This window comes from Psittacula echo, assembly GCF_963264785.1.
Source record: "Psittacula echo genome assembly, chromosome: 5".
NCBI lineage: Eukaryota > Metazoa > Chordata > Aves > Psittaciformes > Psittacidae > Psittacula > Psittacula echo.
In genome coordinates this window covers 60,416,534-60,531,085 of record NC_137739.1, presented here as the reverse complement: position 1 = coordinate 60,531,085, position 114,552 = coordinate 60,416,534, and the positions used below count along the sequence as shown (strand labels likewise).

The 114,552-nt window shown below is 40.9% G+C and overlaps 1 protein-coding gene across 1 annotated transcript; it reads left to right on the top strand.

Moving 5' to 3' along the window:
* The first annotated feature begins 5,974 nt into the window (after positions 1-5,974).
* On the top strand, positions 5,975-104,595 carry CCDC88C (coiled-coil domain containing 88C). The gene is made up of 31 exons (XM_080620188.1): positions 5,975-6,071; positions 6,157-6,257; positions 15,832-15,940; positions 46,389-46,458; positions 58,122-58,180; positions 59,864-59,947; positions 60,639-60,779; positions 61,422-61,606; positions 62,170-62,251; positions 62,693-62,851; positions 68,839-68,985; positions 70,382-70,526; positions 73,229-73,410; positions 76,827-76,964; positions 78,322-79,392; positions 81,763-81,890; positions 82,776-82,917; positions 83,524-83,712; positions 84,079-84,240; positions 85,345-85,622; positions 90,297-90,440; positions 91,030-91,216; positions 91,442-91,587; positions 93,229-93,318; positions 94,124-94,365; positions 98,107-98,289; positions 98,687-98,755; positions 99,407-99,475; positions 100,260-100,561; positions 101,557-101,772; positions 102,984-104,595. Exons 1-31 carry the CDS (start codon positions 6,012-6,014, stop codon positions 103,992-103,994), a joined length of 6,291 nt encoding a protein of 2,096 aa, XP_080476314.1. The 5' UTR covers positions 5,975-6,011; the 3' UTR covers positions 103,995-104,595.
* Positions 104,596-114,552: the final 9,957 nt, after the last annotated feature.

The window sequence follows — 114,552 nt, the reverse complement described above, 5'->3', positions numbered from 1 at the left end:
TCTCACAGCCCTCGCAGGTGAGATGTCATGTTCTCGTGGAATTGTCAGGTAGACCCAATCCTTTAACATACCAAGGATGAACCTGTTCAGATGGGTTTTGACTGTGTTTTAACATCTCTGCAAATTTCAGAAACAGGTAAGAATCTGTTCTCATATTGCTACTGTGGCTCCATGAAGGAACTAGCTACCTTTCAACCCAGCACAAGTTACTCTGGTTGCCTTGCTCAGTTATGTTTTCTGGCACCTGTAGAGTTGCTACAGAAGGTTAGCATTACCTTTACTGGCCGTTCTACAGCTGCAGAGATGTCCTGGAGCAGTGCTGTCTGTGCTGGAGCAAGTAGTAGTGCAGTTGCCCTGCATTGAGGAGATCAAGACCCATTCCAGATAAGCTGTGGAAGTAGAATACCTGATGAGTTACTGCATGTGCTCACCCAATTCACCTCTACAGTGACTTTACAGTCATGACATCTATGAAACACCGGTGTTATAATGCAAATAACAATTCTTTCCAGCATCTGTAATTGAAAAATAATCTCACTTCAAAAAGAGTGATCCAAGCCAATGTGACTGAAAGTTTCTGTTCACATCAACTGTCTCTAATCTTAAACTTCGACATAATTCAACTAGAATCAAAGCCACCTACCGTGTTTCAGCATGTTAAGTCAGTGCACACAATACATAAACCACTGATGACCAATTTTTACCATATTCTTGTAAAACAGCTATCTAACCCCTTTGGGGCTACCACTGGACAACCTTACCTTTGTGCCTTCTGTCACAACCCCTCAAAACTGGAGTCTTTCATTTCATTAGTTCCTCAAATTCTTAAAGTTCTTCCCACATCTGTCTTGATTGTCACACAAGAGTGAATTTGGGGTGCTGTTTGAGCAGGTAGAACAGACACAAGTTTCCCCATTCCCCACGTTGTTCACTGTTCCAAGAAATGGCAACCCTCTTGGTGTAAGTGATGGTCCCTGCCCTGCTGTCATCTCCCTTCCTGCTGAGGCTCTGTTAACTTCTCCTCCTTGTAATGTTTTCCTTGCATGTGAATTGACACCTCAGCTTTAGCCAGACTAAGTACTTTGACAAGTTGCTTGTAAAATTTTCGGTTGTGGTTGCGTAATTTATACCAAGTCCCAATGTCATCAGTATAGATACTCATACACTCCTGTACAACTAAAATGCCAAAACAGCAATCTGAAGAATGAACATGCCCTAAAGCACTGGATCACATTCTGTTGTTATTAGGACATTTGCCAGTGATTATTGATAGGGATTGACACTGATGATTTGAAAATATTTTCAAATCATCAATACTAAATCTTTAACATAATCAAAACATGTTCCGTTTGATACATTTTGGTTCTTCCTATGCTTTCCTTTTTATCTTTAGAGTAGCCAGTAGCCATCCCTAGTGTGGTCCTATTGATGCTTCAGTTCACCTCATGAATCTCAATTAATGCTGATGGTGTAGTTCTCCTGCCAAAGAGAAACTGAGGAATGTGCATGGCAATGGTCTGTGCCTTGGTGAGAAACCAAGCTTTTGGATAACATCCCCAAACCTTTACACAATTACTGTGGTCCTTCAGTAACCATCTTCTCAACAGACCAGGCCCTATCATGCATTTGAAACCTACAGGACACCTTCCCCTCTCTGCTGCTGCTTCAGATGACATCTTTCACGATTTGCTGGACATGTAGTTCCCACACTCCTGCACCTAAGCTCACTGCTTTAGATTACCACAACCACCCTTTGTTTCTAGCACCTCTTTAGCTTATGAGTTTAATTTAAATGGATTTGTTCTCTTTCAGGCCTATGAGGATTCTTCTGCTGCTATAGCACTCATTGCTTTTCCAAAGCTTTAAGTCAAGGAGGTTATGCCATCGGTGCTGTGTTTGCCTGGGATGCGAGTACTCCTCTCTTGCTTTCAAGTTCATGCAAAGAGCCATAAACCACTGCTGCCCCTTCATGTTCTCTCCTTATCTTTTGCACAGTATTAGTTTATTGTTTGCCACATGTATTTGACTCTGTATTTATTTTCTGTAGATTCAGATGTTTATGAAACATTCTGCCTAAACTCCTTCCTTCTGTTTTAGATTCTGTATTATGTTAATCTTGTCAGGAGCCTACACAGCTGGCTTAAATTTCAGTGAACATTCTGCCCTCCCTCACAGGTTAATGCTAGGTTTTGTGAGAGTTTCTCTCAACATTTTCTTTCAGATGCCAGCCACAGAGACTCTCTAAATCACCAGCATCCCTGCCCACATTCAGATTGATCTAAGGCATGTAAGCAAATACTTCTGGGTTTTTCTTTGTGTTTTGGTTGCACATATAGTTCTGTTTCTTTTTTATTTTCATTCAAATTTATTGAACACAGTTTCTTTACCACCTTTGTCACAAACAAAATGAACAATATTGAAAACAGCATTTCAGAATCGGATATTGCAAGGAGCAAAGTGATCTTCTTGCCACCTTTTTTTTTCCTGGCACCCATTGTTTACAGCTCCAGAGTCTATTTAAAGTAAACTTGCTTCATAGATGAGAAGTTGATCTATGAACATTAGGGTCATATTTACAAGAAAGCTGCCTCAGGACAGTCCCAAGCAAAGGAGGAGGAAAAGGCCTTTCCTGATTACCATGAGTTTAAACTCCTGTATTGTAACCTTGAGAATTCTGTTATTCCCATCCCTCAGCAACTTACACTTCAGACAGCAGATGAATGGTGGAGCTTTGTTGATGGTTGTAATCGTTGCTAGGGGACAGTCTGAGGGAGGTGAATCATGCCATTTACAGTCAGCCTAAAGGGACATTTGGAAATGCTTGAGCTTAGAAATTTCCTTCTGTGGTCTGTGTTGCTGAGAGTCGAGTGCTTCATGGCTGTGAAGAGTGCTTTACAAATACACACGATGATAATGGAGGCATGAAACATCCTCATGTCTTTAGATGCTTATACCTTTGTATGTGTTTCAAATGGGTGTTCTGGTGCTTCTTCTTTAAGAACTGTGCTTTTAGTTAAAAGCTGACTGCAAATGGTATGGAAAGAAAGTTGTGGATCACATTAAAATTAAATACTACAATTGCATGCACATATTTGGATCTGAACTTCCTTGAACTATAGAATGGTTTGGGTTGGTAAGGACCTTAAGATCGTCTAGTTCTAACCCCCGCCATGAACAGAGAAACCTCCCTTGCTCAAGGCCCTATCCAGCCTGGCCTTTATTCACAAGCATTCATTTTGTTTTGTCTGTTGTGGGAAGGTGGGAGCTTCAGGTACCACCAGAAATGAGACCTTGACCTGTGGTGGTTTCACAAGCTATGTCCTTGGTGAAACACAAGTAAGTAAAAGTGCCCATCTGGAGAGAACAGCGAGGTGTCAGTGCACCTGGGGCTGACAGATACAGCATGGAATTGCCAAGGAAGGAAAACCCAGCCTAGGCAGTTTGGGCTTTAAGAGCCAGGGCATATGTTAGGCTCGGGCGGGCAGTCCGGCTTCCGCTAGCCATCACTGTGTACCCGAGACCGAAATCGGCAAGGGTCCGGGGCAAGCCTGGCTTGTGCCTCTGCAGATCAGTGGGGTTTTACCGACCCGCAGCGCTCTTGCTTGGCCAGCTTGAAGCGTGCAGCTCTGAACCGCCGTGAGACTTAAGCAACTCGCTCACTGCTCAGCATTTCTCAGTGTGTCTGTCTCCCACAGCCCTTCAGCCCTTCACTCTTCACCGGCTGGCTGCAGACAACCCCCCTCCCCCAGCGCTTCGATTCCCCCTTGTCAATACAACCCGAAGGAGTTTATCAGTATTTTACACACTGCGCCAGCGGTGGGGCTTTTCAAGACAAGACAAAATACTCTTTCCCTCTGTTGTTTTGCTTTCCGCACCAGAGCCGAGAGGGCACCCGAGTAACCCCACCTCCTCTCAATGCCGGCATCACCGGCTGCGGCCGCCAGAGGGCGCCGGGGACCCGCGCGCCGAGGCCAGACCCCATCCCAAGTCCGTTCCCAGCCCCGTCCCCATCCCGGACCCCGCTCCTGCGGCTGCATCTCCAGCTCCCGCTATGCTGCTGCTACAGAGACTAAATGTTTTCTGTAGCGCAGGCAGTTACGTTGTCAGAACTCCATAGCATCCCCAGGAGCATTTCCTGGATAAGAAGTTTGGGCTTTACCATTGTGCTCAATGATGTGCCCCCTTTGCCCCTTTCAATTACCTCACTACCGACAACTGTTGCTTCACTTCAGGGGTCTGCAGAGGCGTGCTGCTACAAAGGACTCTCATCTAGGTTGTGAAAGAGGGGAAAGCATTCTTGCATTTGTAATCTGTCCTCTCTGAAGGGCACTATTTTTCAAAAATTCTTTCTTTTGGCTGTACTTCCACTAGACCAGGTTGCTCAAAGCCCTGTACAGCCTAGCCTTGAACACTTCCAGGGATGGGATATCCATAACTTCTCTAGGCAACTTGTGCCAGTGTCTCGCAGGGAGGAATTTCTTCCTAATGTCTAATCTAAATCTACCCTCTGCCATCTTAAAACCATTCCCCCTTCTCCTATCACTACAAGCCCTTGTAAAAAGTCCCTTTTCAGCTGTCTTGTAGGCCCCCTTTAGACACTAGTAGGCTGCTCTAAGGTCTCTCCAGAGTTTTCTCCAGGCTGAATAAGCCCAACTCTCCCAGCCTGTCTTCATAGCAGAAGTGCTCCTGCCTTCTTCACGTCCCCTCCTCTGGACTCCAACAGGTCCATGTCCTTCTTATGTCAGAGGCCCCAGAGCTGAACTCAGCACTGCAGGGGGGGATGTGTCTCACAAGCATGGAGTAGAGAAGTAGAGTGGAGACTACATCCATGAAAACCAGCAAACTATCGAATGAGAACCATAGCAAAACCCAACCTCACTATGTAGCACCAGGCACGGAACAGTTCAGCTTTATGACTTAAAGGTATTTCCTCAAAATCTGATTCTGGGATGGAGCACTCATCATTTGTACCTCCTGAAAGTTATTTTTTTTCCCTTACTAAAACCAGGACGAGTCCTGTTCCCCTGCAGCAGGTTGTGCCTCCCGCTCTTCCCGGCGCTCTGCGGTTCGAGTTGTTGTGGTGATGTGAGGGGCTGATTCTACCGCTTCGAGACACACCTCCAACAGCCGCCGCAGCACTTCGCCCGTACTTTCGTGCTTTTTAACGCACAAACTTGCACACCGCGCGTAGCGCTCTGCGCTTGCGTCGTTTCCCGGCAGCGGAACGGGTAGGGGGAGCGCAGGTGTAACCGGCCGGGCCGCGGGGCAATGAGGCATAGCCGCGGGGAAGCGGAACCAGTCCCACCCCCCGCCGGGCCCTGCTGCAGACGGGAGAAGGCGCCGCCGTCCCCCCTGTCCCTTCCCCCCAGGCTATGCGACGGGCGGGTGCAGCAAGCACAGGCAGTTCGCCCCAGCTTCGCACCGCGTTCTGCCCGCGCTAGCCCCCTCCCTCCCTCCCTCACCCGCGGCCGCCCAGGGGCGCCGTCCATTGGCCAGCACCGACCCTCTCCGAGCCTCTCATTCGCGGCGGGCCGTGCCCGTCACGGCGCTGCCGGGGCCCGGGTCTAATTGCCGGGTCAGGGCGCGCCTCGCCACAGGTACCGTCGGGGCCGCCGGAGTGGAGTTTCGGCTGCACCGTCTCTGGGAGCTGCCCAGAGCAGCCTCGTGGAAGCTTTGCGCTTCCACTTCTGGCCGTGGACGGCTGTTGCCCTTCGCCTCACTCTCTCGGCGCTGCTCGCTCCTGTCCGGGCCGCCCCTCCTGCAGCTGCGGGGCGAGCTCGGCGGGAGAAGAGCAGCCTGTTGCTGCTGGGAGGAGGGACCGGAGCGGCGGCGGGCGGTCCTGAGTCTCCCCCCTGCGCGGGGCGGGGGAGCGATGAGCCGCGCATTGTTTCCCCTGTAGGCAGCGCCCGGCGGGCAGCGGGGCGGCGGGCCATGGGCTCAGCGCTTTTGTCTCCTGAGTGAGCTGGACGCGCTCCCCCAGCCTCCCGCCGCTGCCAGCCGGACTCGGCGACATGGACGTGACCGTTTCCGAGCTCCTGGAGCTCTTCCTGCAGAGCCCCTTGGTGACCTGGGTGAGCTGAGCGGGGAGTGGGGGGCAGCCGGTGAGCGGCCGGGTTCTTCCGCCATCCCCCAATCCTACCGTCCTTCTTCCGGCAGGTGAAAACCTTCGGCGCCTTGGAGAGCGGGGACGAAGACAATCTCGGCACCTACATGGACCTGGTCGATGGCGTCGTCCTGAACAAGATTATGCTACAGATGTGAGTGGGCTCCGGAGGGAGGGACCGTGCCGGGGGGCAGCAGCGCCGAGCACGCCTCGGCCCTCACCCGCGGGGGGCGCTGGGGCTGTCGGGGGAGAGGTCGCCCCTTCAAATGGCGGTGTCCGGCTGTAGGCGGCGGCGTCTTTATCCTTCGCTGGGGAAGCGAACAGGCTGGAAGGACCGGGTGCAGGGCGAAAGCACCACGTTTGCATTTTTCCTTTTGGTTTTCTTTGAAATTAACAAAAAAAGAGAGAAAACCACCCCAAACTAACTCGGTTCTCTAAAACATGCTTTAATGTTTTTCTCTTTTGGTAGTGTTTTCCCCTTTTGGGGGTGTTTTCCCCTTCTTTACTCCTCTTCCCCTCAGCCCCAACAGTTACTTTTCCTTAGTTGTTCATATATGCTGTAGGGGAAGGTATATTGCAGTACTACAAATAAGGAAATGAAAGTGCTTTATCATATGGAGCTTTACTGGAGGGATCTCATCTGAAGTGTGTCTGCTCTTGTGTAAGCTTCAATATTAAATACATAATTTAGAAAGAAAAAGCCCAGCTTCACTGGTATCTCTTTATGGCACCACTGTAAGGATGTGTCTTCAGGAAGCTTACTTATAAATAGGTTATAAGAGCAAACACTGAAATACGGTAACATTGAAATGAATGGTTGGTAGAAGTTGACTGTTTCTTTTAACCACATCCTTTCCTGTTGATGGTCTGCAACATGCAGATCCTGACTGTTTTCTGTCATCTTTTAAGTATTCTAAAACGTGTCTAACAGTGTGTGTAGGGAGAAATATTTGACTTTCTAGAGAGGAGCCTTTGGAAATACCTCAAATTTGGCACTGCATTCTTTCAAGTGAATAAAATCAATGAAGCTCCACCAGTGATTTGCAGTGTTAGGCCGAGTCCCAGTGCTTAAATGAAGAATTTGTATCGGAATCTTTAAGTGAAATTACTGAAAAGTAACTTACAACCCCTGCTCCATCCACTGAAGTTGGCAAGTTTTGTTATCTTTTGGTATCTGGCTGCTTCATCTGACAGGTGATCACATTTTCTTCTGGTTTGAGGTAACTAACAATGGAGATTGTGAACTGGAGCTTAGTGTAGCTGCTGAAGGTTCATGGTTTGGGACAGAATCCAGATCAATCAGCCCACTTGGCGATGACAGGCTAGTGGTGTAAAGTGTTAGCTGTGATGGAAACCTGATACAAAAAGAGGGCATAAATTTGAGCATTTTTCAAGGAATAATTACGCTTTTAAAAGGTAACTTTCTGCAAATTAGTATGAGAGCTTGGATACAGACTTGAAGTTTTCCAGGATATGGGAAATTGGATTTAGATTTATGACCATTGTGCATTGGCATGGAGATGACCAACCAAACTATCAAGGAACAGCAGCAGTTGAGTCTGCTGCATGTTTACTTAACTATCACTGTTAAATAACATGTGAAAAAATCTTACCATTTCAAAACAAGAAAAATTCATTTAATAGTCAATTGCTCTTGAATTTTGTTAAATAGGCTGAAGTTATGTGGCTTTTGAATGACTGTGGCATTCTTACGAGTGATGTGGTTTAGAAGTGATTTATCCAGTGGTGTGTGCAAACAAATATTTGTAGTTGGCTGTTGAAACATGTCTAAGGAGATATAAAAATGTTAAAGTCTATGGAGCAACTGAACAATGCTTTGGGGACAAAGAGTGAAGGATAAAATCTCCTGGAAGTAATGAAGATAAGCATATAGGCTGACAGAGTGCATTGACACTAGTTGACATTTTTGTTAGGTACCATGTGTTTGTGAGAAATGCCCTGGCAGGTTTACTTGCCCTGGGCAGTCAGGTAAATAAGTTTGTTTTTTCCCAAAAAACATGTCTTCCAGCAGCATTGCCAAGTCTTAAGTGGGGGACGCACAAGCAGTATGGAGGAGGAGACTGGGACATTACCCTCCCTTTTTAGGCAGTTTTGGCAGTGCTTCAAATGGTGCCTGGGTGTTTGAAACTAAGAGCTTTCTACCGAGAGCCCAGGACTGTTTAACTTAGGAAGGGTTGTGGTTGTATTTGTGTATCCCAACCCAGCAAGGCACTCGGGAGGAGTGCTGCGACCTTCACTTTTTCTTTACTTAACCTTTAGAAATAGCAATGTAATTACTGCTTGCCTGTAAATCAGGAAAGCCTTTGAAGGCGTGTTTCTGCCCCACAAAGCTTTCAGAATAATGAAATAAGCATGTATTTTAAATGCTTGCTCATCAGCTTTTCAGGTCCTGGTCCCTGAAGATGAGTTCCAGTGTTTGGCTTGAGACTTCTTGTTGAAATTGTATTAATGAGGGCCTTTGACAAATGGGCTAGAATCTGACATACCATGTCGTGACAGTGGTGATTGCCTGAAAGCACAGATGTGTGCGTGTGCACACACATGCAGAGAACCGGGGGTAGCAGAGTGGAAGAGCTGGGCTCATGGTGTCATAGCTGTCTCCTTGCATGTGTGTTACTTAACTTTTATGTTTTTAGCTTAAATAAGCTGCTTACCTGCTTACTGGAACACAAGTAACATGGGTACATGAGCTTGCATCTAAACACCAAGTGTGATCACAGAATCACAGAATATTAGGAACTGGAAGGGACCTCAAAAGATCACCTAGTCTAATCCCCCTGCCGGAGCAGGAACACCTAGATGAGGTTACACAGGAAGGCGTCCAGGCGAGTTTTGAATGTCTCCAGAGAAGGAGACTCCACAACCCCCCTGGGCAGCCTGTTCCAGTGTTCCGTCACCCTCACTGAAAAGAAGTTTCTTCTCAGATTTAAGTGGAACCTCTTGTGTTCCAGTTTGAGCCCATTACCCCTTGTCTTACCATTGGTTGTCACCGAGAAGAGCCTGGCTCCATCCTCGTGACACTCACCTTTATATATTTATAAACGTTAATGAGGTCACCCCTCAGTCTCCTCTTTTCCAAACTATAGAGACCCAGCTCCCTCAGCCTTTCCTCATAAGGGAGATGCTCCACTCCCTTAATCATCTTTGTCGCCCTACGTTGGACTCTCTCCAGCAGGTCCCTGTCCTTCTTGAACTGAGGGGCCCAGAACTGGACACAATATTCCAGATGCGGTCTCACCAGGGCACAGTAGAGAGGAAGGAGGACCTCTCTCGACCTACTGACCACCCCCCTTCTAATACACCTCAGGATGCCATTGGCCTTCCTGGCCACAAGGGCACAGTGCTGGCTCATGGTCATCCTGCTGTCGACCAGGAGCCCCAGGTCCCTTTCCCCTACACTGCTCTCTAATAGGTTATTCCCCAACCTGTACTGGAACCTGAGGTTGTTCCTACCCAGATGTTAACACTCTACACTTCCACTTGTTATATTTCATCACATTTTTCACAGCCCAACTCTCCAGCCAGTCCAGGTCTCTCTGGATGGCAGCACAGCCTTCTGGCATGTCAACCACTCCTCCCAGCTTAGTGTCATCAGCAAACTTGTTGATAGTACACTCAATTCCCTCATCCAGGTCATTGATGAAGATATTGAATAATACTGGCCCCAGCACTGACCCTTGAGGCACTCCACTTGATACCGGCCTCCAACTAGACTCCACCCCATAGACCACAACTCTCTGGCCTCTGTCCTTCAGCCCGTTCACAGTCCACCTCACTACCTGATCATCCAGACCACACTTCCTCAGTTTAGCTATGAGGATGCTGTGGGAGACTGTGTCAAACGCTTTACTGAAGTCAAGGTAGACCACATCCACTGCTCTGCCACTTTGCTGCAGATCAGCAGATTTCTTTCAGTGAAGATTTTGAAAGCCAAATTCTTGGGAATATAATTCTTAAAAGAAAACATCTTTGTCCTGCAGCAAAGCAGATTTTGAAGTTTAATCCATGGCCAAAGAGACAGGTGCATCTGTGAAGAAATCCAGATATACCTTTTGAGTGGAGGTTGCTGAATGAAAGTAAGAGTTTAGCTGTTTGAGGCTAGTGGGCTGTACAGTTCAGTCACCCTCTGGTTTCTGTTGTAATAGGTTGGATTTTGCTCAAATGCTCTCTGGCAACTTAAAGTGGGTAGAGAAGATCCCAGCTGCTTGAAATTACAGAGTCAATGTTTTTTAGGCAGTGGGTTCATATCATCAAGGCAGCTATGTCACTGGAGAGATATGTAATGTCTACCGCTCTTCCTGTCCACAGGTCCCTGCTGGCTGTGTGACAGGAGGTGAAAACAAGGCTGTGTCTTCACTCTGTCTTTTCAGGAAACAATCTGCCCCCAGGAATGCTAGGCCTGAATAAAATGTAGTTTGCTCAGGCTCACCAAATGTAGCCATGGCATAAGGGCAAAAGAAGTGAACCCAGCCTGGGCTTATGTAGATTCTGACTACAATGTGATCAGTGGGTAACCATCTGTTGGGCTTTGCTGGTGATTCCTTAGCTTGCTGGTGATTCCTTAGCTTGCTGGTGATTCCTTAGCTTGCTGGTGATTCCTGACAAAACAAGACCCTTTCTAAAAAACTGAGGATTGCTTAGTTCTCAATAGTGGTGCCTAGATGCTTAATGAGTTAAACCTAATAAGAAGAGACAGACAGCAGTGTTTGGTTTCCCCACTTATATTTTAAAACAAGACAAATGGTTTTTTCAAGTCATTTTGCTCTAAATGACTGGTTTCTTTTTCCTGTGTGCTGTCCAAGTGTATACCTCAATCTGATAATGCACAAAGGACATGTTGATTTTTGCAGACTTGCAGTACTGGCTGAATACTCTGCATACAAAAATGTGTGTTAATCTTCAAAGTGGAACTGCCATATTGTGAGTTTCTGTGTTTCTGGTGCATTTATGTGTATCAGGTTAATGAGGTTCTCTGTGGACGAAATTTAAAGAACTTTTTTTCGGATGCTTGTGTGTCACTTCTGGTATGAAACTAGCATGTGGCCATACTGCTTAGACTGCGTTCAGTGTTACAGTTGCAGCTGTGGCATAACACCTAAAAACATAAGCAAATATTTGTCCTGTTTAACTTATTGTAGAAAGCTTTTTATTTGGGAAATAGCATGGGGGTTTACACATGCAGGCACAAAAGTGTGTTCATATTGACTTGTTCTAATTCTTCTAATTGATGGTAGACTGCTGTTAAAGTGTTTAGCATATAGGAATATGTCTTAGGAATGCAGCTGATAAAACTACTTGCGTTGAAACCACGTAATAAAAATGCACAATAATAGGTCTTTCAATCTCAGTCGCAGCTGTCATGATCTGTGGTACTGTCAATCTGTTGTCTTTAATTTGGACCGTGTGACAGGAGCAGCCATGTTGTGAGCGCACGCTTCTTATGATTTGCAGCAAATGGCATGAATGCTGGAAGGTTGGAGATATGCATCTGTTTAATTAAAAATCTCATTTGGAGGTGCATTTTTCTACCATGTTCTAGGCTATTTGGAAACCCTGCCAGCCTTATTGGCATCATCCCACTTGATGATAGAGGAAGAAGTTGGATGATGGGAGAGTTAGACTGGTCCAAGAATGGTGTATTTTCAGTTGGCAAGTTACCTGCAGAGTGAAGTGCCATGGGATGCTGGGTACAGCTAGTTTCTTCTAATGTCTCATAACCATTGGGCCTGGTTTGTGGGCTTCCCCCTTAATCATGAAGAATACATGTCAGAAATTGCTCAAATGAGAATTATCATTTGCATTTTTTAAAATGATTTTTTGTTACTTCTATTTTATTAATTGGTTAAGAGGTTGTGTCTTCCAGCACTTATGCTGCTGGCCCCATGCCTGCTGAACTCATCACTTGGCCTCTGCCTCCTGGCCCTTCCTTTTCTCTGTGCTCCTGTAAAAGTCATGAAGGTGTAAAACCAGAGGACTTCTTTAAAATGTTTGGCTATGTAGTAAGGTTTGAGACTTTCCTTCTGTTTATGCAGCTTGGGTGTTTACTTGTTTGTGAAGTACCTCTCTCAGTCATGCCACCCTAGTCTTATTCGAGTAACTTTTTTGATCTTTACAAGTAGGTGATTTTTAAAAAGGGAGCTGTAGTTTTCATTACATGTGTGTGTAAGGGAAAGACCAAACATCAAGGGACTGAAAAAGCATCTCATTGAAGTCCTGCGCAGGTATTTTTCAAATACATTCAGGAATTTGTTTGGGTTCCCTGGCTGGTGTTGTAAAAATATCTTTAGTTTTCAGTGTGATCCTTGAAAAGAGATTATTTCTGTAAAGTTCTTAATAAACAGGTTTCACCAACCAAACAGGTGTTAGAATGTGTGAAGTTTGGTATCAACAGCTCTGTTTTCTTTATGGTAGAAAAGTCTTTAAACACAGAACTTGCCCCTTACAATGTAAGGTTTACTTAGGTGCTTTTTTTTTCCTTGAGGACTCTGCTTCCCCTTTCTGCTTTTCCTTTGCTGTAGGTCAGGCTGATGGGTTGTAGTGCTTCAAGTACCTCAATCTTTCCAGGTTTTTAGCCGCCTTCTTTCACTTCTGTTGAGATCAGCAAGTGCTATGTGGCTGTGGATGTTTTGGCAGCTTGCTCCTTTCCCGAGAGTGCAAGTAGCCTCAGTCCTCTGGGCTGCTTCTCCCAGCTCCTCTGCTTCAACCATTCCATGTCCCCTGAGATGTCTCAGAGACAGGTGAGTGACATGGAGAAGGCAGCGGCAGGAGGGATCCAGCTGACCTGGCATAATGTGACATGGTTAATCTAGGCAGGAGGAGTGATGCAGAAAATGTTTGAAAAATGCAATAAATATATTCTTTCTGAATAAACGCATGCCTTGAACCCTTGATTGTTGTAAGTAGTCTTCATCTCCATGCTTATGTCAAAAGATGTTTTGCCGGTTCAGATGGATAAAACTGAGCTTACCTGGTAAATGGCAAAGAATAAATCTTTTTTTTTGGAAATGTCCCACTGCCTCCAAGAGTAACTTTCTGCAGGTCCTCCAACTTCTTGGCTGTGGAGCTAAAACAGCTGTAGTCAGTATGAGCTTATCTGACCCAGGATTAAGAAAAAAATGTGGCAGCAAATGAAGAAGAAATGGGATATTGCTTATTGAGAAGGGATTGTTTAGTTTTCCACATGGAGACAATAAGCCCTGTGGTAGTTTGAAGTGTGGGTTGTGCTGGCCTTCCACTTTCACTGCAAAGAGTCTTCTCTGAAGTGAGCTGAGGGGCTGCATAAAGTTAGTTACACAACATATACAGAAATCCATACTGTCATTTTTTTGGGGCTTTGTTCTCTTTTCAGAAAAGCTTTTAACTTCATTGGTTGTGGGGAGGAGGAGGCAGGACTGCCAGAGTGACACTGTATGCTGCCGCTGGCTCCAGGTTAAGAGGACCCTGAGGGCAGTGGCATTGAGGGCACTTGAGGCAACCAATTAATGAAGGTGATAGGATAAAAGCCCCAGAATTTCTGAGGGACTGGTTCTGCCAATGCTTATGTTCTTGTAATAGATGACTAACCCCACTGTGCCAAAAGACGAGCAGGTCTTGTCTTAGAAGGAGGAGTTGTTCTGGTTCTTACTTGCTTTGGAGTACCTCACCCAAGTCCTGCAGTTACACTGCCTACAGCTGTTGAATAAATCTGCTCTCCTTTGCTGTGGCTGGTGGGTGTGTTTTGTGGAATTTTGCCCCATTTCATGCAGTTTTGAGATGGGTTGTGAAGTGTTGCTCTGCTGTACAGTCAAAGCTTTTTCTTCCTGGCTGTAGATGTTGATCAGTACCAGATAGTGGCATAGCAGTGAGCTGCTTACATGAGCTTTCACATGGAAACAAGAACTGTAGGCTGACCCTTCTGTTTGGCCTGCTTCTCTTTTACTGTGCATTTCCTCCCTTTAGGCTTCCTGGTTTGTTGTCATGACCTCACCAAAAAGGCTAACCATCCAGCTTGCTTCAGGGTTCAGCTCGAACAGTACTGAAGCTTGGTACTCTTCAAGTTCAAGCCCAGGTGCCATTTATGCTTCTCCAACTTGTTGTGCTGCAAAAGACCCATAGTGTCAGTTGGTGTGTGGGTGTGACTTCTGTATCTGAGCATCAGTAAAATAGAATACTTACTACAGATTTTGCTTTAAAACCTTCTAACAGTCAGCTTTGTTCTCTTTTTTTTGTAATTGATTACAGTGCCAATCAGTATACAAAATCCTTTGCTACTGTAAAGGCTCTGTAGGGTCTTGCTACCAGTGACTAGTTTACACAGTGGTCATCTGTACTTCAGTTTGCTTGAACTCTGGTACATAAATACTGTGTCTGATGTTATCTGCTGCCATGGCGGTTTTCTCTCATCTCTGGAATATCAATGTATTCTGTCGTATTTATGCACATAGCACAGCTTTTACTAAAGAGGTGCTTTGGGATGGTTGTGCATACAAAGAGAAATAGAAAGAAAAAGCTCTCTCAGGTACTTACGTAAACTTTGGCAGATACACTGTAAGAATAAATATTGGATCAGTTCTTCTCTTATGTTCTTGTCATTGCTGGAGTTCACTGTTTGGCCCTGGAAGGGCTGTGAATGGCTTAATTAACAGCCACAGAGCAGAGCTCTGAGAGGCAGGTGTTTGGATTATGTGGGAGTTTGCTGATAAGAGTATTTATTAGAGGGGAAACGCAAGACTTTGATCTAAGGTGTTGGCAGATAAAGGTTTTCAGATTCCTTTTGTTTGCAGCATGTTAGGGTGTACACAGACTGTCTGAAGGTGTACATTCATATTAAATTATTTTCAGCTTTTTTCCTATGTTTTCTCTTTTATTTTAGAAATCTTTAAAAAAAAAATTGGGTAAAATTTTGATTTGCTTTCTTTAAAATCAAACAAACTTTAGGCTTCTTTCCCTAAAATCTTTACACCAACTTTTTCTTGTCTTGCTTATATCTCTACCTGTGTTTATGTTTTATTCATATCTTGAAGCCCAGTAGAGTGTCTATGAGGCACAGCGGATATATGAGTATTGCTCTGCTACATAAAGGTTTCTCTTTCTGGCTGTAGACTTTGGTCACTGTCAGATAGTAGCATAGTAGCTTGCTGCTTACATGAGTTTTCACATGGAAACAAGAACTGTAGGGTTACATCTAGTAACATCTAGTTAGATGATATGGTATAAAAAGTGCAATGTTTCTTTTTCCCTTCACTTCAGTGTATAATAGATACAGGCTCTGCATTGATCAAGTGTTAACACCCTTCTCTTGTCAAAAATCTTCCAAAGCCAAGGAATGCATGGTAGTCTTTCCTAGGCTTCCCTTTATTTGAATAAGATAAACCCCTTATTAGCAGAGACTGCTTTGATCTGATGTGTACAAGCTAAATATTTTTCTTTGGGGAATTACAAACAGGAAGGAAATACAAATAGGAAGGGAAGCTGCCCTGAACTGCTGTGTGGGTTAACTATCAAGTATGATACTTTGTGGTCTTCATGGAAATTTCCAAGTTATACATATGGGCAAAGGTAATGAGCTTTCTTCATTGCAAATTAATGTATATGCATCCTATATAATTATGCCAGCATGTTTAATGGGTAAATTTTTAAGGTTTTTCCTAGTGGTGTATTACTGAGATACTAAGTCTTAGTACTGAGTAAAATAGTAATATTTTGTTTTCTTTTTCTTCTTTTAATAGAGATCCTCGACCAACCAACCAGCGTGTCAACAAGCATGTAAATAATGACACCTATCTTCGGGTTCAAAACCTGACCATCTTAGTCAGAAACATTAAGACTTACTACCAGGTGAGATTTGGGCTCTCTGCTCATTGATCTGTGACAATTGCTATAATGTTTCAGCTGGTGCAGGGGCTAGTGGCTCAAAAAAATTTGCTGCAAGAAATAAAAAGGAAACTGTGTTTATGTAAAAGTACTTTCATCCATGCTTTCCTTATGAAGTGACAATACAGCTGCCTTATCTGCCCCTCATGGCCAGAGGCTGGTTCCCTGCACCCCTCTTCTTTCAAACAGGAAATGTGCTCAAAGTCTATGATAGTGCTTGGATAGTACATGTAGTAAAAAGGCTCCTTTGTGGTGAGGTTGCGGGCTGTGTGTGTGAAGGGATTTGCTGACATTGGAGTAATGGTTTTGGATATAAAATTTAAAACAAGTGACTTTCTCTTAAATGGGCTGCCAGCAAGCAAATGGTTATGAAGAATTGTACTTAATGCTGGAATATAAATGTCAAATTGCTATAGTGGTAATTAGGAAAAATAAATCTGTGCTTATCTTGAAGGTAGACATTGTATGCTAGGTACCTGTTCTTGGGTGTTAAAGCAGTTGTTTGTTCTGAACTCCTCCTTTAAGAGACTTAAGTGAAGGAATGACTACAAATCCTTACAGATAGTGCGCTTCTTAGGCATTGTCCTTGAACTCACTCTCAGTGTTCCTCTGCTGTAATAGCGCTCCTCTAAAATGAGGGTGGTTACAGCCGAGCACCTTTGCAGACTTAGATACATATTTGATGCTGCTGGAAAGCCACAGAAGTGAATTCAGTTACTCTAAATAGAATTCCTGTATACACACTGTAGGGTATATTTAGACTCCTTAATGAGAGGAGTAAATGTTCTACTATTTTCTTCTACACATCTTTTGCCAGATTTGAATGCTGTGCATTATAAACCAGACTGAAACCAATGAGGGCTGTTAAAATGCTCCTCTGTGTATGTGTCTTGAGTTTATAATGGACAAAGCAGCTGATCTGTAGGAGTTGATGTCAGTGTGCTCATCTTGGACACTTCATGTTTTCTGTGCATGCAGAAGAGATGAAATGCTTAACTATTGTAGTCCTTTTTGATGCTGTTTTCTTACATGTTATTGCCTACTTCTATTCCATATTATTGCCACTACTATGCTTCTGGCCTTGTTCAAGGAAGCCTAAAAGAGGGAGGGACTTGTGAAAAAGTTGTATGGGGTAGATGACTCATCTGTGCAGGTTCCAGCAGCTTGCTAGTAAAATGAAGTGTGTAACTCTGTTTTCAGATTATGTAGAAGGGTATTATGTATTTCTGAAGACAACTGACTTGTGTCCTGATTGTTGAAAACTAGAGATGCTGATACAATGTGGTGTCATCCCTGACACTTGTGATTTTCAAGGGGGAAATTCCATTTGGTCATAACTGGAGGCTGAATGTGGGTATTTTATTTCTGTTACTCACTGAACAGTGTAACTATGTATGGAATCTACAAGGAAAAAGGACTGTTTAAGGACAGGGACAGGATTAGTTTGTCTTCCTCTCTCACCCTGACAAGATTTACAGTCTAAGGGTCTGGTCCATCAGATGTTGGAACTCAAGCATTTTATTCATGTGACTACTTTGTCTTGGAGCTGATAATATGACTTCTTTGAAGAGTACCTGAGCAGAGCTCAGGTTCATGAAAAGAGAAAAATTATTCATAATTATATGATATGTTGCTTAGTGTCTTGTTGACCTAGCTGTTGTCTAACCATAATTCAGTAAAGCTAGCAATGACTAAAATAGGTTAAGACAGAGTTTTCAATGAGAAACAGTAGTTGAAGCTTGCTGTAGCAAGCATAACAGTGAGGTTCCTTTTGTAGTCAGGAAATTAAGTACCATGCATCTTGCTGCCTGAGGTCTACATATACTTCATGTGAAAAAAGCTGAGTCTCGTGAGAACTGATCATTCTTTGCATTTGATCCTGTAAATGTGTAATTAGAGCAAAGCTTAAAATAAAATACGTTTTTTGTGATGATGACATTATATAATATATGTACTTGTCAGAATCACATTTTCAGGGCAAATCCAAGGTCTTGATGGTAACCTGAAAATCCCTTTCATGTGGTGGTGTGCAGCCTTCAACTCTCCATAGTCTGGGTGGATTTAAGGCCATCTATGCTGTAGCTCTGGATGATTCAGAGTATAATGTTGCATCTGTACTAATGTCTGTTAGATGTTTGGAACATTTCTTTGTATTTTAGGATCTTGTAGAATATACTTACATATTTTTCTAACATGCAACTAAGTGGATGCTTTGGGATGTATTAAGTATTGTTAGGCCTCTCTTTAGTGTTTAGAGATATTAAGTAGGTTGAAGTTGTGGGAGTTGTTTGAAGTAGTATTAATATACTAGCTTAAGTTAAAATGAGTATAGTGTCTTACTGACTGAAAACATAGTCAAATTTGATTGCAGACTGGAAGTGGGAGGGAAAAAAATTCCTGACAAACAATAGGAACATGAATTTGCTGCTTCCTCAAGAGAAACAAAAGCTCTAAAAATACAGTGTTGGCCTTGACATTTTACATTCCCTTTCACTTAATGGACCAAAGTAAAGTTTACAGCTTCATAAATTCTAGGTCTCCTAGAATGAGGAAAATGACACCTCATGCTTCATTGAAGGAGATTGGAAGGTATGAAACAATACTTGCCCTTCTCTGCACTGGCAGGAGTGATCAAGAATATGACATAAATTCATGGTACTGTAAACTATATCTGAGGAAGGTGACCTAACTGGCTACTAAAATTAGAAGGTAGTTGACATTTCAGATCACATAGTTGTCTAGTTTATCTGTATCTAATATCAGATTTCTCATGTATCTGTAGATAATCTTTGTTAAAGCAAAATTCTCAGTAATACAGATAATATTAATTATTATCTGAAATTAATATTATCTTCAGAAAACAAGGTTAGGTCTAATCCAGAAGCATGAATCCAGGCATTCTTCACAGTGTTGTGGCTATTCTGATGTCTCGGGCTGAGGGTTTGTGCTGGGAATGACAAAGAACAAGCCAGGTTATTAGTCGAATTTGATTCTGATTTTAGCCATAGAGTTCGGTTCTTATGTGTGCTTCAGCAGACATAACTTAGGAGAGGTAAATGCAATGAAGAAGCATTTTTAGGTTCAAATAAGCTCTAATTTTTAGAAGTTTGCTAACTGAATTTGTTCATTAAAAACTTTTTGAAGAGTTGTATTCTCACAACTTTCAGCTGCATGAAACTGGATTGTTGGTGGCTACTAGGAAAAATGTAGTGTCAAGAATCTTAAAATATTGGGTTGCTGAGGGACAATATTGGTTGCTGAGGCTTTGGTGGTGTTTTTTTCATACAGTATGTAATATTTTTTACTAGTGGTAGTAGTCAACATATCTGTGTTTCCTGCTCTCTCAGCAGTTGCAGCTTTGCATGTCTCTGATTGGCAAGAGGTCCCTCTTTTGAAACCAGGACCAGGCAAATGACTCATTTTGCTGTGGGATTTCATGAGCATTCAAGAGAATCTGTCATTAATTGCATTTAATAACTGTTACAGCACTGGTTCACTGGAGAAACGGCTGGTCATAAAACTTCTGCAACTGGTGCTGTATCTTGGAAAAGGGCTGAGCATGGCAGAATGTGTTCATTGCTCATGGTGTGAGTTTTGTGTCTTTTCTTTCTCTGACTGAATTCAGACACTTGGCTGTCTTTAAACTAGAATTCAAAATGCTTTTGTAAGAAATGGTTTAGCTCAGAGGATTACAGGTTACGATCTGTGACTGCAGTGATTATATTGATTGAAGGAGTCAATAGAGAACTGAGTGTATTAGAGAAGAGGTGCTGATCCATTTCTCATTGGTGCAGGTGTTGTGCATCCTAGTCAAAGGGTGAAGTCTACATACTACAGCTGACTGGTGTATGTGGTAAAGATTGACCTCCAGCTGTCATCTGCTGCCTTGTGTTGATAACATAGTTGGGAATGTTGATCCTTAAACCAACACTAGCTAGTTCAGTCCAACACAGATGAAATGATCTTGCTATTCCTGAGCTCAGCCTTCACTTTGAAATGCTTCTGTTGGGAGTTCCACTAAGGCTTATCTACTGGTCCAATTAAATTGGTTTGAAAATAGTTCAGGAGTGAGTACTGTAAGACTGAACAATGCTTGGCTTCACTGAAATGAGGGTTCTTGACCCTTGTTGATAGTGAGCTGTTATGGCCTTAATTCCCTGGGGCCTTGTGCTTCTTTTCCAAATGGTGATTCATCACAGCTGTGGCAACTATCTTCATAGTGGTGTGGCACTATCCCTGCTTTTGGCAGAGTTAGTACTAACCTTGTTAGTACTACAGTTCGTTGGTAATGTTAAAAAAAAGCAACAAAAAAACCACACACACAAAAAAGCCCTTAAGCTGCAACAGCGTGTGCAAGAGCTATTATTGTTGCTGGTTCTGTCACTTCTTGTGATGGAACAAGAAAGCCGGAAAATCTGAAGGGTGTTAGCCTGTGCCTTCACTGTGCTGCAGACAATATTTAAATCCTGTAGTCTCCATGTAAGAGCAGCTGCCCTGATGTCTGCAACACTTGGAGAACGTACTCACACCTACAGAATTTTGAAAGAGGCTGCAGGCAGGCAGGGGAAGCTTGAAGTGGCTCTGCTATGCTTCCTCTGCTCATGTGTCAATCCTTGGGTTTAGTGGCTTTTTCTGAGGAACTAAAAATCACTTTGATAGCAATCTATAAAAAAAAAAGAAAATTTCTGACAGCATCTGTTTTGATGTCAGCTGGTTTGCTAACCCTCGAAAATGCCAGTAGTCACTTCTACAGTATATATTGCAGTTCCAAGCAAAAAAATCCTACCACTTACATGAAAAACTTGAGGCAGAAAGTGAAAAAGAAGTGGCAGTTGTGGCCACTAAAGACCTAGCAGATTGCTTCATGTTTTTAAATAGGTTGGAAATATATCTTAATTAAAAAAAAAATTAAATAGAAGTGTACCAAGACAGTTCTGAAATCAGTTATGACTGTGTGGCTTGTGCAGCTTCAAGAAGAAACTTGTAATGCTTAGCATTTCCATTAAAGTGAGGGTGTGGGGAGGGAAAGTGAAACCATTCACTGAATTTTTAGAAACTTAACACCACAAATCCTACCCTTCCCACCTAAACTCACTTAGCTGGGGTCAGAGATAATGGTGAACAAGGATGCCTTACTTTAAGGCATGTTTCTACAGATGTGTGTCCTTTTACTTGGCTGCTCCATATTTGTGTAAAACAAGTAGAAGCTGCAGGGTTTTTATTAGGCATGTTACAAGGTATTAGGTGGCTGTGAGTATGGCTGTTGCTGTGAGCTGCTGTTGTGTTGCTGTGGCCGTGTGAGACTGTTCTGTCTTCAGACTGGGGCGAAGGCTGGTTCTCCTGGTGGGTCAGCAAAGGTCTTGTGATACCAGTAGCTTTCAGATCAGTAGACAGCTCCTGCTTCTGTATTTGAAGTGTTGAGTCAGGCTTAGAGCTCTTGACTGGACTAGTAAGAGGAATTCAAACTTGGAGCTCCAGATTTGGGCACAAGTTATGGACTGACAGTTGTACTCCAGCTGTAAATAAAGTCGTGGAAGTAGCAGTGTCCTCTTTTGTGAATTGAAATCTTTCCCCATTAGGCAGGCTAGTTCTGATGGACTGGTAATCCAGTCCTTAGCAAAATAAACACCAAGGGGCTAGAAATGTACATAAATGCACACACCCTTAAAGTCAAAAAGCACTCTTCTGTTCGGGGGGAGGGGGGGAGGATTTTGTACCCACAGTGGCCTACTGAATTAGAAAAGTCTTTCCTTTGCTAGCCTTGTTTATTTGGTGTGTTAAACTCCAATATGCCTGAGTGACCAAATATGCTTTCTTTTGATTCCTGTTCCCTAGAGATCTTAGTTTAGCAACTCCTCATCCTCAGCTATAAATTCCAAGACTATTAACTGAGAATGTCAGCGTTCTCAAGAGCAAGATATAAGAAGATTCAACAGATAAGCTCTTTTAATTCAAGTACTTTGGTGATGTCATGCATTTTTAAGTGTCTGTTCACTCCCTTTTCTGTACAGTTGAGTGGGTTTATATGCACACTAGCTCCTGAATTGTTTCTGCATTGGCAATTGTATTGTTGCACCTACCGAAGGTAGCATGCGTGTTCTAGTGGCCTTAAGTTACAGCTGCACAAAGAAATGGTGGTGAGCAGCCATTAAGCCTCTCTGTGTCTTTTGTGCCTATTTTTTTTTTTTTCCAGAAGTCTACAATAAATAAGTTACTATGATAAATAAGTTAGTACTAAGGTACCATTGTAGAGATGCTGTGTGTTTCAGTAAGGCAGTGGGCTAAGACTCAGGAAATACTGGCACAATGTGGTATAAGACCTTATCTGCTCTATATTTGTTTCCACTCCTATTCTTCATTTGACTCTTAGTTTAAACTTGCTACAGGCACAGACTGTCTATATGTATTTATCTAGTACTTCAGAACCAAGAAGGCCTCATTAAGCACATGACAAAAATGTTTTTAATTACACTTTCTGTTCTGCAGTATCATGCTCATGAGACATGAGGGTTGCATGTAAGACTGGTATTGTAAAGACATTCAGGTATTCTGGTGGTGGCTGCAGGGCAAGAGTATGATTGATCTTGGCACATGCATTCTGGGAAATGCTAAACTAATGTTACTAGTCTTTGCTTTAGTCCTTCAGCTGAAAATAGTGGTACCACTCTGCAAGTGGAATAAACATAAGAACATGAGAAAGATCATGCTTATTTTGTATAGGTCCTGTTATCAAGTTATTTCAGTGAGAAAGAGACTGAGACAGGTGGCTCATCAGGACCAGCCAGACTGATGCTTTTTCTTTGGGTGAAAATTATCTTGCTCATTTCCAGCAGAACTAGACAAACATTACTGCTCCAGAGCTGAAGTAAGCTTCTGCAGAGATCAGTTTTAAAAGTGTTTCCAGGTTGGTGAGAGCTACTATCAGATGGCTAGTAGCATGCTGTTGGGCACCTGACTGAGGTTATTATTAGCTGTGATTCTAGGATGCATTTCAGCCAATATACTGACTTATGTCTGAAGGTTTAATGGAGAACTGAGCTTAAAGAGACATATTTATTCCCCTGAGGCTCCACATGCATTTTAATACAGAATGAAATGATGACCTCAAACAGATGGAAGAGAATAGGTTGGCTTTTAAACTACTTTATTGCCTGTAATTTCCTGGAGCTAGAATATGGGAAAGGGCAGAATAGGCTGGCATGTGTCTGTGTAGTCTTGTCTTTGTTTTGCTTAATAAGCTAAAGGGGTGTGAATTCATTGTGCAGACAAACGAAGAAACTGAGCCAAGAAAAGAGGAGCAGTGTCCTAAAATACAGAGGCAAACGGAGGTGGCCTGTAAAATTTTTACAGTATGGAATAGCTGTTTGGTTCCCACACAGCAGTATTTAGTTAACCTCTGACATGTTAATTGAAAACAATTCTTGGGATGTCAAATTGCGAAGTACATCCACTGTGGCCTTTATATGGCTTAAAAAAGGGTAATGCGAGAGTGTATGAGGCTTTTCTTAATGGAAGCCAAGGCCTAATGTTAATCTCCTAGGCTATAGCTGTGATATCAGTGCTAAAGCTGCAGGGTATTTCAGTCCTATACTACATATATATTTTTGGGTATTACATTTAGGATATAATTTGCTGTTCAGTCTCGCCAGACAGCTGCGTTCAATGCTGCTGCCTACATTTCAGGCAAATGTCCCATTCTTGTCAGCTGAAATTTTGCCAAGGAGGAAGCTAAGTTTAGTGGAGCCTACCAGTTTTGGGTAAGTTAGAAAACAGCCTGCATGCCACTTGTAGCTGAAAACAGCTTTGAGATTTAATTTTGCTAGAAGATGATAATAAATTAAAGTTACAGATTGCTTTATTGCTTGTGTTTCTGCAATGAATTCCATGTTATTTAGTCCTTTTCATTAAAAAGTTTTTAAAGACAAGAAGATGAATTCCACAAATTTATAGAATTGCAAAACAAAACCCTGAATTGCATTCCAATTCCCACAGAACTTTTTCACTTTTTCACTCCATCAGGGTTGCTGTTAGCTTTTGTTACAAAGGTCTGTAACAAGCTCTCACTTTCTTGGGCACTGCTTTCTACTTTTTAATGGCAAGTAGCAAATGAAGGTGATATATGTTCTTAACTTGTTTGCATGTTGTGGATGTGAAAGTGTTGCTCAGTCCAGTGTGGCGCTTTTAACAGTGGGGTTATTGTCACATGTTATATTGTGGCACACTGGATTCGGTCCATGGTCTTGCTGTTACCCAACTGTTGACTCTGGATTAAGGTTTGGTGTCAAGGCTCGTTCCCATCAGTTACAGTAACATCTATGACCCTACGGTGTGGCGTGAGCAAAGGTCTCTCTGTGCTTATCACTCAGCTTGCATAGGCTTTTCACTCCATCAGGGTTGCTGTTAGCTTTTGTTACAAAGGTCTGTAACAAGCTCTCACTTTCTTGGGCACTGCTTTTTTCTTAAGGACTTGCAAGACCAGTAAGCAATTCTTCCCCAGAGTGTTTTCATCTGAGGCTGATACTTGAGATGTCTTTTAGAGCAGTGCTTATCTGTTGCTTTGAAGGACTGATTATCACTTTCAGAAATGTGTGGGAGATCTTGGGTAGAGCATCATCTCCAAATACACAGTTGTATTCTGAGAACAAATGTGGTTTGCATGGTAAAGGTCTGCTCAAGCTTGTGATGACATCTTGTAATTCTGGCAAATGTGAATGTTCTTAAACCAAGAAAGAGGCATGGAGGTTGTGGAATCACCTACCCTTATTAAGAATGATGGGATTTAGCTTTTGGAGCAGGCCTCTGGACATGAGGAAGCAATAGACATGAGGACAGGAGGACGTTTCAGTGTACTGCTTTCTTTGCTGAAGACAAACCACAAGGAAGGGTGTATTCCCTGCTTTACATAGTGCATGGACTTTACACCAGCACAAATTAGGGAAGGCACCTGATCATGAATGCACAGAAATTGAACTGCTGACTTGCTGATTTGTGCATATGTCTCACATTTTGCAAATATATTGGTTTTTTTAAAGGAAGGATTTTTTTTTAAAAAAGCAAACCCTAAAGAGCAAATAAAGCAGCAAATTAATGTGTGTACACTGTACTTTAAGCAGAATAACTTCTTATTTTTTATAGCTGTTTAGGTGAACTGTTTGAATATAAGCTGTGTGAGAGCTGGTGCCTCTCCTGTTTCCCATTATGATTAAGAGATGGAGCTGAAGGGACTTAAGTGTTTAAATTCTGTTGGGTCCTCATATGGCCAGTAAAAGTGCCTAAATAAAACTCTGCTCAGCAGGCTGAAATGGCCCCTGTGGAGTTGTCACTGTCTGTTCTCTTTCATAATTAGCATTATTAAGAGTCTCTAGATGTTTGTTTTTGGTTTTTTTTAGACTTATAGAATGACATTGTTAGTGCATGTTAGATGAACAAGATAAGTGATACATCTGCTCTTCTGGGGGTGATAGGAGAGACTTGTGGTCTTTGCACAAAGGAAAAATGTATGAATTCCTTTTGAATATCATCTTGTCCTGTGAAAATTATTACTTAGTGTGTTATTAATATTTTTAAACTACATTAGGTGTTCTAGAAAAAGTCAGCTTTATTCACCTGATATTAAAGAATGGATTCAGAAAACATTAAGTTGTTTGCTATAAGGCTGAGAACAAAAGAATGAAGATAAATTCCCTGTGGCACTTTAAAGAGTTGTTTTCTTTGTAAATGGTGATCCCATCTGTAATACATCCAGAAAGGTATTTGTAAGGGAGTGCAGCATCAAATTTGTCTTGCAGAAAGACCTGTTTGGCACACAGTGTGTGTTAGAAGAAAAGGGGAGGGTAGTACTGAGGTTAATGCATGGTTTATTTTGGAGCAGCTGTTTTGCTGTAAAGCTGAGTGGCTGGAGTCTCATGGGAGGCATAATGATTTACCACTAGAAACTGGACAGAGGTAAATTTCTTCTTAAGGTTTGATACTAAATGCAGAATTACTATGTATGATAAAAGGCTCAGTTGTCAGGATACACTCCAAAGAAACAGAATCGGTCCTGAGAAGTAGTTACCTTAAAAATAAAACATGCTTGACTGTTCTCTAAAAACAAACAAAAAGCCCCAGCATTCTATTTGAGTGGTTACTGTTTGAGTTACTAGGAGTCTCTGAAAACTGTGTAGTTACTTCAAAGCAGAGCTACAATTTAACTACAGTGAGTTGCCTTTTAATGTAATAAATGTCTAAAGGTCACTTCAATTTCAGTCTTTCAAATAGTGGGGGGAAAAAACCCACCAACCAACCTACAAAACCAAACCACCCTGTGTGTTCTGTATCTTCCTGAATATGAGAGGGCTGCGTGTCAGTATTGAAGGCTTTGTCTTTACTTTCAGTGTTTGCAGCAAATGCTTATCCAAACAACACGTGGGTGTATCTTTACAGTTTTACGTGCAGAAGGAATGAGTCTGTAGTAAAGGACCACAAAAGCTGCGATTATTAGAAGCTTTGCTTACATTCCAGTGTTCTTTTCCAGTCATGCAGAAGAAACTAAACCAGAGTGCTCTGCTGTAATTCTCAAACTTGGTTGAGCTGTCTCACATTTCTTCCAGTATACATTTCCTTCATAGCCAGAGCCAAGATCTTGATTGGAAAGATGATTTTTGATCTCCCTTTTTCACTTAGCTGTTCCTCTTTATAAATTCTGTGCCATTGAGGGGTTCAATTTTCAAATAATTTGTTATTGCTTGAAGACTTATCTCTGTAAGATGTAGCTGTAGTTTGGCCTTTTGCTTCTTAAAGCATCTTAGTTAACTTGCAATTGCATTTTCTTTGCATGTCATAGGACCTGATCTTAAGTGACACTGACTTAATATAATCTGACATGCCAGCCATCTTCCATGGTGGGATCTTTAAGGAGTTTTGCTTTGATACCCTTGGCTATTGTGAAACTGGAGCTGTCTGCCAGATCATGGTTTGTTTTGGCTCTTCTCCTTGACAGCATATTGCAGCCTTTACCAGTGTCAAGGTATTTATCACACTTCATCAGTACTACTTAGAGATTTTGCAGTGTTTATGGCAACTGTTTGAATATCTGCAGAAGGACCCAACCTGGCTCGCTTTTTCAGTCTTGAGCTTAGCAGTGCACCTAGTTTTGGAGGTTTAGTTTTGCAGGCTTTGAGCATCATGCCAAACCTGGTGGTAAGAGAGATGCATTCAGATGAGAGCTGATTTAGTGTGACAGAGTAAAAAGCAGGTGTGTTTATAACAATCTGAACTGCTGTGCTCCTCCAGCATGCAGAATTTGCAGGCAGGCCTGTACTCTGACACCCATTTATAAAGGATAGATCATTTGAAGTTTCTTTTCATTTTTTTTGCAAACAAATAGAAATACACTTACAACAAATGACAACCTCTTGAGACACTTAAGGGATAATCTGAAGTATCACATATATTAAACCCACCCTTCTTATAAACAAACAAACAAAAAAAGCCAACACCTTGATCTTACTGATACTCAAGCAAGTCCCTCCCATCATGTTGCATTGCACTTAGTTCCTCAAAGTCTTTTGTAAGTCAAGAAAATTAATAGTGAAGGGTAGTTTATTTTTTATTTGGATAAATGCTGCAAAATGGTGCTTCAAGCACAAACAAATTTCTGGTATGTTGTTCTTTCTGTAATAGGTAGAATACAATTTCCTAACTGAAAACTTCAGAGTACACTGGAGTCTTGGCTGCATCCACCAACCATATTTAATATGCAAAGGAGGTGACAAGCAAATATGTTCAACACATTTGTTTTAAATAAGCTTTTTTAATACCAGTTTTTAATGTACCCCTGCAGCACCACAAAAACAGAGGCTATAGCTTACTGGTTGTGAGAGTGATACTGTTGCACAGGTGAATCGGAGATTCTAAAGATGCTGTCTGAGCACTGTGTTAAAAGTTATCATACAGTTGTTGATGACACTAAGCTGGGAGGAGTGGTTGACATGCCAGAAGGCTGTGCTGCCATCCAGTGAGACCTGGACTGGCTGGAGAGTTGGGCTGTGAAAAATGTGATGAAATATAACAAGGGAAAGTGTAGAGTGTTACATCTGGGTAGGAACAATCTCAGGTTGTCGGAGGGCGACAAAGATGATGAAGGGAGTGGAGCATCTCCCTTATGAGGAAAGGCTGAGGGAGCTGGGTCTCTATAGTTTGGAGAAGAGGAGACTGCGGGGTGACCTCATTAACGTTTATAAATATAGAAAGGGTGAGTGTCATGAGGATGGAGCCAGGCTCTTCTCAGTGGCAAACAATGATAGGACAAGGGGTAATGGGTACAAACTGGAACACAAGAGGTTCCACTTAAATCTGAGAAGAAACTTCTTCTCAGTGAGGGTGATGGAACACTGGAACAGGCTGCCCAGGGGGGTTATGGAGTCTCCTTCTCTGGAGACATTCAAAACTCGCCTGGACACATTCCTGTGTGACCTCATCTAGGTGTTCCTGCTCCGGCAGGGGGATTGGACTAGATGATCTTTTGAGGTCCCTTCCAATTCCTAATATTCTGTGATTCTGTGGTACAGTTATTATAGTAGAGGGGTTTTTTTAAGTATATAGTATTGCACTTCTCTGTTTGATTATGTTTGTGTAACTGGTGGTGAAGTGCTGCCAGAAGAAAAATCTGCATAAGGAGAGAAAAGGCTGAGAAATTGAAGTGTAGATTGGATATAAGGAAGAAATTCTTTCCTGTGAGGGTGGTGAGGCACTGGAATGGGTTGCCCAGGGAAGTTGTGAATGCTCCATATCTGGCGGTGTTCAAGGCCTGGTTGGACAGAGCGTTGGGTGGCATGGTTTAGTGTGAGGTGTCCCTGCCCATGGCAGGGGGGTTGGAACTAGATGATCTTAAGGCCCTTTCCAACCCTAATGATTCTGTGGTAATACTTAGTACTTACATCTTTCATCCCCAAACAAGGTTGTATTAAAAAAACCCCGAAACTAAAACATCCTCCCCGAAAGCCCAAACAAACAAAACTCCCAACAACAAAACAAACAAAAAACAAACCAGAAAGCCCAACCCCCATGTATCAAAAATTTGCATCAAAGGCTATTTTTTGAACTGTAGGTTTCATTGTGTGTGTTTGGAGGGGTGGAGAGGGTGGTGTGGTGGGTGTTTGGGGTTTTTTGCGAAGTACCAGTAAAGGCCTCTGGTGTTATATGCTGTGACCATGCAGTTGCTTCCCTGTGTCTTCTCTGTCTGCTTGTGCTAATGATAGGGAGTGGCTGACTATCACAGTACTCTTCTGCCGGGATATGTACACTGTTTCTTCGCTGGGATGAAAATGGTTGCTGCCTAATAAGGTACCAACAAATGGTGAAAAGCGCAAGTATACAAGTCTGGAGATACTTGAAACTCCTTTCTTACCGTGGTGATTTGTTGTATTGTCAAGTTAGTCTGAGAGTTACAATGAAATGCACTTGTGTATAAAGGAGGAAAGCTGAGACTGAAAAACATCCCTTCCCCCCCCCAAAAAAAAAAAAAAAAAGGGGGTAAAAACCCAAAAAGCAAACAAAAAAAACAACAACAACAACAACAAAAAAAAAACCAACCCTCCAAAAAAAAGCAAACCCTGCTAAATATTCCATACTGGTCAGTTCTGATTTAAGATGTTTCCAAGGTGTTTAATGCAACACTTTTAATATTTCAACCATCATTTTGTTTCTACAGTATCGAAAATCCAGATAGAAATAAATAGCATGGGATTTTAAACTTTTTCATGCACTGTGATAGTTTTAACTGCTGTCTTATTCCATGTTCAACTAGAAATTATTTCATTTTTTTAAATCCTCCTTCCCCCTTCCTACCTCCCTGGCCACCAGGTGAAATGTTTAACTTGGCACTTGTCAGAAAAGCAGAAGAGCTAGTTTTACACAATCAGAAAAAGTTATGTCAAAGCATATCTGTGTGCCTTTTTGAAATAGGTTAGGAATGTGAAATAAATTAAATGGAACAGCTGTCAGAGAAAAAGGTGGAATTCCTTGACTCCAGGATACCTGCACTCTAGATGTTGATAGATTTACTTGGGAGAAGAGTAAGATCTGAGATAGGATCTTGTTTGCTGGGTTCATGGCAGTTATTGCACCAACAGCTTTGACAGTTGTTGGGCAGTACTTGGGATTCCCTAAAGCCCGAATCCTTATGAACTGAAATGTACAGCTTCCCAAATTTCCAAAACTTTCAGTGCAAGCCTTCTATCAGGTTGGTGCCGGGTTCTAAGAACTGATTCTTTCCATTTGATGGATATGTTGTGACTGGTGAGAATAGTCAGTAGGGAATGTGACATAAGGCAATAGAGAATCCACCTTCAGGAGTGGTGATCCCTTCATCAGGTTAGGTAAACTCTGAAGGCATTCCCTTGTGAATGCTCGCACTCATACCGCCTCAAGAGACCAGAGCTTGGAGGGGTGTTTGCTGTCTGTTCTTGTGTCTTGCTGATTTGCAATGCAAAAGATGCTCCCATTGAATAGACTTTCCTCGTGCACTTAATGGCTTGAATTTCTACAGTTAATAAGGCCGTCCACAGTGACAGAAGCTGGGTTTTTTCAACAAGGCAGCTCCTCCCCACATAAACTCTAAAGCTTATTATGTTAGTGTACCTTAATATGTACCATCGGTATGTAGCTAGCTAGCATAAGACATGTCATTTAGTTACTCTGTATATGCAAAGAAGTGTTCAAATGACACACTGGAATTCCAGTGCAGTAGTTTTTGCTGGTTGCTCTGAAAAATCTACTAGAAGGGTATTCTCAGCTCCTTCTGCTAGTCTTAAATTAAGAAAGGATCTGAAAAGTTTTTGTATTTTTAGGTAAATCTCAAGGCTTCAGAGAGGTGATCATGAAAAAGCAGGATTTGGCTGTTAACATCAACTGAGGTCTGCTCACTGCACTTACTATTGTGAGAATGGGGAGAGAGAGTTTTGCGTCAGTTTAAGCACTCCCAGTTCATTTAATCATCACCTACCTGCTCCGTGTGCTACAGACCCTTTTGAGTTGCATGTCTTTGGCACACACTGCTGCTGTATCAAAAAGAAATTATGAATGGAGTGAATGGATTTCCTGGCACTTGGGAAGCCATTGAAGTTTGTGCTTAACAGAGTAACCAGGCTGACTAATGTAATGCAATATTAAACACACAGCAGCCTCAAATAATTTCTGTTTACAGGGGCAAACCTTCTTCTGTTTATTTTATTTTATTTTTTTTTTTTAGCATATCATCTAAGCAATGATTAACAGAGGAAAAATAACATTTTTGAAGATTACTGTCCTTCGAAGGAACCAACTAGGAGAGGGTAGAGCTTAATAACTACCTCTCACCTTTTTTTAATGACAAGTCATTAATTTTCCTTTGATATTGAGAGCAAGTCTGTTCCAGTTCCCAAGACATAATGCTGTATGCCCTTGAGGGAAAAAGTGGTTAAGAATTACAAGGAGTATTATGCTTCATAGACATAAGCAACCTGCTGAAGTAATAACCTGCTATGTGCCTCTGAGTATCTCTGTATGAATCAGGGCTTTAAAGTGGTGATTGATGTATGAGGAATATGTCATCTTTGAGACTAATGAGGCAGCTGCACTTGAGAGAGGAGGAATACATTTATTTTCATTCTTTGTAGCACTGACCATCATGCAGGAAGATTCAGACTTGAGTAACCACTTACACTGTTGCTACAATACTTGAGATAATATGGCTTCTCTGCTGAGACAGAGCAGAGCACAGATTTAGCTGAGCATACTTTATTATGCTGTAGCTGTAACAGCTTAGTCTCATTTCCTGACTGTGTTAAGTATCTGAGATTTCTTTTTCTGAGACTTCTTCTATTGCAGAAACAGTCCATTTAAAACAGTCTTGCTTTCTAAATATCTTAACTTTTCTCTATAGTTTCTGTAGCTTCTGGTTAGATAAGAAACCTGGTGAATTGGTGTTTTAATACCTTGTGGTGTAACCTCCTGTAGTGGAGTAGTGTCTCATTCTTGGCCACTGGATTTTATGCAGACTGGTTTGGGAAGAGCTTGGGAACACAGTAATTCACTTTGAAGAACTGCTGTGATCTGTTTCGTACTTGTCTGAACCCAGTAATTCAAACACTGTCTTCTGCATTAACCACTGGACTGCCAGTTAATGGTATACATGAGAAGAACAGCACATTTGATGAAGCAAATGCATTGAAAATACACATCAAAGTGTATGTTCTAACATTTAATTACCAATTTACCTAGTGAAAATGTTAGTGTTAATTAAAGAATCTGTGAGTATTAAGAGTTCAGAATTTAAAGTTCATGTTTGGCTTCTAAATCTTAAAAATCCATAAGATGTCCAAAGGAAAATAGCTTACATGTCTAACCCATAATGAGTTGTGTTGTTACAAAGCAGTGGAAACCACTTTGCATGTTGTGCATTCATAAAGAGGTGCTCATTAAAAATGTGGGGTTTTTTTGTCACCACCTGTTATTTGTTTAATATGATGGGTGCTTTACTGCAGTGTTGTATTATTTTTGTCATCTTTCTTTTCTAAAGTGCATTATTCATCACTTTGAACCATATGGGCAGAAATACATTCTGAACATCTGATTTCTGTACTGGCCAGTCCCTGAGGAAAGACTCTAAAGTCCATGTTTATGACAAAGTGAAGCCTTTCATGTCATCTTTCCATGAACATTTCTTACCTTCTGTGTACCAATTAGGAGATTCACAGCTGTGATGCTACAACAAGGGGGCTGCACTTGTTTAGGCAGCAAAGGCCTCTTTGCTCAAATTCATAAATAAAGCCAACTGTTCTGGGAATAGGGAGAGCTTCCTGCACATCCTCCACAAACCCTGGGTTTTTTTTTTTTTCCCCTATGGCTTGCACCTGGCAGTAGGCATGAGCTGAGGTGCGTTTGTGGAGTGAGATGTATGGTGACCTGGCTGCTGCCTGGTATGGCAGCCCTTGCTGGGGGATGTACCCAAGGGCGTCCCCTGCCAGAATTCTACAGAAACTTTTAGAAGTTTGATTCCTCTGGCACCCTTTCATAAAAATCGGGATGGAATCCTTGTGATGAGTTACTTTCATTCCCTTTCCTTGACTGCTCCAAATCCAATGTACGAGTGTAATTAGGAATAAAGAGCCCGATTAAAATGTGCCACAGCGTTGCACTTCAGCACTCTTGCTGTGTATCTCATCTTGCTGTGTATGTGATACACTTTTTGGCTGTGTATCTCATCTGCTTTGGAGATATGATGTTTGCCTTGTGTTGTCTCCCATTTCTCTTCCATGATTGTAGCATGTCCAGTAACAGTTGCATGAGTTGTACACAATGAGTGAAGTATGTGTATAGTGTACTACAATTTTTTTTTTTTTCCTCCTTATTGAGGGAGAAGGGAATGAATAGATGGCAAAGTGTCCTTTTCTTTCATTGTGGAGTGAAATCTTTTATTTAACATGTTCAATGGGCAGGTTTCATTCTCATTTTTCTGCCCTATGTATGTATCAAAAACCTGCCATACATCCTGGTGTAATCAGCAGTCTGCTCACAGGAGGCCCTGCGTTTGAAACAGCAGGAGTTTTTGCAGCTTGGAGCTGAGTGGTGTTGGCAGAGTTGTTTGAAGAAGTTTGCTTAGTTCTGCCCGCATTGTGCTGAGTCGATTTCAAAGGGGCTGTTGCTTCTACTTCGTGAGAATAACTTTCAGTCAAAATTCACAGGGAATCATGTATCTACTAATCTGAAACACAGCAAAAGTTTTTATTTTCAGTTTTGGTTGTGCCTGTTACTCTATTGCTGCTTAGAAAGTGACCTCAGTGATTGCAGATTAGCTCAGGGGAAATTCTGGTTTTTACTACTGTGCATTAATGTTCAGTAGTAAATTTTGGAGACCTAGCACATCTGCATATTTATCAATAAAAATTGCTTAGTTTGGAGATTCAAACTTAAATGACCTATATTTACTGTATGTCTTAATGTTGTGGACATACAAACATTGGCTCATGCTGAGGTTTAGAGGAATGGTGAATTTGGGTAGTGCTACTGAGGTGCCAGAGCATCTGGGCTTGCATTAAGGTACTGCATTATAAATGCTGGATTTTCTCTGGTCGTTTCCTCCAAATAGTAAGCATCTTTTTCTCCCTCTAAAATTAGTGGGAGCTGCATGTTTTCAGAGCACTGAGAAGTAAGACTGTTCATTCAGATGCCCAGCTACAAAATGCAAACTATTACCATAGGTTTGAAGAGCACAAATTTTTTTATTGCACTGTTTCTTTGGTGAGTGACTATGCTAATTCCCACAGAGCTCTAGTTTCTGATCAGCCATTCATCATTCAACCAATTCATGATGCTTTTTGCAGAAAACAGGTTTGGCGAAGAAACTCAATGCCTCCGTCAGAGTATGTTTAAACAGTGATGCAGAACCATTTTAATAAGTTGTGTGAAATGCTGCAGGTGAACCAAACAAGAGTCCTTTTTGGACTTTTTTGGAGTTTGCAGTGGACTAGCATTGCTCCTTTCTCTGTTCTGCAGCTGCACCTCCTTGCCAAGGTTTTGTGCTTCCTTCAGGTGAAGGGTGTAAATGCTTTCCCTTCTGATAAATTGTTGCTTATACTACGTTTCTCTGACCATAGTGCCCCTTAAAATTTTATCTGAGGCTGCTTTTAGGAGTCAGGCTTCTTCCGGACCACCAAGGAGGCTCGGCATACTTTGAAGGCTGCTAGGCTTAGATCTGCTGCTGAGTAGTTGCAACAACAGCATAAACTTTTGTGTAGCCTGTATCTTTAAAAATTCTAGTAACTTTCAATTCTACAGAGTAACACAGCCCAAATGTGCTGGACTGGAGAAGGTGTTTCTGCTCTCTGCAGCCTGAAGCTTGAATTGCTCTTGCCTGGAGTAATATTCCTGGGCATTTACTTTCCCCTCCTCTGCTTTCAGCTAGCTGAAAGGCCAGGCTCGCAGAGTTGCACTGCTGTTGTTTTGTGATCTGGTTGATAGGGAGCACAAGTCACTGGATATGTCATATTAAGTTTCTCTCGATTATGTTCCTTAAATGGTAAACCTGAGCTCTGCTGATGTAGGTAAGGGGTAGGATCTACATGTGAGGCAGCTTGGAAATTGCCTAGCAACATACATGCCTGCCACCTTCATGAGCCATTAAAGGACACTGAAGATGAGGAAGTATAATTGAAAAATGACAGTAGTATGAAAGGGTTTGGTAGTGTGCATAGTTCTGCTTTTTCTGTCTGTAGCTGGAGCAGCTCCCTGTGTCTGGGGGCTTTTGCTGGTTTTGAAACTTTTATGATCACTTTTAAGGTTTTATTCAGTAAATAAAAGGTCTTGAAAGTTGCTTTCTCTTTCTGTTTTAGGTGAAGCTTTTGTATGAACACATGACTGATGAGATTTGCTTTCAGGAAAACATTAAACATCACAGCTTAAATGGAAATTGTGTTTTGTTGAGATGGAAGATCCAGCAGTCAGAAGCCTTAAAACTGGGATGGGAGGAGTATTTAGAAGTTAATCTTTCCTGAATGCTAATAATAACATAGTGACACAGTTTCCTCTGTTTCTGTCACAGATGGCATAAAGAAAGCATCTTTTAGGATGTAACTACACCCTTCACATTTTTTCATATATCATGGGTATTCCCAGGGTGTTGTAGGCATGAAGTGTGCTGCAACTACTGGCAACGACTGATGAAGAAAAATACAAAATGGGGAGAGGAAGTCCTCTTTAAAAATGCCCATCAATTATTTAACTAGGTTTTCTACATCAGAAGCTCGCCTCTGCTGCTTAACTCTGCCTAAGCCGTTTGCTAGGGCTGTTGTGAAAGAGAACTTAAAATGAGGTCTGTGGTATGAGGCTGGTGGGGGAGCAAGAAAAGTAAAGCTCTGCCTTGTTAATTAATGTTAAGTTATGAGTTACTGCAAGATTCACAGTAGATTACACAGATTGTATAAAGCAGGGTTAATCAGTCCTTTCAGATACTTAAGGGAGCACTGTTAAGAACTGGCAAGATTGAAAAGTCATCTTGAGAGAGTGTTTGCATGTGCAAGTATGCATATGTTTGTGAATGCATAGGCTGGATTACCACTGATAAGTAAATTTTGCCTAGCAGCTACCACATAGGGACATTGGCTATTTCCTGTTCTGTGTTTAGGTGAAACTGTGGCAGCTGTTGGAAGTGACTTTATATATTTTTCTGAGGGCATAACTCTTTCTTCTTGAATGCAACAATAAGATGTTTGTTATTCTGTGATATTAGGGAAGTGGTGGATTTCCCAATGCTGAACACTTAAGATTTGGCTGAACAGGGTCCTGGACCATCTAATCTTGGTCATGCTCTGCCTAGGAAGGTTGGATCAAGATGGGCCTTGAGGTCTCTTACAACCTGATATTCTATGAAGTGAACTTGGCTGATATGGGAATGGCACAGGATGGGACCCAGCTCCTGGGGCTGAGCATGTACTGGGACTGCCCCAGGTACTCTCTTGGACCCACTTGCCTTGGGTGGCTGCTGAGAATGAAGCACCATCCCTTTGTAAAGGTAGCTCTGGGCTGTCAGTTTACAAAGGGGTCTGGTCCTTTGCTAAAGTGGTCTTTTGACGGGACTGAAGTGAAGGCTCTTCTGTCACCTTCTTGGTGAAAACAAGTTGGGAAAACCAGGGAGGCTGTTCCTGGCAGCCTGACCTGGTAATTGCCTGTGGCTTGTGCATGGCTCAGCTCTGCCGAGGTGCAAATTACTGCAAGTAGACTCTGTGAATAGCCAAGAGTCAAATGACTCTGTTCTCCCCGTAGGTAATTATTCCATCTTCCAAGGGGGGCACAGTAACTGCAGATAGAAAGGTTGCTTGCTATTGAAAACAAATGAGCATAGAAAATCCAGGGAGTGATGGGAGGCCCAGAGGCTATTTTGAGGGCATGGCCCCCATTTCCCCTTCCTGCCCTCTCCCATTTTATTCACTATTAGTTTTTACCGGGGCTAGTTTCTGTGGCACAGTGCTAACAGTGATTGACACAGTAAATGCTGGGAGTGTTTTCTTTCACAAGGGTGCTCAGGTTACTTTGGGAAAGTAACAAGAAATTTACTGCAGCATCTCCACCTGTACAGTGCAAGAAGCACTGACAGCCTTCAAAATTCCTTGCATATTACCTGCCTGGGGCAACCTGCTGACTGTAAAGAGAAACAGCACTGTACATTTGTGTGTGGAAGAACCATCTGGTCTGACTTGAAGCTTCTCCCTTAACCCACCTTAAGAAAAAATTTGCAGATTGTTGCTATAGGCTAGGGACTGTGTCTGGGTGTTTGCTGAACTTGCTAATACTGGGTGAATTGGATGATAATGCAGTGATATTTTGAGGTAGTAATGTTGGATATAAATTCTACAATGATGTCTCATAAAGCTTTCTAGGGGTATTTGGCAGGGGTGTGCCTGAACTGCAAGAATGTTGCAGGTATTTGAGTTTTTAGTGCCCTGGTAACTGGTTGGTAGCGTAAGTTTGCCTGCAAGAGAGCTCTCAGTGATGAGAAAGCCAGGTTGTTGCAGCTAATTTAATCAGATTAATAGCATGTATGAGGTGCTTTAGGTTTGTTTTAACCTACAGACATATATCAACAAAACCTTTTCTTCCCTGTACTTCTCCAACCACCTCCTTTGTCCCATAGCATCTTACTGTCTGGCCGGGCATCCTTGCAATGTGGGATAACTTGTCACGCTCTGACTTCCCTTCATACCAGCTGAAAGCTTCCCTTTTCTGTAAATCCGACATAGATTTTTGCATGGCTTTCTGCAAATGCCTCAAGGACCACCACTGCCCATGCTGCTGTCCTCTGTTGGAATTAAATAATAAACCAGTGGCATAGTGACTGCATGTTTCCTGAAACATTAATTTGTTGTTCAATGCTAGGTTGCCCAGAAGCTGCCCAAGCACAAGAAGGTTCGAGCTTGTTGGAAACTCATTAAATAAGCTTTTTGGAAGTTAATCAGTTTAATTTAATTTAAACTTTATTTCCCCCCTTCACAGGGAGTAGGATGAACGCTAACAGACTAGTTGCTCAATTCTCTCTCTGGTATTCCTTATGCACTGTCACAACCCTTTTCTTCACTGAGGGGAAAAAAAAATTGCTTTGGGATTACAGTTTTTCCCAAGTTACAGACCCAAAGTTTTTCATGTGTTTTAAAGCAAGGAGTGTTAACCAATAACCTGTGTGTCCTATCCCATAAAATCCCCTTTGTTCATCACTGCCTGAATGATGTCTATGTATTCACTGTTCCTTGGTTTCTAAGTGTCATTTTCTGTATTTCTCCAGTACCATCCATTCAAGTTTCTCAAAATGATTTACCAATGTAATGTGAATTAAATCTTATTTATTTGGGGGAGTATTGTCCTGGAAAGACCAAGCGTATTTGTGCTTGTTTCTAAGCACTTATCTGTGTTATATTTCAACAGCTCCAAGGATGTTTGGATGTATTGAAGACAAGGCATGGCACCTTTTCGAGGCAAAGATACTTCTCCCTGTTAGCTGGCTCCATGGAGTCAAGAGGTCTACTGAGACAGTAGATAAAAACCATATATTATACATAGTCCTTCTACAAATGCTTTAGCTTGGTTGGTGGTGGTTTCTTGATGGCAAGCTGTATTTAATATTGTACTTTCTTTTTATTCCTGTGAACAAGGGCAGTGGAGCAGAGTTTGGACCTTGGAGCTCTGCATGGCTAATGTATTTTTGGAAACTGTCTTCCTTTTAAAACAAGTGAGTGTGCTTGGTGCTGAGTTTCAGAGAATTCAGAAGTGGTTCAAGTCTGTTCTGATGGCTTCTGCTGTTTCTTTTTAATGTGTGTTAGGCTAAATTATTACAGTCCTTAGAGACTATCATAAATTAGCTTAAAGCGTGTTCAACAGACAGATTGTATTTTAGCTGGCTGTTTTTGTAATGTCAAGTGGCAGGTCTTTAACACAACACATTTCATACTCCTTGTTACTGCATAAACCACCTCAGAACAAATCTAAAGTGAAGTAAAACAGAAGTTGAGAGTAATTTGTCTGGGTACTGTTATAAACATGTGAAGTCGTTTGGACATCATTTGAAGAGAGGAGTTGAGGATAAATCAATAGGCTTTTTTATTTTCAGCAAAGAGGGTAAATTAGTCAAAGGTGCTGCTGGCAATAAAAGCAGTGCTCCACAGTTGTATTTTCTCGTCTCTAGGTCAAATTGATATTGCCACTAGGCACAACCGTAGAGCTGTATTTGTATTAACATAAGTGATTCATCCTGGAGTCAGTAAAACTAGGGTAGGAAATCTGCTGCTACATAACCATTGAATATTTCATTTCGGATTTTAGAAATAAATGTACGGTTTTGTCTTTAGTTTGATTTTAAACATATTTGCTCTGCAGCTGATGTATCTGGGGGTGGCAGCTTCTCCATTATTTATTCCACTGTGTTAGAAGTAAAACCAATTGCCCAAAAATGCTTTTTGCATATATAAAAAATAACTTCATTGAAATATATATAGAATTTTTGTTACATAATGTAGATAATGTGCACTGTAAACAGTTTGATTTGATGTTAAAGCAGATCTGTTAATCAGGGCTTGCCTTGGTCACCTTGCCCTCTGATGTCCGGAGTGCTTTAGTTCTGTGCAGCCTGGAGCAGTTGATTTAACCAGTTAATAAAGCAGCAACAGTGCGCACAATGGATCCCATTATAACCACAGAATCTTCCTTTCATTTCCTTCCTCCGTTGCTTGTTACTACATTTTCGTCAACCTACGTATATGCCTTGCATATATATGACAAGCTCTTTGTTCCAGAGATGTCTCACTATGCCTTTGTACAGCTCCAGTGGATGAGGTTTTGCTTCTGGCTGGGACCTCTGTACTGCTCTAATACAAATAGAAAAACCTGAGCCATAACAATGAATTGGGTGGATGATTGTTCCTGGGTCCTTTCTAGTTTGGTTCGCTAGTTTTTTGGGGTTTTTTGAGGGGGGAGAGGATTATACATATATATATTTACACACACACATATATTTACATGCATATATATATATATATGATATATGCCATCCAAATTGCATGTGTGATTATTATATTTTTTTATATAATTAAATCCTGATCTTGTATGGTATAAATCTACATTGAGTGTACTTCTGTCATTTGGTCAGTTGTCTGCACCCTGTACAGACTGAGCATGGCTAAGGTTAGGTATGATTCCTTCACATCCTTCCCACTGTGATTCCAGTCTATGATTGTCAGAACTGATTATTTTCAGCAGATGAGGCAGCAGTTATTTTAGTGGCTTTTGGGTTTCCACTTGAAGGGACTTTAGGAGCATGCTTTGTAACTTGCTGGTTTTCAGGGAAAAAAATTCATTTCAAGACAGCTAATCCTCTAGCCTGTCACGTAAATGCAATTGTGCAGAGATGAGCAAAGTTCTTAACCAAATTTTGTCATGTATATAATGTGTTGGCAGAGAAAGTGAGTACTGAGTCACACACAGTGTCATCAGGCATGCTTGCGTGGTAAGATGTACATGGAAAACATCTCCATAAAAGATCTGTTTCTTTCACTTCCTTGTCATTCCCCTGCAACAACTTGTTTCATCTTGCCTAATCTTTTGTGGGACCCTATCATACAGTTTACAGAACCTTGCTAGAAATTATTTCTGTGACACAATAACTCCAGGCAATTATAGCTGATATATATAACTTCAAAAAAAAAAAAGTAAATAGGAAGACAAATATTTTTTTCTTGCTTTAAAACTCAACCTCCTTGTTTTAGGCTGCAGAATAACTTGGTTTCATTATTATATTAAAACTTGAAACTTTGAAGAAACATATTTAAAAAACATCCCTTGTGTCTCAATTTACTGTTTAAAAATATGTTTTAATGTTAACTTGTTCATTAGCCTGAGTGTTTACTCTTCTTTAGAGTTCTGATTCCAGAATGGAATTGGAGTACATCTTGCCTGGGAAATGTAGTTCCCAACCTGTCTTTGTGGTGGCATTCAAAGGGACCTTAAGATGTGTAGGGGCAAAGCTGCCACCCCATCCTCCTTCTAGGAGGGTGTGAGCTGATACGGATGGCCACTGACTCCTGCTGAGACTTTACCTAAGCATGTAGTAGCTCCTTCACCAAATGTTTCCCAGGATGTTTATGAGATCAGATCCATGCTGAGCTTTATCAGAGGAAAATGTTGGCTGTGCTGCACAGATAGGACTCTGCTGAACTTTCCTGCTTCGTTGGCCTGAGTTGCAGCTGAAATTTAAGCCAGATTCCGTAAGTAGGTAGTGTTTGCTTTTGCTGATATAAATAAAGCTGGTGATGGTTTTTCCTTATGAGCATTTTAAGTAGGAAAGCACCATTTGGCTTCCAGTCAGCTGGACAATTAGCATTTTATAGCCAAGCAATATACTTAAGTGGAATCGCTTGACTTGAGCATTGAATTACAATGGCTGGTAGACTGCTGCTCTTCTTACATAATTTATTTAGTAATTTCTTGCTTAGGATTCAGGCAGAGGTTAATTTTATTCTGCATGAGAAGCAAGTAGTTACCCTGCGTTAATGCTGTGCTGTTCTGCAGCGCAGGGGAAAGTTTTTGTGTAGAGCTTGTATTTGCCTGGTCTCTCAGCAATGGAAAGGACAATTTTACCTACTCCTTTTCTGGCAGTGCATTCTTTGCAAGAAACATTTGCATGCTCAAACTGGCATTTAAAAGTGCAGCCAAGAAAATACCCTAAGACCATTTTATTCCATGCTGTTGCATGTGTTTTTTTAAGAATCAAGTGTGTACTGAGGTGTAGTATGGAACAAGGAGACTTTGCTCTACGAAATTACAGGGGGGCCACTTACCCTGTTACAGGTAAACAAAATGTTAATATGTGACCATGGTGACTTGAGTCTGAGAGCTGCTGCTGCATCTCTTCTGCTTATCTGAGGCAGAGAGCAAACATCCGGTGTGTGATCTTGGAAGGATAAAGTAGGTAAAATGTGCCTCAGCACTCCAGAAACTAATTAGAAACTTTTAGAGCAAATGAATATGTTTGTTTAGGCTCTTAATAAGCTACGTGCTTAACTAGGTGCTTAGAATTTTTTCTGCATCTCGTATGTGTCTTGATTTTCTCCTAAAGTCCTTGACTGCTAGAATCAATGTGGAGGAATTTTCTTCTTTTTTTTTAAGCTCCTTTTTTAGCAAAGTGATTGCAGAGAGCTTGCAAATGTGAAGCAAGTGTGCCACGAGGGCTTAGATGCCAGAAGGCTGCTAATGAGAATATAGCATTTACTTACGTTTAACCTCAGGATTTCTACGTAACTTAATAATGTGTTTGAATCCTTGTGTACCAATCCTGGAGTGCCTCTCCAGGAGGAAAATAAAACATGCCTCTAGCTTAAGCAGTATCCTGGTTTCTCAGATCTGCCAGTTGTCTTGGCCTGCTTCATGCTGTGCATCTGTGGGCCAGCACAGCAGAGAGGGAGTGATCCAGGACTGAGCACCCAGTTTGACCTTCCCTTCGAAAGCCCTCCCTATTCGCATAGGTTCATGTAGCTCTGCATTTAAACCTTTGTGGGGTTTATCTACCGAGTCTGGGAGTCTGGCTCAAGTAGCACATGACTTGGCTGCTGATCTTTATGTTTTGCGATAGTGGTGTTGACCTAACTAGAAGCATCCATTCTTGCAACCATCACTACTGTCAAAAGTGCAGAGATTTTGGACAGATCCTTTCAAGCTTAAGATTGCCTGATCTTCAGCAGAGGAGCATTTCAGGCACCTACAGGCACTGCACTGAGGCCAAGATGGGGATTTGTTTTCAATTAGATTCCTTAAATAACACTTCTGCTACCAACTTTTTTTTTTTTTTTTTTTTTTGTGGAAATCTCATTAGCAACAATTAAAAAAACCAATTTGCTCTGAGGGAGTGATTGCTGACTTGCAGTATTCTGAGTTGGTTAGTGGTCTAGGTGTAAAGCTGGCAGCTCAGACCCTAATTGTTCCAATAACCAAGGAAATTGTTACCATATGTTATTGCTGTAACCTTTACTGTTTTTACCAAGCTTTAGTTGTGCTGTAAAAGCGGTTAAAAGGTTTCTCACAAGAGGAATTAGTTTTTTTGGTTTGTTTTTTTTTTTCTATAATCCAGAGAGCAATGATACTCTGGAGTTTTTGTGGGCTATTTAAAGTGTTTGAAAACCCTGCTTTGCTCTCCAGTAGTTCATGCCTGAGTGTTCTGCCCTGAACCATGCCAGTCACCTGGGGCAAGATAACACACATGTGCCATATCTGCCTCTGCTGCAGTTTCTCACAGTTATGTTTGATTTCAAGTAAAATGGCATCCTTTTGTATAATACAATAACATGCTGTCCTTATGGGGAAACGATGTGTTTATCTTCCATTTATTTTGCTGGCTGGCCCCATATCCAGCTTAATCCCATGTCCAGTGTAGCACAGCTCCCTGCCTGAAGCCCAAATCTGACTCTGTGGGGTCTTCAGGGTGGGATGGTAAGATGTGAGGGGAGCAGAGAGGCCAGACTGAGGCACTGCATTTTACTTCTCAACCTGTGTTGTTGCTGCTTCAGGTAAGGAAGGCAAGAAAATATTGGTAAGTGATAGAAGTTGAATTCATGATTTGCTGTTGATGGGACCAACTTTGGTTGTATTTCCAGATGTGGGAAAACAATAGACCTGAGACATGGTCACTTTATCCTAGTTACTAAGTCAGCTGAGCCTTACTAACTTTCTGTGGTTTTTGCCCAGACAAAATCTGAGCTAAACTCATCAGTGTAAGCAGCTTTTAGTTTTTTTAGTTATTTCTCACACTCATGAGTGGGTAGTTCATTTACATTCTGTTAACAGAGGATAGTTTATTAAACTGAACTAACTGTTTCTTTGACTCCCTTTCCTTATCTTGAAAAAGGAAAGCAATGACATTGACCTTCCTTTACAAAGTGTTGAGATCTACTGGTGAGCTGCAGTGTGTAACAGTACTGCCATCACAAACACTAATCTAAAGGTGAAGGCTTTAGAACAATAAAGATAGTTATCTATTTAAGTAACTTACTTTAAAAATAAACAGGTATTTTACAGAAGGAGCTCGTGGGAATGTTACCAGCATAAAAGTTAGCTGTAATGCCTTTTGTGACTGCCAGTTAAATAGCTAGTGATCTGATGATTTACACAAAGACAACGCAAATTCCTTATGCATTCCTGCCTCAGTGCCGCTCCACACGCTGGGTGACAAGAAGCACAATTCTTTCTCTTTTTTGCCATGGAAATTGCTGGTTAAAGCTCAGTACTTCAGTATATGCAAATTCTGATTTACTGTTCAAAGCCTCAGTGCCATGCTGTATTGTCATAACAGATACTGCAGTCCAACCATGGGCTGTTAAATTCAATGGGGTTTGCACCTGTTTTGGTAACAGATGCAAACAACTTTGTTTGACACGTCTCAAATGCACAAACTATAAAATGCTTTTGGCTAATTACTCCGTGAATGTTTGGTCTGCATTAGCCAAACTTCACATTGCATAAAGGTCTGTAGAGTCTTTTTTTCTTAGTGTCAAAAACCACTGTCATCTATAACACTGAGATATTTCTGCTTTCTTCAGAAGAGAAATTGTTGAGTATGTTTTGGGTATGGATCAGAGAGAGGGGGGAAAAAAAAAGTGAAGTGCATGTCTAAAACTTTTTTTTCTTTTTGAATATCCATTCTGATTACTTATCAAATGCTGCAGGCTCACGGAAATATTTCCTCTTTCAATCAGGCTTAATTTTCCTCCTATAGTAACTGTGAAAAGCAGAGGAATAACAATGGGGTAACTTGGAGGGGAAGTGGTTGGGTGAATGAGTGATTGTTTTGGGAAATGTGTGACTGTGCTCAGCTGCAGTACTTTTCCCCTGGCTCTGAATGCTTTGCAAGTATCCGTGCATGTGCCCTCCCAGTGGCCTAGAGGTGGGCTGGGAGATGGAGACAAGTAGAGAAAAGGCACATGCCAAACATTTGGTAGAGCTCTGTGTGTGAATGTTTTGTTTCCTGAATCCCAGCACAGTGTTTTAATCACACACCGTTTTCCTCCCAGGCTTTTTATGTGAAATAAATACTTGCCTGCAAAATGTTTTATTCATATCATCGCAAGAGAGTGCTGGTAACTGTAGTTTGAAGGTAACAACTGTAGTCTTGTGCTCTGTATGTTACTGTGGTTCATGGCTGATCAAATTGTTATGCAGAGTCCCCTCTGCAATGTATTTATTTGTCTGTGTTTAAGCATTTTGCCCATCCCGGGACTTGTAGCCTTTCCTATCCCTTAAGCCTGTTCTGTCACTTCAGAGTAGCTTCAGGCAGCTGGCATGTGAAGGTTGAACCTGACTAAGCAGTGCACCTTCCTTTCAAACAAATTTTCACGATAAAGAATTGTCGTAGTTTAAGCCCAGCTGATAACTCAGAACCACGCAGCCACTCGCTCACTCCCCCACCCCCTTCCTCCCCCTACTCCCAGAGGGATGGGGATGAGAGTCGAAAGAATGTAACTCCCACAGGTTGAGATAAGTAAGATACCACTAACTAAGGTTAACGCAAATCACTACTGCTACCACCAGTAATAATAATGATAAAGGAAATACTTTAAAAGTATCTGCTACCACCAATAATAATAATGATAAAGGAAATAACAAGGGAAAAGAATACAATCTCTCACCACCTGCCAACGGATATCCAGCCCAACCTAAGCGGTGATCTAGCCCTTCGGCGTAACTGCCCCCAGTTTTTATACTGGGCATGACGTGCTGTGGTATGTGGTATCTCCCCCAAAATATAATGACCTTTGAACAAGGTTCATGACATATTTAGATCTGGTTTAGTCCCCATTTAAAAACAATGGGAACTTAGAACTAAACTGGAACTTTAAATCCAGTTTCTCTGAGCAGTGCCAGATGCCTGTTCAATAGCTTTCCCCTACACCCACTTCCCTAGCCCATCATTCAGATCTCAGACACATGAAATAATTTGACCGATTACTTGAGTTACTCAAACTTCACAGAATGGCTTAGGTACCTTTGAACCACCTGCATTTATACACCCTGAAACATGACAGCAGCTGTATGTTGAACATCAATTGAATACAGGTCATGCGTGGGGTAAAGGCATGACTGATTGGTGTGCCTGGCATGGCCATGCATTAGTTCTGATTAGTGCCATGGGGCCCTTTAAGTACTATATTAGCCATTGTTAAAAGAGGTGATTAGTGTATGTTAGCTGTGCAACCTGAAGTGATCTTCAAATAGTGATTTCTCTCTCAAGTGGGGCTTCCTCTTGTGACCTCTGATCTGCCAGTATGTTAAAAGCTTTGTAAGTGATGGAGCTCTTTATTCCTTGTGGTGTGATTGATTGGGATTCCTTCACACTGAACTTTGCCTGTTGTTCTCTTTTGTTTAGGAGGTCCTCCAGCAGCTGATTGTAATGAATTTACCAAATGTTTTAATGATTGGCAAAGATCCTCTTTCTGGTGAGTAGTTTGTTGGGTTCTTAACCCTCTGCTCCTGAAATGCTGAATAAAATTTCTATTTGTTTTGTTACCTTAAATTAGAATAGAATCATATTATTGTTTAGATTGGAAAAGACCTTTAAAATCATCAAGTCCAACCATTAACCTAGCACTGCCAAGTCCACCTCTAAACCATGTCCCTGAGCACCACATCTACACATCTTTTAAATACCTTTAGGAGTGGTGACTCCACCACTTCCCTGGGCAGCCTGTTCCAATGCCTGACTACCCTTTTGGTGAAGAAATTTTTCCCAATATCCAATCTAAATCTCCCCTGGTGCTACTTGAGGCCGTTTCCTCTTGTCCTGTCACTTGTTACTTAGGATTACAGACCCACACCTTGTTACGACCTCCTTTCAGGTAGTTGTAGAGAGTGATAAGGTCTCCCCTGAGCCTCCTTTACTCCAGATTAAACAACCTCAGTTTCCTCAGCCATTCCTCATAAGACTTGTGCTCCAGACCCTTCACCAGCTTCGTTGACCTTTTCTGGACCTGTTCCAGCACCTTAATGTCCCTCTTGCAGTGAGGGGCCCAGAACCAAGCACAGTATTCATGGTGCAGCCTCACTAGTGCTGAGTACAGGGCGACAATCACTTCCCTGGCCCTGCTGACCACACTTTCTGATACAGGCCAGGATGCCGTTGGCCTTCTTGGCTGCCTGGGCACACTCTGGTTCATGTTCAGCGGGCATCAGTCAGCATCCCTAGATCCTTTTCCGCCAGGCAGCTTTCCAGCCACTCTTCCCCAAGCCTGTAGCATTGCATGGAGTTGTTGTGATCCAAGTGCAGAACCTGGCACATTGCCTTGTTGAATCTCATGCAATTTGCCTCAGCCCATTGATCCAGCCTGTCCTGATCCCTCTGTAAAGCCTTCCTGTTCTCAGGCAGATCAGCACTCCCACCAACTTGGTGTTGTCTGCAAACTGACTAAGGGCACGCTCGATCCTCTTGTGCAGATTGTTAATAAAGATATTAAACAGAACTGGCCCCAATACTGAGCACAGGGGAACAACACTTGTGACCAGCCACCAACTGGATGTATCTCCATTCACCACCACTCCTTGGGCCTGGCCATCCAGCCAGTTGTTTACCCAGTGAATGATACACCAGTCCAAGCCATGAGCAGCCAGTTTCTTCAGGAGAATGCTCATGACATCGTTGTAGAGTCCTCTGGAGTTACTTGCCCCTTCTTCCAAAGGTGATAAATTCTCCCTTTTTTTACCTTTGATTTCCAGCCAAAGTCCTCTGTTCAGCCAGGCCAGTGGGCTTCCCTGCTGGCTTGTCTTCCTGCACATGGGGATGGCCTGATACTGCACATTTAAGATTTCCTTCTTGAAGAATGTCTAGCCTTCCTTGACTCCTTCAGAGCTGCCACCCAAGGGACTCTGTCAACCAGTCTCCTAAACAGGCCAAATTGCAAACATGCTTTTAAACAAACTGTACATATTTGCAGCCAAACTACAAATATTTGAATACTTCTGAGTCTCAGTTTGATAGATACACTTAATAGATAGATAGATACACTTAATAGATAGATAGATACACTTAATAGATAGATAGATACACTTAATAGATAGATAGATACACTTAATAGATAGATACACCACTTACATTTACATACCTGTACATAGAAATGTAATATCTGATATATGTGTGTTTGCATGTCAAACACATATTAGTGAATTGGTTCTTGACTTTCAAGCAGTTGCTGCTCTAACTGCAGCATGTCTCTTCGCTTATTGCTGCAAGTGACCAAGGATACAGTCTGGAGAATTGTTTGTCCTCCCAGTTTTCTGCCCTGTGTGCCTGTATAATTTGATTGGATATAAGGAAGAAATTCTTTACTGTTAGAGTGGTGAGGCACTGGAATGGGTTGCCCAGGGAAGTTGTGAATGCTTCATCCCTGGCAGTGTTCAAGGCCAGGTTGGACAGAGCCCTGGGTGGCATGGTTTAGTGTGAGGTGTCCCTGGCCATGGCAGAGTGGTTGAAACTAGATGATCTTAAGGTCATTTCCAACCCTAACTATTCTGTGATTTTATGATTCTATAGCCAGTTCAGTTGCAGCAATATGTACACATCAGAATAGTCTTGCAGAATTGCCCTAAAGTGTGAAGGAACTGTTGCAAATGAAGTGTGGGAAGTGAAATATATGTGGTGGGGAGAAAAACATCTATCTGGCCGTGTTGTTTAGGCAAAGACATCTGCCACTTGAGGTGACACATCAAAAGTGGCCTGGAAACCAATGAGCTCCTGTCCAGAGTCCAGTGGTTTTGGTGAGGTAAAATGAAACCTGTGAAGTCTGAAAATAAAGGAGACTTCTCTGTAGAATCACATTTCTGAAATGAAAGGTTTTATTGCTGTGGCTTTTTTTCTTTTAATTATTTTTTAATGCCCATTCTGTCTCTGCCTTAGCCTCATGCTGGTATCAAGGACACTATATTTGTTTTTACCAAACAAGGAAAAGTGGATGAACCTTGTCAGCAGTGATGGGGAATGGCGCAGTAATCAGCATCTCTAGAGCAAACAAATGGCAGAAACCTTGACAAGAGATTTTTATCTTGCTGCTTTTAGCAGCAGTAGTATTAACTTGGAGATGTTGGATCACTGAAACTCAGAGTTTTGGCACTTTTGCAATAAAATCAAGCTGTGAGTAAGGCACCCACATGTTCAGCAAGCAGATTAATGTCTGCAATGCTGGTCTCGATTCTCCTGTACAGGCTACTGTTATGGGTAAAGAAGGAAATAGAAATGCAAGGGCTGTTGCTTTTCACAGTTGTACAGGCACTGGACAGAGCCTGGGCTGCTAGCATCAAGAATGCTATTCAATAGAGATGTTTGGGCCAACAAGGCAGTATCTCTGCTGGCTAAGTATCAATGGAAAATCCTGGCTGGTTTCTTGTCATGGCTATTTCTGAGCGACATTTGGCAGGAGACTCATAATGGAGTAACCACAGTGTTGGTTCCTGGGGAAGCTGCACACTTGAAAGCTGTCCTGTATTTAACTATAATTTCCCATCATTGGCTTGCTGGTTTTTGTCAGCACCATAGATCTTTATTTCTTTGAAGATGTGTCTTGTAGGAAGGATGTTGGTCATCCGTGTGTTCCCGTCTTCCAGCTCCTTTAATCACAACCAGAAAATTTTGCACAACCAGTCCCAGCTTAGAGACTACAGAGGAGAGTGGTGAACAAAGAAAGACTCGATGTACTTGCTCCGAAGAATGTATTCAAGGAGTAAAATGTCTGAGGGATAGAATTTCAAAAGAAGTTCATCTTAATCTTAGCTTTAAGCAGATGATCACTGGTAAGATGTGCTGAAAAATGGTTAGAGAAGTGGAGAACTAGAACTTCTTTCAGGAAGAGGAACCTGGCTGAGGAAGCTTGGAAAGGGACCAGGGAGGAGAAAGCTGAGAAGTTAGTGAAACCAGTATAAAAAGCTGAATGAAATAGGCTGTGATGAGCCATGTGGGTGAGCAATGACTGGGTGACTGTCAGGTTGATGTCCTTGTTACTGAATGTGTCAGAGAGGAGTGAGAGGAAGGGAAAAACAAGTGAAACAGATCTCCCTAGTCAGTGAGAGACCTAAAGGAGGGCTGCAGATTGAATAGAGAGATGTGAGGACAAAGCAGTCATCAGCATGGAAAGTGGTGCTTCTGGCATGAATACAGAGACTCCCCAAGGAAAGGTGATGGGGAAGGGAGGAGGCAGGGGATGACAGCAGTGAGGTGAGAAGAGATGATGGAGACAGTTATCTGAGGGAAGTGTTTAAAAGCAGCAGGAATGGTAGAGGAGAAACCACTTTCTCTGCATCAGTGATCCAGTCCAGAGACAGTGATCCAAACAGACTGAGAGGGAAAGAAGAGTCCTGAAGGGGGCATCTGCGAAAGCAGTGCTGGGCAATGTGGGGAGCACTAGGAGCTGGAGACCAAGGCACAGGTGGTCTGTGGGGCTGGGGTGGGTGAGAGGCAATAGTAAAATTTCAGTTTTGCCTTCCCTGTCCTGTGAGTTGTCCTTTTTGAGCAAAGGAAGAAAAATTGATCCCGCAATCATATTCCTGAAACAAATACAGTGTTGCTCTGTACTGTTTGAGCTGGGAAGGCTCCTAATGACTGTATTGACTCCATAGGTCCAAGAGCAGAGAGCTGTTAGAAAATTCGATATGATTCACGGTGTAACAACTTCAGTGACTTAATCCTTTTAACAAGCCCGCGTGATGTGTTGCCATGCATGTTTTTCAGCTGTGTTCACCAGTGCTGTCTGCAAATTTTACTTTTATCCTTCTAAAACACAGCCAAAAGTGGTGTTAGGTGTATTAAATTATAACCAGAACAGCTCTGAAGCTGAGAATGCTGTTCTTGCTATTTAGGTCTCATTTGGCGTTCAACAGTTGGGACTATTGAGGGCTTCTGCATTTCTGCTTTGTTTGTGAGACTATTGGCAAAACGGAGTGGCCATCATAGAATCATAGAATAGTTAGGGTTGGAAAGGACCTTAAGATCATCTAGTTCCAACCCTCCTGCCATGGGCAGGGACACCTCACACTAAACCGTGCCACCCAAGGCTCTGTCCAACCTGGCCTTGAACACCGCCAAGGATGGAGCATTCACAACTTCCCTGGGCAACCCATTCCAGTGCCCCACCACCCTTACAGTAAAGAACTTCTTCCTTATATCCAATCTAAACTTCCCCTGTTTAAGTTTGAACCCATTACCCCTGTCCTGTCACTACAGTTACTGATGAAGAGTCCCTCCCCAGCATCCTTGTAGGCCCCCTTCAGATACTGGAAGGCTGCTATGAGGTCTCCAGGCAGCCTTCTCTTCTCCAGGCTGAACAGCCCCAACTTTCTCAGCCTCTCTTCATATGGGAGGTGCTTCAGTCCCCTGATCATCCTCGTGGCCCTCCTGTGGACTTGTTCCAACAGTTCCATGTCCTTTGTGTGTTGAGGACACCAGAACTGCACACAATACTCCAAGTGAGGTCTCACGAGAGCAGAGTAGAGGGACAGGATCACCTCCTTTGACCTGCTGGTCACGCTCCTTTTGATGCAGCCAGGATACGGTTGGCTTTCTGGGCTGCAAGCGCACACTGAAGCTGGCTCATGTTCATTTTCTCATCGACCAACACCCCCAAGTCCTTCTCTGCAGAGCTGTTCTGAATCTCTTCTCTGCGCAACCTGTAGCTGTGCCTGGGATTGCTCCGACCCAGCTGTAGGACCTTGCACTTGGCATGGTTAAACTTCATAAGGCTGGCATCAGCCCACCTCACAAGCGTGTCGAGGTCCCTATGGATGGCATTCCTTCCCTCTGGCCTATCAACTGAACCACACAGCTTGGTGTCATCGGCAAACTTGCTGAGGGCGCACTCAATCCCACTGTTCATGTCACCGACAAAGATGTTGAACAAGACCGGTCCCAACACCGATCCCTGAGGGACACCACTCGTTACCGGTTTCCAGCCGGACATCGAGCCATTGACCACAACTCTTTGCATGTGGCCATCCAGCCAGTTCTTTATCCACGAGGCAGTCCATCCATCAAATTTATGTCACTCCGATTTAGAGACAAGGCTGTCATGTGGGACAGTGTCAAACGCTTTGCACAAGTCCAGGTAGATGGCATCAACTGCTCTGCCCCTGTCCATCAGTTCCATAGCCCCATCATAGAAGGCCACCAAATTGGTCAGGCAGGATTTCCCCTTAGTGAAGCCATGCTGGCTGTCACCAACCACCTCCTTGTTTTTCATGTGCCTTAGCATGCCTTCCAGGAGAATCTGCTCCAAGATTTTGCCAGGCACAGAGGTGAGACTGACTGGTCTGTAATTCCCTGGGTCATCCATTTTCCCCTTCTTGAAAATGGGGGTTATATTTCCCTTTTTCCAGTTGTCGGGAACTTCACCTGACTGCCATGAGTTTTCAAATATGATGGCCAGTGGCTTAGCAACTTCATTCGCCAGCTCCTTCAGGACCCGCGGATGGATTTTGTCAGGTCCCATGGACTTGTGTACGTTTAGGTTTTTAAGATGGTCTCGAACTATCACTAAATCACTAAAAATGCAGTAGCATTTTGGCTTTTCCATAGGAGAAGGAACATGTCTGCTGGGTTTAGGAGCTTTACCTGCTTTCACGTTCAATAAATCATTTTGTTCCAGGTCGTGGCAATTTTGCCTACTTTAGTTCTGTGGCCATGAGCATAAGAGTTGCAAAAATATTTGTAAGAAGATGAAGGCTTTGACTGGTTTCTATAATATAGGGAGCTGAAAAGGAACTTGAAAGTTTAATTACAAGATTTAGAAAGTTTTCCCAGGAATCTGACTTGCAGAAAGGTGCAGTTGATGTTACAGGATTTACTCCCTTCTCTGTATGGTAGAGAGCTACTACCATTAAATTTCCTCTGCTTCTGTGTTCCTCTGTGTTTTTTCTTGCTGAACAGCTTTTTCACTTAATTCCTGCACCACAAATTCCCCAGTGATCAATATGGGAATCATCAGTTTATCATCTGTATACATCACTGTGATCAGTTTCTATAATTATCTCTAGGTTTTCCATGCCTTATGCAAAAAGAATATCAGCATAGAGTACTAGTCCTGAGCCTCTATTTAAAGGCATTGACTAATTTCTTAGTTTCTAGACATGCTTAGCTTAACACAGCTAGTGAGTGTACTTGGAAAGTGATGGCAATTAATCCTTTGAAACAGTCATAATTAATGAGGCTGTGGGTGTGATTTTAAATTTTTTTCAGACCAAGAATGGAAATGAGGTTTTATTTGCCTGAAGTAGGCTCATTTCTGTCTTTTCAGAAAATGTTGCTATTTAGATCTTCTTTTCAAATTGCACATTAAGTTTGTGAATGGGAGAGCCCAAAGTCCCTGCTAAAAAGTGTCTATAGAAACTGTCTTCATTAAAATCATAAAAGATGTCTACTGTCACTGGGGTATTTTTTCATGTCTGGTTTCCTTCCTCATTTTGTTTCACGATTCTCCAGAGGCAGAAAGGTTCATAAAAGATGAAGTTAATAACAAAACACTGTCTCAATAGTGTAAATCTAGCAATAAAGCTTCTCTCACTCAGCATGCTGCTATGGTTGGGAAAAATGGCACTTGTGTGTTTTACTACTTAACGCCTTCTCTGCACATCCACCACCACTGCACTGCACATGCACTGGTACTCCCTCTCCTCCACTGCTCCGCTCTCCTCCACTGCAGACACGTCGAAGTTGAAATGTGCAGAAAGAAGTGGCACAAGCTCAAGATTTCGAATGCTTGGGCGCTCTCATTCCTGTTTTCTCTGACATCTTTCCTAGCACACTCTCCTTTTTTTTTTTTTTTTTTTTGCTTTTGATTTACATTGGTCCTCCTTGTTTTGTTGCTGTGTCTGTTAATCCCAATGCCTGCCTTCTCCCTGGGTCCTGCCATCTGTTTCCCACCCTCTGTATTCTGTGAGAGCAGAGTAGTCTCCTGGCTTTGGTACAGGGAGGCTCCCAGGATGCACAAGTGGTGCTTGGGCTTTCCCTTCTTTGTTTTCCAGAAAAACCACTGGCTTCTTCTCACGGCTGGGAGCAGATGATCTTTCTGGAAATCCCCCAGGTTGACAGCTCCCTTGCAGGCAGAAATAGGTGTAAAAGAAAAGAGGTTTGGGGATGTTCTTGGTGTTTTGGGGTTTTGGTGGTGGTTTTGGGTATGGTGTTTTTTGTTTGGGTTTTTTGTTTGTTTGTTTGTTTTGGGGGGTAGTTTTTGTTGGTTTGGGTTTTTTTATTTGTGGGGGTTTTTTTTATTTTATTTTTTTATTGGCACCTGTCTGTTTACATGCTAGTTTGAATCCTGTCCATTCATTTCAGCTTGTAGGTACCTGTCTGCCAGGCACTGCCTCAGACCTATGCATTTGCATTCTAGGTTGTAGGAGGACACTGTCTTGGTAAGGTCAGCTAATAAGCCTGGATAGACCCAACAAACTTTCTTCCCAGCTGTCTAGGAAGAGCTTGTGTCATCCCAATGAGCCAGCACAGGGAAGCCTGCGCATTCCTGCTTATGTGGTTGCGCAACAAGCTATACCAACTTGTTGCGTTTTAGCACAAATCAAGCCTTCTGAAAAACATTGCAGGATCATTCACTGTTCAGGAGGCGTGACTAAATTAGCAATAAAGATCACTTCTTTTTCCTCAACATGATTTACAGGATAAATATACTGTCCTGAGTGTGGAACCTAGCTGCTGTGCCATGTGATAATCCTAGATGTGCTTCTGATACACTTAGTAATCTTCGGCACTCCACTCTCAGCTCTCTTGTATCTGAGATGAAAGGGGAAGAGGGGTAATTAATCCCTTCTTGGCTCATTCTGAGGTTTAATTGAAAACTTGCTTCAAAGCACTTCAGTTTGATAGAGAGATTTTTTTCACACATGCCCTATTTCTTCTAAATATCTCTTGTAAATAATGTCATCCTACATGACTTTAAAATGTTACTCAAACCTGAGTATGAGTTATCTTGGGGTGCCTTAACGCCAACAAGCTGTCTCCACCCCATGGGAAACAACTTCTGAATGAAAGCCCAAGGAATTTGTCTCTTTAAAACAACCACACATGATCTTGTCAAACATTTGTGTGGCTGGCAGAGTAGATATGCTAGGTAGACCTTATAACCTTAAAAGCTTTTCTAGTGAGCAATACAATCTCGCTTTCATTACATGTCCATAGCATGTCAGCAAGCAGAAAATAACTTTTTAAAAAAGAAATCTTGGAAAACTCCTGATAGCTAAATTTTCTGTGAAAGCTGCTAGTGAGGAGAGCAGACTGCCAAATGCTGTTTAAAACAGTAGCAAATGCTCATGGTTACCTTGAGTCTTTTAATTTCTCAGTTTTTTCTATAAACTCTGGCTTGGCCTTCCCTGCCAAAGGGGCTTGCCATGTCTGTCTTGACTTCTCTTCTTGATGGGAAGGCCCAAGTGGGGACAGGGTTTCACAGTGGTGTTTCCAGGTAAGGTCAGGCCCTGAGTTGACCAACCCAGACCAGGGCTGACCTTGCTAAGTTAGTCTGCAGTAATAGCTGAACGTGTTTTAACTCACAGGGTCATGAGCATCACTGATGCCATCTGTTATCTCATGGAGAGAATAGCACCTTTGGTGCAGAGAGGTAAAGTGTAGTTTCAATGGCTTAAATAGCTTGCATGTCTTTCAGATGGTATAGATGTTCTCGGTGTTGGAAAGTAGCTCTGATGTTTTCTCAAATGAGTGATTCTAAGCCACTAGGCTCACCCTGAGGACAGCTGTGATGCCATGGTGCCTGGGTTGGAATTTATGGTCAATAATGAGGTACCATTGGAGCATGCAGGGGTCAGAGCAGTTGTCTGATGTGATCCAGAGCAAGCAACCTGGTGGCTACTCCTTCAGTCTCTCATGGAGATGTTCTGCCCCACCTATGTTTGGGAGAATGAGAGACACGCTTTGTAAGTCCAGTTATGGACTTGCCCTCCATAATTTAGCAACTTGCTTTCATGTCATGCTCTGCATTTAATGCCTGGTCTATATCTTCTCTGAAGCTGATGCAGAGTGAAACTGATGCCGAAACTCTGAATACTTGTTTTCATGAAAAATGTCTTCTGATCAAACCTGAATCTTTGGGTTAGTAGTGCCCTCAAATGAACTGTTTATGAAGTAATAGATTTGTTTTCTTGTTGCTGAGGGCTTTTTTTTGTGACACTACCTAATTTAATGTTGTGCTGTTCAGAATTGCACAGAACTATCGGACTTACAGACTGAAATGTTATGTATATGTTAAATAATAGTTTTCAGAGAAGAGCAAGCCATATGTGTTGCTAGATAAAGGGAAAAGAGTAAGAATGATTGTTAAAAATATTCTGCAAGGAAGTTAACAATATTGTACTTACAGGCTGAAGCGTGAACTAGCATGTTTTAAATATGTCTGTCTCTGCAGAAGAGAAGTATTTCTGCTTGCAAATGTTAATGATTAAAAATGTGGAACTTCAATGTTGAGAATTCTGGTGTGGATTTGTACATATACCGGTAGCTTTTGTAGGGCGGTCATGAAACATTTCAAATATCAACATTCCAAAATGTCACTGAAAAATTATTCAACAAGTAAGGTACATTTAAAGGCTGGTTTAGGGCAATTGTGTGCCTTAAAATCAGGAAATAGGAAAACATGTTATTTCCAAAGCTGCCTGCACATGGCTGTGCTGGCTTGCAAGTTTCAGAGGATGTAAGTAACCCTTGTGGTAGTTTAGGTCAGTGTGCCTTTGTGCACTGGGGGGGCTGCAGCAGCTTAACTCATGAGTCAGTTTAGCTCCAGTTCCCCAGCCTTGGGTCCTGTACATGCCTCTAACCTTCTGCCAGTATAGTGTTACAAGGGCATGGGGTTAGTGGAGGAACACAGTTGCACTCAGAGAAATTAGTATCTGTCTGTTTAGTGATAGGAGCAATTGAACATGCAAGTAAAGCAGGGTATAAAATGAAAGCATTTATCCCACAGTTACGCATCCTGTATCAGGAAGCCTGCAGATGTATAGGAATGAGAGAAAACTGCATGGCCTGTTCCTCGCTCCATCTTCTCTCCTAGTGTGGATGAGGACAGGCTTTTCCTGGACCTAACTCCATAATGATTTTTTATATCCTCATTGAAGCTCTTTGCCTTATATCTTCCTTTATCTGACTTTGATATACATAAGTTTCTTTACCACCCCACAATCCCCACATTAATTTTATTGAAACAAATTGGCTTAAAGCTGCACCAGTTACCCTTGCGCAGCTTTTTCTCCCCTAACCTTTGGAGGCAACTGGCAGGGCTGTTGGTCGCAGCAGGGTTCCCTGCAGTAACAACCTGTGTGTGTGTCCTCCTCACCCGGCTCCCAGAGCATATGGTTAGCTGCATATTCTGTCTTCTACATCACTCATTTTTTTGATCCCTTTTAGCACGTAGGGTTTCTGCTTCAAAGTGTGAACAGGTTTTGATGCAGAACAGAGGCAGAATTTATTTGCTGAAGCATCTCTCAAAGAGAATTTATGTGCACAGAATGGCATTCAGCTTTTGGAAGTCTGAGTGGCAATTATTTTACGGACAGAGAATTTAGGACAAGTCCTTTCCTTGAAAGTAACCCTCCTTTGCTTCTGCCCAGGCTGGTTTGGTTTTGTTTTAGCATGGGATTTTTTTTGGAGTAGGGGGAAGTTGTGATGGTTTGGTGAGCTTTTTTGCACCCTTATTAATCACAAAACAAAGGACAAGCACTGGCGTATGTGTTGAACCATGTAAAAGTTGTTTTGTTGAGGGTTGGGGGTTTTTTTAGTGTTTTTTTTTTTTTTTTTTCTGGTTGTGGATTTTTTTTTTTTTTGTTCGTTCCCCCCTGCCGCCCACATTTTGATCAGAAAAGCCGCAGAAAATGTAGGTAAGGATACTTAACAGAGGGGAAAAAAAGCCCTGCTGGATCTGGGATTTTAAACTAATTCATAATAATTGTATTGTTATATGGAAATCATGGTAATGTTGTAATTAGCACATACTTATTTTATTGCCCAGGCACTTGTTCAGAGGTCTTATTTCTCTTTTCAGGCAGATATTTTGGAGTATTTTGCAAGTACTGAGCTTGTTGTACATACATGCTGATTCCCTTTTTTCCTTTCTAGGTAAAAGCATGGATGAAATTAAGAAGCTGCTGTTGTTGGTTCTGGGATGTGCTGTGCAGGTGAACATTCATTAAAGGCTTGAAAAATCAGATTTTTTTTTTTTTATTTTTTTTTTTTTTTTTTTTTGAACCTGTTATTTTTTTCTGGAGTGAGAAAATCTAGCCAAAAATCAGTGCTGCATGAACAAATCTCCAGCTCAAGACAGCCTGTGAGCTGAAATTGTGAGAAGACACAATAGGTGAATGAAAGAAATGCAAGAAAAGGAAGCACGCTTTGTGATAGCAGTAGCCTCAATTTGTTGCCAGTGCTTTATCAGCCACAGGATATGTACTCTTGCGACTTAAGTAGTCCACTTTGATAACAAAGTGGGAAGAGATAAGCTCTGAACAGTGGTCTTGATATCAAGATAATCATTGGTTTATTTTCTTACTGTTTTAAAATACGGATTGGACAGTACATATTAGTGCCAAATAAACAGATGAGCTAACAGTCTAAACATTTGTTTAATGAATGCTGGCTTTATTTGCATAATCTTTTCATAGAATATTATGTGTAGAAAATCTGAAATGAATAGATACTTTGTATATTCATGTGGGGATTTTTATGTGGCATTTGTTAAAATAAAGAGACAGGCAATGTATATGGGAAACTCCACAGAAATGCATGACAGTTATCAGATAAAGAAGTCAGTGTTCTGCCCACCAGACCTCTGTGGTGGTAAACAATAGATGATTGCGGGCTCGCCTTTGCTTATAACTGTCCATGTTTGTAGGTTCGTCTGGTGTTTTTTGTCATGCCTTAGGACACTTATCCTGCTGAGCTATGTCAAGTCAATTATGTCAGAGTAAAGCTGTCGAAATATGACTGCTGAACTATCTCCCTGTTGCATTGCAGCACAAAGAATAAAGGTCTGATTTAGCAAGCTGCTGTTTATCCTCAGTCCCTGTTTATGAGAATGAGTTCTTCCCAATGGAAGGAATGGTTGAGACTCAGAACCAGGCCTCAAAAGGGCACTTTAAATGAGTTTAAAAAAGAACTTTAAACAATGCTTAAGTTCTCCACAATGCACAGTTGTTACTAGAAGGGAATAATGTTGTTAGTGTACAATCACAGGTGTACAGATAGCAGATGTCTGCCATAAGTAAAAGATTTACTAAAATCTGTTAATCTGAAATGTCAGTCATTTTTATCCAGAATGTTTCTCAGTCCCATTTCTTATCTAAAGCACATGTTGATTTGGTCCAACAAGCAATGTTATGCATTGATTAGAATAGTATCTGAAGTGATGCATTTCTTTTCATTGCCAAAACCAGGCAAAATGAAAACAGCAAAGCAGACAGTTTAAATGATGCAATGTAAGTGTAGGTTTATGTTTGTGGAGCTCCATTAATGAAGCTGTGATGATTTCTTCCCACAGTTGCCCCACCTCTTGAGCTCACTGCATGTTAAGCTTGTTTTTAAAGAGCAAACCCAGCCATTTAACTTAGCCTTAATTGTACTGACAGTAGAAAGTTTAAAAAATTTAATGCAAAATAAATTTGGTTCATGCTCCATATGGAGCAATGAAGTGTTATTATACCTTCTGGTGTGACAAAGTGTAGATCTTAAAAATTTTGTCATTAGCAATGTAGGGAGGTTTTGAATTTTTTTTTTTTTTTTTTTTTCTTAATTGAATAAGAAAAGGTGCAGTAAGTTTTAGGATATGTAGCACTGTTTCAGGGTGTGTTGTTTTCTTTCAACAGTGTGAAAGAAAAGAAGAGTTTATTGAAAGAATAAAACAACTGGATATTGAAACCCAAGCTGCCATTGTGTCACATATTCAGGAGGTGGGACTCTCAGTGTTGTCTGTTCTGACTTTTTATCTCTCCCTTCCTTGATGTAACTTTTTTTTTTTTTTTTTGTTATGAAATATTAATGCTTGGAATTTCACAATGGATTCATGAACTTCATGAAAACAAGGTTGAATGTGTTACTGCAGTCAGATTGTAAAATGAAAATTAAAGGCATTGGGAACATTACTTGGCTCAGCGGTCTTTTTGAGAGATGCAGTGGTAAATGCCTTGCTTGCCGCTTATAGGATACGTAATTGTTTTAAGGATACATATGTAATATTTCCAAAAAACTGAGTCACCAGCCCAACTGTACACTGGGGGATCAGTCCTTTCAAATCCCTGTGGTGACCACCTCAGTGCTTGCAGCAAGACATTTGCATACTTGTAATGTGCAAGTACACATGCTGTTGATCATAATGTGTATCTGATCACTTTTAAAAATCAGCCTTAATTATTAAAAAAATCTAAATACCAGAAATGGGTGGGTAGTGTTACAATTAACTTTTGTTATTTGCAAATAGATTTTGTTATTTGCAACAAATAAGTTTTGTTATTTGCAATCTGATTTTGGTGAAACACGATATTTATATTTTTGATAGATCAGTAGAAGAACCTGGGGGATGCAGCATATACAGCAAACAGATTTACAAATCAGCCAGTACAAAGACTTTGTTTCTGTTCCCAGGTGACTCACAACCAGGAGAATGTCTTTGACTTGCAGTGGCTGGAGCTCCCAGATATGGCCCCAGAAGAACTAGAGTCTCTCTCCAGGAATATGGTTTTCCACCTTAAGAGGCTCATTGATGAGAGAGATGAATGCACAGAAGTATGATGGCTTCTTTCCCATATCAGACTCATGTGAAGCAGCAGATGCAGGCTCCATTCCTTCTCTTGTCTTGTTTGTGCATTGGATTTCTGTTTCTTCTGCACCTTTCTACTACAATTCTGAAAATCTGTAAAGATTTTTGACTGTTTCATTGATCAGTCATTCATTTTTGAGTGACTACTTACCTGTCTCTCCATTGGTATCTACTACAATCATGGGTTCCAATGTCTTCTCTAGTTTTTTTTTCCATGTGAAGATCTCCCTATCTGTTGCTGACTCATCAGTTCCTTTTGCTTCAGATCTCTGGAGGAAGCTTCTTGCCTTCTTTAACCTGTTAATTTTCTCTCATGTTTTTGACTGTGATTGTGTTGGTTAAAACTCTTAAGTCGCCATTGATTTTTATGAATTCTCAAAGCAGCCACTTATTTTGAGCACTGGAAGGAGAAACTTTTTTTAAGTGGTCTGAACATAGTGGAGATCCTTTCTTCCTCTTTGTAACCTTCAGTCCTGGCTATCACTTGAATGCTGTATACTGCCAGGCTAATAATTTTCTACATTTATAAATAATTTTTAGATACTTTAAAAACTATTTATTATTATAGTATTTCTCTCTTGACACTGCATGCTTCTCTGTATGTCTAGATCATTGTAGATCTCACTCAAGAGAGAGATTATCTGCAGTCTCAGCAGCCACCAAGTCCATTGAAAGTACCGAGTCCAGATTCTTCACCAAACCTAGCCAACCCTCTTTCTAATGAAGACAAGCAGCACCTTGCAGTTGAGCTGGCAGACACGAAGGCTAAACTGAGAAGAATCCGGCAGGAGCTGTGAGTCACAAGTGATTTGTGCTTCTAGAGAGACTTATATGTTAAGTCTTGAGCATCATAAAAATGCAGGTGCCTGCTGGCTTCGGTGTACTGGCCTTCATGGGAGCTGTCAGAATCACAACTTTCAAATTTTTATTCATAGCAGTAGGAAGCTAGTATGTGTGTTCCATCTTTCTTCTTTCTTAATTGTTCTTTAAACACAGAGTGATGGCTACTTTGATTTCTCTTTTTGTGTCTCATCTCTCTCTTCCCCTCTTCAAAATGCCAATGACTGGCTGCACTTTTTAATTATCAGTGGGAAGTCCAGAAGCCAATGAAGCTGGTTATGGCAGCAGTAGCACCAATGAGATTTAAACAGAGGTACTCACTAGAAAAATAATTGTAAACTCAGATCTATAACATGAGAAAAAGCCCTTGCTTTTATGAAGTTGTCATGACAAAGAGACTCTATGTTCAGAATATAGAAGATTTCTGTCTTCTGTTCCAGATTCCCAGGAGTGTCCATATAGTTAATATTTTGGATGGGGGAAATTCTCACTTAAGATTTTTCTAATCATTTTCAGAGAAGAGAAGTCTGAGCAGCTTGTAGATTCGAAACACGAAGTTGAGCAGCTCACACTAGAGCTGCAAAAAATAAAACAGGAGGTAAGATGGGCTCATTTTACTGTGACAGTCTTCCCTATTTAAAAAAAGTCTTTTCCTGTGTGAGGCTAAAAATATTACTACGCCTGTTTTTAATGAAGTTACTCCAGCAAGCCGTTTGATGATTATGGCTATGGCGTAGCAATGCTATACTTTCAACTTACCAGTTGAGAGCAGTCTCTTTTGTTAAGCTTGCAAATAGCCTAGTATTGCCTGAAGCTTATGCAGCATTAGGTATTAGAAATGTCAGTGTCCCAACAGCCTGAAGAACCTCTGTGTCTTGTAGAGAATTTTTACTAGCTAGTACAATTCTCTTACTCCTGAACCAGGGGAATGCTGTTTGCCTACGCTTAAAATACTAAATAAATAGAAATAAACTTTAAAGAACATGCATTGAAGTATTAACCAAGATTTTTCTCTCTACTTACTCCTCACTCCTCACAGAATATCCACCTGGCCTCAGATGCTCGCTCTGCCCGAGCATACAGAGATGAGCTTGACTCTCTGAGAGAAAGGGCAAACCGTGTGGAGAGACTTGAGATGGAACTTGTTCGGTGCAAAGAGAAACTTCATGATGTGGATTTTTACAAAGCTCGCATGGAGGCAAGTGAAAATGGGGGGAAATATTTGCTGAGTAATCCTTAGTGTTTGGATTTTGTTGTGTTACCAGTCCATGTGTCATTTGTCATTGAGCTGACTGTAGCAGAACATCAGAGCAAGTAGAAATTTCCTAACATACACCATAGTTATTGACTTAGCAACATTGCAGCTTCTTTCAGTGGCAAGGAAGATTTGATGCACTGAGAAAATAAATACCCTTTAATTTTAATAAATACTGTGTTTCAGCATTATGTGGCTAAACAAGACAGACCTTTCTGGGTGCTGCTTCTAGAGAATCCAGACCTTTAGTTTAGCCTTGAAAATTTGCTCTTAGGTAAAATCCCTGTCTTCCAGAGTTGTTCCTTTGACCAGCATTTTAAATTTAATATATAAACCAGCTAAATGAATGTGTCGGTATTTTTTCTTTAGGGATTCGTAGCAGATGCAACTGTTGTTAAAATGTCTGGGTGTTTTTAAGCATGACCTAGGTGACAAATTCTTGACACCCCTTTCTTGCAACTGTTGCTTGTAGTATAAAGGAGAGAAAATCTGGATCTTCCCTCGTGCCCTGAGTAGGGTATATCAATGAGCAAGGTATAGTTTTTATCCAGCAGTAGTGCCAGTTACTCAGCTTAGTCACCTGCAGCTATGCCCATCCTGGAATTAATTAATTAACTTAGATTGGAAAGGACCTTGCAGACCATCTACACCAGGTCATTGATCACAGTATGGCTGACCTTAAAATTAGGCCAGATTGCTGTTATTTTTCCATCCTTTGGGTTCTTTGAGCCATCCTCACCTAAATTCTCAATAATTCACGTACACTTCAGCCAAGTCAAATAAATACCCAGACTTGGTGAACACATGGAGGTTCAGTAATTGGCAGTCTCACTATAACTAAATAAAATCCCAGGTCTGTGGTACAAGAATGATGATGTAACTCTCATTTGCCAGGCCTCTGGCCCAAAACGCAAACCTTATTTCTGCTCTATAAACTTTTTGTAAACAATTTCCCCCACCCCTAAGCTAACGGGCCAGCTAGCTGCTGCTGCTTCTGAATAGGTTCACTAAAATGCATAGTTATTAAATGTATGGATAGACTACAAAAGCTTGTCTTCCCTCTCAGTAATTCCTGGTTTACATTAGGAAATATGAAGCTCTGTTTTTCTCCCTCAAGCTGACAAATCAGTCGTGCGTTAACCTGGCACACCAGCTATCACTGTGGCATCCTGGCATTTACCTTTTTATTGTGCACTGGAGTCAGTTAGCATCTACCTCTGCTCAGATAATTTAGCCAGAGCTAGAAGAAGAGTTCTTTAGTCTTGTCTCCATCTGAGATCAAGGGAGTAGCTATTTCTTCTGGTTTTGAGTTCTTGGCCTCCTTGCTTGTCCTAAAGCCAGCAGTTTCCTGCTGTGCTATCTGCATGCTTATCTTGCTTAGCATACCGCTCAGTAAAGAGACCTACACTTCAGTTTCAAATTTTTCCAATTTTCCTCACTCCCTCTTCGACCCTGTCAGTTTTTGGTGAAAGTATTGAGCGTCAGAGGTAAGTGCTGGCTCTCCAAGGATACCTGCCTGAAATACAGTAGTGGGACAAAGAATATTTCCCTTCGATATGGCACTACTCCAGTTGTGGGCCAGCATGTGGCCTGTAGCAAACATAATTGGTGCTGCAAGGGGCTGAGCTCTTCTAATATGCAGCAGGGTTGCACAGCCAGAGAGTTTCACATTCTCACCACTCCCTCTTCCATCATTGATCGAGTCTTGGCACAGCCATGGGCCGCCAGTGTTGTAGTGGTAACATCAGGCCAACTCGACCGGTCTCATGCTGATACACCCAGAGGATTCAACATGGTGCTATTCTGTGGTTTTTATGGTCTTGGAGTAGCACAAAGGCTGTGCACGGTGGCCAGTACCCAACTTTCTGTGGTCCCTCAGTTTCTGTCTTATCTGTCTCAAGTCCCCCACCCATCCAGAAGAAGGCTTAATGACTGGAATCAGTTCCATGTCTGCTCAGATTCCTCCCATTGTTTGGCTTACAATTCCAAGTTGTAAGATTTGTGCAGCAATGTAACATGGTAGAAATTTTTACTACTCGATGGTACAGTGCCAGTTCATCTCATGGCGTTTGCTGGTTGCAGCTGGCTTCCTATGCTCCAAGACTTAAAACCTGAACAAGTCATATAGAGACGCAGCAATGAAAATGTAGGTACATAAAGTATACCGTAAGCTACTTTTCTTTGGTAACATGATGCCTTAGGGCTCATAGTGTCTTGACAGGATTGTTAATAAGTGGTGCCAAATCAGTAAGTGAGAAGAAAAAAGCGGGTTTACCTGCATGCATCAATGCAGAAATCTATTAAATGGGCACTTAAAAATCTTTTTCCTCTTGTAGTTCATATACACATTGGGTAGTCTGAGCAAAAAATAAGGAATGTGCTCCATGTGCGATACTGTGACAAGCTTTAGGAATTGTGAGCAAGCTTACAAGTAGTTTCTGAAAGCACATGGTACAAATCAGCAGTGGTGGTGGTAAGAGGTTTGAAGAGCCACTGCAGAAGGAGTGCGGAAAGAACAGTTCTCTACGTGAACATAACACATTTAGGTGTGTGTATTGTTTCCTTTTCGGTGTGTGTATTGTTTCCTTTTCTGTATGTCTTGACAAAGTTGTTATGAAATGACATTTTAGTTTGACCATCGTTCAAGGAACCTGAAGATGAATGTACTCTGGAGTCCTTCCTGCTGAGGTAGCTTAATGAGGTCGTAAGTGTGAATGTGGAGGAGCAAGCGTAATGCAGAGCTTCCTCCAAGGAGATGCTTCTCTCCAATAGGAAGCTTCCCTTCAGCATTCCTGACCATTGAATGTTGTGCTGCTTCAGGAGATCAGGTTATTTTCTGAGGCCAGGGAGTCTGCCTTGCCCATTCTTTCTCCTTCTCACTGCAATCACATTTCCATGTGGGGTGACGGGAGGTATTTATGTGAATGTTAAATCAAAAGCAGCTCTTGTATGTTTTCATATAGCTGTCCAAGGCAATGTTTGATTGTCACAAGATGTTAACTGTGTTAACAGTTAACAGCAGCTCAGCAGGGACAGCTTCTGAGCTGCCAAAAGGGAGAGGTTTGAACTCTGTTTAAAAACTAGGTTTGAATGTGTGTGCAAATTCTCTAGTTTCTGATTTAAACAATCTGATTACTACTTTAGGTTTCTTAAAATGTTTTCCAGTAGCAACACACCCTGATTGCGCAACCACTGAGACCCAGAGTTAATTGTAACCATATGAGTACACAGTGCATATTCTTAAAGCTATTTCAAGGCACAGTGATACAGGATCAAACCACAATTTGTAATTTATTTTAGAAATCACAAAAGCAGAACTATATTTGTTGGATATTAAACCATCACCATTTAAGTGATATAAAGCAAAAGGGTTTTTTTTTTAGTCCCTTGCCTAGTAAATTTCAGCGTATTTAAAAAAAAAAAAAAACAAACCAAAAAAAACCCCAAAGCCAACTAAATTGCTGTCAGTTTAAAAATAAACTCATAGTTAGAAAATAATGTTGGTGTGTTTGTTAATTAAAGAAAAAAATCAATCTTTGTTTCAATGGAAGCACCACCACCCCATGGCCACCACCTGCTGATAGTCTAACAAGTGGGATTTGTAGCCAGATGCATTTTTAGGTCAATTATGTTGTTCCAGTGACTTCTGGGAGATGTTAGTGCTGACATGTTTAGTTAGGATAGCTTTACCTTCCAGTCCTTGAGAAGTAACTCTACAAAGCTCCCATGGAGTAATTATTTAAATTATATGAACTTTTCTATATTAAGATGACCTCAAACCATGGGCACACCAGTGAGCAATGTTGACCTTGCCATAGCAGGCATTTCCACCAGGTTATTAATTTAAGATTTCATCAGAACTGCTTTGAACTGACTTGTCCACTTCTCCTGCGTGCTCAATGGAAAGTGCTTCAGTCTTCCACATATTGCAGCTCCCAGTGACGTGTGGTTTGTACCAGAGCCTGGATATGTGTATTTACTTGGCACATGGCTTGACTCTTCATGAGACGCTAAAATAACAAGTTCCTGCTTGGTAGGCAGTTTTGGGGATAGTTCTGAGGTCATGTTTTTGAGGTCAGACACCACCTTACTTCTTAGGGCTGTGGTCCAGATTAAGTGTGATGATCTAGCAAAATAATCTCTTGTCATGTCACTGTTCCATTACAGGTATTCTGGCACTTTGTATGACACCCAGCGTATTTTTGTCGTGCAGTTCCTCTGGTCTGTCATAAGTTTAGCGTCAGCCTTTTTAGTTTGCCTGCTCTCAAGTTACCCTGTTAGACCAGACTTGGTCAAAAATGCTCGTTCTGTAAAATTAGCTTTTCAGTATTATAATTGTTTTAGTTACTTACATACTCAGACATTTTAATTGTGGTAAACCACTTTACAAACACTAACATGCAGTTGTCCTTTTAATGGCAATGTAGTAGGCAAATATTTTTCTCATATTTTGCAAGCTGGTAGCTGGCCCACTGAGAAATCAAGGGCAGTATGGTACTGAGTAAGATAGACTTTCCATATTCTACCATCTACAGTCAAGATGCAACAAGGAACTAAGGTTACTGGCTATATAAGACTACTAAATCATGTTCCACTGTAGTATCTAAAGGCAAGGGGAGTGGCTGTCATCAGACACTCTTTAACTTGTGCTTTACAGCTATCTTTTTTTCTTTTTTTTTTTTTTTTTCTTTTTAATAACTGAGCCACATGAGGCATCTTAAGGCTGATCCTACTCCGAAAAATGAGAAGGCAGTAGCTGCTTTAGCAGTGAAAGGGATTTGCTCACGCCTGGTAATGTTTCAGGAATCTATTTGGTTTGGATATTTGTGGTCTGAGAGAGCAGACATGAACACTGATGTCAGCAGAGACTTTGCGTTTTGAAGACAGTTATCTAGGAACAACTTGTCAAGCCATAATCATTTCATCTTGCTTGTGTGCATAATTCTATTTTTGCATATTTTATTGGAGCAGGGGAAAGGATGGAGAGAAGAGAGAGTAAAGCAAGGAAAGACAAAAGGAGATTTCTTCAGAGGATCAAATAAGCTGCTTCTTGCCCCATTATAACTCTTCTGGGCAAAAATCCTTCCTGTGTCCATTTAATTTTTTTAAATGCTGCTATGTTCCAGCCATAGAAAATTCTGTCTCTGACTCAAGACTTATCTGAGGAGTAAAAGCTAGCAGTGAGGTATTGTAACTTGAAATAGACATCATTTAATAAATGCATTTAAAACATGACCAAGAGTACATTGCCAGATTTTATGCTTTGGACATTTCTTGTTTCTGGAGATAAGATTCTTGAATGCATGGAGCTTCATTTGTTACTTTGAAAGGAACATTTGGAGTGCAGCATAACTAACTAGTTTCTAATGCTGTGTCTACAGCAGAATAGTAGATCGAATTTTTACTCAGTAAAAACAGATTCAGAAGCTGTAACGGATAAGCAACATGGTGTGTGCAGTTAATGCTCATGTATTTATTGCGAATGGGGCAGGGTGTGTGTTAAAAGTTAAATATAAAACAACTTCATTTGTTTAAATTAATTAAAATTCTGTTCATGAAATAAAGAAACTTTATTAAGCAGACATTTACATGTAAGTGAACTGAAACGGATATGGACACAGTTGATTTTCTGTAACTTGAGTCTCTTTGCACCTCTTTATCTAGCCTCACATAAAGCAAAACCAACCCCATTAAACATCTAAAATTCGGAACGGGATAAAAAAGATTAGATTTAGTTTGCATTAATGATTCACAGATAATTAAACATAGTATTATCATCTCCCACTAAAATACCAGGTAAAAGCTTCTTTATGAAACAGAATCATGTCAAGATTTTTTTGTGTGTTGTAGTGTCGGTTTATGAAAGTCACCTCATCTTTGAAAAGTCAGTTTATGTAAAGAGATTTAACACTGTTACGTTTTCTCCTTAGGAATTAAGAGAGGACAACATTATATTAATTGAAACAAAGGCCATGCTAGAAGAACAGCTAACAATGGCAAGGGCTCGTGGTGATAAACTACATGAATTAGAGAAGGAAAATTTGCAATTGAAATCCAAACTTCATGATGTAGAGCTGGTACGTCCTCTCTTTTTCGTTATGCTAATGTTTTGAACTTCTGGTTTTATGCTAGGTCATAGACTCGTGTTGCAGAAACCAATGGAGACAGGCAAATAAATACACAGCGCTTTTTAAGAGGTCTTTAGAATTGAACTTTGTGTCCATGAATTATTGAAATGTTATAATGTTAACAGTGTAAATATTGTCAGTGTTTCTTTGTGTACGACTGAATTTAATTTTATACAAAAAGGTATGTCACAATTTAAAAATAAAGATTGCTTTCATGCATGTTGATAATGGTGATGTTATCAGGTAAGTTGAAATCTCTTAAATATAAGAAATTAAATCTGCTGTAATAAATGCTCTTTCACTTTGGAAACAAAAGCCCCAGCCATTACAGTGACTTTAAGAATCTGTTACTGCTGTAAAAGATACAAAATTCACAAACTTATTTCTGTGTGAATCAGACATGGCTTATTGCTTCACAGAAAAGGAAATGCAAGAAATGGCAGATTGTCTACAAACAAAAAGCAACTTTGAATTTTATAATCTCACTAGTAATAACAAATATTTTCATCTTTTGTATTTTACTTAACAGTTCTCTTATCCCACTGTGTTTTGAATTCCTGTGGATTTAACAGTATAAGGTTTCCAAAAGGGCCTGTTGGAAACTAAGATCGTGAGGGTGCTGTGTGAAGCTATGTTTAATGACTAATTCAGAGCATTATAAGAGTCGTGTCATGCTCCAGCTTTTCCAAAATGGCTGGTGATTTCTAATTACAGTTTTCGGAGTGACTTGATGAATTTTTCTGTTATGCTTTCTGAAAATTTTGCACCCTCTGAGGCACCATTTCAGCTCCCACAAATGCAAATGTCCAAAGTAGTCATGAGAAGCGTTGTAGATTCATTCTCCAGATCTGTTTTCTGGATATTTTAAGACCCAAATTATGAGGCAGATATGACTGGATCCAAATTTAATGTGATGAGTTGAAGAAGCTCAGTAGAATTCAAGGTTGTATCTGCAGAACCTCAAGTGTCGGTGTATGATGCTATGTGTTTTTGAAGAACTTAGCTCTGGAGACGGCTTGAATCCAGCCTGCCTTACTAGCCCTGACTTGTCTTGGCCCTGTCATGGCCCAGTATGTTCTCACTCCAGTCAGCCTCCCTCCAAGTGCTTCATGGACCAGAGCTGACTCTACAAGGCCAGTTGGGTGTCTCTGCACTGCATTCTGTGGCATGTATGGTAGACAACAGCAAACATTTAATGCTGTACATGTATTTCAGTATAAAAGCACACAGTGTTTAAGGAGATTCTTCTACCCTCTACATGTGCTGTGGTTGTAGCAGTTCAACTGACAGAAAAATCTTATGCATGAGCTGAATATGCCGTTTCATTCATGTGTGTATTGCACAGGACCGGGACACAGACAAGAAGAGAATTGAAGAGCTTTTGGAGGAGAACATGGTCTTGGAGATTGCACAGAAACAGAGCATGAATGAATCTGCACACCTAGGCTGGGAACTGGAACAACTGTCTAAAAGCACAGATCTTGCAGATAGTAAGTACCAGCTGGGGTAGCTGTTGTGTTTGTGGTCTCTTTCAGAGTAGGCAGCTTGATTGACTGAGGTGGGAGCAGAATTTGAATCAAAGCCTGAGAACGTCCCTCATTCAGCCACTTGATTTTGAACTTAGTGTTTTGGAACTCCTAAAATGTAATCTTTTCATTTCTTTCACTTTCTTTTGATGGCATTAAAATGTTTTCCTTTTATTTTGTTTGTCACTGAGAGAGTGCCTTTTAAATAAAATGATAAAAATTTTAAAGAAGCTTTGCAAATGACCAAGCAGAAATGTCACATTGGATATTTCTAACTGAATGGCTGGGAGGAGTCTGTGATCTTTAGTATTCTTTAGTACAATTAGTACAGACAATTAGTGGTCTTTAAGTCCCAGGAAGTGGTGTGTGCTGAAGTCATTTATTTTTACTAGATGCTGAAAAATGTGTACAGTTAAAATAACGGGCTGACTTTTTTTTTTGAATGGTTGATTTGATTTCCATGACTATCAAATGCATAACTAATGCTTCCTTCACTACTCAGTTTTCATCATTGGTTTCAGTGTCTAACATTCATTCTGTCTATAATACCAGCCTAAATAACAATGCAAAATGGAATTTTGCATATAAAAGATAAGCTGTTTTGTGCAGTTCCATGTGCAGCTTTTGCTGGTTACTCACCTGATTCTGGTAAGACTTGCATGTTTGGCTTTGAGTACCAGGAGCAGTTTAACTTGAAGACAAAGGAGTGTATTAGAATAAGCAGATGCTCAGTTTTCAGTAAAGCGGTCTAGAAGAATAGCTTTGTTCTGTGAAATAACTGAATGTGTGCCTGACACCAAATCTGCTTGTTGTCTATAATCTGAGTTCTCTTCAATGGCATTAATGGCTAATTATTTGTTACTTTTAATTAATAATCTTGCAAAGCAGATTTACCTTAGCCTGAGAAGTGAATGACACTCTATTCCTCCTTATGTATAAAGATACTGCTTATTATATTAGCCAGTGGGGGGAAAAATACAGTTCTCTCAAAACTTACAAAGTTTGATAAAATGTATTTCAGGAAATTGTAAAACTATTGAATTTTCTGGCTTGTTTCATATAGCAAGTTTTTCCCTGTACCTGATTTGGGTCTGTTAGTGATGTAATAAAAAGAAGGATGCCTGTTTTATTTTGTTATTTCCTATTCATTCATTTCTGTCAAACATAACTTCCTAAATTTGCTCAACAGAGTGGTATAAAAGGAAAGGAAGAAAAAAGATGAGATTCTATCACTGCTTAGCATTTCATCACTGGAGCTTCAGAATCTCTCTGATTAACCAAAGAAAAGAGAGTAAGAGGAACTGAAAAACAAGTAACCATTTATATTCAATAGGAAAAAAAAATTAGTGAAGGAAGCCTTATTTGAAAGCACTAAAACCATTAAATTTTAAAACGTTAAACTAGCTCATGGAAGTGCTGTCCTGCTTTCACAATAATTCTTTTTGAGAAGTTCCATTTCAATGCATGTTGCTGTTTGTACAAACTGAGTCAGTCTGCAAAGCTCTTTTGGAAAACCTCCTGTTCCTGGATTTCAAGTTAAGTCTGCAAAGGTGGCAGATAGCAGAAGATTTTAGTTGCTAGTTTGCAATATTTTATTCAAAATAATTAAAAAGAGGTGTGGAAAAAAGTCACTTGGATGGGCTTTGCTTCAGAACAGAACTCAAATGGGTTATTTAGTTAATGTTTACTATTTCAGTCTTCATTTGACCAAAACTTTCTAGGTGATGCTCCATAAAAGAGACAAATGGGATTGTACCATTCTCAGAAATCCAACTGTTCTAAAGTATTTAGTGTGCTGTATGTAATAGTGCTGATTGTTTAGCAGGAGTGAATAATCTTGAGACTTCAAGACAATATTAAAGCCACCTTCTTATGAAATGTGGTTTTGAGGTGAAGGGTTGCAATTATTCCAAGTGAAACAAAGGGTTACTCTTATAATTATTTCAGGTCCTGAGCAGAGAAATGAACAGAACAATGAGGCTTTGATGCTGGGATTTAAGGCTGAGAGTTAGTGGGACTTTTGATCTACAAATGTTTAGAGTAAATTAACATCTCTGTTGTAAAACTTGCATAAATGTTAGTTCTGAGATTTCAACTTCAGACACTTTTCTGGAATTAACATTCTGATAGATGTCCTGTGCCTGGGTTATCAGATAGTAAAATATCCTCCCTGACTCAGCTTATTCTTGGTGAAGTATCTGTGAAGATGAGCATTGGAACTCGCTTGTGTAAGATTTTTGTTTTCATGGCTAAATGTGATTGAATACGTAAGTTTTCACTAGCTTTCGGAAGTGCACCATCTTGCTGTTTTAGCAAACATGTCATGGTGGTTTACTTTCTGCCTCAATTTATTTCCTCTGATGGAAGTATGAGAGGGTATCAAAGTGTATTTTGCTACCAACATTAAGCACATTGCTAACATGTTTAAAGCAACTTTAAGAAGAGTTAGGAAAGTAACTTAAGATGGTTATCTCTTAAAATATTTAGTTATTAAAGGTCTTAATTGTTGTCTGTCAAAATGGTTTCTGTGTTTAACAAAGTGTTTACTTTGCAGTTAAGCTGAAATGATAAGGATCTGACTGCAATTATCTTCATACAGGTGAATCTTAAGAACCTGGGAAGGGAGATGTTTCTGAATTCACCTTCTGATTCTCATGTTTCAACAGCCCGAAAGTCCTTTGTATTTGAGTTGAATGAATGTGCTTCAAGTCGCATACTAAAGCTGGAGAAGGATAATCAGAGCTTGCAGAACACAATCCAAGAGCTGAGAGATGCTTCCTTGACCTCCAAAGAGAGCAGCCTAAAGTTCGTGGAACTAGAAAAGGAAAATCAACAGCTTAGCAAAAAGGTAATTTGCTTGCAGGAGCAGAGCTTTTCAGCTTTTAAGCACAGTGCACCCAGGGCTGTATGGCATTCCTGAGCAATGAGGGGTTGCAGGGAATTCACCCATGTTCACCAGAAGACTGGGCGTGTTTAGAGGCCCATCTATTCAATTGCATTCTAACATTAGTGTATTCTGTTGTCTTCTACTTCGCTGCCTACTTACGTCCATAATTGTAAGCAAAAGTGGCTGTTCCTGTTTCATAAAAGCTATCTTTCAGTGCTCATTTTCCCCCGTCAGATTGTACTGTTGATTGTGTCCCTTTTTGTCATCTTATGATAGTCACTACTACACAAGGAAACCATGGCCACGTTGAATATTGTGGTTGAAAGTTTTTATATTATTTCCATGTAAGTGAAATAAATCATACAGGTGAATTCAGGTTAGTATATTTTAAAATAAGTCTGTATTTGCTGTCAATAGGTCTGGATCAGCTCTTTCTCTTGTCATTTTGGCTGTTAGAAGTTCTCTTTCTGCAAAGACCTGCATTCTTTTAAACTTTATAACAAACATGCAGATCATCACTTTTTAGATTTATTTTTATATATACACCTCTATTATTAACCATTATTATATTCAGCTGAAATGCCAGTGCTTGTCCCTGTGAAACACAGTGCTCAGTCACCTCCAACCACTCACTTTGTTTTTGTCTGTCTAGTAACTTGCATCCTGAACTCTGATTAATTGAGCCAGGTGCTGGTGGGGAAAGATGATACTTGCTAGTCTGAGTATGAAGAATTTCCATGTCAGTTTTTTCCACATTCCTACTTTTGCTGAATTATCCAGAATATAAGGCTCATTTTTCCTTTTTCCATTACTGCTGTAACCTCTTTTTGTGAGACATTGATGCAGAGATTTCAGTCTTCTCTGACCTGCCTATGAGCTAACTGAATGCTTTTAAGGACAAGGGAAGAAAGAAATGCTGATCATGGATTACCAAATTGTAACTAGCAGAATGCCAGTTTCTCTGCTGAGGAGAGCTGGTATCTATCACTGGATCATTCCATCTTCTTGAGAAAGTCTTTTGCCAAGTTGAGAGACCAGTTCTGCATCTTGTCTGTCTTCTGTGAGCAAGGAAAACTGCAAATATTCAGTTCACTGTACTCCTTCTTCCACACTGCCATTTATGACCTGTTGTTTATGAGTAATTCACTCCAGCTCTAATTCACATGCTTAAAATTTGAGATCAAAGCATATAAATCACTCAGCAGATACCTGTGGTGTACAGCAATTTAAGGCACTTGAACAACTGCGGTCAACCTTTGGCTTTGCCCCAGGCAGATTCATGTGGGCACCTCTTGTCATGGCACTGTATTGGTGTCAACAGTTGTGATTCCAGAATTAGTCTGATGTTGATGTTGAGTGCATGGGCAGGGTGGGGGTCACATACAGGTCTGGTAGTTAATTAAAGCAAAAACCAGTAGTGGAATGGTGAAAGGGGGGCACTGTATGTATCAGATCAATGAGGGGGGAAAAAAATGGCAGGTAAAAATACTACTATTAAGAGCAGTTGAGATGCATGAACTCTACACCAGAGAACACAGAGTACGATGGGAGCTGTTGACTGAATACCACAGGCTGGTCAAGCTGTTGGTGGACTTCACCTTCTCTTCAGGGAAGTTTTGGGAGGAAAAAGGTAGCAAACAGCACTCTGTAGTCTACTACAGAGTACAGAGTGTACAGAGGCCTGGTACATGATGTGTATAATAGTCTTGATTTGAGATATTTGAATTATCTTCTAATCTCTTTCTCTAACATGTTTTTGTATTTCTCTCACACATGTATCCACTTAATTAGAGGGTATGCATGAACACAGAGAGTTGTGCCGGGGGAATAATAGAGGAAGTCACTCTGATTCTTTGCAGAATGTTTACTACAGTAGACAGAGGAAAGTGCAACAGTTTCTAAGGACTGTTAAAAGATAAGCACGTATAAAGTCACAAGATAAGATAAAGAAGTATTTTCCCTCAAATGTTGTGTGCCTGAGGGGTTTTTCTGGCTTTCTTGAGATACCCATAGTAAAATCTTACCTCCTGAAAGTCATTTAACATCCAGATTTCATCCAGTGTGTGAGACTTTCAAAAATTGTCATTTGAGTATGTTTGGCTATCTGCTGATCTAGTGCGTAAAAGGATCATGTAGCCAGAACAGTATTATTCAGGTGGTACAAAGGAGATAATGTGAAGGGAAAGTCACATGCATCTTTTTTTCCTTTCTTGCAATGTTTTCAGAGGAGCTAATAATAGAAAACCTTCCTTTCAGGCACAGTCAAGTAATAGCAGTCCAAGTACCTGTCTGTATTCTTTGCATTCCTGACTTTTTTGGACTGAAACAAGCTGTGAACAGTAGTTTCTTACTTGCTTTCAGTTTTCTGTGAGCTGCTAGTGACGACCAGGTATTGCTGAGCTACCGAGTTTGTTCCAGCTTTCCCTGAACAGCTCCTTTGAGACCAATGAACCTAAATGTGGTTATATTTCTGTTAAGTCCTTCTGATCTCAAATCTGAGCAGCCTCTGCTTGTTAAAACACTTCCTGTAATGAGGCACATGTTGACATAGGCAGAGCCCAGCCTCCAGCTATTTCCCACTTGTAAGAATTACTGTTAATACCTTTTCATTGATATTTTCACTGTTGGCAGAGTTCATAATACCAACACAAAAAAATGAGCTGATGCTTGTGCAGAGCTGTAGGTGCTCACAGTGCTTTACAAGCCAGTAAAGGAATACTTCTTGACTTGGGGAGCCTAGCTGTCTGAACCTCTTGTTTCTGATCTACTGCTTTTCAGTGCTTAGTGAATTATAAATGCAACTTTCAAAAAGAGGGAGTAAAAAAACATCATTCCTTGTAGGACTGGGACCTTATTCACAAATCTTTTAAATGCACTGTTGTCACTAGCTGGGGAGAAGAGAGAGCCAACAGAGCACAGGGAGAGAGAAGGTAAACTTGGAAGTGTTTATTGCTGCAGTGATTGTCCTTTGTTCCTGATAGTTTGAGTTTGGTTTTTTTTTAATAGCTTTCTCTTCATACACTGGTAGATTAAGGCCATCAGTGATGAAAAGTCTAGAAGGCGGCAAATCCCTCAGAAAGGTGAGCACCAGAAACTTAAATAATTGACGACAGGAACACAACAGGGTATTCAGCCAGGCATTTCTTAGTGCTGTACCTTGCATGCTCTGATCTTACTAGGCTTGGAGGAGATTCTTGGCCCTGTGAGAAAAACAAAACAGTCCATTTCCTCCTATGAGACTGGCAAGGTGCAGAAGGGAAGGATTACATCTTTCCACCATAGTCTTCATCCTTTCTGGTCTTCAAAATATCTTCAAGTGCAGACAGTCATTTTGGCAAGCTGTGTTTGATGTGTTTTGGTGTATTCTGTCCACACAGATTGAGAAGTTGCAAAATCAAATTGAAAAAGAGAAGCAAAGTAATCAAGATCTGGAGACCTTGAGTGAGGAGCTGATAAAAGATAAAGAGCAGCTACAAGTCATCATGGAGACTCTAAAAGCTGACAAAGACAGACAGGTGCGAACTTCACAAATGCAATATGAAAGCATGTGCTCGGTAATGGTAATTTAGTGATGCGATTTAAAGCATCTGGTTCAGGGAGACAGGGCAATTTGAGGGCTTTTCAATGCAGATTGAACTTGTTCAAATGTAGGTGAGAGGCTTCTTCAAGCAAAATATAACAGCATGTGATGGTACCTACTGCTGTTGTTGCCACAGGGTTATCTTCAGGCTGTTGTAAAGATAGACCTTCCCTCTTTGGGGAGAAAAGCCCTGGATCTTACTAAATGGGATACCAATTAGTTTTAGATGTACAAATAAAACCCCAGTTTATTGCAGAAGATTGGTCTTCTGCCACCTGTATGATTATTTAGTTGGGTTTTTTTTTAACCACCCAACCATTTTTGCTCTATTTCAGAGAAGATGCTGAGAAAGCATTTATGACTTCTGGATAGATGTTTTAAATGCCCTTCAGTTTTTACTGCTGTGCTGCAGTTCATGTGCAATGCCTTGAAACTATCTTACAGGTCTGTGCAAGGTATCATCTGTATTAATTTGACTAGTGAAGAAATGAAGACAGATCATTGAAGAGTGGTCTGTATATATTCACCGTGTATTAAGATCTGCTCAAAGTTTTGTGGGTGAAGAAATGATGAATGCCTTATTTGTGTAGCGTTCTTCATCTTGAAGGGTTCTTACCCAGACTTCTACCGAGGAAACTGCACTTTACCACCAAAGTCCTGCATTTCAGTTAGAACACATATAGACTCTTTGTGGTGAGAATTAGTGAATGCTTCACAGGTGGCCAGGAAGTAAAACCAGAATTATCCTCAATCACCAGGAAGGGCAGGTTCTGAATTTTTTCTTTGTCCCAGTCCTTTTTGATTTCTGTGGATTTTGTCTAGATAAGAATCTAATGCGCATTACAGTGTAAATCACAATTGCTTCAGCTGAAATTTGACCAGTGGGATAAGTGTATTGTTCTTAAAGAAAGAGTGTCCTTAATGAGATCCATAACTGCTATAAGTTCTCAAAAGTTTCAAACATTATGGAGTTTGTAAACCTAGACAGAAAGATACCATTTATTAGGAATAATTCCTTACAAAGCATCTTCTCCAAGGTGTTTTCTGCCCTGAACTTCTTAGCTGGTAGCAGGAATATAGCACCACTTTTAATCTGTTAGAATCACAGGTTTCCACAGGTAACTTTTTTTTCATTACTTTAGGTTGTTGGTTTTAGTCAGGGAAAACTATTGAGAAATCGGTCTTGAATTAAGTGGACGTGGTTTTGTTAACAGTCATCTGTCTGCTTCAGGACTAACTTATACTGCACTTTGTAAGGTAGATAAGTAACATTTGCATGGTTGTTTATGTAGATAAAGGACCTTAAACAAGAAAACGATCACCTTAATCAAGTGGTTGTGTCACTGAGGCAAAGATCTCAAGTGAGCAGCGAGGCAAGAGTAAAAGATATTGAAAAAGAGAACAAGATCCTTCATGAAACAGTTACAGAGACAAGTAGCAAACTGAGCAAGCTGGAATTTGAGAAGAAACGATTGCAAAAGGACTTCGACCAGGTTAGAGAAAAAGTGGAAAGAGTGGAAGAGATGGAAAAAGAGCTCCATCGGCTGGAGAGGGAGAATGAGCAGCTCACAAAGAAGGCAGCAGTGATGAAAATAGTGACAGAAAAAGTGGAAGTTCTTGAGCAGGAGAATGGAGATCTCGAAGTGGAAAATAGGAAGCTAAGAAAATCCCTGGACACATTGCAGAATATTTCCATCCGGCTTGGGGACCTGGAAAGGGACAATAAGCAATTGGATGAAGAAAATCTGGAGCTTAGAAAAGTGGTGGAGACAATGAGATTTACCGGCACAAAAATGGCAAAAATAGAAGCAGAAAATAAAGAGTTGGAGAGGGAGAAAGAGGACTTAAGAAAGAATGTGGAAATGTTAAAAGCATTGAGCAAAAAATCAGAGAGGCTGGAGCTAAGCTATCAGAGTGTCAGCTCTGAAAACCAGAGACTTCAGCAAATTGTAGAGAACAGCAGCCAAAGGATACAGGAGTTAGAAAAAGAGGTACAGGGAATGGAGAGTGAGAATCAGGTCCTTCAGAGAAACCTTGAAGAGCTAAAGGTTTCTGCCAAACGGCTCGAGAGATTGGAAAAGGAGAACAAAGCCCTGGAACAAGAAATGTCTCAGCTTGAGAAAGACAAAAAAATGTTAGAGAAAGAAACAAAACGGCTTTGGCAGCAAGTGGAGCTGAAAGATGCTTTTTTGGATGATAGTACAGTAAAGTTGGCGGTTGCTGAGAAAGAAAACAAAACGCTAGAAAAGGAAATGGCTCGATTCAGAGAGTCATCTAACAAGCTGAAAGAATTTGAAAAGGACAATAAAGATCTCATAAAGCAAGTTACAATTGATAAAAAAACACTGGCTACATTGAGAGAGGTAAGCAAAATAATAGTGCTGGTTTCGATATAATGCTGGTTTTTTATTTCAGCTCTATGAAGTACCAGAGGAAGTCATCTGTCTCATGACTGTTTAATTCATGATTAATTCATGTTTAATTCATCAGGAGATCTTCATAGCTTTATCAGCCATCACTGGATAGTGTTGCCTTGCAAAGTGGAACCTGCCAAAAATTGCTGTGTAACACTTTGTGTCCACAAACACAATGTCTCCAAGTGCCATCTTTTTTCATGCTGAGTAGGGTTTTAACGCAGTTCCCATGTGGTAGCTGTAAACAAAAAGGTTTGATACTTTCTCTACCCCCATGACCACAAAACTGTTAACTGCTAACATGACACCAGCAGACAAGATTGACTCTTAAGCATAGAAATTAGAAGACTTATTGAGGACACATTAATATCTCTGTTCTAAACCAGGTTTAGTTAAGACAAGGACCATCCCAGATGACCATCCTAACCCTTTCAATAACAGCTGCACCAAGTTTTTGCTTTATAACTACCTACAGCTTTTTCCTCCCAAATGCTTCCCTGCTGAGTGAGAGCATACTAAGCAGCTCTGCTGTTAAGCAGCAGTGATCTCTTCCAGTATCCCTCTCAACTGCAGAATGCAGTAATTGCAATGTTCCTAGTAGTGATCTTTTAAAAATACACAATTAGCATTATGACATTGTCAAACTAGGGATATATGTGCCAGAACCTGGCACTCCAAGTGAGCCATGGGCGTATTCGGGTTATTGCAACTTGCTCTTGTTGCCTGCCCCAGCTGCTGTTGTCTTGCCAGAAACAGGATTTCCTGTGAAAGAGCATTCAGGGGAAAACAGTTGGTGCTGTGGTAGCTGAGTGAAATAAGTTTAGCAAGACTAATGTAGTAAGGAATTACGTACTTGTAGATTTATTTTAGGTTTTGAAGCATTAGTGTAATTTTGAGGAAAAGAGATTTTATCACAAACATTTGAAGCGGTCCCAAGTTGTGTTTCTATCCAACTTTCCTTAAAAATAAATAAAATAATATAATTTCTGAAAAGGCTCATTTTTAATCTTTCCCTTCGCAGACTTCTGCAAATTTCCAGTGGTGCAGACCCATAAAGCAGCATATCTTTTTTTCCCTAGTTATTTTCTATAGATTCTACAGAAGGAGTCCATGGATGTTGAAGGGACTTGTTTACAGGCCATTGGGCTGGCACTGATATTAACTTTACCTTTTTTTTTCTTGCCATATGAATGAGTAAGTGCCTAAATTTGTGATATCAGAGAACTATTGAATACCTGCAGTTTATGTTTAACAATGTGTGGGGTGTTTTTTTGTTTTGTGGAGGTTTTTTTTATTTTTTTCTTGTTTTTATTTGCTATCTGGGATATTTTTATTTCTTACTTGAAGTGCTTCAGTAACTTTGTTGTTCTTCATTGTTCTTGTTTAAGAAAACTTTGAGCAGAAAGCTGAGCAATATAGTTCTCTAAAGTACATTTGCATTTCAGAATGCAATGAATGGTAGGAATATCTGAACTTGGCCATGCACCAAAGATGATTTGTCCTTTTTAAACATGCTGGCTGGTGTTATATCTTCTCAGGCCATTTCCATACAGACCGCAACAAAGTGTTGTTCCAGTAAACCTTCTGGTACAGCTCCATCAAATCTCCTCCTCATATGACTTGCTTGTCTGGTTCTGCTTGTGTTTCTTTTGAAGGAACCTAAATGAAACCAGAACTGGCCAGTAAATACCATCACAGCTGTCCAGTCTCCAGAGCTGTACTGTCTCTTACGTGACAATGTAATAAGGGGTTTTTAATGTTGGCGGTATTTTGCCGTATATCAGAAACTCAGGGTCAGTCGTGAAAATGCACGATTACGAGGGGACTTGGTAATAACATCTTCACCATATTATTTCAGGAAACTGGCATGCTGAAATCTTGTCACTCCTCTGTGTGTACTGGTCTTGGCTGGGCTTTTCAGCAGAGTGCTTTGTCCTAGCTGAGAGGTGGGAACTCCCTCTGCTGGTGTCTCCTGACCTGCACACATCTCTTCTGTGGCACAAGAACAGGATGTTTCCTGGCATGCCCACATTCCCTATTTTTGCAGGCAGGCAGGATGCCAGTATTGGCAGAAGTAATTCAGCACAGTGAGCGAGCCAAAGGCCAAAAGAAGCATTCTTCATATTTATTCCAAATAAACTCCAAATAAAAGCAGTTTAGTTCTGTACCCAGCTGTTGCTGATAAAGAATTGTAGCTGACCTTCTTGGAACTAGGATTTCATCCAGTAAGTTTTTCAGTACTTTTATTTAAAAAAATACACTGCTGGTAAATTATCACCACCCTTTTCACGGCAACTAATCGTGATAGTGCTGTTACAGGATTTGGTCCTGGAGAAGCTGAAGAGTCAACAGTTGTCTAGTGAGCTGGACAAATTGAGCCGGGAACTGGAGAAGATAGGTTTGAACAAAGATTTGCTGCTACAGGATGACAATGGCAATGATGACACGTAAGGAAATGAGCTAACTTAGTCATTCTTTTGACTCTGAAGGCTTTTTTCAGCCTAACTCAAGCCCTTTGCCTTTCTTTGTGGTTCTCATCTGTCCCATTCCAATTACCCTTACCAGTTTTGGATATAAAGCAGATTCTTTTCTGTAGGAAGCTTGGCAATATACTGCAGGTTTTGCAAAACTTTTTCTTCAGTGAAAGAAAGAAATGCCATTTTCTGTCTGTCATTACCACAGTCCCACTCTACTACTCAATAGAGTAGGTGGGTAGCTATTTCAGTGTGTATTCTTCTTTATATTCTCTTTACAAGTAAAAATAGTGTCTAATAAACAGTGGCTGTCATTACTCCACGTAACTGGTGATCCAACCACCCTTTAATATAAACATAGATGTTACCTAAGAAATTCCTGACTGCAAGGAATTCCTTTGCATGTCCTATAGTAATGGACAAAGAAACCCCCACAACCCATCTGTATATAGGTTTCTTGGTAAGATCTAATTAGAGAAACATACCCATCTCTTAAGAGTCTTTAGAATCTACTGTGGATTTTTCTTCTTGTCATGAATATACAAAAGAACCATGAGAAGAAATTCCTGTAGTGTAATTGGAATAAAAAAGAAAAAACTTTTTCTTTCAAGTTATGTAGCTTTTAGTTCTGTAGAACTGTGATGGCGCTACTTCTATTAAAATTTTCCCAAGGCAGGTTCCCCAGCTATAATATATCAGTAGCAATCTGTGGCAGTAGAGAAAAGCATTTTTGTGAAGAAGCAAACACATATAACGTAACGTGGTGAAATTTGGAACGGGTGAAGGTGAAGTCCCCTATGTAGATGGTGGCTCGTATCCTAGCATCAGATATTGGAAAGCTATTCTCATGTCTTTCAGAAAATACAAGTTTCTGGAAAGCAAAACTGAATCAGCACTAAAAATGACACTAGCTGTGAAAGAGGAAAAGATTGCAATGCTGGAAGCTCAAGTGAAAGACTCTCTGAACTTGAACCAGCAGTTACAGAATGATCTAAATATGGTAAGAGGTTAACTGAATTTTAGTTGTTCATTATGTGGTTAGATGCGTTCACATGCATTTTGTTCTTTTTCACTCAGCAGAACAAGTTATATCTAGTTCCTCAAACTGACACATGCACTTCCCAAAAGCCTTTTTGACTGGATTGCTTTCTCTTGTCCCTTTCTATATAATGGCACCAATTTCAGGAAAGCTGTTAGGCTGGGGGCACAGCAAAAGAGTGTGTTTTTTTTTTTTTTGTTATTTTTTTTGCTTAACCACTGTTTGCAGATCTCTGTTTCTCTATGACTTTTTCATTACTATGGTCTTTGTTTTGTGCCTTGTTTAATGAAAGGCTGAAGAAGACTGCAGTTGAATGACTTCACCTAAGAACAGCTTGCTTGTTTGGTGACAGTGAGTCAAAGGGCACCTTATTGGAGGCCAAGAGACATGGATTCCTCCACTTGTCTGTGTCTCAGTTCCCCCATCTGTGAAGTGAGGGTAATGGTTGTTAAGTCTGTTGTCTGTTAAAGTTCCTGCAGTGAAAGAGAGGAATTGCATATCCCATCATTATTAATATAAAATCCTACTTAAATCAGTGTTGAAGATTGTTGCTTGCTGGCTTTTCAGGTAAAGAAGGACTTTGATGCACTTAAGCAGACTCAACAGGATGGGCAGTGTGCTCAGAAGTCACTGAGGTATTCTGCAGAGGAGCTCATTCCCAACCACCAAATGACTGAGAAGTTGGAAATGGGCCACCAGGGAGCTACCATGGAGCTGCTGAAACTGAAGGATAGGGCAATTGAACTGGAAAGGAATGTAAGCCTTCTGTTTCCTGTTATCTCTCAGACTTCCCTTGCAATCATGAGTTGGGTTGCTAGGAACTGGATTTTGAGCTCATACAAGTCTTAAGGTTTTCTGGAGCACATTAAGTCTACCAAATTCTTCAGGTATCTTAGGAGCTCATAGGACTTTTTTGTTATATATGTCATGTACAACATCATTGCCAGGATTAGTTCTTTCTATAACATCTGTCCTACCTTTATTTAATGCTGGGAAAAGTTTGCTCTTGCACATTTGTTGCAGAATGATCATCACTAATTGGTTCTCATCTTTGATAGGACTCCAAATGATCAAGACAGCTGTTTCCGTCCCGTCACCCCTTCAATGCCTTTTCTCTTTCAGAATGCAGCTCTACATACTGAGAAGCAGCTGCTTAAAGAACAGCTGAAGCATTTGGAATCACAGAACGTGTCCTTCAACAATCAGATCATGACACTGCAGAAGCAAAATGTCTTCCTTCAGGAGCACAACACTACCCTGCAGACACAGACAGCTAAACTCCAGGTCAGGACAACCTTGCACCTCTCTGCCAGGAGACTGGATTTGATTACACTAGTGTGGAGAAGATGACAGCTAATAAGAAAACATCTGTATTGGTAGGCTGGATGTAGTGACAAGGTCCATAAGGTGCAGCTTAGTTTGAGGTCTGAATTTCTCTAAGCTAGAAGAGAAATCAACTCTGTAACTAATGTCTGCTAGCTGTTTTCATTAAGAAGGTAGTTACTTAGAGGGAAGCTGTTAAAATCAATACAGCAAACTCCAGATGTGTTGTTCCAAAAGCTGCACTTCTGGAATAAAAGATCTTTTTTTTCCTGTTAATGGTATGCCTGTGAAAGAGCTTGGAAGAAATGAGAAGAGGGCACAAGTTAGCTCCCAAGAGGCATCGTAGCAATAAGTTCCAATCACAATTTTTATATTTTCATACAAAATGTCAAAGTTTCTGGAGAAAAACAAACACTCTTAAAAATTAATTTTGAAAAAATAGCTTAAGAAAGAGAAGAGTCTTAAAGGACAATATTGGTTTAGCTCTGGTTTTTTTTTTACTGTGACTTTCTCTTTTCAAGCTTTGCTTCTTGCATCTTCACAGATATTTTTCATTTATTTTCTGTGTTTCTCAGCTGTAATTGAAGTATATAAGCTACATGAGAAGTCAGTGCACTACCTGTGTACTAAAATCAGACTTCTATGCCCCCATACAAAGTGGTGCAGATAATTTTGTTGATTTTGCATGAACGTAAGTTTTCATTACTTGTACATAAGCATAAGGCAACTTAGCTTTGTACATGATTCAGAGATGCCGTTGAGTTGCAAGTATTCCATCTTATCTTGGTCTTCCAGGCTCAAGAGCTTCTACTGTTAAAACAGGGGTTTTTCAGTTTAGAGGTTATCCTGTTATTTTCTGACTGCTGATAGCATGGCTTTAAGCGGTGCACACTACCAGCAATAATACCAAAACAATGATTAATTGTCCATAAATGTCTTAAGTCTACAAAGCAATGGATGCATTCTTGAATAACTCTATGCAGATACAACCTGCCACTACATGTTTGTTGTATGTACCTGTAGGTGTAAATAAGTAATAACTGCTTTCTATTTGAGAAACTTTAGGTAGAAAATTCAACTCTCAGCTCCCAGAGTTCTTCACTGATGGCCCAGAATACTTTACTCCAAAATCAGCAGACAGCCAAGGAGAATGAGAATGAAAATCTACTGAAACAGAAGGAGCAGCTGAATGCCGAATATGAGTCATTGCTTCAGGACCATGAACACCTTGCTTCACTACATGAACGACAGTCTGCAGAATATGAAGCCCTAATAAACCAACACAGCTGCTTGAAAACATTACACAAAAACTTGGACTTGGAGCACAAAGGTCTTGGTGAGAGGTATGATCACTGCCTAGGGGCGCAGAATAGCCAGAATGTGCCCATGTTACAATTTTAGCCTTAAATGTGTGTCTCCAATTACAAATGGAAACTACTAAATCATTCCCCTGAAAAAGTGTCTTCTCATTCTTGCTGTCATTAGGAGATTAGATGAAAACACTTGCAAAGCTGTCAATTCTAGACCTCTAAAAGTGGTAAACCTTTAATGACTGATGAAATTTAGCAAACGTGAGCTTAGGCTTTGGGGATGCTTTATCGGAGATAGCTTGAGTGCCTTCCTATGTTTAAGGATCTGCGCTAGGAGCCTTAGCAGTGCACCTTTATGGTGCATGCAGCCTTAAAAAAATTCTCCCAGGTCTACTGTGTGGGGTATCTTTTCTAGTCATACAGTAAGGTCTGCAAGTCACCTATGTAATTACCTGTGCGTGAGCAGTACATATTTTGTGAAGTTTAAGTCATTGAAGATTGTGTGTGGCATCAGCTTCATGACAAAGGAGGCTCTCTGAAGGAAGCCATACTGAGCAGCTAAGAGGTAGTGATGAGTTATTTCTTCTAGTTCTCACAGTCTAAGGCTTTTGCTTCAGGCCCTTCAACTGGATTGTGAAATTAGAGTAATCTGTTTATTGCTTCCTCTCTAGTCACTGTAATTTTCTGACAGTTATGCATGGATCAAACAATATATATGATGTACTGCTACATAAATGCTGCTTCACCTACCCTGCAAAACTTTTCTTATACAACTTAGTGATTTTCCTCAAAATACTTGTATTTATATTTAGTTTCTGTGCAAAACCATGAGCAGGATTCAGAGCAACTCAGTGGTAATCTTTGAGGGTGGAATGAAACCTGGTGCTAAAATTTTCTTTCCCAAACACTAAGGAGCTGGCAATACAGCGTGCAGTGGATTTTGATAAAGTATAGAAATAAGCCTATTGTCATTAAAATATCCACCAGGCTGTGTGACAGGACAGCTGCTTGGCTGTCAACTAAATGAGCTGTAAGTGATTACATAGATGCTGTTCCTGCTTACCAAGTCTCTCTCAGACTGATTAATGGTTCTCGTTGATTCAGGCTTTGCCTGAGATTATCACACTGCGGTGTGTTGAGGCGGTTTGCTGGATTCTTTCTTTTCTTGGTGAGTACCAATTATTAAATAGTTTTAGCTTGAGGGAATAACCTGAAAACCTGTTTTCTAAAAACAGGTTATCTCTAGTGAAAGTGTTCAGATTACCATTGTAAACATTAACAATTTGGACTGTCTGTTACTGAGGCGTGACTGCTAGTGAGAGATGTTGCAGAGGAGCAGATGGTGGCTTTTTCTATTCTCAAAGCAGGTTGATTTTGGCAGTTCGAAGAGCACAGTGTCCTCCTCAGCAGATCAGTCTCAGAAGATACTTACTAAGGTGATTTGTCCAAGGACAGCCTGTGTTTCCATTTGGCTGACAGAAAAAAAAGAGACAAGCTTAATTTTTGTCTGTGTGTTCCGTTTTCCCTCCATCGTGTGCTGTGTACAGTTCAGCTGGCTGAGGGAGCTGAGGGGAGAAAGTTAGAAAAACAGCTGTAAGAAAACCTTTTCTTCTGCTACTCTGAGGTATTTAACTGCTAAGATGAAATATCTCACTTTCAACTTCAGATAGAATGCTCTACCTGCTAAATTTTCCCAGAGCAGCTTAGTGCAGCCAAGAAGTTTGCGCCGCATCTAAGAGACGAGTTTTCTTTGTCGCAGCTCCAAGGTAATTGTTTTATCTCAGTTGGTGACAGCAGTGTAATCATGGCAGGATGGTACTCCTGCACAAACCTATGACTGCAGCTTGTCTAGAAAAACTCACAGCAACTTTAGTTAGCGTGTGGACTCCTAAGACTGTGTACAGCCAAGGTCCTCAAGGTTTGTGTAGTTCACTCTGATGCATTCTAACCACAGAATATTTTCTGCACCTGAGCAAACTGCATTAAACCTCCTTCGGCTCTCTATGCACAGTATTAGCACTGCAGCAGGGATTTAATAATGGGTTGGGTGTAACTGCAGTGAAATGGCCTGTCATAGCCCAGCAAACCACAGACATGTGGGTTTGACTTAGCAAGAAAAAGAGAGTTAGTATGTTAGGGTCATTTACCATTAATAGCTGTTTCTTGACTTTGTGGTGTTTGGCTGACCATCTCAGCAAACACAAAAAGGCTGGACTCTTTTGCTGCATTTTTTGAATTGCTTTACATATTACACATTATAAAGGGGGGAGGTAATAACTTACCAAATACAATTCATTAGCAGATCCTTGAGCATTTTCTTTGTGACTTACTCTGAAGAAGTCTAATCCTACAGAGACACTGGAAAAACTCATCTCAATGGAAAAAAAAGAACCAAACCAAAATGACTCTCTGCTGTGAGGGTTACATGTTGCAGGGACTTGTATTAATTATTATGTTACCACTGCTGGCTGATAATTTTCTTCTGGATTCTCTTTGCCACATGATTTTTATCATAGCTGAGCATTTTTAAAGTTTTCTTGGTCACAAATGCCTACCCACAGTAATTCTGCTAACAAAGCAGCAGAAAGAGTGAAAACCAAAAGGAGTAAAGAGGAATATGGTTGTTTAGTCCCGGGAATGGATTGCACCAGAGCCAAATGGATTTTATTTGCTTGCTTAAGAATCTTTTAAAAACCCCTCTGTCCGAGTACCTGATGCCTAAAGTGGTTTGAGTGCGAGTGCTGAATAGCCTACAGGATGGGTAACCTTGACCCCAGTGGTCTAGAGCTTGTCAGGTTGCACAAATCTTGCTCAAATAGCAGGCACCATGCTGAATGTGGACTACAAGAAAATTTTGCCTCGAGATTTCATTAGGGCTTCATTGATGCAGAATCACTTGCATTTTTGCAGTCTCTTCTTTTTTACCTTTTACTGAATATCTGGGGGAGCAGCTGTGGTCTACCTCAGGGGTGGGTTCTCATGCTCAAAGGCAGAATGTGGATCTGGGCCAAGCTGGTATAACTGGACCAGTATACTGCTTCCCTCCAAGCAGTCCTCTTTAAAAAATAGAGAGCTTAATTAAAAATTAACAGAATAGCCCTATAATACAGAAATGGCAAAAGAATTCACAACACAGTTTCTGCAGAGGCAGCCATGGTAATCTCTGCCAAATGACTGACTGTGGAGTTTGTCTTCTTAGACTCTGGATTGGCACGCTGTCTATCTTAAATATTTCTTGGAGCTGGATGTGAGACCTTCCTCTGCTTTCAGGTTCTTCTATTTGTTGTACAGATACTGAATTTGAAATGTCCTGGAGCTGAATGGAAGAAGAAAACAAATAGATAAGGTTAATTAAACTTCACTGCTGTTACTGGGGATGAATAGCAAAAAGCAGCTTTTGTCTGGGAGGCAGGTACTTTTCTGTGTGGCCCTTCAATTGTCTGGAATTTGGGACAGGCTGTAATTTGACCCCAGAATGAAGAGAATGGTAGCCTGAAAGGAGAACAAGTTGGCAGGAGTCAGTGTATTTGGTGCTGTCTGCTGCTTTTGTTTTTGTTTTGAAGTTTTCGTGGCTGCAGAGTAGCTTTGCTCTGCATTCATCTGTTTTGGGATGAGAGTCATGGATAGAGAATGCTTGTTCTCTAGCTTTTCCAAGCAATGCTGCATCTTCCATCTAATTGCTTTTTTAAAATTGCTTAGAAAGATGTTTCTCCATGACTGGTACAGGTGTGTCTGCCCAAGGATATTTTGGGGCAATGTTCTTTTATCACAGTCACAGAAAAATGTGCTGATGACTTTTGATGTTCACTGCACCAGTGTCCCCAGTGGCTTTTGCTGGTGTGAGTATATGTGCACAGACCCTGAAGGAGGCCACCAGAGGGGGGAAAGAAACCATCTGAGAACAGCTTGCTGTTTTGCAATGCAGTCTTAAGCCACCTCATTCTTTGCAGTGTTTTCCAAATGCAGGCAGTGTAGCAGCTCAGGGAGGCTGAGCCTGCTTAATCAGTGCCTGTGTCAAGTATCAGGACAGTTGTTACACACCTCTTATTGTAGCATTCCAGAGATCTAAATTAAAGACATAGTTGGTGGCATCTGCCCGTCTCCCCACCCTGAATGATTTACCCACACGTTGTATAAACCACGTAAGAGTGGAAGCCTGGGCGCAAACACCAGTGTTGCTCTTGAGTTTCTCACTAGTGAACAAGTAGAGCCACTCAAGCAGGTGGGTCAGCTCCTGCTTAAAGGTGTTTTGCTGTCAGCTCGCCAATACTAGCCTTATAATCTGCCAGGAATATGCAGGAGATTATTACCTATCCAGGATGCTATTAGCTATGTGTATAACCTATTCTGCATTAGTTTGTTACCTAATAAGATGTTGCTCATTCTACCGCTTTTGTGTTGCTTTATGACTGCTATTTTCTGCTTTTTAGACAGATTTTTGAAACCTGCCACTGATAATTATTTGTGAATTGATTCCAGTTTAATGGTGCAGTTAGCACTCACCCTGGAGACTTGTGTGCTTTTTACCAAATGATCCGAATCTTGAAGTAAGGTAGATGTTTAACCACACAGATGTGTATGAAGCCAAGCAGTCAAGAAAAAAAAAATCTTTTCTGGTTGTTGTGATGCTACCTATTAAAAATCTTTAACTAGAGGAAGAAAAATGTTCAAAACAAAGCTATTTAAATGCTGATACTCTTTTTGCAGATACAACAGTTTAATGAAACACAAGGCAGAATTGGAAGAGTTGGAAATAGTTTTAAAAACTGAGAGAGAGGTTCTTCAGCAAGAGAGGAGATCATATGCAATAACCGCTGGGGAAAATCAGAAGTTGAGGGAGGAGCTGGACAGGTAGGGTTCTCTTGCTAAATTCTTGTATGCTGATTGCAGTGCTGGCAGAGCAAGGCTTAGCTGATCTGTCAGCAGATACAGAACTTAATCTTCAAATCTTATGCCTTCATGATCTGTAGACATTTTTAGATTTACCAAATGCTATAAAAGAATGCCCCAGTATCATCTTACAATATTACAGTGTTTCACAGTTCAGGACACATTAGTGCTCATATTCCATGCATCGAGAAAAAAGTTCTGTGAATCGTCTTTATTTGTGCCAAATAGAGCTGTGTTTATATCCAAATGCTCTTAAATATATTGTGCCTCAGATATCTGTGGTCTGTTTCTTACATACTGAGGAAAGATCAGTTTCATATTTAGTCTATTTTCCTTTCAATTCTTTGGTAGATTTGAAATATTTTATATTACTAGTGCTACTTTCTTAATTAAATTTTATTATATGCTTAGAATAAAAATGCCTTAGGAGTTAGTCTTTGGAACTGAATGTTTGATATAGTGACAGCAGCTCACTGGTGGTGTGGTCTTTGGATGTGTGGTACTTCCTGTGAAGTGTCCTTCATAAGCCTGTTGACATCTTTGTGTTTAGGGTGAATTTCTTTCACAGCCAACTAAAGGCAGAATATGAAGGATTACATGCACACACTAAAGAGCTGAAAACTTCCTTGAACAACTCTCAGTTGGAGTTGAATCGTTGGCAGGCTCGCTATGATGAGCTGAAAGAACAGCACCAGTCCATGGATATCTCTCTGACCAAGCTGGATAACCACTGTGAGGTGAGTAGCTGTACGTAGGTATACTGCTGGGTCCCTGTTAGAGACCATTGTGTGAAGTTTCTGGCACATGGTAGACAGTCAAATTATGGGGTCATAATAAGACCCTCATATTCTTTGAAGTTTATCATTGTATCTTATGTTGCTCTGCTATTCTGTTAGCTTGATTATGACGCACTTCCAAGGAGTCCAGATGCAAAAGAGAGATTAATCTATCTTGTTTAATAGCTGCTGTCCCGTCTAAAAGGAAATCTGGAAGAAGAAAACCATCATCTCTTGAGTCAGATTCAGATGCTGAGCCAGCAGAATCAGATGTTACTGGAGCAAAACATGGAGAACAAGGAGCAGTATCACGAAGAACAGAAACAGTACATGTAAGAAACTAGAGATTTGATTTGTGAAACCTGGAAAAGTCATCTAGACAAACGTAGAATAAAAGTAATTATCAGGAGTAGGACAAGCAGGGGAAATGATAGGTCTGCTTGATACTATGGAGATACTATGTAATGGGGAGAAGCGATAAAATGTCTTCGTATTGCCTTACCACAGAGGGGTGTTCAGGAGGTCTGTGGACAAGCTCAGCTCTTTTCAAATAATACAGACAAACTCATATTGAAAACTGAGTTATGAAAGATGGAACTTCTCAAAGGTTTTTCAAAAGCTTGTGTCATGGTTTAAGCCCAGCCAGTAATTCAATACCACATAGCCATTCGCTCACTCCCTCCACTTTCTTCCCCCTCCCCTGGAGGGATGGGGAAGAGAATCAAAAGAATATAACTCCCACGAGTTGAGATAAGAACAGTCCAGTAACTAAGGTATAACACAAACCACTGCTGCTGCCACCAATAATAATAATGATAAAGGAAATAACAAGGGGAGAAAATACAACCGCTCATCACCCACCAACCGATACCCAGCCCGACTGAGCAGTGATCTAATTCTGGGTAACTGCCTGCAGCTTATATAGTGGGCATGACATGCGGTGGTATGGAATACCTCTTTGGCTAGTTTGGGTCAAGTGTCCTGTCTCTGCTTCCTCCTGGCTTCCCCTCCTCCCTGGCAGAGCATGAGACTCAGAAGGTCCTTGGTCAGAGTAAACATTACTAAGCAGCAACTAAAAACATTGGTGTTATCAGCGCTGTTCCCAGGCTGAAAGTCAAAAACACAGCACTGCACCAGCTACTAAGAAGGAATAAAAAATAACTGCTACTGCTGAACCCAGGACAGTTGGAAAACAGCTGAGTCACAACAAAAATATAGTCTTATGAGAGTCATTTTAAATTTAGATTCCTGAAGAATAGCAAATATTCATACTCCTCTAGGTTTTGTCATTTGCATTTTAATAAATACCTCTTTTGGTGTTGTTTATAAAGGGTGCAAGTGTCGACATACATTGCTGTAACCCTAAGCACAAGGTGAAATACTTAAGTGAGATACCTTGTTTAAACATACTGTTCTCACTGCAGTGAATTTCTCTTATAGGTATGAAGGAAGGAAGAAAGGTGTTCTTAATCCCAAGAATTTTAGTCTTAAGCACTTCAGGGTGATGTGGGAGCTAGTGACTTTTATTTTAGTAGTGGATTATATGGTTGAAATGTTAGAAATTGTTTGCTGAAATTGGCTGAATACGGTTCAAATGTACTGAGAGACTCTAAGCATATTTATCCAGGTGTCTGGCAGTTCTGTGTTTGAGGCACATTAGACCTACTACTTGAATGAAAAGAGATGTGCTAACATCCACTGCACAAGCTAATAAAATGAGTAAAAAGAAATAGTAAGATTGCATGGCAGTCTTGAAAGTGCTTTGACCACTGCTCATAGGAGACCAAAGTAGCCTTAAAAAGATCAAACATTATTTATTTCTCTACTTATAACAGAGTAGCAGCACAGGAATAAAATACCCATTTATGTAGACAATGAAGTTCAGTTGTCAGTGATCTGATGGCTTTTGGTCTTCAAGCTTTTTCATTATTCTTAATTTCATACAGTTCAGAATGTGCTTTTCCCTCTCACAGTGACAAATTGAATGCCTTAAGGAGACACAAGGAAAAACTTGAAGAGAAGATAATGGATCAGTACAAGTTTTATGATCCTACTCCCAAAAAGTAAGTCCCTTATGGGTTTTGTTCTGCTGTTCTTGAGGGTAAGAAAGTACCTTCCATACTGGAGATAATAGAAATTTCATCTGAAATAAGGACAGTGTCATCTCCGCTTCTGTCTCACTCTGCAAGCCATTCCTGGAAGCGTCAGGTTGTCTTAATATAGAGCACAGTACCTCATGTGAGGCCCTCTGGTTTAATACTGGAATCTGAAACAGTATAAATTGGAAAAGAGCCCCTTGCCCTGATGAACATCATCAGCAGGGGGAGAGAGACCCCCATTATGGTGACAAAGCAGCAGTAGGAACTTCTAGAGCTGCTCTTCCAAAGAAGCTAGAGCAGTCCATTGGGGAGAACGGACTTAAAACCAAATTACATTAAGAACAACAAAAAAGAGTCAAGCTAATTCCACCACACATAGTTCTGATTGATAGCCTTAGCAAAGAGAGGCATTCATCTTTAAAGCAGTTTTAATTTCTTTCCTTCTCTGACTGTTCCTGCAGTAGAGCTTTTGACACCATTAATGTCTTACGTGTGTCCATATATGTAGTTTATATTTCTAGCAGAGGGAACAGTTGTCTCTCTCACATTTCTCATGCGGAAGAAATATTTCTGTAAAATAGTTTAGGCTTTGAGAGAGAGATGGATCTTGAGCTCTGTGAAATTCTTTCTGCATCTTTTGAACAAATTCATGTCAGTAAGCAAGTAAGAATGTATGAAGGCTCAATGGTGTTAGCACAGCTGTAAACATCTTCGGGGGATATTGTTTGTAGTGTTTTATGAATCCCATTCATGAAACCTACTTTATCAGGAAAAACCACTGGATTGGAGCCAGAGCCTTAGTCAAACTAATCAAGCCAAAGAAGGAAACTACAAGGGAGCGATTGAAAGCGGCAGCAGAAAGCCCTCAGTTGCATTCTGAATCTGTAGAGACTGTAAACTCTCCATCTGCCTCCCAAAAACTGAAGCATCAACAAGAGACTCAGGATAATAACTCTCAAGGGTCAAACTCCTTGGAAGAGAGAGAGAACCCTGGAGGTCCTTCGAACAAAGGTAGGGAATGCTCAGCCTAAATATATGACCTGAACAGTATTTTTTGAAAACATTTAAGAAAGATTTTAAAAATACCTAATGTACAGGATATGTTAATACTCTATCACATTTTGTTTGATATCCTTTTTTTTTTTTTAGTAAACTGAAAGTTTTAGTAAGCAAAAACCCCCTAAACTAAGAAGATGAACTTTTAGTTTTGTTTGGTTTGGTTCTTTCACCTTCTACTTCTCCCTTCAGCCCTTGTATGTGATTTCTTGGTTTGCCTGAATGTATTGCATGTTACTGAATAAATTGGTAGAAATACTTCATTTACTGGGATTTTGCAGCAAAGCAGTTTAAAGTTGGACCATGTAATAGTGGAAATTATTCTTAAATGGGCAATAACTGGTCTTGCAGACACTTCCAGAAGATGGCGCACATGCAAAATAAATAACATCGAAAATGCTAATTTTTTGTAATCCAGTTATTTTGGGGGATGATAAAGTGTTTTGACTTTGAATCAGACTAAGAATTGCTTAATTTAAAATGATAAAATGATTTCTTAAACACTTAAAGGCAAATGTGAGGAAGATGAAATGATTTTTTTCTCTGTTTAGTTAGTTCATACAGTAAATTGGTTCCTAATTATGGGAAATTTAAAAGAAAGCTCCTCATAGTCTTTATTAAAGGTAATATATATCCCAAGGTTTGCTTATTGTATTGAGATCACTTCTGTCAGCTTCTATATATAGATTATTGTCCTGCAGGGATACTTTTCAAGAAGCAGTTTTGAAATTAATCCTTAAATAATAATTTTTATCTTCCCACTGGGGAGTGTGGAAAACAGAAGGGAAGTGGCTGAGGAGGGTAAATCTGTTGTTATAAACTCCCGTGTCTGTCTGACTGAAGATTTTGTTTTGATTGGGTTTTATATTTCCTCTTATCCATTCTAATTCTTCGAGGTCATTGATTCACTCAAAAATGCATATCTGAGATAATTCATATGATTTCAGGAGATCTTAAATGTTTAACATGCATCCAAAGTTCAACTTGGGAATTTGGATTTGGGTTTCCACAGAACAAGGCCCTCATGGAGTGCCAGAGATGAGAGAGTCTCTGAGGCTTTGTTCTTCTTTATGTTCTGCCAAATGTGCTTATGTTGAGATGCTGAGTATCAGTATTAAAACCTAGAGGACATCTAGGAAATTTTGAGTATATTATCACTACGTAATGCACACACCTATCTGATTTTACTTTATTTAATAAAAACATTTTGGGTGATCAACAGTAATTTCTGAATGGACTTTATTATATTTTATGTATATATGTTAATCTATGACTTAGTCTGAGTCAGATTACCTGTGATTATGTGTTAATCAACCCTCCAAATATATGTTAGTCTTTGTTTAGCCTTTGTTGTTTCTACTAGTTGTGTAGTCTTTAATCTGTTTTAAGAAACTTTTAAGTTTTACTTACAAGGCTTTTTTTAATTTTTTTCTTCTTTTTGGGATACCTGGGTGATAACAATTTAGCTACGCAGCACAAAAAGATTGCCTTTTTGAGAAGCAAAATCAAGGATAAAGAAAAGTCTCCTAAGTCTTCATCAAATCATCAGTCTCTCTCTAGTCGGCTCCGGTTCTGGTCATCTTCCAACATCCCATCCTCTCTTAATGAACCTCTTTCTTTCCCGGAATTGGGAGATTTCTAATGCATTCTCTTTAATATTTATCATCATTTAATTCTGACAAATATTTAAATAAAAAATTTAAAAAATCCCATGTCTTAAAAGAACACATACCTTGATAGAAACACTCAGCATGTCTTTACAATACTTTAAATACAAGCACAGATTAGTGAACATGGACATAAGTTTTCCCGTAGAAGATGAATTGCACACTGTGGATCGTTTCTTCAATGCAGCATATTTTTAGGGGACCTCATGGCATACAGTTTGCGTATGTATATTGGCTGTGGTGCATGTTGTAAGTAAGTGAAGTTGCTATGTGCTTTGATATTTTCTTGCAATCACATACTTGCATCGTGTCCAGTTAAAGTGTTGAACTGATTTGCTGTTGCTACGCTTCTACAGTGTTGTAGTCCTGCTAAAATACACCTCTAATATATAAGCAGTCTCAAATCCTGGAGATTCTTACAGTATTCTATGCCACTAAATGTTAAAAATGGCAGTTTAACATCATTGCTTTTAAGTAGTCTGGCTTTGAATATAGAGTGGAAGCTACTGGGAAAATTATTCTCTGTAAAGTGTCTTGACGTTTGCATTCAAACCTGCTATTTAGCAAGGTTTTACACTTCCAGCTATGAAAATTCATCCCAAATTGAGCTAAAGTTTCAGTTTCTGCTGCTTCAGTTTTGACAGCTTTTTTTTTTTTTTTTTTTTAAAGAAGAAAGTAGATTTGTTCTCTTGAGATTGGGAGCAACTTTCCTCATGGGTTCATTGCCCAGAATTCTTACTGCCTGATACGACCTAATGGCTTCTGAAATCAGTGTGTGGTTCCAGTCCCCATTCTGTCTTAGACAGACATACGCAGCACAGGCAATATGCTACGGGGAGCTCAGCAAAGAGGCTAAAAGGTCTCATCTCCCTTCTCACTCTTGATTATTGGCTCTCTGTAGCACAACACAGAAACCTGTTGCTGCCTATTTTGGGATTTGTAGAATATTTGTTTCCAGGGCAATTAATAATTCTGGTATATACAGAAGGTGTTAAGTGCATCTACAAAGTCAATTAGAAACACGGATTTGCATGCCAAGCATTAGCCAGTAATTGCTACAGGCATGCCATAAACTTAAATTCTGAGAGAAGGTGCCTGCCTTGTGCTGTGGAGCCTCTGCATGCATACAGTGGCAGAAGAAGTTGTTTCTGAAGTCAGCTTCCAGGAGTCAGTGCTTTGGTCTTTTCTGTAATGCAGCTTTGCAGCTGCTCTGTGCTTTGAACTGTCTGTCCGTTGTCTCTGTGAAGTTGCTTATTTTGACCACTGCACTCTGCTGCATAATTCTTTATATTTTGTTCTATTTTGTGTGCCTTCAAACATTACATTCGCATTACAAGAAATGAATTAACCTACCTTATCACTAGGAAACATGTCTTCAGCTTTTTGAGTCTAATATTCTAGCAGGCAGTTTTCGTTGTTCTCATGCTAAGATTCCAGAAATTTCACTTAAAAATCACGCACCAAAACATCACAAGAGCAGCAAAATTTTAACTTTGTGAAGACTGAGCTCTTGCTCCACAGCAAAGATCTAAACTTGAAAGCAATTAGCTTACTGTGCAGATCATGTTAGCTAATTTCCAAATCAGCATTATTTCTCCTTGAATAGGAGCGTGACTACTGTCACTCTTTCCTTATTATATTTTGTTACCGAAGTAAGTGCTTATAAAATGTACCTGCAAGGACTAATGTTATGGGAATTTCACACTTCACTTATCTTTTCTGCATTCATGTCTTTGCTCCTTTTCTTCCTCCTTTTACAGTAATTATTGCATGTATAATATCAACCCTCCCACTGGCACTAAGCAGCCTTTGTCACTCCCACACTTTACAGAGAGCACATGTGATTGAGAAACTGATGGCAGAAATTTCATATCCAATACTGAACTGTTTATGGAAAAGCTTACAAAACTGGTGCCTCTGTTATGCAGTGTCTTTGTGCCTGCTTGTCATGTTTGTATAAGCAAGTAAACACAAATCTCCTAATGCTATTTTTCATTGACTTGTATTTATTCACCTCTCTTCCCCTCAGTGATAATGGACCTAAAGCAAAAGAGGAATTCCCGTCATGGAGGCAGCAATGAGAATGTTGAAATTGCAGTGGACTCTGCAACAAAACACTCCTGTGTGGAGCTGGGTCCCAGGACTTACTCAACCTCAGCTATTCATCTACAGACTTCCACTCCCATCTCCAGGCTGCAGGGCAGACCAAAAGGTGTGCAGTGGCAGTGCATTTGATATACCTGCTGTTACTAGAACTCGGGCTACTTTGTAGCTCTTGCTTGGGTGAAACATGGCTTCTAGTGCCGTTCAAGTATAAAACCAGAGCATTAGTATCTTCATTCCTGTTTTATTTAATTGATCAGGTACAGGGTTTCCTCACTGTTGTCATGTCATCAACTTGACAGACCACTTTGGATGTCAGTTCTCCTGTAGTTCCCTGCCCAGTGGTTCACAGCAATGGTTGTAAGATTGCTGCTTTTCCAGTGTTGGCTCTGTAAAACCCTCTTGATCACCTCAGTCTTCTACACTGCTAGAATGCATTGGAGACTGACCTGAAGGATTAACCTTCCTGTGTTAATATTGCCTTTTAAGTTTTGTATTCTTTTCAGGCTGTAATTCAGAAGATAATCTGTGTGAACAGTCCCCTGAGGTGGAGTTTGCAAGCATCAGACAGCATGGTAAGCTTGTAGCATGCACGAACGCTCTGAACTTCTACATGGACTTTTTCCTAAAATAAGTTTTCAAAAACAACGCTGACATTGAGATGAGTTGCCTTGCCTCAGCAACAGACTTTTTAATGCATGACCTACAGATCTGCTGCTGGTTTTTCTGGACAATGTTCAATTCCTTCCTTAAGGGAGTGACTCAGCAATAAAAAAAATTAGAGGTGGGGATTGTGGATGCACAGTCAGAACACTGGTGCAGAAGCAGCACTGCCTGCTTAGAGATTTAAGGAACACTTAATTTGTAGGCTGGTTACCAGCTCCTTCCAAAGAAATAAACTGAGAAAGAGACAGCAACTTATTGTCAAACTTCTTCAGTGTTTACATTACTTTGTTAATAGTTGCTGTAAAAGAAAAGCCCAGAATATATTTCTTTGTGCAAAAAGTGAGAAAAACAAGATGGATCCTGAACAACTTGAACTGAAAAATGACAATGGTTTCTGCTCTGTCCAGACTTTGGCATCCTGTGTATATTACATTGTTAATGTTTTCAAAGTGACTTAGTTGCACAGGTTCTATTTTCAGAAGGCATACTGTAGCCAAATCTTTTAAAGAATCAGAGGAACTTAGGATCTGTTTGTTCAGTGCTTGTTGTGTGTTTTTCAGTGCCCAGGCCAAACAGTTTAGAGAGCAGCAGAAACACTTCCAGCAGTAGTTCACCTCTCAATTTGAAAGGTAAAGCTTTTATAACTGAGTTCTGACAAACAGGAAGTGAAATTCCATGAAACTGTGTACAAAATGCTGTTTTCCTTCCAATTAAATCTGAAGACTGCTGTTTTGAAATTGTAATGATTATGCAATCTGAATGTGGCTGTCTTGGGAATCGAAACTGCTGGCAAGAAGTATTTTTCTGAGATTGATTCTGGCAAGAGGTAGCTTTTAAGGCAGGCAGTCTAGTTTGCTTCAGTTTGACTGGCATCATATTGTGGGAAGTACCATGCTACTGTTAGACTCCTTTAACAACAACAGTCTCTGCTGTTCTTACTCTGCACACAGCTTGTGTATGGAATCTCTGTGCTCTGGCGATCTGCTTTTGCTGAAATTGGGTGTGCTTGAAGGATGCCAGGAGACTTGATGCTGTGGAAAAATCCACTTTCTGCTTTCCCACTTACAGGTTTCAGTTCTCTGGTCACACACAGAGCCAAAACTAGGGAGATCTAGTAGCACAGAGGTTGTAAAGAGGACCCCTTACTATATGTGTTGTTACTATTCTTTGGACAAGTAGCTGAGCTTTTTTAACACAGGGTCTTAAAGTATGTATTGTAAGTCATTTGCTAGCCTTGATGTTTCAAAGTTCTGACTGCCTTGAGTTCTGTGGGAGAAGCGAGGTAAAAAATGCCACCTAGTCTGTGGAACTGCCATCTAGTGTGGAAATGGCCCTAGATGATAAAGTTCCTACCTCAGTGAGAAATCTGAAATGAAGAACAGTGCCTTTAACAATATTTATGTTTCTCCTCAGGTTCCTTAGATCATATCCATGGTAAAACCGACAGCTTCAGTAGTGAAGACACAGTGCCAGGCAGAGAGGCACCAGCCTTGCTCCGTGACAGCTATCCCTTTCACTGTGCTTCTGGTGTCTTAAGCCCTAGCAGCAGGCATGAATCCTCCTCCCACAGGAATGGTTTGAACTCATATGATATACCTCAGAAGAGTACTCCATCCCAGTCTTACTCAAGCAGACAACGGTCTGCCTCGCCTGGCAGTGAGATGGTAACTTTGGAAGAGTTCTTGGAAGAGAGCAACAGACTGTCCCCACCAAGTGTAAGTAAATAGAGCTAGGTGGCCCATCTCAGATGTCAAGAAACTGTTCAAAGCTGATTCAGGGGGATGTGGGGATAGGGAAACAAGGAAAGACAAGAAGATTCTTGTTCATATGTGTGGAACTTGCAGAGAACTGTGGAATGTTGTAAAATGAATGAAACAGCTAAGGCAAGATTATCACACAGCTGATTTATTATGCTGTATCAGCTATGGCAATTTAGGCAAATAATTCACTTCAAGTACTATATATTGGACTGCTGGGACTTTTTAATATCAAACACTTGGGGTCAAGGTTTCATATTATATTGTCAGTTCTCAGCTCCAGGTATTTTTATTTGTGAACTGATAAGTTTTCTGTATAATTTTGAGCTGCTAAATCTGTAATTAGATATGAAACCTAATGGTATGTTGCAATTGAAGTGCAACACACACAGTTGTTAAAGCTATCTCCTAATCTGAAACTGCCATCAGTGCATTTGAGAGAGAATATTTTTCTTGCCACAAGAAGTTCTCAATGCTTTCACCATGCTGCGTGTTTGTATGCTGACTGGCACTGTGCTGTTGGTTCAATGACTGCAAGAAAACGTCACAAACTGAAGTGCTTTGTCAGATATTAAATGCTTGTTTTCTAGATGGCATTTGTCTTCTGACATGCTGTACAGTAGCGAGGCAGTACAGTATCAAGCGTGTTAGTATCTGAAGAATAAATCATTGGTAGTGAAAGTGGCCACATATTTCTGTTTCACAAATGCCTTGGCAACAGTATTGAAATCAAGAGATTTGTACCACTTTATGGCATTGGTAAATTCTGGTCCTTCAATTTTCAGAGTAATATTTAAATATACCTCCTATTCGCTCGTTATCCTAAGTACAAATCTTAGCTTGAAAGATGTTTAAAATTAGAAATATTTATTTATTTATTTATTTATTTTTGTTTGTAATTACTTGACCATGTCTCTGTTTTCATTCTTTCTGTCATCCTTGTTCCTTTTCAGCGTCGGCGCAGTTTAAATGAAAGTGAAATGATTTCATTGCACCAATTTCTGTTAGAAGTTGATGCACTGTATCCCTCTTGCTACTCCCTGTGTCCTTCCCTCCGTCAGGAACCTTCACAGTCACTCGAATCGATCCTCAGTCATTCATGTCCCAACAGCAGGAGGCACAGAACAGTCAGGGGAAATAGGAGATCTACTTCACTGTATATCCCCAGGGTATCTGTTGTTCTTGCTATGAAAGCAACAGCTCCTAGCTTATAAGAGCTTTTGCTAGCACATTAATACCTATAAAAGCATCCTGTAACTCTTACATGTTATTTTAAAGGCTGCCAGATCACTTGCATTAATTGCTCGTAAAGTATTTCCAGTGCTTGTTCAAAAATATGTGTGGTTTTGGAGAACTAGTCATTCTGTAGTGTTACTGTGCATAACAGCAGTTTAAAGTGCAGTTAAAATTAACCTTAACACTTTAACATTTAGGTTGAGCGTAGAAATCTTCCCACTGCACTATTACCATTACTGGTGTTCACTTCTGGCAAATGAGTTTTGTGACTGGAAGAAACATTTGGAATGCTAGTGAAATGACTGTATTAAACTTTAACATACTCCCTAGAGAAGAGTAAAGAAATAAATTCTATGAGCTTGTTTCAGCACGTTTTTTGTGAAGGCAGCATGTCCCTTAACTATTCTGAGCATGCCTCATACTAATAGTCCAATGGCAGCTGATCAAACATCACCATTTTTGGATTGCATGGACCATCCCCATGAAATATTCATTGTATGTTTTCTTTTACTGCCAGGTTAATTGTCTGACTTGAAATTTGCAAGTTAATTGTGGGCAAGCAATCGTATCTCCATTTGTGTAATGATTTTTTGTATATTTCATTATATTGTACATGCTTAGCTTTTGGCATGCATAGTATATTGACTAGGAGAGGTGAGGGGAATCAGTGGAGAAGCGATGAAACTTTCTTGTAATGCTAGCTCATCTCCTGTTATATTCCTGAGGTTACAGTGGAGTGTTGATCACGTGAACTGTATTCTGAAAGGTGACAGACCATCATTGATGCTGATATCAATGGCTGATGTCATTAATATGATATTGATGTTACAGTGACAGTCGCTGGTGTGAAAGGAAGCAAAACAGCTGCTGCCCAGATTGCAAGTGAAATGAAACTTAAATTTTATGACAATTACTCTGGCAAACAAGGCTGTCATGTTCTAAACATGATGAGCATGACTGCTTGATTTAGATTTATACCCATTGTAAACATTTATATCTTCTATTCCCCACTTAAAATATAAAATGTAGAGTTGTGTTTGGGTTGAATGAAGTGGGAAGGAAGATTATCAGAACACAGATATCTGCATGATTCTTTAAACAAGTGTTTTCATTAATATGGCATATGCATGTTGTCTTACACCAGGACACCTCCAGTAACAGAGATGACTTGCTCAGCGATTATTTTAAGAAAACAAATGAGCCTTCAGCTACTGGGAACCTGCTGATTCAGCTGTCCAGAAAGGAGAGTGCTAAGATGCCCAGTAGTCTTGTTGCTGCAACTGTGAAGACCATCGCCAATGAAGAAGGAAGAATAGCTAAGCCTGGAAATTACACAAAGCCAAACCTTAGACAAGTAGAACCTGAGCCTCTGGGAAACTCCCAGGGGTCCCTGAAGTTTCCTCACACACCACAGCACCAGGCTGCCAGTGGGATGCGGCAGATGGCGCAGCCTCAGCAGCCTGGAACCACGAGCAGAAGGAGTACATCACTGAGCAGGGCATTTAGCTTAGCCTCTGCAGACCTCCTCAGAGCCACTGGCCCAGAGACCTACAGGCAAGAGAGTCCTCAGAAGTCAGCGGCAGACCAGCGTGGGGGCAAGGATGCTGTTAGTCAGACAGCTAGGGCTTCAGTGCCAACAAGCTCCCAGGTAACCTTAAGAGAGAGGCCACAGTCTGCCAAGGTGGGAGGTTCCTTGCAAGGTGTTGATTCCCACTGCTGGCAGCTTGATGCAAGGCGTCTTTCCCTGGCCCCACCAAAAGACGAGAGGCCGGTCCCTTTCCATCAGCTCTCTGCCTCACCCACTGCATCAACCAGTAATCTGCATGTCCAGCAACAAGAGCGCGTGAACTCTGGGCAGCACTACTCACCCACATCGCACACTCCCTCTAAAGTGAAACCCAAACCAGCTCCTTTTACTGGGGAGGTGGCTGCAGTGGCCCCTGCCAGACCTGTTTCCGGCAGCTCTGAGGGAAGTATTTCCCTAGGGCAAAGCCAGGGTGATGCCCTACTCAGCAAGTGCCAGGGTAAGCTGCCAGAAGGCAGTGCTGGGGCTATGGAGGAGCCCATGAGAGGAAACAGCTCCAACAGCACTCCTGGGTCTCCAGACCCCCAGAGGGATCAGCAGACGGTTTGGTATGAGTATGGGTGTGTGTAACCCACAGGTGCAGCTAGTAGTTATGTGTGTTTGGCATTGCTGCCATCCAGGTACCATTGTCTAGACACTGTGCCAGGTCTTAAAAGGCATCACCTGCATGCTGCTCCGAGTGTTGTCCGTGTCCTGTTTTCTAGTTGAACAATGTATGATTAAGAGAAACAAAGAGCAAAACCCCAGGCCTTCTTTTGACAATGTTGTGCCTAAAACAAAGTGGAAGTCTGATGTCACTGCAGTCTTAATACCTGATTTTCACAGGTGTTGAGCATTCTCCACTCCAGAAACTTAGCAGGGTTCTCTTGTCATTGCTGCAGTGTGCACCCCTTCTACCTGCATTAAAGAAGAGTTTCACAGGTCGTGTGTGCTGAACACAGCCCTGCCGTTGATAACCATACTGAAAAGGTCAAATAAAAGCGAAACTTCTCCCCAGAGACAGAAGCCCAGATATTTGGCTTAAGTAGCTTAAAAATAAAGCTGAAGAGCAAAACTGCATGGCTTTAGCCATCTGTTAAAATCTATTCTTCTTGCCACAGCCACATTTTATAGAGGTAATGTGTAGACTTCAAGGGTCACATCTTGACCTTCCCCACTGGGACTGTGTAAACATGGAGAGGCCAGTGTGATTACCTCACTGCCTTCACTACAGCTGCAGCTCAGTGGATCCTTGACTCTGCAAGCCAAGTGGTGCTGCCTTTTGAAACTTGTTTTATCTTTTATACAAACACTGGAACTAATGCAACCTTTCAGGAGAGATGCCATTTCAGTTGTAAGGGTGGCATCTCATGTACAAAAGTGTCTTGTAAGTATGTATATAAGAAGTTCAAGTATTGTATAGGAATGCTATGTAAATTGTATTATTACATCCTGTTGTGCATGACAGCCCACGCCCTAAGCGGTATGCGGAATTTTGTCTCTTAGAAATCCTTGTTTATGTCTCTAAGAGTTTTGCTCAGTATGGAAAGCAAAATAATTTTGTATACATGTGAAGGAAATACACTTTTAAAAATCTTATTTATGTGCAAAAAAGTTCCTTGTATGTTTCTGTCCAGAGTGTCATCAGCTGCTTATGTATATATGATCAAATGTGTATCTTTAATTCATGTTTAAAGCTGTTTTTCTGGCAATAGACTAAATCCTTTAAAAAATAATACTTGTTTTGCTGATTTAATCTAGTAAAAGCTAAAACTGATCCATCTGAGGATGTGTTTGTTATCTAGTATGTAGTGATCCTGTTCTGGAAACTACAAAATTGTTTATAATAAAGACTAAGATAAAATAGATGGATGTTGCCCTTTTTTTGTGGTTTTTTCCTTGGGGGGGGGGGGGGGGGGGAGGGCGAGGGCAACACAATTTATGGTGCTAAATGGAAATCTGTCTGCAATAGCTTTATGTAAGCCTCAGTATTGGTTTGAGTCTCTGAGTGGCAGAGTTGTGTTGGGTTTTGTATTGTTGCCACAGAAGGAGTGTCAGAAATCTTCCTGTTTGATTGTAACCTTACTGAAGGCTTTAGAAGGATCATTCATGCAAATTAAGTGACTTCCAGATTGCTGTAGAATCAGACCATTAAATTTTTATGCTTCTCTGACTGCTTCAGACAGTGCCCAAGCACGTTGTCAATTTTGTCCAAGCTTACATCTTGTACCATCAGTTTTGTGCTTAATTCTCAGGATGCGTTACAGAAGTGAGAAATTACTCATCTTTGAGCATGAAGAGAATGGCAAAAGGAACTTTTTTGCTTTCTCTGCTATTTTAACTGCAAGCCACAGATTTGCAACAATTTTAAAATTAACGTGCTCTACAACCATTTTAGAACATGCTGCATGTTTTTAGTAAACTCAAATTCTTCTTTCAGAAATGTCCCCTCAACACTGATTCTTGGCCAGATCATTAAAAGTGGAAGACAGCAGTTTCTCCCTTGTTTCAGTTCCTCCTTGGAGGTGTGTGCTCGATTGCTCTGCGTGCTGGACTGCTGACGAACGGACCTATCTGTGCACTCCCCGGACCTATCTGTGCACTCCCGCATGTGCTGCACTGCCAGGTAAGAACTGGGGTGGGTGGGAGAGCAAGGCCTGCCTACAGATAAGCTGCTGCTACTCTTTGCTTTTCTGGGGTGCTCAGAGCAGTCATCGGTAGGATGAATGGGTGTTTCCATGTGTCAAAGCTAATGCGGGAGAGGTCAGTTGTGTTTAGGGACAGTGACTAACCGACAAACCCTGCTGCCTGCGTGCTGGTGGAGCTGGGCAGGAGCAGCTGTGAGGCACCGCCTTGGTGAGGCTGCAGGAGCTGCTGTGAGGTGGTTCTGTGAGGGAGCAGTGGAGGGGGAGGTGCTGCCGGGCCGTTTCAGGCTTCTTGGTGCTTTCCAGGAAGAAAAGGGGAACTGCGATGAAATAGCAGCTGTTTCGATTTGCACAACTTCAAAGCCTGCTGAGATCCGCCCAGGCAGCCGGGCCCAGCCGTTGGCAGTGCTGGCAGCGAGCTGCGGGCCGCCACACACCAGCAACACATAGAGCACCAGGAGGAAAGGACCTGCCTGCAGGAGGCTTCAGCACACTGACTTGTCCCAGCTTTGTGTGGCAAAGGGCTGTAGGATGCTAGTATTTCGTGACATGGGGGAAAGCATTGCTAGTTATGTGTGTTAATAGTGCTGTGAATGGTTCTGGACATAACGTTTCAGGTGATAGGGTTCAATAATGGAGTGCCTCAGTTTGTATACATGCCTCATTCATTCTCTAGATCATGTTCTCTATCAAAGGGCAGGTTTTTAAAGGGGATACTATCCCAAGGGGGCAGCTAAGTTGCCAATAGGTTTCTGAGGAAGCCAAGGGACTGTGCATTTGGCAACACCCTCTCCCTGAAGTCAGTGAAGCTGTTTGACACAAGCAAACAAATTTTGCTTGGAATTGCAGGCACTGTATGATGATGGTATTTGCTTGAAGTAAAAGAAATGGCTGCTGTGGAAGTGGCTTCTAGGGAGTCGCATGCTCTGCAGTGACAGTATCTTCTTACCAAGAAATCTGAAGCCCAGGTCCTTTACAGAGACACTGTGTCATGGAGACCTTTTTCCTATTAGGTGTTTTTCAACTGTTCCTCAAACTCGGGAGCTGATTGTGAAGTGAACAGATCTTTTCTGATTTCAGTTAATTGAGTTTAGAGTGTAAAACCTCCAGAAGAATGAAAAAATAGGATCTGCTATTTTCTATAGTGAGGGAAGTTCCAAGTGTAAGTACATTGTAAAAATGGCTGGTACTTAGCTTAGAAAAATTATCATCAAGGAGCACTATGTAGTTGAAATTATTTATGATCATCCAGATGTTTGAAACTTTATGACATGAAGAAAGACTTTAAGAACGTGGAAGAAATGCTCCAGAAATCATTAGTTCATGTGGAATGGCTACAACCTGGATGTTACGTGGATGTAGAGTGATCAACACTTTTTTGTTGTTTCTGTTAAGTATGAACCCAGCTGTGCTGAAAGCATTTGAATTGTGGTTTAGCATTTTTAGATGGTGGAGGGAGGGAATCACTTGTGGTAAGCTTCACCAAGAAATTTTGTCCTAACAATTGCTTCTCTGCCCATAAAGAGTTGTGGAATAACAGATCCTGGCAGCGTTGGAGATGTTCAAGGCAAGGTGGAAAACTCAGGAATGTTTTTACACATCACCAGGTGGAATTTACCTGACCTAACAGTGCAAAGTGAAATAGTTCAGTTACAACTTCATCTGTTATTTCTAATATTTATGAAGGGTTAGTGGACTGGAGAAATAGACTGGGATGTGAAGGCCTATCTCAAAAGCTGGTGCTAGAGACTGCCATAAGAACTAAGAGAATGGCATCAGCTGGAAAGTGCTGAAAAAAGTTATGATTTAAGAGTACTGCCAGGAATTTAAGGTGGCTGGGAGAAGCTCTGCCAAGATCTGCAAAACTAAATTGTGTTTTTCCAGTCACAAGGATTTCTTCAAAAGTATGAAGAGAACAGTAGACAACAGAGAGCTGCTGTTTAAAAGCTTCTCAAGTGGGAGTCCTTAAAAGGTTAACTGGATCCTAAAGACGGTAAAATGTGAGTTGATGGAGCGTGACGCAAAAGTGAGGTTAGTTCAGATTTGGAGGATTATGAAGGGTATTGTTAGAGTAACACAGATGAGTGTGCACCCCAGTAGCAGGCTACTTCTGCTGAACCTATGGAGGGGAGTTTATTGACTGTTGGGGATTTTGGCAAGAACAATGAGGCAGGAGTGAATTTGGGTTTTATTGACAACAGGACAATGAAAATGTGGTTATTCCATGCAAACTGAGAATCTAAAACATGTCCAAAACAAAACACACAATGCCATGGAAACTAATGTCAGCTCTCTATCATTGCCATATGCTGTTATGATCATCTCTTTACTTGCATGTTTTTAACCAAAGATTATCGTAATTGAGGATTATGTAGCTCTGATGGTGAGGCTATGCTGAAGTGAGTAGTGTGTGTTGCATACCAGAATGAGGACGAGCAATAGATCTAAGTGTTGGCATTAGTCTGTGGAAAGCATGTATTGCACAAAGGGTTAAACATAAGAAGCCCAGCTCCCTCTTCAGGGAATGACACTCTATGGTGTTATCTCAACGTCATGCAACCCCCCATGGCAGGGGGGTTGGAACTAGATGATCTTGAGGTCCTTTATGACCCTAACTATTCTATGATTCCAAGCTAAAAGAGAGAGTGCTTAGGAAGAGGGAAATGAAATTATTGGTTAGACTTGTTGCACCAGGCTCTTATGGAATCAAGTAGATTAATATAATATCATAGTATTTTAATGCTTTTTATTTACAGTATGAGATAGTTTACAGTAGAGCTAAACAGCCTCTGCTTTAAGAAAACATCATCAGATAAAATATAAGAGGCTCCCTCTTCTCTCCAATATCAGGTTCTGCCTGCCTTCAGATTCAGGATGGAGCTGGGCTATCATACTAGGAACAACAGGCACCTTCTCTGTAAGAAAATCCCTAAAATTTGCAAGTCAAAGATCACCTCATTCACTTTTTCAGTAGTTGGCATGCTCTGAAGTGTGACACGCATTAATGGCAAGTAAAGCACAGTTTGTGTTTGGGAGCACACTGCTAAGGAAGAACATTAGAGTGTGAGAAGGATATTCCAGCTGGAGAAGCAGAGCTCCCCAGTGGACTGCAGAGGCATCTCTAGAGACTTGCTTTGGAGGGAAGAGGGAGTTTTCTGCAAGAACTAAGCGGGAAAGTATGTCTGCAAAGGACTGAAGTGAACATTTTGTAGTGCTCCTACTCTGATTGTTTTACCATTCAGACGAGTATTTTGAAGGTTAGGGGATGTGGAAGTCTGTGTTCTCTTAATGCTTTAAATATCTTTGACCAAAATTATCCTATTCTTGTTAAACCCATGGAAAATGCTTCTCTGCACCTTTGCAGAAGATTTTTTCCTCTAGTTTCCCAAAACCTGGAATTTCCATGTGCGTGCACTGAGCCCATAAAATACCTAATCCACAGATGTGTGTTTCAGAGCTGCTGGTTATGAGGGGCTGTTCAGCTGCAGCATCTCAGTCATCTACAGAGATGGAAAACTCGCAATCAATTTGAGAATGCTCCTGTAGGAGCCTTTTGGCTATTTGTGAATGAAAGTAGAAGAAATACTGAGAATCAGGGAAATATCTGTGAAGGAAAAATCTTGGAAATTTTTTTTATTTTACGTCTGCAATCCCCTGAACAAGGATTGCTTGCTTCCAACAGTGCAAAAGCCTGTCAGAGTTCAAAGAATATCTGGACAATGCTCTTAATCATAAGGTTAGGTAGTCCTGTGAGATGCAGGGAATTGGACTTGATAATCTTTATGGGTCCCTTCCAACTCAAGATACTCTATGACTTTGTTAAAAGGCAGATAGAGAAAACAGGCACTCACAACATGTGTTGGATAGACCTTGTGTTGATTTAGTTGGTATTTACCTAAAATTAAGCAAAGGTTAGTAACCTTCAGTTTCCTCAAACTCCTGAACTTGCTCACAGCTTTTTTGCTCCATACATAAATGAGACAAAGTGGTAGAATACTTTTGAGAGCTATATTAACAGCGCTGTGTAAGCCAAGGACTGTACAGCTGATGTAGTCCATTTCCAATAGACATCCCAGCTATCTGATAAAGTTGTTCCTCTTCCATGTAGACTAATTCTCAATCAAGGCACAAAAGGTTTAAATCAGCATCCAATGAGGCACCAGTATGCACATTCCGTAATGGAGCTTTGGTACCTCCATTGGCACAAGGACCTCTCTGCTGTTGGTATGTTCTTACTTACATTTCCACATAGTAGTATCTTGCTTCTGAATAGCTGAAGCTTAGAGGAGGTGTGTAATGTACGTTTAATGGGGAACAGTATATTTTTAATGCTTTGGTATGCCTTTAAAGTAATTTCTTCTAAGAACAACCACATGGTGTGTTAGTGGAAAACTCTTTGCATGAAATGTGCAAACAAATGAGCTTTCTTGCTAGATCCTGTCCTCAGGCTCAGATAGTGCAACAAGCCACCACAGTCTGGCCAAGCATGTTATCTCCAGCAACTTTCCTCATGACTTCTCTTCTTCAGCACTAGAGATCTTTCTGTTCTTGAACACAGAGAATTATTTTTAACTATTTCTTATCCTTGAGTTCACTTTTTGCACCCTGTTTCCCCCCAGATCTAGTTCCAGCTTTCTCTACTCTTTCTGTGTCCACTTTCATTGCTAAAGGTTTTAGTCATCTACAGCCAGCTGTCATGGTTTTGCCATATTTTCTTGCTGTTGTCTTATTTTCATACTTCTCGACTCTTGCCAGGCTGTCTGTTACACAGTTACATTCTCAGGTCTTGAGGTCAATTTGTAGTCCTCATCTCCATGCTTTTTGATGCTTCCTCAGCTTTCCATCCACTGTTGTCTCAGACGTTCCCCACACTCCCTTGCCTCGTCCATGCTCATCCTGCTCGGATATTTTGCCCAAATACACCAGTTTTGATGCCCAAATACCATCAGTTCAAGGGTCCTTTCTTCCCTCACATTCCTCCATGGTGACACTGTGGTCACTTGTCTTCTCATTTTGCCTCTTCCTGAGAGCCTCCTTTAGCTCATTTGTGTTGCTCCATTTTGCTCTGTGTTTGTGAGAAATGATGGCCAACCCTTGAGGTGGGAAATACACCATATGCTACAAATCTCTGCAGGTATTTGTGATGCAGAAGAGGCATCTTCACATGAAGTCTAGATCTAGAGTCAGTCTTGTTTTCAAATCTCAAAATCTACTTACCTAGTTATTGAGCTTTCTTTTAAATGTTTATTCAACGCAATAAATACAGAATGCTGCCTGTAGCAGGATTTCAATGCAAGATCTTGCAACAATTTCTATGCTTGTTTGTTACATATTTTAGGACCAGCAGATGTCTTTGACAGTTACAGTTCTGTAAGAATTTGTTAGCCATTTATAATGCTAATAGAATGAGAGATGCATTTAAGAAGGTAGGTACCACTTTTTGCATGTTAAGACAATATTGTTTCTATTTAGTTGTACATATTTTTAACAATGAGTTTCCACATAATTTTCATTGTTTTAGAATTTCCTTCCTTGCTTATTTTGGCTTCTTTAATTGAAAAAACCCTCAAATTCCCGAAGCCCAGTCCCATTACCCACATGTTGCTCCTGTGAACACGGATCCTTTTCCTTGTTTATTTAACCAGCCATATCAATGGGAACAGAGTCCCATTTGGCAGATCCTGAATTCCTTTCAGCCTCCCACCCTGTCCTATATGAGCACACATTTGTTTTCTTCTTATGTAATCAGGCAAATGAATGAAAACAGATACTAACAAGACTTTATTGGATCAAGTTTCACCCACATAAAGTTTTGTAACTAAAATAAAATGAAATGTTCCTTTCATGTGTTAAACTCCTACCAGGTTATATCTGTTTAACAGACAGTGTTTATTGAGAAGAGGAGAGTATACTTACAAGGAAATCTGAAACTGAAAGTGAGAAAAAGGCAAAAAATCAACTAACTCAGTAATTCCAGTCTATTGTTTTTAGCAAGATACCTTTGTAGCAATGTTTCATGAGAAAAGCCAGTATCTGGAGAACTATGTACATTCATGCTTTGACTGATCATCTACTGCAGTTACTGAAGATCAGGGACTTTTTTGCCCTTGAAATATCGGTTCAAGGACATTTAGGCCCCATCTTCCCTACTGCATCAGGGCACTGTCCTGCGGAAGTAGGACATTATGAGCACTTCTGGATTTACATTTTGAAGGAGCTTGGGAAACACAAACATGGTGAGGACAGAGAGAGAATTTCCAGCTGGTTAAAAGGTGTGATGTGTTCCTGTGACGAGCTGAAATGGTCTCAGCCTGTGTGACTATGCTGAGCTTTAACTTGTGGCAGAAGTTCTCCAGTTTTTCTGAGTTCCCAAAGGTGCTGCAAGTCTTTTGTCCACCTTCCAGGAAATAGCTGCTGAAGGTGCTGATTGAAAGCCAATGAGCCAGGAGAGATTTTAGACCTGCTGAAGGATGCTCTCACAAGGAGGATTCCTGGAAAGAGATAAAGTAAGTTGAATTATAAAAGCATCAGTACCCTAAGCTAAATTACCTGTCCCCAGATGATGTTGCTAGCCCTGCAGAGCCTGGCTGATACCCAGCCAGAGTTGTGCTAGCCTGTGTGAGATAAAACTGTGGTGCTAACCCACCAAGTCAGCTGGAAGGCACTGTTTGCTGACAGTGGAGGCTGCAAAAGGGTTCCCCTGCATGTCCTGGCTCTGTCTCTTCCTCTGTGGGACATGATAGTGAAAGGGATGAGTCTGGTTGGCAGACATCACTAGCAGATATGAAAGCCTTTAAAATAGTTAAGGATTGGGTACATCTTCCGAAATTCACCATTTGAAGGATAGAAGCTCTTGAATAACCGGTGTCATATGTGAGAGACCTCAGGAAGATAATCAAGGTGCTGCTTGCGGGTGACCCCAGCCACAGGCCTTGCATACTGTCATGGTATCAGCAGCCCTTCTTCAGGCCAGTGCTTTTCATCAGTGCTGGCTTTGTCAAAGCCTTCTCATGTTGGTGGCAGAGCACAGATACACATGGTGCTCTACTTAGCAAGCACTTAGGTTCTTCTGTTTTTTTTGTTTCTTGGGGATGTGAGCTTGGTGCTTTTCTGCTGGTTTGAAAGACAAATGTATGTCTTGTGCTGACTCTGGGGGAATAGGAAACCTGCAGGCTCCAAAGAGAAGCTGGGAGATCCCGTGAAGTCAGATACTGACAGGGAGGACAGTGGGTTTAACCTGATAGCTGACAGCACAGCAATAAGCGCAGACACCTGAAGTTTCTTCTGGAGGTAGAAGGTTGGTCTGAATGATTGGGCTTGTTTGTGAGATGATATTTTCCACTGGGAACTCTTGAAGGCAAACTTACCACTTGGGGTACATTCTGGGACATTTGGGATAATGTGCCCAGTAAATTCTAGGATATTGGTCCATGTGTCTTCCCAAACCACCTGGAGTGCCAATGTGAGGACTGTGCATGAGCCCTTCAGAGTGAAAACTTAGACCTATGGAAAAGGTTAAAAATAATGCATGATGCAGTGCAGACTGGGACAAGAACAGAAATAAGAGAAAACAGGAGGAGACAAATAAATTGCAAGACGCTCCAATGAAGTCTGCAGCAGCATTACCTCTTGAAACAAGGCAGCTGAAACAGATGAAATGTTGTCCTGCATAGCCACACCACAGTGCAGTGCAAGAGCTGGAACTGCGAGGGCTCTAGGGCTGGTAGCAGGATGGAAGTGGCAAGTTTTTGTTTCCCAGCTGCACAAAATGGGAATGCGTGCATGGATTATCACTGCAAAAGAGAGAAAGAGAAGCTGCTTAATTTCTTCCTATCCTCACAAAAAAATGGGTGCTTGAAAGGATTTAAATCAAACTTCGTAGGAAAGTTGACCCTTGTAGGCAAAGCGTAGATCAGGTAATTGGAATTTAATGGAGCCAACACTGCCAGAAAGGGCATCTGCTGGAATACGCTTAGAGAGGGATGATGATGATGACTGAAAATAAGACCAATGTGAGTGAGCAGAAGTCCAGAAAACATAGTCTGTGAAGAAGACTGAAAAATGGGGTTGTTTAGTCTGCAAAAGAAAAGTCTAAGAGGGGACAGCATGATTAATCCTTGAGCATTCAAATGATTAACATCGAGAAAAGTAGCAATGGTCTTTTCCATGTTCATTCAAAAGGACAAGAAAAAAACATAATGAATTTGAAACATGCCAGATTAAAATTTTGATAGTAGTGCAAGCTTGTTAAAGACCAAGGCTAGCCAGGGGATGGAGACATTGCCAGAGGAGAGGCAGAATTTTCCTTAATGGCAATTTAAGAGAAGAAGCTAAAGCTGTGGAGGAGGTAGTCTAGCTTTCCGCATTGGGCCTCAGAGCAAGGAGGTGATCTGCCTGACCTCCCTTCCTGCTGCATTTCTGTTTCATCTGTGATGCTTATAACACCATTTTAGCTCCATTCTTTTTGAAGCTTGCTGCTTCTGGTTCTGACACATGCAAGCCAG

Bases quoted from the DNA above. Each gene is read 5' to 3' on its own strand.
- CCDC88C (XM_080620188.1), top strand. From the start codon at position 6,012: ATGGACGTGACCGTTTCCGAGCTCCTGGAGCTCTTCCTGCAGAGCCCC. The intron at 60,780-61,421 runs GTATGATGGCTT...CTGTATGTCTAG, and splicing joins AGAGAGATGAATGCACAGAA to ATCATTGTAGATCTCACTCA. The intron at 62,852-68,838 runs GCAAGTGAAAAT...TTTTCTCCTTAG, and splicing joins TTTACAAAGCTCGCATGGAG to GAATTAAGAGAGGACAACAT.